The sequence below is a fragment of the Rhipicephalus microplus genome, chromosome 3, assembly GCF_043290135.1.
Source record: "Rhipicephalus microplus isolate Deutch F79 chromosome 3, USDA_Rmic, whole genome shotgun sequence".
In the NCBI taxonomy this organism is placed as follows: domain Eukaryota; kingdom Metazoa; phylum Arthropoda; class Arachnida; order Ixodida; family Ixodidae; genus Rhipicephalus; species Rhipicephalus microplus.
The window spans coordinates 115,312,249-115,456,427 of NC_134702.1; the positions used below are offsets into that span (position 1 = coordinate 115,312,249).

Genomic DNA, 144,179 nt, shown 5'->3' on the forward strand with positions numbered 1-144,179 from the left:
ACTGAGTACTACATTTGGCCCCGCCACGGTGGTCTAGTGGCTAAGGTACTCGGCTGCTGACCCGCAGGTCGCGGGTTCGAATCCCGGCTGTGGCGGCTGCATTTCCGATGGAGGCGGAAATGTTGTAGGCCCGTGTACTCAGATTTGGGTGCACGTTAAAGAACCCCAGGTGGTCAAAATTTCCGGAGCCCTCCACTACGGCGTCTCTCATAATCATATGGTGGTTTTGGGACGTTAAACCCCACATATCAATCATGAGTACTACATTTGTCGGCTTTGTAACGTTGTGCTGATTTGAAAGTGACATATACACTTTCCTCGATGATGCTTCGCATATCGTCGATTTGCACTGTATGCGGGATGTGTCCACTTTTTATCTCTTGTTTTAGCCATGTATTCATGCTTGCGCGCAAAAGTCTCTGAGAATTTATGCATAATGAAAACAAAATAACGGCAAACAGAGATATCTACTGGATAATAGCGTACCCCAATTGTACGTCATTTGCGAAGGTATGACCGAACGTTATATTACAATGTTTTATGCGAAATAACATTTGTGCACTAGATTTGGTCGGAAGTTTGTTTCACAGAGTAATATAGCGATTTAAAAGTTTATTGGGAAGCTGCTACCTGAGAGGTCCTGTAAAGTTTTCTAAGCTTCGGACCCTCATCGAATGTAACAATGTTATGCAAATTATTAATTGATCGCTTCATTGATTGGTAATTAAAATTTATTCATCATGAAGATGATGTTTGATGTGTTGTGGCGCAAGGGCCATTTCATGGCCAAAGAGCGACAGTTCATGTTACAAGAGATATGGACAATGATTGCGATAAGCGGCTGTATAAGGGCCTTAAAATTCCTCGCTCTGAAGCGGATAAAAACATAGAATTAATAAAAACATGACCATATCATAAAAAGTGTGTGGTTTTAATGGATGAGAACAGTTTTTGACAATAAAAACGAAGATGGACATGTATGGCATTAGCACAAGTGCCTCCATCAATCACACCCTTGCATCCAAGGGCCGTGAGGCAAGTGCTTTGTTGTGTAACCACCGCAGCGAAGACCTCTCGGGAGATGCCGTGCTATGGAATGCCCGGGTATATAATATTAAAGATATGAACTTCGCTCAAAAAGCTAAGAAGTATTTATGTGTAAAAAGTTGTTCCTACCGACGAATATTGTAGGATGAAGTGGTATCTGTTGTCGGTAGGGTAACGGAAAGTGTTGTCTGCTCAGCGTGTCTGATTCCTTACACTGGATTAGAATGTGAAGTACAGTGAGTGCTTCTCCACATCAATCATACGAAGGTGGATCGCCCCGATAACAAAGAAATGAATGTGTTGTGTGTGTATGTCCTGTTCTGAACCTTATAAGGAATACTACTGTTTGGCGGATTATGATACTGGCAGCCAATGACCAAGTTGCGGCTTGATGACATGCAATTTATTATCTGTGTGTGTGTGTCCTATGTGCTCTGTCAATAGCCTCTGAGCCTTCGGTTTAGAAAACGTTTTAAGTGGAGTGCAGAAACTGGTATCGATGTATTGGAAGCAGTTTTGTTGGCAGATCCAGCTCGCTAGTCCACCAGAACGTTGCCTTGAATTTCGCGGTGTTCTGGCACCCAGAAGAATACAACACGCTGCTTAGATGAGTAGACTGTATAGGAGCGAATAAAGCGAGACAAAGACAGGCTTTTTGTGACTTTCAAGAGTTTTCAAAGCTTTTACTACGCTTAGGGAATTTATATATACAATTGCCTTCTGTAGTTTTATTTCTGTATTGTCTTTAATGGTTGCAAGTGTCGCATAAGCTTCGCCGGTGAAAATGCTTGTATGAGAGTGCAGAACGCCGGCTTCCAAAAACGATAGGCCGTCGGCTGCGTACGAGACAGAAGTGTCGGTCTTTGAGGCATCCGTAAGGAACTCAGGACATGCTTATTTATGTTGTAGTTCTAAGAAGTGTGTCTGAATATGTGTTATTGGCGCATGCTTCGTAACATCTAAGAAAGAGACGTCGCAATCTATCGCCTGCCCCTACCACTGTGGCAGGCATACTGCGGGAGCCATCACACGGTGTTCAAGTGGCACACCGGTTTCCTTCGCTAGGCCTCTCACACGGAGTGAGTAGGGCTGTCTCATAGAAGGTCGTTTCTCAAACACAGAGAGGCTTGACACGCCAATAATTATAGTTGTGATGGGTGATTCTCGTCTGCAGTTACATTAAGATAATATTTATAAGATATGTAACATCTCTGTAGGTAGAGCACCCATTCGTTCGATTCCACATACAGGCTTTCTACGGTACAAGTGGGAAAGCACCCGTGGAGAGACGGATGCCTAGATGATGAACAGGATCGACCATCTCAAGGGCATTAGATGTCGCAGACTGATATGCTATTGCCCCATAGTCTAGGCGGATAAGTACGAGGCTTTTATACAAATTCAATATACACTTCTTGTCGCTTCCCACGTAGTGCGTGACAACGCTTTTAGAATGTTCATAGCTTTTATACACTTGTTTTTTAAATATTTTTGCGTGGTATGAAGGTTAGCTTGGTGTCCGAGATTAGGCCTAAGAATTTGTGTTCGACATTAACGGAAAGATGTTGCCCATGCAGTTTAATATCGCGTTCGGAATGAATGCCTCTCTTCCTGGAGAACAAGACACACGTGCTTTTCTGTGCATTCAGTCTGAACCCGTTTCCTTTAGTCCAATCGGAGACTTTGTTCAAACCATGCATGTTATGCCCACCATGAGGTGGAGTACATTGCTTCGTGGCACGGAGAAGGCAAATTTGTGAGTATTTGCGACATGGCGCGAAGCGAATGTCCGAGCAGCTGTGATGCTACTGCGCCTCTCTAGACTTAGGTCCACCACTGCTTTGATTTTTCGTAAAGCCATCGCCACTCCCTCCAGTATGATCTGACAAGCGGAGACAATTGTGAAGGTGAGAAAATCTCTCTACCACGTGGGGGTCTTGGTTGTTATGAGTGCAACCTTGTGCTTAGACTGCGAATATTTCAATGCGAAATCCGATGCTCGATAAGCATGTTAAGACTTACAGTGCTAAACAGCACATATGGCGACGGCACAAAAAAGTTGAGGCATGCAAACAAAACCAGTGCTGTTAGCGCTGGCTCTGTGTGCTTGTCCTGTATTTTCTCCTCGTCCTTTTTAGGTAAAGAAAATGTATAACTGATAGTTTAAAAACACCCATAGGAGACAACAAAAACGTTTGGTAAACAACATATAACAGAAGCTAACGGTCTAGGAAATATCGTACACGTAGTCTAATATTAGGTTGGAATTCGCTTTTAAAGCGTCCCTGCAAGACTTTATGAGCACGGTCAGCAAACGCTGCTGATCGGTAGTAGCGGCTCTCGACAACAAGCGAGCAAATTAACATAGCGTAGCACGTGGCCTCAATGACCCAATAAATAATTTAAATTACCCTAAAAATTCTTTCCTCTCAACAAATCACTGAATACGCTCAAAATTCACTCGTAAAAAGCCCATCTATCAACCATTGGCTGATTTGAACATGGCGCGCTCGGCAGTTAAAGATCACCGCGGTAGGCTGCGACTTGTCCACGCGTGCGCGCGCGATCCCACTGAAAAAGCTGCGCGTTTGAGAAAAAAAAAAACAGCTTCAAGGTCACGATGCGCACGTGACATTTTCCTTTGCCCTGTCATCCTTCCCTGTGTCATGCGACAAATCTTTAGCTCTACTCGCGCTGGACGGATTCTTACAAATTGTGTGGCGTTGAATTCTTGAGGAATTGAGATCTTCCAGTGCATTCGTGTCACAGTTACTTGAAAAAGTGTTTAAGGGCCCCTATGAGGTCATCTAAAAAGCGCTTTCAAAACGAAGCAAAACATTTTCTTTAAGAAAGATCTTCGATAGTAAAATAAATGACGGCGTTGTCATTCAAAATACATTTTTTAAACAATTGATGGCGTCATGCAGCGTTCATTTTGTTTTTCACACTTTGTGTACATGCAATAAGGGCTTTCATTATTTCAGTGCTTAGTTACATGATTTTTTATTCCCTCTAATAAAGTGATAGCTGAATGGATTCACAGGCAAAAGTGGTCGTAATAATATTATGCAGAACATGAATAATTCCTGTAGAAGATAAACCCTTCAAACCACAAACTCAAGTTATTTTTACGAAATTAAGCTGTCGAGTTCCAAAATAAAATTATGATATGCATCGAAGTGGTCTGGCTCCTTCCCTTCTTCGCTCATTTTGTGACAAGGATGAAACCATCGAGCATCTTTTTGTGTCGTAAAGCCGCTTCAATTTACTGAGGAAAAGCATTTCTCATGCGGGTTTTATTTGAAATACATTGAACCTAACTATTTTGAATATCTTCTGTTCGGGAGCCTCCTCATTAGGTCCTTGTCACCGGTATATCAGTCCCACGTTGTAGGAAGATTCTTAATCGAATGAAGTAGTTTTTATCAATAATATCAAAATTAGTAACATAATTTATTTAAGCGATCTTCAATTGATTAGATATTCAATTACGAGATTTATTTTCTCTAATTATTTATTTTGGCTAATCACCCAGAGCCGGTGCGAGCCGCGCCTCTAAGTCGTAATCATCATCATCATCATCATCATCATCATCGTCATCATCGTCGTCATCAACATAAAATCAGATATGGTGGCGACATGTTGTCACATACAAGCGGCAAAGCATCCCTATATATCGTGGTGCGTAAATTGCAGCTATATTTAATTCAGCTGCCAAGAACTAAACTTTTTTAGAATGCAAGTGTTTTGTACTGAATTCCACTAAGACGTCACTGACGTATTTACTGGACGGAAAAACGTCAAGAAAATACGAAAATACGGTATGTGCCAGCCGCTCTTACCATTGAGACACGAAAGTTCATGCATCAGCTTTTGCTAATGCGCCATCTCTCTCACACACCTTCTTCCTTTCAAGAAGATTTTAGGTATATGGAAGGTAGGGAGAACAAGACTGCTATCTGGGATAGCGAAATCAACTACCCGATTCTGAAGGTAGTGGTTGTCGGAAAGTGCCAACTTGGGTGGATAATCCAAGTATCAGCCACACGCCTCTGAAATACCGTTTACATTTGGTTGACGTTGTGTGTGGCTGACGGTGATAGAAAGTTTCGTTGAACCCTTCACAGTAGGAGAAATGCTTCAAATCATGCAATCTTTGTGCAATTACACTGAGGGGTGACTGGTTGTGATCTTTTTTCAAGTTCTAATGTGCAAATAAAGGATAATCCTTGTCTGACATGGTGCCTCTATAGCGAACTTCTGCTAATAATTGAGTTTCAACTACCAACGTAGCTCTGAAATGCTGGCAACTTGCCTCATGTGGTTCACTTGCCTCACATTAAAAGAAAAGCCTAGTCACCCTCTGTTTCATGAACAGATGTGCCAGGCCAAGCACTCCACTATTTTAATGGTCTAAAACATTAGTACGATTGCGCCTTTCCCAGAAGGACACGGAACTGTCGCAAACACCTTGCCTGATTTCTCCTCGTTTAGCATTGAACAGTACATCAGTTGTCTCACGTACCATAGCTCTGAAACAAGAAATCACCGCCCAAACACTCCATACAACTGGTTAACCAGCAAAAGCTCAAACTTGTGGCTCCGGTGTTTAGCAGCGAGTTCAACCCGACGTAGCACTGAAGCTTTTCGCAATTATTGGTTACATGCTCTTGCTTTTTTATCGAGGTTAGACATACCTTTGGCCTAGGCCTACCTTGGTGTTTATGTCACATGCGGCACATTATGCCTCACATGATTACGGTCATAAAGGAGTTTGATGAGCGGGTAAATTTGTTTCGTAATGCGTTATTCACAGTGGTTGTTCTCGAACCACCGGCGATCACAGACATCGCAGCCAAAGCCAAAGTGCCACTTGAGAACCTCTCGCCGAAAGTGGGCGTTCACACCGGAAGAAAACACGCTCCCGCAATCGCCACAACGACGCTGTCGTGTCAGCAGTGGCGCTTGATCGGCGCGGCGTTGGTGCAAGCGTTTGGCATCGCCAATTCACATGGAGGTGTGGTGTACTGGATTCACGCACCAGGAGCGCTTGCATTCTCGTTTGCGATCGATTTAGCTAAGCTTAGAATGCTCAGGATCATCGGTACGCTGCTGTCAAGGTCAGTCTGAATAGGTCGCGAAGGTTGGAACGAAAAGTGGTTTCAAACCCATTGCGTCAGACATCAACAACCGTGTGACGATTGAAGCGAGACTAGGTGAGGGGAGGGAGGGACAAATGTGAAAACAAAGAAAAATATTTGAACGTTTATTTTCAATAGCTTTAATTTCATTTGTTACAATAAAGCTGTAGATTACTTTAATAAAGCTTTTATCTTTGACATTTGGCTGAGCGCCTTTTTTCGTTTGGTTTTAAAAAAGCGGGCACAAGCAGGCAGTCTGGTAAGGTGGGTCAACGAATTTAGGGGCGTATCCAGATGATATGTTATCAGAGCTTGTGTCGGCGTGTTCTTTGGTTTGGCGCGTTACCAGGTCAACGAGGCATCGCGAACTTTTTAGTGGTGGTTTCTTACGTACCTAGAGAAGTTTACTTATTTTTTATGTGCAACTAGCTCACAGAATGTGTAGATAGCCGCTCCTCTGACTGCCCAATGCTTTCGCTGGCACACGGCCGGTGTGCCCTCGCCTATATTGGCTGTAAATACGACAGGCTAAGCAACAAGACGCTGTACTCCACGGCCGCCAAATGTATAATTTCAAAACTGCTGTCTCACTGCAGTAGTTTTCAACGAGAGGGCAACGTGAGTTTTGAAGCTATTATGCCACTGTGCTCGTAAACAGTTGTCTCACAATTGCCTCTGCGAAGTTTTCTGTGCATATTGCAAATAATAAAACAACTTTGCTTCCTTAAGATTTGTTATTTTTGTTTTTTTTGTTTCTCGCAAGCAATCAGCGAGACACAACTGAGGCGCAATAAATTTGCGTAATAAAAATTGGCAGATTCCACGTACAGTGGGAATACATGATATGCGAAGCGCAAGTGAGGGAGGTTGATATCTCACTTTTAAATCACCACAACCTCAGGAGATGGAGGTAAATTATGCCGTACATAACTTTCGTGTCATGATAATCATATTTGGATGCATCGTTTACCTTCGTCATCTATTCAAGTCACGTGATGTCAAAATTAGTGTATGTAGAGCTAGCAAACCAGCGGTGAGCAGTGGTATGTTATCATGCTCCTACATGACACGCGTGTCATGAATATCATGTTTGCACCATTTGTATACCTTCTTCATCCATTGACGTCACGTAACACTTAATTTGGTATATGTGGAGCTAGCGAAACGGCCGCGAGTGCATCAAGAGGGCCCCAATGTACATCAACGTAACGTTGACCCACTCACACACTGGGCACAGTGACGCTACGTTAGCAAAACCCGAGCACTCTATAGTGTGACGCCAGGTGCGACCGGTGCGACCAGCGTCCGTCGGTGCGGCTTGACGGCAACCGGCGCGAAATGCGTCATGCTGCATTTCGCGCAGATGCGTTAGCCAGGCACCACTGCGCCTGTATCTTTTCGTGAGGGAGAAACGCCGGATGCGCTGAAACACGCATGCGTCAAAGCAACGCAGCGCGGCGCGGGCCTAGGGATGGATGGATGGATGTATCCGGCTGTGCCCTTGAGATCGGGTGGTGGCTCACGCCACCTAGTCATAAAAATAAGTACTATCACTGTGTGTTTAGGGATTGAATTTCACTCGCGCCTCGATTGTATCCACCAATCAGTTAGCCTTCGTCTGGTTATTTCTACCCGTTTAAAGCCTATTTTGCCTTCACTGTCCCTAAACCCCAAACGGTTTGAAAAATTCGGCGCTATTATCTTCGACTATAGAGTGGAGCCCTTTACAGAACATTATCAAATGTTCAGCCGTTTCCCCCACTCTCCAAACGCACTACATACCGTGTCTGTGCCTTCATATTTTGCTCGGTACGTATTGGTCCACAATACCCCCCTTCTAGCCTCGAAGAGCAGAGAACAACACCGACAATCATCGTAGACCTTTTACCTTAGGATTTCCTGCTCAAAAGTTCGGTAGGTCTCCAGTGATGGTTTAGTAAGTATTCACATCTTCCACATGTCCTCCTCTGTTTCCTTCACCTTCTGTTTAACCGAAGTTTCCTTTTGGCTTGGTATTCTGCTGTTCTCTAAATACTTGCTTGACAATTTTTGAGTTCGTTTCCTCCACTTAGTATCGACATTCTTTATGTACAAGTAGCTGAAAAGATTCCTAGCCCAATGCTCCTCTTCCATTTTTCTCAATCGCTCCTCAAACTCTATCTAGCTGTTATAGCTTCCCTGCTCTCAAATGATGTCCATCCCATATCTCTCTGTACGCCTTTGTTTGAGGTATTCCCATGTTCTCTCGAAGCAAGTCTACCTATGCCATGGTGTTTAATTTCCAATCATGCTTGAACTTCTGATTTCATGCACAAGACCGCATTGCCGAACGTCAAACCCAGGACGATGACACTTTTCCAAATCCCTCTCACAACGTCATACCTAATGTAGTTCCACAGAGCCCTATTTTGCATTACAGCTGCATTCCTGGTGCCCTTAGTCATTCCGTATCTTTCGTGTTCCCTTAGATACTCAGCCGCGTTACTTATCCATATGCCCAACTATTTGTATTTACCCACTATTTATAGCATTACAACTGTATCTTATGCTCACTGCCTTTGTTAGCATTAAAAATCATGATTGCGGATTTTTCCCTGCTGAACTTCAAATTTACCCTATCTCCCCCATTGCAACAGATGTCTATCAATCCCTGCAGATCTCCCTTGTTGTCGGCTATTATTACTATAGGATATACATACATCAATACTGGCAATGACCGTTCAACATGTTTTCCTTGCTTGGCAAAAGGGAGGCTTAACCCGAATTGACTCCATTTATTTTGCTTCCAGTCCCTGGAGATACATCATAAACAGTATAATTAACAAAGGTGACAAGGAAAATCCCTGTCAAAGCCCGCGTTGTATCTATATAGGTATATTTAGAAGATTAGTTATTCCATCTTCCACATCTAGTGTGTCCAGTATTCCCCACGAGAATAGTACATCAGTATATCTATGGCAGTAGCGGCCCCTGGCGTGGCATCGCCGCCGTGACGCGACGAAATGAATGCCGGCGCGCCCACGCGCCGGGTCACGTCGAATTGTATTGGCGCCTTGACTGTGGAATGTCGTCCATTCGAGTCACGTAATACCGAATTTAGTATAAGTAAATCTAGCGAATAGGCCGCGTGCGCATCATGAGCGTAGCATGTAGTCATGTCGTTACATCACACGCACATCATGTTTATAATGTTTGCACCAGTCTGATGGCTTGGTCATCTATTCACGTCTTGTTATACGAAATTTCGTATAAGCAAAATAAGCGAAATGGCCACCAGCGCATCACGAGCGTGGCATGTAGTCAAGTTGTTACATGACACGCACGTCATGATTTTCATGTTAGGGCCGGTCCCTTGTGTTCGCTATGCAATCATTTTATACCATACCGATTTCGCAATATGTCATGTGAACGACACCACCCCAAGAGAAGCACGATCACGAAATGTAAGTCAGGACATTCATTACATACAGGTCATGATTGCATTTTATGAGAGTTCGTCATACAGTCATGCTATGTTATACCAAGTTGCGTATTGATACAATTATCCAAACGGCTGGGATATCTAAAAGTCGTAAGTGGCTTGATAGATTGATAGATCATCATCATCATCATCATCATCATCATCATCCTGACTTTGCCCACTGCAGAGCGAAAGCCTCTCCCATAATCCGCCAATCAACCCGGTTTTGAGCTTTCCATTGCTACGTTATACTAGCAAACGTTTTAATCTCATCGGCCCACATAACTCTGTCTCCTCTTCGCGCGTTTGCCTTCTCTGGGAATCCAGTCAGTTACTCTTGATGACCACCAGTTATCCTGCCTACGTGCTACGTGGCCGGCCCATGTCCATTTCTTTTTCTTGATTTCAACTATGATATCCTTATCCCCAGTTCTTTTCCTGACCCACTCTTCTCTCTTCTTGTCTCTTATGGTTAAACCTATCATTTTTCTCTCCATCGCTCACTGCGTCGTCCTCGATTCAAGCTGAACCTTCTTTGTAAGCATCCAGGTTTCTGCTCCGTAGATAAGTACTAGCAAGATGCAACAATTATATACCATCCTGTTGAGAGAGAGCGGTAATCTACCAGTCATGATTTGAAAGTGCTTGCCAAATATGCTCCACCTCATTCTTATTCTTCTGGTTACTTCAATCTCGTGGTTTGGCTCCGCGCTTATTACCTGTCTCAAGAAAGCATACTCCTTAACAACTTTCAGCGCCTCTCCACGCATCACAAAGTGCTGTTATCTGCCGAGATTGCTGCAGATTACTTTAGTTTTGTGCATATTAAATTTCGAACCTACTTTTTTGTTTTCCGTGTGCATTTCAGTAATAATGAACTGTAATTCGTCCCCTGACTTACTCGTCAAGGGAATGTCAAGGCATGAACTCTTATCCCTAACCCTTCCCAGTCAAGAGTCCTGAATACCTCTTATAAACACGTGGTGAATAGCATTGGAGAGATCTTGTCTCCCTGCCTTACACCCTTCATTATTGAGATTCTTTCCCTTTCTTTATGAAAAACTATGGTGGCTGTGAATCCTCTGCAGATTTCTTTCAGTATATTTATGTAGGGTCTTTCGATGCCCCGATTTCGTAGTGCCTGCATTACAGCTTACGTCTCGACTGAGCCAAACCCCTTCTTGTAATCTATAGAAACGATGTATAGGGGTTAGTAGTATTCAGCCCATTTCTCTATTACCTGATTGATAGTGTGAATATGGTCTATTGTGGAGTAACCGGTAAGAAACTGGTTGGTTCTTTGACTGATTGAACTCTAATATCGTCTTAATTCTATTAGCTATTGTTTTTGTAAAGATTTTCTAGAGAACGGAGAGTAATCTTATTGGCTTGTAATTTTTCAAGTCCTTCACGTCTCTATCTTATGGATTATTGTTATGTTGGCGTTCTTCCAAGATTCTGGTAACCTTCTCGTCAAAAGACTATTTGTATATAAGCTGACTAATTTTTCTAATATAAATTCTCCGCCATCTTTCAGGAGGTCCGTTGTTACTTTATCCTCACCAGCGGCTTTGCCCCTTTTCATTCCTTCCAGGTCTTTTATTATTTCCCCTGTCGTTAGTGGTAGGATGTCAAATTTCCTTGAACTATTATAGTTTCTCCCTATACCATCGTGGTTCTTTTGGCTTCTGTAGAGCTCTCTGTAAAACTCCTCCGTTATCTCGACTATCATATCCCTATTAATTATGGCATTACCTTCATTCTTTCTCAATGCATACATTCAATTTTTGCCGATGCACAAGTCTGCCTTCGCAGCTTTCAGGCTTCTGACGCTCTTTATAGCCTGCTCAATTCTTTCAATGTTATACTCCTTATGTCGGCCACTTTACGCCTACTGACTAACTTATAAAGCTCAACTAGCTGTATTTTGTCGTTTCCATTTGAGGCTTTCATTGTTTGGCGTCTCTTAATAAGATTTTTTTTTTGTCTCCTGAGATAGTTTGCTAGTTTCCCATCTATAGTGACTGCACCTCCAACTTCAATTGCACACTCTTTGATTGCACTAGTAATATTATCTTTCATTGTGTCAGCGCTAACGTCGGTTACGACATTCAGTACCTCGAATCTATTTTGAAGCAAAACTCTGAATTCCTGCATTTTTCCTCTTACCGCCATTTCATTAATTGGCTTCATGCGTATCAGTTTTTGTCTTTGCTTTTTTAAATCTAGCTGTATACGAGCTCTTCTCATTCTATAGTCACTGCATTCAATCTCACCAACTACTTCTACAACCTGTGAAATGTCTGAGTGTGCACCCAGAATGAAGTCAATTTCATTTTTAGTTTTCCCATTAGGACTTCGCCACGTCCAATTACGGTTAGCCCGCTTTCTGAAGAATGTACTCATAATTCGTAAATAATTACGTTCTGTGAACTTTACTAAAAACTCTCCTCTGGCATTACTGGAACCATTGCCATGTTCCCCCGCTGCATGGTCTTCGGCCTGTTTCTTGCCTACTTTGGCATTAAAGTCGCCCATAATAATAGAATACTGTGTCCTATAATGAGGCGTTTTAGAGTGGCACTCTTTTATAAAACAGGAGAGCGGCCATGAAACGTCAAGCGGTAATGGCGGAACTAGCCTGAGTACCCAGCCAACCAAACGTCGCCTTCTTCACCGACTGAGTCATACCCCCTGCCTTTCTGAGTAGCACTCATCTTCTTCACTACATTTTCCTCCCCTCCGGAAAAGAGCCATTATGGCGACTCATGGGCAGGAGACAATAGAGGGATCATAATACGGTTTTAGGCGGTCTATGTGGACAATCTCAAGTCCACGGCGTCGTTGATCATGGGGCTGCTCAAGCGGCTCCACGATGTAATTGACGGGTGAAGTTTGTTTAACCACGCGGTAAGGTTCATCATACTTGTACATCAGTTTCGTTGAGAGACCAGGGGTGGTTGAAGGGATGCTAAGCCAGACAAGGTCATCTGATGCATAAGAAGCCGGAGGCGTCGGGCTATCGCGGTGGTGTTTATGGCGTTGCTGTTCAGAACTTGTGAAGGAGCGGGCAAGCTGACGACACTCTTCCGCGTATTTAGCAGCTTGTGACATCGTCCTCGACTCAGCAACATCCGGGTGGTAAGGAAGGATGGTGTCTAGCGTGTAAGAGGGCTCGCGACCATAAAGGAGGAAATATGGAGAGAAACTAGTGATTGTCTGGACAGCAGTATTATGCGCGTATGTTTCGAAAGGGAGAATACTGTCCCAGTTGGTGTGATCGGTTGTGACGTACATTGACAGCATATCTCCTAATGTACGGTTGAATCATTCTGTAATGCCATTAGTTTGAGGATGATACGCGATGGTGGTGCGATGAATGACTTGGCATTCCTTGAGAAGCGATTCGACGGCGTCCGACAAAAACACACGCCCTCGGTCACTCAGGAGTTCACGTGGTGCACCGTGACGTAAAATGACCTGATGCAGTATGAAACGACCGACGTCGCTGGCTGACGCAGAAGATAGTGGTGAAGTTTCTGCGTAGCGCGTAAGGTGATCGATAGCGACGATTACCCAGTGATTTCCAGCTGGTGTAATCGGAAGAGGTCCATACAGATCAATGCTAACACGGTCAAACGGTCGGGCAGGGCAAGGTGAAGGTTGTAGTGGAGCTGGAGAACTTGGAGTGGGATTCTTCCGGCGTTGACAAGCGAGACAGGAACGTACGTAGCGATGAACGAAACGATACATTCCACGCCAGTAGTAGCGCTGGGACAGGCGGGTGTAAGTTTTTAACACTTCTGCATGGGCGCATTGTGGGTCGGCGTGAAAGGAGGCGCATATGTCTGAGCGGAGACGAGTGGGAATGACTAGGAGCCATTGGCGTCCTTCGGAGAGATAATTCCGTCTGTATAGCAAACCGTCTCTGATAACGAAGTGCTGTATTTGACGGCGCATACCTCTAGGGATATTTTGCGAGGGAGTTCGACTCAACAAGCTGATAAGTGAAGCGATCCAAGGATCTTTTCGTTGCTCCTGTAGCATGTCGCTGACACTAAGTGCAGATACGTCGGGGGCAGGCGAAGACGGCGACTTGTCACTACATCGTAGAGGTGATCGGGACAAAGCGTCTGCGTCGGAATGTTTTCGGCCAGATTGGTAAACGACGTGGATGTCGTACTCTTGTAGCCGAAGCGTCCAACGGGCAAGTCGGCTGGTGGGATCTTTTAATGAGGAGAGCCAACATAATTCATGATGATCTGTAACCACGCTGAATGGGCGCCCGTAAAGATATGGTCGAAACTTGCCTATGGCCCATATGATGGCTAGACACTCTTTTTCGGTGACTGAATAGTTGGCTTCTGCTTTTGTGAGTGCACGGCTGGCGTAATAGACAACGTACTCATCAAATCCAGGTTTACGCTGGGCGAGCACAGCACCGATGACAACTCCGCTAGCATCTGTGTGTATTTCCGTCAGGGCAAGAGGATCAAGATGTCGCAGTATAGGAGGTGACGTAAGAAGGTGGCGGAATGTGGCAAATGCATCATCACAAGCTGACAACCAACTAGAAAGGTCGTTGTTGCCGGTAAGAAGGTCAGTCAAGGGCGATATGATGGAGGCGAAGTTGCGAATAAAACGACGAAAATATGAACATAAACCGAGGAAGCTGCGAAGTTCTTTGAAGGTCTTCGGCTTAGGAAATTCGGCAACGGCACGGAGTTTCGTCGGAACTGTAAGAATGCCGTCTCTAGATACAACATGGCCCAAAATTAGGAGTTTTCGAGTGCCGAAGCAGCACTTCAAGTTGAACTGTAGACCAGCGGAGGTGAGGCAAGTAAGCGCTGTCTCGAGCCGCTGAAGATGCGTTAGAAAGTCGCTTGAAGATATCAAGACATTGTCTAAATAGCACAGACATGTCTGCCATTTCACGCCACGGAGGATGTTGTCAATCATGCGCTCGAAAGTGGTGGCGCATTGCAGAGCCCGAATGGCATGACGTTAAATTCGTATAAGCCATCAGGGGTAACAAAAGCCGTCTTGGGGCGATCAGCCTCAGCCATGAGAACCTGCCAATAACCTGAACGCAGATCTAGTGACGAGAAGAACTCCGCGCCCCTTAAGCAGTCAAGGGCATCGTCTATGTGAGGTAGCGGGTAAACATCTTTGCGCGTGATCTTATTCAACCGGCAGTAGTCAACGCAGAATCTTATTGAGCCATCCTTTTTCTTGACTAGAACAACTGGGGAGGCCCACGGGCTGTTAGAGGGCTCAATCACACCTCGCTTCAACATGTCGTCAACTTGTTCCGCGATTATGCGACGCTCAGATGCTGATACCCGATACGGACGCTGACGTAAGGGAGCGTGAAGGCCAGTGTCGATTTCGTGAGATACTGTGGAAGCATGGCCCAAAGTCAGTTGCTGGTGGTCGAAGCTGGCGCGGAAGCGCTCGAGGAGGGCGATAATGTCGGTGCGCTGCTGGGCCGTAAGGTTTGTGTCGATGCAGCGCGAAATTGCGTCGGTGAATGATGGGGAAGAGGATGACGCACAGCAATCAACAGCGTCAATAGGTAGCGTTGTCGAGTGGTCAGGAACTACACGTGCACTCGAGGGATCAATGTCATCGGCAAAGCCCAGGCACTCTCCGCACAGTAACTGGGAAGGCGAGGGAAACGAATTTGATACCTTCCTCTTCTTCTTCTTTTTCTTTTCCTTTTTCTTCTTCTTTTTCTTTTTCTTTTTCTTTTCTTCTTCTTCTTCTTCTTCTTCTTCTTCTTCTTCTTCTTCTTCTTCTTCTTACCCGATGCAGGAGATGGACCGTGTGTTAAGTGAATTTTTTTTCTTTGCAATACTACTTGTATATGCTAGGGATAGGTTACACAACATATATTACTGAATAATATTATTTATATGTTTAAAATAATGAAGAATTTTATTCTTATGGTCTGAGTGATAAATTACTCTATGGCGTAGTGAATATCCCTGTGACTGTAGCCCAGAGTAGAGGCACCGAATGATAGAACAACTGATTAGGATATTTCAAGACCCAAGTTTCAAAGAGGTAGTGCTATGAATCTTCTTCTCAATGACGTGTACCAGCGACAGGATAGAAAGTATTGACCGATTGCTTCTTCCTCCTTAAAGAAGATACACAGAGGAGACAACGCTTGACTTGCTCAATGCAGGTAAATGTTGAGGGAGGTAACCCGGCAGCGAAGTTTGGTAATGTCCACTTCAATTATTCTCGACCGCGATAACCTACTGTGCTAGGAAAATATTAGGTGCCTATATTCTGGAAAAGCTGTCAAGACAGAGTCCTATAAGTATTTTTCAAAATTCAAGGTGTGAAATCGTGCAATTTTAATGTATGTTGTCAGTAGGAAAACCAGGATCATTGGCATCAAAAGCGCCGCCTTTGCTAAAGAATCAGTCTTTCGTTTAAAAACAAATTCTTGTGTCCTGGTACCAAAATTAAGTGGAGACATTGTAGGTTCGTGGGAACTAGTATACTGAAAAGCTTCAGAAGAGGCGTTTCACCGGGTGCAGAGAGAGAAGAACACACGGATAATGAGTCAGTGATGATTGCGACTACTGTATTTAAACTGGGTAACTTTTGATGAGCTAATATTATGGCCATAAGTTCAGCTATAAAAACCGGGATAAAATCCGGCAGTCGTAACGAAAAGGACCAGTCAAGTTGAGGGCAGAATATTCCTATACCAGCTTTTTCTTCAGTTTGCGATGCATCTGTTGCAATAAGCACATTCGTTGGCAGATTATTTAGATGCCCCTGTAATAGTCCATCCGAAATTCTGTGAGGTAATAATTTCGCGTGGTTCGGAAAAATATCGTGGTAGTTAATGTCTGTGAAAATAAGTTCCGTGGTCAAAGGACGCACATCACGAGTTTGTACAATCAGGGAATCGAGTAATGTTTGTGCAAGTATGATTTCCGGCTTGCGGAACCTAGACCACTGCTTGGAGAAAAATATAGCGGAATTAGAGATGAAAATGATTTGAGTAAGGTAAGACAGTGTTTGGTACAACCGTAAGAAAGTCTGCACCGTAAGTAGGTTAAATCGGTATAACAGGGGTGGTGTTCTCGTTTCCAGGTATAATAGTGCATTCGCCACATATTTTGGAAGGCTTAAGCACTGCTGTAAAGCCTCTAACTTTAATAGAACTAGTGGCCGGAGCTGGTATGCTGGCACACCGGAAAAAAAAAACACAGCCGAATTCCAATACTGGTCGTACGTACATTTAGTAGACCATCAAAAGAGCTTTTATTCTCATACCCGATCTGCGGCTGCTCAGCCTGCGCAATACACCCATTGCCCATGCTCCTTTTGTTGTGATATAAGTACTATGAGCTTGTCAGTTTACTTAATCATCATATGTGACTCCGAGAAATTTTAATTCCACTTGCGAGATATACTGCAGCTTGTAAGTCAGAGATATTCTCACCGTATCGTTAACCGGAAAAAAACAGAATAGCACACTTATTGGTATTAAGACTTAACTGCAGTCCATCTAGCCACTTCTCGAGTTCACTCAAGCACGACTGTAATGTTTCGTGAAGGCGATGTATGTCAGCAGCCATACTGAAAAAAAGCAATGTCGTCCACATACACATAAGTCTCCACCCCTGATTGAAAATAAATAGTACACATCAAGATGTTGAATCGTGCTGGTGAAAGTACGGATTCCTGTGGCACGCCTCGGGTCTGCTTGTGCTTGCAGGAAGAAAGGTCATCTTTAAACGCAGTAAAGCTCTCTTTCCTTTAAAAATTCTGTCACCCATGCTATGATATTAGAAGGGAGTCTATGGTACGGTTAATGATATATTACACTGAATGTTTGACACTATCGTATGCTTTACTGATGTCTAAGGTAATCAACGCAGCGTACTGTTAACGGAGCGTACGTAAATCCGACATTAGAGGTCTACGTGTGCATTCCAGATTGAATGTCCAGATCTAAAGCAGATTTGGCTGGGGCTCAACACCTGTTCGTCATTTGCAAATCTTATATACAACCATGAAGGACACTTTCAATAAGATTCACTACATTTGATGTAAATGCTATTGGTCTCGTATTGTCTGTATTATATTCAGCCCCTTGTTTTTTAAGCAGTAGTATGATTTTAGCAATCTTCCACTCATCAGCTATCCATGCCGTCTTAAGCGAGTAGTTTATTAGGCTTAACAGATCCTTGGGGAATTCATGATGTGTTATTTTTACCATTGAGTCGTTTGTATTTGCATCAGTCCCTGGTGCTAAGTTTGGCAACCTTAACATATTCTGAACTAATTCAGGAAATAATACTGCTGTGTACTCAAAAATGGCTGATGTATGAACCGATGGTGGGAGGCGCGTTGTGAATATATTTTTTAACCCTCGAGCTAATTGATTAGGTGCTTCCTGTACTTCCTGCGAGGTGTAAACCACTGAGTCCACATTTCCAGGCATTGGAGGTTTTTTTACAACGTAGTAAATTGAACAGCGTTCGATTATTTTTTTTACTTTGATAGGTAGTCAAAGTGATTCTTATCATATCCCTCTTTCGCTCGTGATACTTTACGTTTAATTGTTGCTGCGATGAATTGATAATCTTCCCAATTTTGCGGGCTCTGATTTCGTATAAGATGTTTCTTTGCCGCTCTTCTCCTTCTGTAGTCCCGCGTAAACTCACTGTTCAACCATCGACTTGGTGGCGCACTCTTGGTTGATGCCGGCGTAATCACAATTTCCGAAATGTTTTTTGATAACTCGAAAACAAAAAGAACGTTCTTACCGAGGTCTACAATTCTATCACAGGATGCTACCTTAATGTTAGCCGAAAACAGTCTTTAAACTTTTTGTAGTTCACAAGGGTTCTAGAATTTCTTTCAAACGATTTAATGGGACACCCTATTTCAAAGTATACCAGAAGGTGACCATTTTTTGAAGCGAAATCGACTGTTCTCTAGGACTTCAGCGGAACATTTCTGCTACGGAACGTCAGATCTGATACTGATTGTGCTCGACCACAAACAAATGTAGGCTGGTTCATGTTTAGGCAGGTAAAATTTTTATGCGTAATCTAGTCCCACAGAAGAATACCAGCAGAGTCTGTTCTGAAACCCCACGACACGTGATGGGAGTTGAAATTGCCAGTGACAATTATTTCCTTTTTGCAGCTACTTAAAACGCAGTCCAATTGTTGTGTATTGTGTGCGCCTGAGGGCAAATATGCATTTATAACCAGAGAAATGGCAGCATCCTGGCATTTTGATTTCAATTGCCAGAATTTTAGTCAGATGACATAAACTGAAAAGCCATACTCGCTGTGTGGCAAAATTTGTTTGATATAATATAATTATACCATCCCCTATTGAAGGCCGATGTAACCGAAATATTGAAAAATATTTGAAATAATAATTTTTTTTACGCGTAAACCAGATTTCTTGCAATGTTATTATGTCAGGGTTTATTGGATTAACTAAGCAAAACGAATCTGTTGAAGCGGAAAACAAAGAACGACAGTTCCACTGCAGAACTTTTGAAGTATCTATGGTAATGAGTGAAAGACTTCGGCAACGACTCTTTCCAAAATACTTTCTTTAAGAATGCGGGTGGGATTCGAATCACCTTTTATGTTTTCGAATTGGGGCACGTAGATTTTAAAGGGGACCCAGTTCGCTTCTAGCGCCTGCCATCATGGCTAATTTTCATCTCATCCTGAAATTCTACTTCATTCGAGTTGGAAGGTTCTGGTACAGAAGGCTTTGGATTTGCCTGACGTTCCTGCTGTGCTGCTGAATTAGACACATCTGCGGCAGCTGCTGTTGTTATGGAAGACGTCAGATTGGTCATAAATGCTACAGCTTTACAAAGTAGTGGTGTCATCTTTGAGATAACACTTGCGAGACACACTCAGTTACAGTAGTTATTATCTGATCTAACACCTTCGACATTGCTTTTTCAACTGATGACTCAAGAAGTTGCAAACGTTTGGCTTCATTTATTGACTTTTGCCTCGCAGCAACACCAGCATAACCGAAGGTCCAGTTTTTGACAACAGCAATGGCTTCTCGTCGTGAACATTTTCGCCTATTCATTATTTCTAGCAGTTGGATTTCGTTTGACCTTGCCTGACAATTTATGTAATCAGCTGTATGGTATCCTCCACATAGACAGCACATCTCAGCAATGCATTTATTGGAGGGATTGTTAGCACCACAGGGTCGGCATCGGGAACCTCATTTGCAACCCCATAGGCTGTGGCCAAAACGACAGCAGTTCCGGCACTGAAGAGGACGAGAACCTAGGCCTTCTACACGAAAGATGAGTGGCCATATTTTCAGTTCAGATCTGCGGAAAGTGCCTGCAAAGGTTACACTAACCGCTTCTGTGGGAACTTTTTCACCATTCACTACGCGGTTACATCGGTATACGGCTATGACGTCAGCATCCGACAGCTTCTCCAGAGTCTCGGTTGGTGACAATCGAGAGTCAACTGCTCGAAAAATTCCCTTTGTACATGCTAAATGAGGCGGAATGAACGCACTCACCGGAACTGACGCAAATGCCTTGCAATTTAGAAGGTCCGCTACAAATGATGGATCTGACGATCTACATACCACATCACTTCTTCACGGTCGAACGTCCCTTATCAATTGAAAGTGCGATGTCATGGCCTGGAGCTCCGCCTGAACAGCTTTTGGGTTGTTCAGCCTGATAAATTCTCTACTCGAAGAAGGCACCAGCGCAACAGGGATGCTGTTAACACGACTGAGAATAAAGTATTTCAACGGCAGTTCATCATTAGGCAAAAAGGCTGACCAAGGGTTGCGCCCTTGGCCAGGAGACGAGTTAGTCATTGGCCTGGTTGTAATCGTCTAAACGATAGTAATCAATACCGCTCAGAAATTAACACGAGTCAAATTCACCCAAGACTCGAACAAACCAGCGGTCAAAGTCCCAGCTCAGCAGCCTGATGCAGTTCAAAGTCTCGCTGCTTTGGCTCTTCTTTTTCTACAACGAACTAGGAATCTACGAGGACTAGAAACAGCGCTCCCTTGTTCCTGTTCTCCTTTTCTTGTGGCTCATATCCACTGTCTTGGCCGATCCCCCAGCGTAGGTGTTGATGATGATGATGACTTCAGATGGATGGCGCTCAACCACACAGGGGAATGGGCGAAGAACCGAGTTTCAGGATACTTAAATGAAGCCACAACCAATCTAAAAAATAGTTTACAGATGAAACTGAGAATAAACAAATATTGTTGCTGACCAAGCGGTCAAACCATTTCTTGTTCTTGATAGACGTAAATACGAACTATAAACTAAGGATCAGAAATGGTTAGGATTCGCTAGCATGATAATCTTTTTGTTGCCTTGATGTAGTAAAAACAGCAGAGCATACATGCCGCAGTTTCTCGGCTGCTGTTTTTCTTCTTCTTCTACTTATGAAATGACGACGGCCATCACTTACGCCATCACTAACGGCGTAACAAATTCAGCAACTCCTAGCTTTAGGCGTGGTGAATAATGAGAGCTGGTGTGAAAATTAAGTAAACTTGTTCTAAAAGTCGGTGCGAAGATATAAATAATTTGGTGTACAGTGAGTGAAAAGTAGCTGCACGAGTGCCAGAAAAAAGTGGGAGTAGCGAGGGGTGCTCGCCGAGTAGAGGACGTAATGCCGAGGTGAATTGTGAACGCATCGCGATGTTCCTCCTCTCGCGGGGCTTGGATAGTTGTCCGCCCTATAATCAAATAACGTATTTTCCCTTGGTCAACCCTAAGTTCCCACTAAAAGAGCAGCATCACGATGAGCTGCTTCTGGCAGTGGGTTATAATCATCCTCTAAGGCTGTTATCGTCATCTAAATTATCCTCCCTGTTTTAAACCACATCAGCGGTAGCTGGTGAGTGTTACTTTCTCTTTCTTTAAGAACGCTTCTCAATTAGCGCCGAGAAAAGACCTCGCCTCCTGATCATCGTTTTTTTCCTGCAAGCTCCACACGTACTCCCCTCAAGCATGGTGATGTGATCCATTTCTTGGCTGATTTGTGGAAAGTTTAATGAGCAAGCAGCACAGTATGTGCACAGTACTATGTAACAAAAACAAAACTGGTATCGATAATTTTTATCCTATTGTGGTTTCAGTGACAAACAGTGCGCTTCAACAAAAAAAAATATCACTCAGATACAATAAGCTCTAAGATAGGATACTTTATATGTGTAACTAACAAACCGAGAGGTTACGGTGTAAGGGCGTATTTAAGAAAGCAGCAAATTCTTGATATCATTGCACAAACTAACGCCTAACTAACCAACGAACGTTGCAGCACACGTCTGTCTACGGCCGTCATGGCTGGCCTCTTGGAATTTATTGTCACCTATATATGCGGACTGACTACATTGTCAGGGAACGAACCTTGCGAATGTAGGTTTGATCAAAGTTCTTGCCTAATGTTTTCCTTGGGCGCGCGTCGTGCTTTGTTAATGGAATGGTGGGTCAGTCAGGTGCACGTACGCATACTCAATACACACTGCCGCCATGCGCGTTGTAATTAGAATATGCACGTCGAACAGGTGCATGAATCAACGCACTAGAATCCGGCACTGCTGCTGTGCCCACAGGTCTCGTGGAAGTGGTGTGACAAAAAAGGAGGTTGTTTTGTTCAAAAGAAGTCATCAACCTGCAACAAAGCAAGAATACGTGACATCACCAATTAGGTCACGCATTGCGCAGAAGAATTTTCTGGACAACCCAAGTTTTTAACGTATTGCAAATTTTTTTTTGCACTTCAGCGTCAGTTTGCAAAACAGTTTTTGCTTCTGTAGCTTGAGTTGGTTTTTTGTTACAACGAAACTGGGCCAAAAAAATTGTGACATAATTGTTAGCTTTATGCTTTTTCTAGTAAGAACATTGCACTGTAAGAGCTTGCCGTTAAACTAAAGAGTGGGCCTCATAAAACTCAGCGTCACTCAATTGCTTCGCAAACCGCGCACTTTAGACTTGGGTTTTAATGAGGAAATGACACATTTGAACAGATTGTCTGGAACACTTATTCAGGTCTAAAATTCACGTTCAACTGGTTTCAAACCAGTAAAAAATTTTATTAAATTTACTAAAGTGCAGATTATGCTATACTACACAATACGAAAGAAGAAGCAAAGTAAACTTTGCTCCTTTTTCTGTCTGTCTATGTTTGTTGCACCGCGAAACTTTAAAATAAATTAATTTATGAGCTCAGTATTCAGTTAGTCATGCATTCTTTATGTTTCTTGGATGTGCGAGCGGTTGAGAGCTATAGGAACTTGCATGACGTATTTACAACAAGTGTTTACCCTTTGACATTACAAACCAGGATCAGGGAGGACTCGTACTCAACCAGCGCCAAAATCTTGAAGATGGAAATAAGAAGAGGAACGAGTGCTGCCTCATCTTATGCTTTTTTGTGGGATCGGGACTGTTTTGTTGCTTATTGTTGCTGGGAATAATGTTCTCCATCCAGTCCGAAGACGATACTAGCAATGTAAGTGTTTTGGAAGCATTGACATTGGTTAGCATTTTCCCCTCTAAGTAGGCGTATGAATTCAGCTTCTGAACATGCAAACATGTGTCTTGCGGAAATTTCACGTAATTATCTTGAACGGAAACTACACTGGTTAAAACTTAACTGTCTCATCGTTATACTGCATTATTTGCTGTGATTTTGCGTATGCGTACACAGAACAGTGTCGGTAACACTGTTAGTGATCAATTACGTTATCATCACTGACATTGCGTGACCCGCCATCTTAAAATTGCACTGAAAAGTTTCTGTCGAGTCAACATAACAAAATATTAAGTGGGCGTATCATTATAAACACTTATCTGGTACCTCATAATTTAATTTTATGTTGCGTCTTCAGCCTATACAGTTCACCTTAAGAATATAGCCATAATTTACTTACGCAACATCACCAACGCTGATGTAACAGCATACCTGGAGGCTTTTTTTTGCTACTTGGGCTTCTCTTTCGCATAGTGAATTCTATTAGCAGGTGCCGGGCATTTACGGTGCCAGTTGTTCTCCTACATGCGGAATAAGTATGTTTCATAGACAAATATCGAGCGCTTCTTGTATGATCCATTGGCAGATCCAGGGCAGCTCTTTCACCAAATCCACTCCACCAAGCAGGTCCCTCTACTTCATGAACAGCGGTGGCATCGAGCGGAAATCGGATGCAGCCCGCACCTCCCCAGAGCATGGCGTGCAACGCCACTGGCGGGGCGAGATGCCCGAGCACGGCCGTTTTCTCTCCATGTGCACGTTATCACGAAAACTAGAGCGATATAGTGAATATTGCGCGGAAAGCAAGAAACGCTAGGTGCTTAGTGAGGAGAACGTGTGCTAGCCCACCCTGCCATTTTTTTCTTGCAGGATTACCTGTGTTATATTTGCAGATGTCCGTCAATTGCACTCCGCCAAAAAAGAGTGCTCCAACGCATAGGTCGTTCGCCACTGAATTTTCAAATCGAAGTCACCATTACAGTGCTGTATAAGCCCGGCTATATTGCGAAAAAAAAAAAACGATGGCGATCTTCCTAAACAGCCGTCGTTATAACACGAAAGTGAAACCTGTTTTAACAGAGGTAGTTAAGGGTTTATTGCGCGCTGTTTCAGCAACAGCAACAAATCGCAAATTATCTCAAAGACTGCAAGCAGCTCGCGGCGCCGCACCTTTACGGCACCGCCGTTTCTCCATCGGAACTGCGATGCCTGGCGTACGTGTGCTTCTCACTCTCTCTTCATTTGATCTGTCCACAATACCTGATGTTCTGCTCCTAGCATTCTCTTCAGTCCTTCACTATACTCGCTTGCTTGTTCTGGGCTTTTTGTTTTCTCCCTTCCTTCCCTTAGCTATTGCCATGCTGTGCTACAATGCATCCTCTCCCTGTATATGCTTAGCTCTCACCAGCTGCTCTATGTCCTTGCGTACACAGGGAATGGTCCAACGTGTAAATTGAACAGCTCCGCTGCTTAAACATTGTACCGCACTGCTATGTAACCAAGTATCCACAAACACTGATAGGTTCTAAGTTTTTACTGTTGCTGCGTGCGTGGCAAGTCCCTGAGGCTTTTCACGACAGCACACGTCTTCACAAGAAGAAAACCAGCTTAGAAGCAGCGTGAGAAGATGCAGCCATGGAGTCCGAGGTGCTTCGTTTGTTACGCTTGGCTGATGACCAGTTTCTTCGGATTGTTTGCATTTCAGCGCGCTGGTCCTGAGGAGCCCATGTCTAAGCATTTCAAGACTCGTCTGTCACGCTGACCCTAAGAGAAATATATCGATGTAGACAAAGAATAATGATCAAGGTTGGATGAAGCATCTATTCGATAAAATACGTGTGAGAAAGCAGTATGACACATCAATTAATCCATCCTATTGCTACAGCCTGCTTTGAAACATTCGCTATTAAGGCGTAAAAGTTAGTTTCTCTCTCGTTCTTGTGAAACCATAAAAGCCATCCGCACAAGGAACGGTATGCGTGCAATAAGCAGCTCATTTGATCCTCCGCCCAAAAGAACGACTTGGGGCACCGTAAGTCGGACACCGTAAGACATGTTCGCCATGTACGCTCACGCTAACCAAACCTCTGTTACCGCGGGCAGCCCTTATGACTTATGCTTTCAACAGCACCACAAACTATACTGCGGGATCTTTTTAAAATATTTCTTTTTTATGGTAGTGAAAATGTATCTCCTGTGGACGCTATTCTTCAGTGGCGTCCGCAGGCTTCGCATTCTGTGATTATGTGTAAAGACGGTACTCATGCCGGGTCATCTCGCACTTTCACGTTCCGTGCTTGCGCAGGTTCTCTCGAAAGCTGGCTTTGACTGAAGCTTTCATTTCCGAGTTCAGGTACTAAGACGGGCTTTTTTGCTTAATCGTTCGACAAAACTTACTTTGTTTATTGCTTGCATCGACGGAAAAAAAAACAGTGTGACGTCACACGAGGAACTTTGAACGTCACCGAAAATTGAGACATAAAAATAAAGTTCTTCATTGGGTATAAATTTTGAAAGAGTGGTAGTGTTTGTTTTCTGCTTTGCATGTGCGCATTCATCCGTTCATCCATCAATCCATTCATTCGTCCTACCGTCTGATTTCTGGTACACTTCAATTCTAACACCTAGTAGCTACGTATCATACACTTGTATATTGATATGGTGGTTCGTAGGCAGAAATATATGTAATCGCCACGATAGAGATGCTTCGTACGTTAGGGACAGAACGGATATGTATAGAGGTATAGAGTCCTTCGGATATTTTCTACGGCTATCGGAAAATACACTTTGGCAACCATCTCCTGCACAGAAATGCACACGCATGTTATAAGTGGGGACAAGATGCGGCAACAATGTGGTCATGCTAAACTTGATATAATTACTCGGAGTAGTTTAATAGTAATTAAATTTTCTAATAGTGCATGCTAGAAAATACATGTTTCCAGATTCCCGCATATACATGCGATAACAGGAAGCTCGTTACCTGAGGTCATTTTTGTTAAGGAGAGATTGCCAAATAAAAATTGCTTTTAGTTTTTTTCAGATTTAACTTAGTGTAATTGGTTCTGTCGGTGCAAGTACACTTTCAACTAATAAGCAAATGGAGAGTCCCCTTGTAATCGTGTTCCTCTGTTTCTGGCCCTGACAAGCAGGTGGACACACTGCCATCCCTCTACGTTCCGGAAATTTCTGTTCCTCGAGGAACACCACCATCGGAACAGCCCGGACTGCCCGGAACCAATGCCTCAGTGACATCACCAAAAGATCGGCGCGAAGTCCCATCGCCTCTCCCCTCAGTAAATGAATGTTCAACGTGTGGCTGTCGGACACTGGGACAGCAAATACGAGAGAAACTTGACTACAGCATGGACCCGTGCAATGACTTCTACAAGTTTGTCTGCAACTCTTTCAGAGGCCACAGCGAATTTGACAATGTAAGAACAAAGACCGCTTTCGTTCACCAGTTCACCTAAAACTAGAAAAGAAAAAAAATCGATGACTAAGTAATATGAGGTCATTATATTATTCATATTCCTGATCAATTTTTTCCTCCCCTTATTTACAATTGGTTCGCGTTAAATGTATTTTATGGCGTAGTCATGAAGGCTAAGAAAAAGGCAGTGCCCGCATTAAGTATTGAACAATTTGATGGGCATAACTGCTGCCAGTAAGTTCAAGAGCAACAAAAAAGGCAAACAAGTAAGTGTGCGTGCATGGTTAAATGGACAACAACGATGTGCACTGTGCATAATTTGGTCCCGCTAGAACATTTGGGAAAGCTCGCGTCTTGTTATCCGATCAACTAATCAGATCATATTACGCTAATTAAAGACACTAACGAAACTTCAATATGTTACTTACATTGAGAAGCAGCTTGTTTTTCGCGAAAGATAATCTGTGTAGTGGTGTTAGAAACATCACTACGTGCTTCACAACACTCCTGCCCCGCTCTCGACATGAAAAACAAACGTCTCGGTGCTGCCACGATGGCGTGAGACGGAATGAAAAATATTCTTTTTCTAGTCCTGGGCTTTCAATGTCCAGAATCTGCTATGTCAGGGGTCAGCAACTTACAGCCCACGTACCTCATGCCGCCCACGGCATGAGCCGACAGTGTCCTTCCTGCCCTTGTCACCTCTCGACTGTAAAGTGGCTTTTTGGGAATAACACTAACATGATTTGTACTCCAGTTCAAGCGAACGTAATTTCCTACTCCTTCTGTGCCATGTCGTCAATACCACCAATTACTTCTTTATTTCTGCAAAGCACCACCTCCCCCCTTTCCTGTTTTTCCATCCAGCCTCCGGCATTTTGACTTCACGCCGGTTGGCGCTCCACCTTGCAGATTTGCCAGCATCTTTCGATATCGTTTTACGGATTTCGCGTTGGCCAATTTCGGAGAAACGTTTTTCATCTGAGGTTTGTTATTGTGCACAGAAATCACGCAGTTTGCGGGCATTTAGCATTTTTTAAAATTTCAGTTGTCCTGCTGCAAGGACATTATAATGATAAGTTATCGAATAGTGCCTACTCTATCAGTTCAAATATAATTGTACAAATTTGTTCTCAACTTGATCTATTTCAGTAGATTCTGTTAGAGTTGCATTCGAATATTTGGGTAATAATTCGCACACCCCTGACTACAATACTGTCACGCAAGGACCCTCCCGATTCTTCATTATTCTTGTGATACTGGAGAACCTATTGTATATAATGAACAAAATATATACAAGCTTTCCATTGGGCGACCTTTATTAGAAATAAGTAACACGTAGAAGACTGTAGGTAGCTCACACGCACCATACGACCGCCCTACACGGTCACGGGATCCGCGTCTGACAGTCACGTGTCTGCACCTAAAGGTCTGACTAGATCTTGCGATTGCTGTATCTGCATATCCGCGGCATTTCAGGGATTCTTATCCTCGCCGCGACAATTGCATTTTCGATGGAGGCGAAATCCTTGAGGCTTGTGTGCTTAGATTTAGGTGGAAGTTAAACAACCCCAGGTGGTCAAAATTTCCGGAACCCTCCACTACAGCGTCTCTCATAATGATGTGGCAACTTTGGGTTTATAATCCCAAAATATCAAAGCATTATTCTTAAGCGCTATCTTGAACCTCAACATGCGGCACACTATGCATCTCCTGCTAGCTACATTATTAATCCTGCGACGCTATCTCAAGGCATGACACATAAATAGCAACCGTGGAACGACCAATGTCAGCCGAATCAAGTCGTACTCTGACCCCATATTTTTCGCTTTATGGCTCAACTGGTCATGGTGAACCCTCTTTTCGCGGGAATTTCATACATAAAATTACACCATTTGCAGATAAAGGATCAATGTGTAGATGGGAAGCAATGGGTGCTAACGCTTACCCTGGCGGTGGCGTTGACGCTGGTAGTCATCGCGGCGTTACGCAGAAGAGAAATCTGGGGAGGCGCAATGCACGCAGTGATAGACTGGTGTTTTCTACTGGAACATGTCAGTCGCTGCTAATGGACAATGCGAGACAGAAGACTTCGATGGAACACAAAGAGCCGCAGTCTGTTTTTAGGTAACGCACACACTGTGAATTTCGTTTGTTGACCAACGCACAGGAGTAATCTCTCAACGCCAATACTATGGAGGTCAAGATCCTGTGCCTATGTACACGAGGTGGTCAGTTACTAGTTGTGCATCGCGAGCAGTTGGTCTTTTAGAGGGGGGGGGGGGTGAGTGTCTATGTTTATAAGAAGGAAAAAAGGAGAAAAGTGAGCCCCGCAACTGTCTGCATCAGGGTTCGACACCTCAGCAGTATCTCACAAGGGATGGGGGTGAGGAGGGATTAAAAGGATAGGAATGAACGTATAGAGAGAGAGAATGAGAGATGCGCTAAGCCAGCGAGCGAGGACATATCGAGGGGATAGGAGAGATAAGAAAGATGGAAACACGGTCACAGAAGTCCAAGGACGGGGAACCACTTGCGAGAGCTCTTTTCGGCGCTAGGAGATGGCGTTGGGCACGTCTAGTAGGTCACAGCTACGCTGTCGTTGGAGATCGGCGTCAGGAGAGGACGTTGGGCGAGCCCAGTCGGCCAGAGCTACGCTGACGTCGGAGATCGTGAGGGCACAACCGGTCAGCACGGAATCCAGCGAGCCTCGGTCTTTTAGATCCAAGAAACTCACTAGTAGACGCTGCTGGTGTCAGCGTTGCGAGGCAAGAGAGGGGAGAGTGCAGGAGAGGACGGAGAGGAGACGCACAAGGGCAATGGTGGTGTAAGCGCCACTGGCAGGGATGCCTCGAGGAGAGAGACTTGGAGCGAACGTAGGTTAGCAGGCACTGCCTGCGTCGGCGTTGCAAGCCGAGAGAGTGACAGAGGAGAGAATAGATGGAAAGGGACGTGCATGCGCAGTGACAAACGGCACGGGGGGAGGGGGGGGGGAGTCTAGAGGAGAGAGGAGAAGCGAGCGTTGGCTGGCAGGTGCTGCCTGCGTTGGTGTGCGAGGCCAGAGAGGGGCGACAGAAGAGAGAGAGAGAGAGAGGAGTAGGGGACGCACATGGGCACTAAATGTGGTTACGGCGCATAAATGCAATAAACTCTACCATACGGTGCTTCGCATCAAGAAAGTGTATTGACAGTTGTTGCTATGCACAAGATTTTGCAAGTTTTAGAGCGCAGATCCAAGGCGGCTTGATACTGGTGCATTGAGCGTTGTCCGTTGTTGAGCTTCGATGCAGGTATGTGTCTCACGCATCTCGAACTACAGATCACTTGCCTGCTCTGCAAAGGGGGGCTAGAGAGCAATCAAAGCGGGAACAGAACCTAAATACCTAAATCTAAATAAAGATTGGCAAGAAATTGAAAATACTGAAAGTAAGGTCTTTTAAACAAATAGCGTGAACACGTAGGGGTACGTTGGAGCCATGTGAGATAGATATAGCATACGACGTGTAAGATATCGACGTGACGGGCATCGCCATGGCTTCGGTACTGTTCGGGCGCTTACACTTTATCTTATGGAGACATAGACTTGCCCTTAAAGCATAATGTTTTTTTTAATGTGTGTTTAATAAATGTTTTCCGCTAGGTCAGTGTTGTGCATGAAGTGAAGTAGTGTCGTGTGGAATGTGTTGTGATGTATCCAGTGGTCGGAACTGGTTGTGGCGCTTGCATATGTTATTTAGAGCATTTTATTTATCTTAAAGTACGCTAACAAAACGTACGGTTGAAAAGTAAACTTACCGCAATACATAAGAGTCTTCGAGTGAACCTCGAACAGAGTGTGTTCGTGAGCTGGAGATTTACTGCGAGCCATCATGGCTCTTTTTCTCACTCAAAATACTGCTCATTGCAAAGCGAAAGCTTTTGGCTCTTCGGATGGTTTCGCAGCCTCCGAGATCGGAATGCGCTTTTGTCATGCGGTGACCTTATGTGATTAGGTCATCATGCGACATATGTAGCGTAATATTAAAGTTACAACAGCCACAATCTTTGACAACAGAGCTCGTCATGACGCCCTCAGTGAGCCGTCATTTCTGATCTAATACCTTTTTGCGTTATTCGTGTTGACGCCAGTGGTCACTTGTCTCATTGATGACGAATATAAGGGTATCGTTTTCTCGTCACTTTTTACTTGATAGAAAATATTCGACTTTACGCGAGTTGGACGAGACATATCTCAGAGTTCATCTGGCAAACAAAGAAGCGCATTCTTGAGATCGCTCCACCAGCTCAGCAACGGTCCCCCGCAACTCACAATGTTTCAATGAAACCAATCATTAAAATTTTATTGGTTATTGTTGAAGCTATGTGAACTTTACCGCACATCAACTCATGTTGTCATATGAGCTGTTATTCAGTCTAACTCTTAACGTCAGCCAAAACCATATATTTTTGTTTTCAAAAAGCTGTTTATTGCGATAAGCGGATGGGGAGCACTTGATTGGATGTACTTGGAAGAGAAATCAGGGCAACTCCAGGAACTCGTGAAAACTGACAACAAAAACAAGGCGTCATACTAAACATGCTACTCATGCTTCTGAAGCTTAGAATAGCAATGGAAATAAAAAACAAATGCGAATACTATATAAAAATGACCCAGAACTGAAATTAAGAACCTAAATAACAACCTAGAAATGAGAAATATAAATACTGAAGGTCGCCTGTAACCATACGCGTACACAACCGTGTTCAAAGCTATTTTTTTTAAGTTATCACTCTGAATCATTATGAAATGATCTGGATCTCTCCACTATGGCTCTCCCGTAATCATATGGCGGCTTTGGGAGGTCAAACCCTACATGTCTATGAATTAATCAATCACCGCGAAGTAAAAAGGCCGCGTTTTCCAGTGCTCATAGCATATTAGTTCCGATAACTGTTTCGGTCAGCCCTACCTCAACTGCGGAAGGCAGTGGTGCCTGATATAGGATCGACGTTCACCCTATGTAAATGTACCGCGTTCCGTACAGCCAGGTAAACGTCTCCGCTGAAAAATGCATATTTCAATCATCTCAATATTTATTTGAATATATTGACATGCTTTTTCGGTCTTCTTTACAGGCTCAAGAAGCCGTTTACTTGTACACCCAATTACGCCTCACCATTCCGTTTATACCAGACACGAATCAACTGTCGTGGCAGAAAGCAGCTGGCATGTACCACGCTTGTTTGAATTTCATGGCGGAGTACGAACCAGAGGTGAGCGTAGGAACTGTAGAACCTTTACTGCCAAATATTCTTATATTAAGTCAATAATTGAATAATCAGTTCATAAAAAGAACCTCCTCCTGGACTGTACATTGTTGTAATCGAAAGGCAGCTCTCAAGAACTTCTACTGAGGAGGCGAATCGGCTACGACGCTCAGCTTCTGCCCTGCCAGTATTTTGTCCATATAGATGCAGGCAAAATACTCACGGCCCATGTACTTTACGACATGAACGTTGGTAAAGACCAAATACCGTTGAGTTTATTTGCAGGATTGCAAATATGAGAGAGCGAAAGGCAAATAAGCCATACTAGCAGAAACCCTGCTCGCATAAGGTGAGGTATATTCACAAATAACTAGCACAGAAATTCCCGCATTTTTACAAAATGAATGATGATAAAAGGGCTTGCTCCAGAGGTTAAATTTAGTGAACCGTGAATCTTCTGTAAATAGGCTCAATCATTAACATATAAAGGCGTGACACGAGAGTTTTTGGGGTGTGATTGTATATACACGTTATATACAGAAAGTTTATTAATAAGATATCAATTTACTATATAGAGATACTTACATATTGATGAAATATATACATTTTGTTCAAGAGCTTGTTTACGGATCACATAAGCTCGGATGAAGGTTTTGCTTTTAGTTCAATGGTTTTGTGATCCGTAAAATACAAAGCCTGATGATTTGATTTATAGGATGTAGTCAAAATTTCGAGAAGAATCCTGGTGACGAGTGCACACTGTAGCCTCATTCCGAGCCATCCGCGCCGCCATCTTGCCTTCTGCGGTGTTCATAGTTGGTACCGGTACCGACGCGCACTGAGTGATGTCCGGAAAAAAAGCGCGCCAAAAGCGAGCAATACATGTGGGCGTGGTCATCTAGTGATCTAGTGATCTCCTATCAAACTAGATCACGCGTCGAGAGCGGCACCCAGAGAGCGCTTGCGCCCAAGGAGGTTTGAAAGAATTGCTGTAGTGCAAACTCCGGCAATGCCTTGCCAGCAAAAGTGAAGCGAGATTTTACCCTGCCAAGATTTCGGAAACATCCTCTTTTCTGGTAGCGCCCACTTAGAGATCAGGTGGGTTTGTTATGCTAGTTTATATGCTACCTTATATCTATATAAAATATAGTTGTTCCCGTCGAAACAACACACAGAACAATATGGGTGACTGACTTGCAATGAACTTTGCCTCTAATTAGACGCGTTTACTAAGCAAAGCTTAACACTAAGAAGTATTTGAAGCACTATGTGACCCGTAAAAGTTTCTACAATAAACTTGTTGGGCATGCGAGAGAAAAGGTCAGTTTTTAGTAGCTGAACGGTGGTAGATTATCATGCCCCTTGTAAGGTGGCCGCTGCAGCCACCATCTCGCGTATACACACGGTATCACTCCTGGGCAATTATTTCCACTCCAGCCATTTTTCAAACCTCCTTGACCGCGCTCAAGGGCACTGCTGCACCTCTAGCGGGAGCAATGAGCACTAGAGTTCACACCGGTGAAACGATGAGAGACAACCTCTCAGTAAAAGCAGCAAGCTCCTAAAACTTCCACATCTACAATACATTACAGCCTTAGAATAAAGACAACCACAGCCTCTCGAACTCAGGGGCGCATGCCACTCATCTGTTCAAGAAAGTCGTGGTAGGGCGTTTATGTTTACGTTTTTACTGCATTTTTGCCGCTAATGTAATTATCACGCATATTATTAAATTGAATGGTATTGACTATGCTCTGTTCACAACAAAAAGGAAGCAGAAGCTAGAGGGCCTGTGGCCTCACGAAGGCTTCTGCTCCTACGAAAGTTTGGCACGCAGGCCATACGAAGCACAAGTCAATAAAAAATAAACTTTAGATACATATACAACTGAATGGTCACAAAAATGAAACTGCATGTATATAAAGAAGTATAAAAGCGAGAAGAATAAATTGAAAGTTCCTTGTACCGTAAATAATAAGTTTGGCTGCAAGATGGTGTCTGAATCTTTGCTCCAAATTTATATGAAGTCATGGGTTCCAATTGAAATCCAGCAATACTAAAGTGTGTGTCTATCGAATATTCACCTACCCAAAATGCATGAACGGGATTTCACCTTATGTAAATGAGCAAATACGACTGAATTGAGCATGTGCGCAAATTCTTCGGTGGGTGAGCGACGGTCATGGTGGGGCTTACATTTATTCGTCGTTGTAACTGCTTATTCTAATGCCTCAAGTGTGAAATAAACATTCACGTCATTTATCACTATTATGACTGTGTTTACCAATCAAATTTAGTAAGACGACACCGTTGAACAGATTATTTCGCTGAAATCCTGGCATCCCCATTGGTTTCAGCATATGTACTTGGTTTAGGCCGGAAAATTAGTGATGTCACTGAGGGAAAAGTTGAGAAATAAGCGAACACAACAAGTGACAAAAACGTTTGATTTGAAAGAAAGTTGAAATCAGGTCTTTTGCGGGCTAAGCAGGTGTTCTACCGCGGAGTCACTTGATTACTTGAAGCTGGTACAAAAAGAAAAAAAAAACTCTAAGATAGTTGTGGTAATAGGCATGTAATAGGCATGGTATGTAATAGGCTTGAGGCGTGTGCAGAGAATGAAACGAAGCTAGCAGCTGAAAAGGCAATGCGTGGGGCCTTTATTACGCGACTGCGTTGTACTCTTCTAGTTCTGGCGCCTTTCGACTTTTTCTTGAGCACCACACAAGAAGAGGAGGAGGATGGCGTGGCCACAACGTAATTCTAACTGAATTACAACTGATTATTTTAACATAATCTCCAAAAGACTTGAAACAAAACCGACACCTGCTGTAGGCACGCTATCCTCGCACTACCAAGCAAAATGGCAAACAACACTTAACAATGCTTTCTTTTCTCTCATGAACATGCTGAAGAACCACTGCATCGATCAAATTGAAGGATTTTTTAAAGAGTTACATAATATACTCCAATGAAAAAAAAATCTGGCACAGCTTGTCAAAAATCAAAAGAAAAAAACTAAAGCCGAAGCAAAACCACAAAATGATTTGAAATCAGGGAGCCCTCCTCCGAGCATCCACCCTCTTCCCACAAACAACTGACCGCACAAACAGAGAAGTACCAAGCACAGCTGACACCTCCATACAAATCGAACAGCAGTCCAATGTCGTAGACATTTCAAGAACGTTGGGTCAAAAGAAAACAGACAGCTTTAGTAAAAAGGGCCCAAACTTTTGTTCAACCAACAAAACAATACACGAATTCGAGCTTTTGTTCAACCAACAAAACAATAAACGAATTCGAGCTTCACGGAGACTTCACCAAATTCTTACGACGAATGCGCATTAGTTATCGTTTCGCCGAAAACGACGGAACAGGAAGAGGTACTACAACACTTAGGGCTCAATGTACATGGATCCCTGAATCAGAACAAGCAGTTTAACTTGACTTTTATCGTAAACCTAATACTACAGAAATAATAAACTAATGTAAAACAGCTAAACAACCTGAGAACTTGGCTGCTTCAGAAAGCTGCATTATTTCTAAGCTCAAGTCACGCGGAGACATTAAATTTAGGAAGGCTGATAAGGGAGGAAGCATAGTAATCTTTCCAATAGAGAAGAACAAGCACGAAGCTTACAGACAACTGAAAAACCCTGAACACAACCGTAAATTAGACAATGATCTTACAGAGCAATATACACTCAATTACCAACTGCTTTAGACATATTTTGGCGGATAAACTGATATCTCCATCACAATCTAAATTTTAAACCAAACAGCAAAGGAGCGGGGTGGTTCTATCTTCTTCCGAAAATTCGTCAAATACCATCCGCAGAATTATACAGTAACGATATTCCAGGGTGCCCCAATATTATCAAACAAGAACACCTCAACCGAGAACCTTTCCATATTTCCAAACCTTTTCTAGGTGTAATTACAAAGTCACTATTGTATTTGTCCAAAATATACACCACCTACTGAGAATAATAGATGAAATTTATAAGAACAATGCTCTACCACAAGAGGCCATTCTCGTCACACTAGATGTAACCACTTTATATACGAATATTCCTATCCCCCAGGGCTTAGCTGCAGTTGAGCTAACATTATCTTGACAGAGCGCGCAACATTGTGCTGAAGTACGTTGGACACTACTGGAATTAGTACTGTCAAATAACTACTTTTAATTTGAAGAAAACTACTATCTTCAAATACAGAGAATGAGAATGGGTACCCCATTAGCTCCAACCTACGCAACTATATGGATAGAAATTCTACAAATTGAAATCCCGTCTCACTATGAGAACAAACCTCACACATACCTTCAGTACATAGATTGCATTTTTATTATATGGGTACATGGGCAGCGAAACCTAGATAAATTCACTTCATGCCTAAACTCATTGCATACAAATATAAAGTTGACCCCTGATACCTTGAATCAGCGCATCAGATTTTTAGACATGGTCATTTATCTTGAAAATGGCGCACTAAAGAGAACTTTGTATAAAAGATCATTTCACTAGCTACAATACTTAGATTGCACAAGCCACTACCCGAGACACTCTAAACAGGGCATTTTAAAGAGTTCGGCAACAAGGTTACGCCGCTTATGCATAGAAAACGAGAATGATACGTAAACAGACTTACCGTCCGAAAAGGAACACTATCAAAAACAAACCATCCTAACGCATTCCTTTTCAAAGCCTACAGACGCACTGGAACGGGACCGCAATGAAGCACTCAAATCACGCCCTAAACCACAACAACAGCAACTACGCCTTTTCTCACTACGAAGTTTGCTAATGCACTTTCTAAGATAAGCAACATCCTCACAAAATACTATCCAATTTTAACAACCGACCGGAAACTCGAGAAAATCTTTCCCGAACCACCTAAGGTCACCTACAGGCGCAACGCTAACTTTAAGGACATGCCTGTTCATGCAAAACTTAAAACAAGGACTAGGACATAGTCTTGTCCCTGTGGCCGGCTCAGATGCTCCACCTGCAAACGTATACAACCAGCTACCAGCGTAAAAAAGCACAGCATCTGCTTACATTCACAAGTTGACATTGAGCTTCACCTGCACTTCAAACAGCCTAATATAATTCACTGTCTTGAGTGTTCCATGTGTAGAAAACAATATATAGGCGACAATGGGCCACCGTGCAGACACAAAGCCCAATTTACCAAAAGCGATAGCAGGTCACATCAATCAACAGGACCACCATTTAGACCAAGCAAAGCTTTATGTTCTACAAACTAATTTCTGGTCACGACGAGAGCGAAAATACATGGAATATTATTGGACACACAAATTGAAGTCGCCACACTCATTAGGAATCAATGTAACACGTGGCAATGTGGAATCGCTCAAAACCATAATAAAGATTCGGCAATATATAGAGACAAGATACGTTCACTCTTCTCATACACATAACCGGTATTACATAAAATCTCTCATATTATACACAATGTACTAGTAATATTCTCTTTCCATTTTTTTCAATTTTATCATAGATATGATTGTGTTTATATACAACTACAAAATTTTTATTACCTAGAGCCTTTCAACCACTGCTTTCTGCCCTCTTTCCTCGCTTCTAAAACCAATCCGGACGCGCATCGTCAAGGTTAATGCCAACCTAAAAAGGTCTCTGCGTATACTTCTTTTTCATCTGTTAGGCCTAACGTCCCACCTACCTCCATCCCGCCTTATAGTTTCCCTTTCCTTTTCTTTCTTTTTGTGTTTTTCTCATCGTCGCTCATTTCCTTAGCATTCTCAATTTACATTTTTCTCAGCCAACAAGCTGCCGAATTCCTGCGACAATTCCGCTGAGCGGGCGACCTACAAGGACACCGGAGGCATATTTTCTCCACTAACCTTCCCCATTGACCACATGTTCTTCCGAGCCATCCGTAATCGCTTATCTACGACATCTTGGCAATTAAAAAGTACACCGCCTGCTTCTCCCTTCTTTTTTGTAACCGTTTTCTTGTTATGCGTCGCACTCATAGTTATTCGAGAAACAGGCGTAAGCCACTATTGTCGGTAACGCTTTGTAGCGGCCGGACGCGCCGACCGTCTGCAGACTTCAAACTTTCAAGCCGTTTCCTTTTTTGTGTCTGTAGCGCAAATCGCTTTGAAGCGCAACCCTCCTACTTGCGTGTTCCCTCCTACAGAACGTGCTCGCGTTGTGCCGCGAAGTGGACGAGCTAATGACAGAGAGCGACAAGGTGGGCCACATACTCAAGGGCATCGCGGACGACGCTTTCAACTTGCTCGCGTACAACAACGTCACGACCGTCGATATCATATAAGAAATGCCGCCGCTTTGAAATGGCCAAAAACCGCCGAGTTCGACATCAATTTTCATGGCTCCCTAACACGGCTGTCACGTCAACCTGTACCGATCTCGTTGCCGCACCACCCTTGCACGAGAATGTCACACGCATCGTTCAGCGCGAGATTGAGGCGGCGCGTCTGGCGCCATTTCATGCACTTCCGCTCGACCAGGGCACCGTGCAAACACCTCCGGCGCTGTCAATTATTCAGGCAGTTGTGCGGCAAGAAATTGCTAACCTTGGTTTTCCTGTCACCTGCTTTGTCTGCCGACCGGACTACAGACCGATGCCAATAAATGCACCACGCCATGACCCATACACTCTGCCCAGATCCCGTAATCCGATGCAGTGGAGAACAACAGAGGAAAAGCCAATCTGCTTCCGCTGTCACCGAGTTGGCCATGTCTTCCGCTACTGCCGCAGCACTTGGACGCCCCCCCCCTCCCCGTTGGAGCCAATTTTCTTCTTCTCCTCAGCCACACGCGGACTCCCGTCGGTATTCGCCTAGTCATGAGTATCCTGCTTCCTAGCCGTGAGTCTCCTGCTTCCGACGCACCTAACAGCCGCTCTATCGTGCGTTCACCGTCACCGCAACGCCGCCGTTCTCCGTCGCCCCAACCCCGTCGCTATCCCTCGCCGACTAACTATGGATCTTCCCGGATGGAAAACTAGATTATGCAGCTCCTGGAGGTAGTGCTGCATCAAGTGCGACTGACCCAAATCCTCCGATGACGCTACCTACTAATAAGAACTTGCTGGAATTGCATGTGGACGGTCTTTATTTGACGGCTTTAGTTGACACTGGCTCAGGTGTCTATAATGAGTGCTTGTCTGTGTCGCCTCCTGAAGAGAAGTACTCACGCCTGCCGCAACACAAGCCGTCCTTGTTGCCGATGGTGGACTGTAGCCCTCATTGGAATGTGTACCGCTCGTATTAGACTTGCCGGCCGTGGTGCTCCTGTTTTATTTACCGGGCTAGACAGTTGCCCTCATGGCGTCATTTCCGGGATGGACTTCTTATCGACGCATTCTGCCCTGATTGAGTGTGCCACCGGCACTCTCTATTTAAAACATCCTCTTCTCCTGAATTCTCATCCTGAACCCCCGAACAATCTGTGCACCACTGACTTCTTCCGGATACCGCCTAAAGCTCTCACATTCATCGAAGTGGCAACACCCTCTCCCGTGCTCAACGGTGATTATATCGTGACGCCGATTACTGATGTTCTACTGGCGCGTGACATTACTGTCCCACACTCCATCGTAACCATGGCCTCTAACCAAACACATTTACCTGTTATCAATTTTGGTTTTATAAAACAATTGCTACCTCAAGGAATATTCGTCGCCACGCTAAGACCCTTAATTATAGACCAGGTAACCTGCTTTGTGGAAGACCTATGTCCCGATCACCCGCGTCACTCGCAGGATGCCACGCGCCTGGATGCAACCTTACGCTTCATAATCGCCCCGGACCTCGAACCTGAGAAGTCAGCCACGGTTTGCCGCCTTATGGCTTTATACCACGACATATTCGACATAGACAGCCATCCACTCGGCCAGACTTCACTCGTCAAGCTCCGCATTAACACAGGTGATTCCCATCCCATTCATCGGCGACCATACCGGGTGTCTGCCACCGAGCGTAAAATAATTCACCAAGAAGTCACCAAGATGTTAGCCAAGGGAATTATTGAACCCTCTTCGAGCCCATGGGCGTCCCCCGTTGTGCTCGTTAAAAAAGAAAGATGGCACGTGGCGCTTCTGCGTGGATTACCGTCATCTGAATAGAATCACGAAAAAGGATGTTTACCCTTTAAAACCCCGCATCGATGACGCTCTCGATTGTCTCCACGGCGCCCGATACTTTTCCACAATAGACCTACGTTCCGGCTACTGGCAGATTGCTGTCGACGAAAAAGACCAAGAGAAGACTGCGTTTATAACTCAAGATTGCCTATATCAGTTCAAGGTTATGCCGTTCCGGCTATGCAACGCCCCAGCCACGTTTGAGCGCATGATGGACTCTCTGCTACAAGGGTTGAAATGGTCAACATGTGTTCGTTATCTTGACGAAATCGTTCTATAATCCCCAACGTTTGAGGCCCACCTTCAGTGTTTCTCAGCTATTCTGGACATATTCTGTACCGCAGGATTTCAATTAAACTCGTCGAAGTGCCACTTCAGACGCCAGAATACTGCGGTGTTGGGCCACCTTGTCGACGCATCTGGAGTGCAGCCGGACCAGGAGAAAATTCGTGCAGTCACCAGTTTTTTGTACCCCGGTCAGTCAACGACGTCCGGAGTTTTGCAGGACTTTCTTCCTATTTTAGAAGGTTTGTGAAAGGTTTCGCACCCATCGCTCGACCTCTCACTGAGCTTCTTAAGAAAGACATCACGTTTGCGTGGGGTACCGACCAAGCTGCTGCTTTTTCTCATCTAATCACGCTTTTGACGACTCCACCCATATTGGCTCACTTTCACCCATCCGTTCCGACAGAAGTCCGAGCCAATGCTAGTGGTCACGGGATTGGAACCGTCTTAGCCCAACGCCAACAGGGACACGACCGAGTTGTCGCCTACGCTAGCCGCCTCCTCACAGCTGCTGAGCACAACTATTCCACAACAGAGCGTGAATGTCTCGCTCTTGTTTGGGCAGTCTCAAAGCTCCGCTCATATTTATAAGGCAGAAATTTCTCTGTAATAACTGACCATCATGCGCTATGTTGGCTTACGTCACTGAAAGATCCTACTGGCCGGCTCAGGTGCTGGGCTCTGCGACTGCAAGAGTATACCTACACGGTGACGTACAAGTCCGGACGCCTACATCAGGACGCCGACTCTCTGTCCTACTACCCGGTTGCTGAGTCGAGCACTATACTTGACACCGACACCGGCCCTTGCGTCTTTTCTCTTTCTCAAATGACATGCATCGGGGAAGAGCAGCGCCGTGATGCGTCTTTGCGTGTTATCATTGAGCGCCTCGAATCACCATCTTCCAATCTGCCCCTTCGCTTATTCGTGCTCCGCGATGGTGTATTATCGCCAAAATTTGGAGCCAGATGGACCGGCCCTGCTGCTTGCTATTCCGAAACACCTTCGCTCGGAAGATCTAAATGAACTTCATGACCTTCCGACTGCTGGTCACCTTGGTGTCTCACGCACCTATGACCGAATACGCCGACGCTTCTTCTGGCCAGGGCTTGCACGCTGAGTCAGAAGATACGTTGCGGCTTGTGAGAAATGTCTGCGCCGCAAAACGCCATCGACACTTTCCGCCGAACGCCTTCAACTACTTGACATTGCGTCAGAACCGTTCTTCCGCGTTGGCTTGGACCTACATGGCCCTTTCCTCTTGTCTTCCTCGGGTAACAAGTTGATAGCTGTAGACACCGACTGCGCCACGCGTTATGCCGTCACACGAGCTCTTCCAATAAGCTGCACCACAGACGTCGCCGACTTCTTCCTCAAGGACGTGATTTTGCAACACGGAGCCCCATGGCAGCTGCTTACAGACCATGGCCGCACCTTTTTGTCGAAGGTGATAGTCGACATCTTGCAGTCCTGTCAAACGAGACACAAGCTGACTACGTCATACCAGCCGCAAACCAATGGACTCACGGAGCGTGTAAATCGAACTCTTACAGACATGCTCGCTAAGTATGTTTCTCTTAACCACACCGACTGGGATCTTGCGTTGCTGTTTGTCACATTTGCCTATAATTCTTCGCGCCATGACACTGCCAGTTGCTCTCCATTTTTTCTGCTGTTTGGCTGAGAACCATTTTGCCTCTAGACACCGCCATACCGTCCCCTGCGGGACCGACCAGTGAATATGCCATGGACGCTATCACTCGGGCCGCTCACGCACGCGAAATCACCCGTACTCGCCTTCTAACCTCTCAAGAGAAGCAACGGCGTTTGTATGACCAACGACACTTCGACTTACACTTTCCGACCGGTTCTTTGGTCCTGCTCTGGTCTCCCACCCGTCAAGTTGGCTTCTCAGAAACACTGCTTACTCGCTACACAGGTTCATACCGAGTCCTTCGTGTGCTTACTCCTGTGACATATGAAATCGGTCCTGTCGCCCCATCGCCTTCATGTGCCCAACAGGCTACCGATATTGTACAAGTTGCGCGCTTGAAGCCCTACCACTCTTATAGTGACGTTGACATTTAGATGCGCCGAGACGGCCGCTCTGCCGCCGGGGATTTTGCTACATGCATGCAAATTGAGATTCTAGCGGGCGACGTGCGTTTGTGCCTGACGAGGACGACGAAGAGTGGTCTCCGCTCGGTGTCTGGTCTACCAGTTACGCCGCTGCTGCTTCTGGTTTGAAATACATTTCATCCACAGCCTAGTAGATACGGTGTCTCTCTTCCGTAACAATATGAAGAGGCAACGAACGTGAGAAAACTTGCTGCAGACAACATGTATCTTGACTTCAGTAACAAGCAGGAGGCCGATAATATTAGCGAGCATATCACAGATCGAGTTACAATCTCCAAAACAAGGTTCTGATTGCGTCGGGAGAACTCTCACGTGGTGGCTTGAAGCATTAAGGTCTTCGACAGTTTGAAAAAACAAAATGGTGGATGTTCTACGAACGATAATGGCTAGTTACTTGCTTTGCGCGCTTCTTCAGGTTTAGCAATAGTGCAGCGGTGGTATCTAGTGCGGTATTCAGGACCACACCAACCACTACGGAAGTACGAAGTTTTTCATGCTTACACTATGCTCCCTAAGCTCACTGAATAAGGTGCCAAAATTCTCTTTCAATACCCTCCAAATATCAAGAAATTCAAATGCCGCGGTCAGCCATCTCGCGTGTGCGGTGCTTGCGACGCGCGAGCGCCGCGTGCGCACCTAAATCTGGCCATAGCCAGCTTGGAATAGGACTTTAGAACGGCCTCAAGCAACAAGGTGATTTCGAGTAGTACGCGTGCCCAGAATTCTTTTATTCTGTGCGTTCGACATGAAGCGACTGCTCCTTTCTCACCTTCACATGTTTCAATGAGTCATGTGCACGTTTTCAAGAGATCATATTGAAAAGAAGGCTAAAATCGTGCCCCACCTTTGGTTTCTCAGATCACCCCATCATTTTACTTACATAAAAAACTTATGGACGGATCACAATATGCACCGTACTTACGAGTTTATTCTTATATTTAAACCTTTTTTTCTTATCGCAGACGCCATATCTCGTCCAGTGGCTAGTTTCACTGGGCCTGGACCTTCTAAATGAGACTAGACTGGCGAATGTCAACCCTGTGAAGATGATGGTGCGCGGCTCTCTCGACCTCGGAGTGCAAGTCGTGATCGCCATTTTTTTCAACGCGAAGTACTTTCTTAATGACAAGAGAGTGATGCAGGTACGTAAAGAATTCCTCCACTTACGTTCATGCGCAGTAAAGCAAGAAAATCAGTACATAAGGCTGCTACAGGTGGGGTGGCAGTTCGTATGAACATACGTTACAATCCGGAGAACGGAAATTCGGATTTCAGCATAAACATCACCACGTGTGCCCACTCTGCTTAAGTTATACTCATGATATAAGTATAACAATATCTAGTTTGGTCATTTGGTCCTTTGAATAGCGTTGACCCTTTTCCGGGACGTCGGAGACTTCTGGAGTGTTTATTGATCACTGAAGTTCCCACACAAACTCCGGCTTGAGTGGCTGGTTTTAGTACAGCAACATATGGTAAATTTCGTGCACTTTAGTCAACGATTTTGTCATCGAAGCTCTGCCCAACGCAACGTATTTATGAATGAATTTCAACCTTTTTGTCGGCTAATAGGAGTTTATTTACAATAGTCAGCAAAATGGACGATCTCCCCGAAGGGAACCATGATGGGATGCGAAGCAGCAGAGGTGCGCACGACGCGCACTCGGCTAAAACGGGCGTCGACGCAAGTGCTGTAAGAACGGTTTGCAGCTAAACTCGGTGCAGCCTTTGTTCCAGTAAACGTGTCTTTGAAACGCAAAGACATGGGATGCGGGTTTAGTATCGCGGAAGTTTTAACGCAGATAAACGAGCCAAAAGAGTGCTCCCACTCGACGTGTGGTCAAACGTTCCGGACAGTGAAGAGGGTGAAGCGAGAGAGAAGTGGGTTGCGAGCAGGCGGGGGAGCAACACCACCTTGATGTGTTAGGAGGAGCCGGCAGCTGCAGCAGGTGAGGGAGATAGTGACGTCAATGCACAGCTGCGACTTGACCTACTTGGTAGTGTTCCAACAACTGCGGCGGGGAGAACGCGGTGTGCCACGTTGGTACACAGAAACGGACGGACAGTGTTACACATGCTAGTCAAATTGCTGCTCCGTATCGAAAACGTAGTTATGACGCAAGCGGAAACCACGTAGCGCTGATTATTTGCAAACTTGAACGGAAGGCAAGTTATGGTTGTTTGTGTGCAGCCTTCATATCTTCTTGGTTCCTGAGAACAGGTTCTTCTTGTCGTGAAAACTTAATGAGCAAGTGCTGGTAGCATAGCCCTTGCCCCCTCCCCTCTTGAAAACGTTTTCGCCATGACACACAAACCGCAAATGACTATATGTCAGCCTAGTCGAAATCTAAAAAGAACCTGAAATGGTTTTTACGACTTTGTACTAACATATTGGGCCGGTTGACTAAGTCATAACGGTCCTTTAGAGACTGATTTGAGCTCTCCGCGAAAAGTGCAATTTATTAGAACGCTTTGAGGCTGCAAATTGCTACAGATCGGTGGAGATTGCTACAACTTGGCAAAACACGTTTTTAATCGCTCATTATCAACAGAGTCACATGCTCTGGTCCATCAAACCACCGCGGCTGCTGATTTGATTGGCTCTCATGGGCTGTAGAATGCGCAGAAAATCGACTGGTAGGGTGGGGGCACATTTCGGTGCAGATATGAACACTTGGTGATCTTCGTTATGGTTGCCAGACAAGTGCGTGCTTCTGGGCGCACTGTGTGATGGCCTCCGAGACTGCGCGCAACTTGAGGGCGCGTGATCTCGAAAGTCTAGAGCGGCAAACTTTCAAATCGCAAAGCGCGCTCGTGAGAGTTCTGTGATCACCAGTGACGCCAGCGCACATCATGAATTGAGGAAGCCAAGATGAGGCAAGACGAGGGTATGATATTGCCACAGAGATTGCTCCTACTAATTATTTTACAAACAGGACCAACGGGACGCTATGTGAGCGTCTACAGTGCCTCGCAACTAACGAGACGCTATGTGAGCCTCTACAGTGCCTCGTAACCAATGAGACGCTATGTGGGCGTCTACTGTGTCTCACGCCTGCTCACGCATCTTGGGCAGAGCAGCTCTTGCCTAGGGTGGAGGAGCACGAGCCGGGAAGACTGACGGAGTTGTTCAGAAATGGACACGTAGGTGGAACGCTTTTAGCGGACTCTTCTTTGTGACATAGCTACTTTTCTAGGCACAAGTTCGCCCTCAATAAATCATTGTGCGTGTTCGCCCTCTTGTATCACGTGACATTCTGGTGGAGGTGCGGGGTATGATTGGAAGTCCCCTCGGCGTAAGACAAAGAAGCCCTGACCCCCAGCGATTGGAGCCTGGCGAACTTACTCCGGTACACCAGCGTTCAAGTCGCCGCCTCCGAGGTGAGTCACCGGAATTCGGACCACTCCTCACTACTCCAGCAATATGGGCAGCGGTAACCGCCAATTACAGAGAAATGGCGAATCCAGCTTCAACATCTGATCTCATCGTGTCTCCCCCGTGCTTACCTGAACCCTTCCACGGTGACGCGCACGAAGATGTGGAAGACTGGCTGAAGCATTTCGAGTGGGTCGCAAGGACGAATACCTGGGATGAGGCGAGGAAATTGGGCCGCGTGTACTTTGCGTTGGAAGATGGAGCGAGAATATGGTTTGAGAACCACGAAGTGTCAATAGCGACGTGGGAAGACTTACGGCAGCAGTTGCTTGCTGCGTATGCCAGCACGGATCGCCGGGAAAAGGCTGAAAATGCCCTTCAATCAAGAAACCAACGCACGAACGAGAGTGTCAGTATGTATATTGAGAACATGTCCCGCCTCTTCAAACGAGCCGATCCAAACATGACCGAAGAAAAGAAAGTGCGCCATTTGATGCGTGGAGTCAAACAGGACTTATTTGCAGGCCTGGTTTGCAATCCTCCTCGTACCATTGCTGAATTTCGCACAGAAGCCACGACCAGAGAAAGAGCACTGCAGCAGCGTGCTCGTCACTACAATCGTAATGCCGGTAGTGAGCCCGTGGGCGTCCTTTTGGCAAATCGAGACAGCAGCAGCGAGACGCTGAGGAAGCTGGTGCGTTCCATCTTCAAAGAGGAGCTTCGTAACATTCTCCAACCGCAAGTAATGCCGACAGTTTCATCTCTCACATCCGTCATCCGTGATGAAGTTCGGCACGCCATTCTTCAGCCGGAACCAGAAGTGCAACCTCTTCGACTTCAACAATCCCTGCAGGAACGCCATGTATTAACGTACGCAGACGCTTTACGCCAACCTGCCGTCCATAATGCCTCGTTCGCGACTTCCCGCCAGTCAGCTTCGACCAGCCCACCTTTTCTTGGAGAGCAGAGACCACGGAAGAGCGATGTGTGGCGCACACCTGACAGGACACCGCTCTGTTTTCACTGCGGAGAAGCTGGACATCTTTATCGACACTGTCCATACCGAAGGGTTGGTCTGCGTGGGTTTTCTGTGTATGCTCCATGCCCGCGTAATGGTGAAAGGCCTATAGAAATAGAGGAGTACTTTTCAAGGCACGGATCTCTAGCCGCTAGCTTCCAGCACCAGCCAAGGTCACCAGCACCAAATCGTTATCGATCGCCAAGTCAGCGACGTTCAATGTCACCACCAAATTCACGAAACCATCGGTCAACAAGCCCGCGTCAGGAAAACTGAAGCCAGCGACCTGGGAAGCAAGGCCGCTGATGTCCGACAGAGCAAAGATCCTCCGTCAAGGCCCTAGCGAAGCAGTGACGAGCAGAAAATGACGACAAGTATAAGTAAAGAAAAAGCTTCTTCAGACTTGCGTGTTACTATGGACGGGCGGGAATATAGCGCATTGGTTGATATTTGTGCCGAATATTCAGTCGTAAGCTATGCAATCGCAAAAAATTGAAGAAAGTTGACGCCTTGGAGTGGACGAAAAATACGCACGGCTGGGGGCCATGTGATAACACCTCTGGGAAGATGCACCGCCAGGATCGGCATTTAGGGTGCCACTTATGTCGCTGATTTCGTAGTTCTGCCAGAATGCTCGAGAGACGTAATAATCAGAATGAATTTCTTGCTAGATAATGGCGCCATAATAAACCTGCAGATTTCTAGCATTTCTTTTTCGAAAAAGCTGGCCATAGACGAGGAGACGGGAAGTTCTGCATTGCGTGTTATCGACGGCGACGTAACCGTGCCACCATGATGCAGCGTCCTGGTTGGCGTAAGGAATGATGCATTCGTCGACTCTGAAGGAATAGCGGATGGCAATGTCGAGCTGCTGCTAAAGAAAGGTATTTGCATAGCTCGAGGCATTATTCGCTTACGTGGTGGGCTTGCCAGCGTACTGCTCACTAATTTCGGAAATGAAATTCAGCATGTCGCAAAAGACACTGCCATCGCTTTTCTACACAGCTTTACTGTAGTTACCGACTTACGTGCCATTGCGTCAGAGCCGCCTACTTCGGAAACTACGCATGACCTTGGAACATCAGTTTCAATCAGCCGAAGTCTATCGCCAACCGAGAGGAAAATCCTGGAAGACCTGATAGATGAATTTGCAGAATGTTGTTCCACCTCATCAAAAGTACGTCGCACACAGATCATGAAGCACAGGATTATGACAGAGGAAACAACCAGGCCAGTGTATCAAAACCCTTACAGAGTTTCGCCGAAAGAACGAGAGGTTATAAAGAGCCAGGTGCAGGAGATGTTGCAGGATGATGTCAATCAGCCATCTAGCAGCCCGCGGGCGTCGCCGGTAGATCTCGTGAGAAAAAAAGACAACACGTTGAGATTCTGTGTAGACTACCGGAAACTAAGCAGCGTAACCAAGCGGGATGTATACCCCTTACCGCGTATTGATGACACATTGGATTGGCTACGGCACGCCAGATATTTCTCTTCGCTCGACTTAAAAAGCGGATATTGGCAAATCAAAGTGGATGAAAGAGACCGTGAAAAGACCGCTTTTGTAACCCCGGATGGCTTGTACGAATTTAAAGCACTACCTTTCGACCTCTGTTGTGCGCCAGCGACATTCCTGCGCGTGATGGACAGTGTATTCATGGGGCTGAAGTGGCAGTCATGCCTAGTCTACTTGGACGATGTTGTGGTATTTGCTGCGACGTTTGACCAACATGTAGAGACTGCGGTCAGTGTTCAGGCTCTCCAGTCGCCCGGCTTGACAATCAAACCAGAAAAGTGCCAGTTCGACTCCGACAAGCTTCGTTTTCTCGGACACTTAATCAGCGCTGAAGGTGTTGGCCCTGATCCTGACAAGATTGCGGCGGTCGCAGGATTCCGAAAGCCCAGAAAGAGGTGCGTCGACTTTTGGGATTATGCGCTTACTACAGACGATTTGTAGAAAATTTCTCGAAAATCGCCGAACCTCTAAACAAACTCACAAAAGACGAAGAATCATTCGCTTGGGGTGCAGAACTAGAAACAGCTTTCAACGAATTGAAGCAACGTTTGCAAAGCCTGCCGATTCTTGCCCACTTCGACGAGATCGCTGACACGGAACTCCATACAGACGCAAGCAATATTGGTCTCGGCGCAGTACTGGTACAATTGCAAAATGGAGAAGAAAAAGTGATAGCTTACGCCAGCCGAACCCTTTCAAAAGCCGAAAAAAACTATTCCGCGACAGAAAAAGAGTGTTTGGCAGTGGTATGGGCAATCAGCAAGTTCAGACCATACCTCTACGGAAGGCCGTTCCGTGCCGTCAGCGACCACCACTCACTTTGCTGGCCGGCGAACTTAAAAGACCCGTCAGGACGTCTTGCCAGATGGAGCCTCCGACTGCAAGAATACGACATTACTGTAGTATACCGGTCTGGGCGAAAACACACCGATGCCGATTCCTTATCACACTCGCCCTTTGGCTCTACTCCTTCAGAAGAAGATGACTCGACACTTCTCTGTGTGATGGAAGCCTCAGATATTGCGGAGTATCAACGAGCTGACGCAGAACTGCTCCCATTGATCAAACACCTCGAAAGGCGTGCCGACCAGGTCCCACGTGTATTTAAGAGAACATTATTTTCATTCTGTCTCCGTGAAAAAGTACTATACAAAAGGAACTTCGGGCATAAAAAAGAGAAGTTCTTGCTCGTCGTTCCGTTAGCATTGAGACCCGAAATCCTAGAAGCTTGTCATGATGAACCATCGTCTGGTGACTTGGGCGTCAGCCGGACATTTGCCAGAATTCATCAGAAGTATTACTGGTCCGAGCTGCTGGCGTCAGTGCAGCAATATGTGAAGACATGTCGCGATTGTCAAAGGCACAAAAGACCACCACTGAAGACGGCCGGCCTGCTCCAGCCCATAGAACCACCTGCTACACCATTTGAACAAGTTAGAATGGATCTTCTTGGACCCTTCCCAATGTCATCATCAGGCAAGAGGTGAATCATAGTCGCCACCGACTACTTAACGCGGTATGCTGAAACCGGCTGGCTTGAGCGAGGAACGGCAGCTGAAGCAGCCAAGTTTTTCGTGCACAGCATAGTTCTTCGACATGGCACCCCAAGGTAGTAATCACCGACCAAGGAGCAGCCTTCACGTAAGAATTGATGCAATGTTTGATGATAATGACGAACACCAGCCATAGGAAAAGCACTGCGTACCATCCCCAAACGAAGGGTTAACGGAACGCCTAAATCGCATGATTGCTGACATGCTGTCGATGTACGTGGACTTGGAGCATAAAACGTGGGATGAAATCCTGCCTTACGCAACGTTCGCCTATAATACGGCCCTCCAAGAGACCACCCGCGTCATCACATTTCAGCTTGTCTATAGTCGCATAGTCAATTCAACTCTCGGCTCCATGCTCCCAGTCGACAATGACCACTAGGAGCCATCTGACGTTGACGAATTTCTGCAGAAAGCTGAAGAAGCGCGCCAGTTGGCAAGGCACCGAATACGTCAACAACAGTTCAAGGATGCGGACTAGTACAACCTGCGCCGCAGGAGAGTCAAGTACCAGCCAGGTGATCAAGTATGGATCTGGACACCAACACGACGCCGCGGCCTGTCAGAAAAGCTCCATCGACGGTACTTTGGTCCATACAAGGTCCTTCGCCGGCTAGGTGACCTAACCTATGAAGTAATCCCTGACGGATAAGAGCACTCGAAACGGCAAAACCATGAGGAGGTCGTCCACGTTGTCCGCATGAAGCCATACCACGAAAGAGAAGGAAACATCTACACCCTCGACTATTAACCTTCCGAATTCACGCATCGAGACGATGCGCATTTCGGAGGGGGAGTAATGCCACAGAGATTGCTCCTACTAAATATTTTACAAAGAGGACTAACGGGACGCTATGTGAGCGTCTACAGTGCCTCGCAACTAACGAGACGCTATGTGAGCGTCTACAGTGCCTCGTAACCAACGAGACGCTATGTGGGCGTCTGCAGTGCCTCGCAACCAACGTAACGCTATGTGGGCGTCTACTGTGTCTCGCGCCTGCTCACGCATCTTGGGCAGAGTAGCTCTTGCCTCGGGTGGAGAAGCACGAGCCGGGAAGACTGACGGAGTTGTTCAGAAAGGGACACGTAGTCGTAATGCTTTTAGCGGACTCATCTTTGTGACATAGCTACTTTTCTGGCGACAAGTTCGCCCTCATTAAATCATTGTGTGTGTTCCCCCTCTTGTATTGCGTGACAATATAACTGTCCAAAGCGGCCTCGGTACAGACCAAAGGTCCCTAGATAAAAGAAGTTTCCAAGGTAGCGTCACTTCTTGTTTTGTGCACCGTCCTCCCAACTCTCGAGCCTACTCCTCTTTTTCTTCGTCTTCTGTGTCTGTGACTGGTGAATTCGTTGCACGCACCGTTGCCAGTGCATAGTGGTGACACTTATTATAAGGCAAAAGTTTGAAAATGAGCGCGCATGCGCGTATTGTTGCAATCAGATTCTTGGCGCGATGAAAGACGAAAGAGAAGTGTTTCACTTAGCATCAAGTAAGCCAACGGCCAAACTATCCTAGAAAGCTTCGTGGTGCATTTCACAAAAAGGCTTTCGTGCAACGCCGTCGACGTATGTTGACGCTGGTTTGCGAGGGGAACTAAACGCCTGGAGCCGCTCTAGTGCATGCCCGTTGTTACTAATCAATATCTGTGTCTATGCACGTACAATTCCATGCAGCGTGTTTGATGAATGCAAGTGTTTGATGAATGCACTCTGGGATACATTTCACGCCAGATCAGCGGAGCGCATGAGCCACTAGCTCTAGAACGCCGCATAAAAAAGCTGAAAGGCGATGCTTGTCGACCCCCTCGACGCCACAACTCTCAATTGATATTAACTTGCGTACAACCACAGTACGGTACCGCGGTATCTTCTTTAATCACCCAGAAAACACAACATGCAGCACGATTACCTACCATCGTGATTGCGTTAAGAAAAAACTGCTTCGCGGCGCTACTATTCATAACCTCAAGTATTTGTTCCAGTTTGGCCGCGTTTTTTCCTAGCGTGTGCACAAGCAAGCCATGATCACTTGTCACAAGGTCACCACAAAACTCTGCTCTTTGGCCACTGACAGTATCTAGCAGGAAGCGCGTTCAGTGTGCCACAGTATATGCACAAGCAAAACACACTCAGAGAACTCGATGAACTACGATCAAGGAGGTTAAATTAAGTTGCTCGAGTAGGGACTCTTGCCCACAAGTGAAGCCGTGCTAACTGTAGGATGGCGGCTGTAGCAGTCATCTTACTAGGGGCAGCATGAGTGTTGGCGTTTGGCAATCGAGAAGGAGCGTTTATCTCGCATGCCCAACGAGTTTAACGTGCCAACCTTTTCGGGTCAGCTTGCGCTCAAAGTGCGTCCTTGTGACACTAGTTTTCTTTACTAAGGCTTGAGACCAAGGCAAATTATATTAGAGAATTATTTATCAATACTATTATCTGCGAAATATTTTTTTCGGAAACAACTATGTTTTAATTTATAATAAGAGTAGCCTTTAAACTAAGAAATTGAGCTGGTTGATGTCTAAGTTGGCACCACCAGAAAATAGCGTGTTTCTGAAATCTTGGTTTGGCAAAATCTGGCTTCACTAGTGCTGGCAAAGCATTGCGGGAGCTTCAAATCTAGCGTGTTTTTTTCGTAGCGTTAGCTACACTGGCCTCGCTGAGCCAATTTTGCGTGGCACTGGTCTGCCTATGCGCAATGATGCTCCGCCGCCGCCGAGTGTGGTTCATCCCCTTTTCCTATCCCAACAAGAGAGGCTTGGGTGGAGCACCTGCTCGACAGCTCTACCTTGGCTGCACAACGCTCCTTGGTGGAGCGCGCACGGGCCGCTTCCAGCTCCACTGGCGTCCCGGAATAGGGTCTTGCCACTCTAGCACGCCGATGGGCCACGTCGGCACTCTCTAGTAGACTTTTTCTGAAATAAATGTTTTTTACCACCACCACCATCGCCGCTAGTGTGCGCGCAATTCGATGCGCTGCGCAGACGATCAGTGGTGTCACGCACCGGAGCCGGCACCTCTCTCGCACTCGGCTGCGGCCGCGCGCGACTCGCCGCCGCCGGTGTGGGCTTTCCAGAGGAGTGCCGTCATAGCCTTGGTAGACATATGGACGCCGACGCGCGCGCCTTCCCTGTGCAGTCACCATCTGACACTGCGCTTGAGCCGGTTGATAGCGCCTCTGACTGGCGTTTCCCACTGTGGTATAGCCATAGAGAAGGAGAGTGCAAATGCTGCTCAACGGTGCAGTAGAGCGGAGGAGCTTAACTCATCGGATCCCGCAGTAGTTGCCCGGCAAAATAAATATACATGTGCCACATAGTACGTATATTGTGTGTGTGTCATTAAAACAGCTGTCAGCATGATGTCTGGAAAGCTAAGAATAATCAGCTGAACTTTTGATAACGTTACGTATATCCTGGCATAGCTGAGGTAAGCCACTGACATTTTTTTTCAACCTCATTGGCTACGGCATACCGCGTGAGACGCCATGGGTAATGGTGTGACAACGTTGCCAGTTGAGTAACACAAATTCCGGTTTTTGTGTAGCACCGTTTCTATAACCATTTCTATAACTTTTGCACAATTTCTATAAGTAAACGTTTATTCTACGTCTCATTTCTTCTATTTGGATATATTTCCATCTGTTCGGCAATGCCACTGAATGAAAACATTCCCCTTTTATTGAAGTTGTGAACCTTCTAAGGGGCGCTCCAGGCAAGCAGGTGAGGAGAAAAAGGGAGGGTGTTGCTACTACGCAAATTTGTTTTATCTGGGGACCTTGGGTACACGGTGTGTTACTAAATTTGCGGAGTGTGTGGTTTGACGATGCGATGACCTAAGCGACTAAAAAACTTCAAAAAATTATTTCAGCGTTTCTTTAGGATCAAAACATCCCCCCTCCCCCAAACAAACAAAAAAAAGCTGAGCACACCCCTGGCTAGCTCGGTTAGCTCAGGTGTTCTACGTGAAAAGTGCGCACCACAAGTACTGCTTTGTTTGGATACCTTCAGAGCAGTCCTTCTTGTCCTGATATCGCAATAAAAATCTGTTGTTTGGCATGCATTCATTTTAGAGTCAGGGTTGCTTTCGGTCTAAAAAGCTTGATTTCATGGTATCCCTACTTGAGCGTGCACATTTGACATAACTTCACTCGACAGAAGTACAGCTCTCTCTCTCTAATTAGGACAATGGAAGAAGGCAGAAAAGGGTATGATTATTTCCTGTTAAGCTGGAACTTTGTGTCTACTCTGTAGTTGTTCCTGTGGTTATACGTTAATGGAAAAATGAAATTTTCTTCTATTCACTTGTATTTGAAGTGCACTACATAGAGCCTCATAGGCAGCGTCATTCTATTCGCTACAAGTTGAACTTTTCACGTTTACTTTTCATGCCCTCCATCCGATCGCCTGCGATGTATACGCTCAGCGTAACAACCACATAAACGCAGCCGATTACTTCGCGAAACAGAAGCGCACAACTTGTCAGTTTACAGGAAACGTCAAAGTAGGAATGCGACCTTTCGAAACCAGCAAAATTCCAATATTGCAGACAATTTATTTGAAGCAAACGGTGTGACAATTGAGCGAGACTGAAAGAAGCTAGTAGAAAATAGATGCCTGAGAAAAATGGTCATCAAAAGCGCTCATCCGACCTAAGCTGACAAGGTCAGAAGTTGAAAACCGCGCATGGGGAGATTGTTTTAAAAACAAAGGACTTTCAGAGAGTTAAGAAAATGTCACGCGACCTACGGGTCATGTGAAGTTGAGAGCTGCTAAGCGGTGAGGCGCTATTCTACAGTGCTATAAAAGTGCAACAGGTCACTCTACTTAGAGCTGGAGTAGCAGACTAGAATGCAATTCAGATGGTGGACCATTTACAATTGTATATTTACATAAAACGCGTGGTGAAAGATTCGTTCAAAAAGAAGATTAGGATGTGGTGTCACTGGCACTGTAATGAACTTTTTCACAAGAGCAGGATTCGCCACCCTGGTGTGGTACTTCTTACTTGGCCATTATATTCCTTGAGAATGCACTAACTAATCCTTGTTTCTCCGTCCCCAATGGTTGTGAAGGAACTCTCCAAGTTGGCGGTCAGGCCTGTGACGCAGAGAAGGGTGCTACAAATCTCTGAGTCTGGACAGGCTTCCTTTGAAATATGAACTTGGCTACGTTCAACTCCAGAATGCTCTCTAATGAGGCCAGTGTAGTTGGGCCATTCGAGGAATTAGAGGGTGTTAAATGGTATATATTAGGGCTCAGCGATGTTAGGAGGACACGACTTATACAGTGCTGAAGTACAGGCACATCTTATGCTACCGTGGTGTATCTAGTTGACAAAAAAGAATAAGGGGTGGGGCTTTTTCATGTACAGAAATATCCCTTGCAAAATGAACGAATATTATAGTATCAGTGAAACAGGACAAGCATCATAGGTTTAACAAAAAGGTACACAATGAAGTAGGTACAGACCTCCACGTATACATCGAGCCATGGTGATCATTTGTTTGAACGCTGCTCCGAAGGAGTAAAGTCCGTCATTAATAAAGTAATAACACAGTATACTATTCCTATGGGCGTCTTTAACGCCAAAATAGGTAAGAAACAGGCCGAAGAACACGCAGGAGGGGGGGGGGGTGAATATGGCATCGGCTATAAAAATGGCAGAAGGGAGTTATTAGAAGAGTTCACAGAACATAGTAATTGATGGATCTTAAGTATACCTTCTTCGGGATGCAAACTAGGCATAATTGAATGTGGCGAAGTCCTAATGGTGAAACCTAAAATATAACTATTTCTATGTGCAACCCCAGGCATGGCACAAATGTACAAGTAGTTGGCGTGATCTGATGCAGTCACCATAGTATGATAAGAACTCATATTCACCCAGATAAATAAAAAAAGCAAAGGCATGAACTGATACCAAGAAGCCAAATAATGAACTAGCAGAGCGAAGGAAAGACAGGAACAGAACACAGTTGGTTTGAGAACAAACTGGGGTTAGGGACATCGTAGTCAAATTCAAGACTAAAAAGTGAGCATGGGTCGAGAACGTAGTGCGTAGGCAGGACAACGGCTGGTTATTAAGAGTAACTGACTGGATTTCCAGAGAAGTCTAACGCACGAGAGGGATACAGAAAGTTAAGTGAGCCGATGAAAATAAAAAGTTTGCGGGTATAAAATGGCAGCAGCGCGCACAAGAGCGGGTTGATTGGCGGAGAATTGGAGAGGCGTTTTTCCTTCATCGCGCGTAGTCCAGATAATGATTATCATGACAAGCGTTCATTTCTTCTCGTTATTTTACAGCTTGATTCCGCTGAAGACCACTTGAAGTACTTTCAACGCAACATGGATCATTATACGAAGTTTTTGTTGCTGTATGGTGCGAAGCCGCCTCTTGACAAGCAACTCGCGGCGAAGATAAAAAAATACGACGACGAACGTGAGACGCATGCAGTTTTTTCCTACCGGGGCAGATTATCGTGAATGGTGCTGCTGCTACGTGCACATCGGCCATTCTGCATAAGCTAATGCTAATGCTGGTGCTGCCTGGTTACCCATAAGTTGTATAATTTTCTAGTTTATTTTGCCTGTGAGCTCATTTACAAACAAGAAACGCCTGTCGGTGAAAGTGGTACGAATGATAGAACACTTGCTCTTTCGCAACAAGAACAAGACCAGAAAATTGTTGCTCGTTCAATAATGCACCATGCCTGTGGAAATGGAGTTTAAGTTTACGCATGCTTGAGGAAATGTGGGCTTTCAAAATTTTCTTCTGTGAAGTGTGTGGTTACAACACTGATTGTTGATAAGCCACTTGACACATAAAAAGCGTAGAACAGTAGGCCGAGGCCAGACAGAGAGTGAATTAAAAGCACACAAACGAAGCACACACAATCAGCCGAGCTCATTATCACTACACAGGCACAGGCAAACAGGCAAAACAGAAGTGATGTCACAGCCCAGCAAATTGAAACGACCTCACTTTCAGGTTCTTCACCGGTAAATCTGAACTTAGATCTCGAGAAAACAAAATGATTTTTGTGAAATAGATCTAGAAGAAGAGATCACACAATTCATGATTTCTTTTATGAATTTTAAAGGCTTCCCGAAGCTCTCCTCTAAGCCTAGCCCCATGCCCACTTATCACTCAGCGCTCTTTTAATGATGGTCGGCATACGCAGCCTGAAACATAAGCGGCAAGGGTGCTTCTAATGAAATTTCATACGTCGCAAGCGTGTTTTTTTAGATTATCATTGAGGCAATGTCTCATTTTTTCTGCATACCAAGGTTTGCATGATGAACGCATCTTAAACACCACCTCACCCTTACAGGCAACATAGCGCTTTGCGTGCTTCTTGGTGCCAATTTTTCGAGCGAATCAAGAACATGTAGGGTGATCTGGCACAGATGTACTTTTTCACCCCATGCAAACTAAGCAGCTTCTGCCGATAAATGAATTGTGGTCATCCTGGTCGACGTTTAGTGAACTTGTCGAAATTGGCAGATCCCACGTGCCGTGGCAACCGATGTTATGCGTAGCACGAATGGGGAAAGTTGATATGTCACTTTAATATCAGCACACCGTTACGAGGTGGACTTGAATAATGCCGTAGATGACTTTTATGGCATGATTATCATGGTTGGATGTGTCAGTTACCTTCGTCGTCTATTCATGTCACGTGATACCAAATTTACTGTCACGTCACGCAGCTAGCAAGACATCCGTGAGCGCGCTATGAGGATAGCACGTGGCCACATTTTACATGACACGCATACCAAGATTATCATGTTTGGCCGTGTCATTTACTTTCGTCATTCATTCGCGTTGCGTAATGCCATATTTGGTATATTTGAAGCTAACGAAAGAGCCGTGAGCACATCATGCGCGTAGTAACTTGTCTTGTTCTCAGATGACATCCATCTAATGATTATCATGTTTTGCACTAGTCATGTATTTTTGTCATTTATTCATGTCTCGTAATACCAAATTGAGTAGCTGTGAAACCAAAGAAACGACCACAAGCGAACCATGAGCGTGGCGTGTAGCCACGACAAGTCATAACATAAAAATCATGACACACATGTCATGATTTCCACGTAAGGGTCTTTAATTTATGTTCGACAAGCGGTCATGTGCACCTTACCATTTTTGAAAAATTTTATGTGAATGATACTACCACAACAGCAGCAAGACCGTGATTTGTACATCATGACATTCATGGCATAAAACTTATGATTTTCAGGTTATGACTGCTCAGTTATGTTTGTCATACAGTCATGATATGCCATACCAATATTGGTATCGATATCATAGTCGAGACAGCCAGGAGACATAGACGTCGTAGGTGGCTAGATAGATAGATAGATAGAAAAGCTCAATGTCACTGAAGTTCGCTAAGAAGTGCTTCGCATTTAAAAACAATATCAGCGACAAAGTAGCGCTGCATTGTGCAACTGCAACCAGATTTTGTTATAACTGAAACAAGACTAGCATTATCATAACTGCATATCAATTTTTCTGTATATTTGTAGAGAAAACAGTTTCAATGTTTAACGGTACTGCCGACCTTGTTATGGCATGAGCTCTCATTTTATACAAATGGGTAAACTCTTATGAAAAACTTCCCGTGGTGCGATGTGTGCTATCCATGAGAACGAAAGCGTTAGTTCTATTTTCTGTAATATCTAACTTTCTTTGTCACTTCTTCTGCAGTTGAACTCTTCGCATCCGACTCAAACAGTGATCAAAAATTCGTGTCCACTGACATTTGGAATCTCGGCACTCTCACCAAACCATACGCTACTTCAGGTAGGAGGATGTTTTTTATCTCTTTCAACTACTTTTAGTAATTTTGCGTTTCGTACACTCTGAACATGTCAATGCGCCCAATGGTAAATTTGGCGAGCCCCGCAATGGTGGTCTAGTGGCTAAGATACTCGGCAGCTGACCGCAGGTCGCGGGATTGAATCCCGGCTGCGGCGGCTGCATTTCCGATGGAGGCGGAAATGTTGCAGGTCCGTGTGCTCAGATTTGGGTGCACGTTAAAGAACCCCAGGTTGTCGAAATTTCCGGAGCCCTCCACTACAGCGTCTCTCATAATCATATGGTGGTTTTGGGGCGTTAAACCCCACATAGCAATCATCAATCAATCAAATTTGGCAAAACAGTTCGTTTAACAATATGAGGCAGGCTGGGAGAAAAACTTGAGAAGCATCTTCACAAAATTCGACCCCTGAATGTGTATTTTCGCGTGTTTACAACACACTAGTCTGCATCAATAGCTAGTTCAACGAGTATATCAGCAAAAAATAGGCACAAAAAACGTGCAGCAACAAGATAATTAGCAACAATTCAACTCTTTTTCATTTAAAATTTACCTTATAAAAACAAAGTAAAGCTCACGTTGCAAATAGTATTCGCCAGTCTGTAGATAGTCCAATGATACACTCTAAGCCAAAATTCGGCAAAGTTGGACTAACTGCAGTAGTTAAACCAACGGACGAACGGTTCATCCAACAGGGACTAAATGCGTGGCAGTGCGTGTCGTGCGCAAACGCCCGGCAATAAAGGGACCAACAGGGAGGGCAACTGCGCCGCGATCGCCTCCTGTCGATGCTGCACTGCAATGCTTGGCGTGGTCGGGGATCATGAAAACAAGTTATATAGGCTATATGCCACTGTGAAAGCGAAGCACTATCAAACGAATAGAAGATGTTGTGAGGGGCAAGTAGTACAACACGCAGTCAGTGCACACAACAAGCGCCCTCGCGTTTTCACCATGCCGGCACGCGCGGGCCGAAAGCAAGTGAAAATTGCCGAACACGTGCAATGTGGATAACTCGCTTAAATGTGCTGAATTAGTTCGAACTACGATGAACACTGACAACGCTAATAAAAGGAAGCTGTTCATCAGCGGTCGTGTACCCACACAGTGACCGCAACTTCAAAGTGATATGTAGAAAAAGTAGGCTTCGCACGTCATCGGTATCAAGCTGGCTGCCGGTGTGAGTGCAATGCAGGCACAAGCGAAGGAAACGTCGCGTACAAATTCACAGAAAATGTAGCTCAGACGAACTTATGTCTTTTTCTCAATGCGACAATCGTTATCAAAAATCCAGCGTGTAGGCGATCGTGGACACGACTAATCGTGCGGCCGGCGGTACACAGGGAGCGACTTACCAGCACTATGAAAGAACCGTGCCTGCGAACGGTCTCGTCGCTCTAAGTATACAGATATCTACATCACCCGGTAAGACACCGCGAACATGGGACACTTACCTATTGTTCATTTGTGACAACAAAATAACGACGACGAAAATTCCACGCGAGCCGCATGTTGCGATCGTCGGTGGTCGTTTAGCCGTACTCATTGTAAGCCTAGCGACGCCGTCGGCAAGCCGACACGGTGGCATCGGTGGGGCGCCTGGCTGCTTCGCCGGCTTTCCCGCACAAGCGCCGCTGCTATCTTTGTGTTTGCGGACTCGCGCACCAGCACTGCGAACGCTGTTTCGGCCGACATGATCGAATGCCAGCTGATAATTCGTAGTCTCGGGCTGAAGGCATGTTGAAGATTAGATGGATTCATATAAAAGATCGGTGCGCATCAGTGCTACGAATCAGCCCGTGTAAATTTTAGCGTTACGGTATCAATGTTTATTGTTTTTTTAAGCCGAGTAAAAGTTGCCCACTGGCACTAGATGGGAGGTCAAAATACTGTGCTATATATACCGGATAGTCTGTTCTCTGTAGTATAGCGTGGGTAGTCAGTGTTTGCGGTGTTTTACTTTGATATAATAGTGCGTATGTATGTGTGTGTGTGTTGCATGAATAACACGCTATGTTCCTCAATGCTGATTAAATTGAAGTAAACATGAAATATACTCCACAAAAGCAGTGTCGCCATTTTTTCTGCCATTGGTCCAGACGGTTCAACTGTTAGTCCCACTGGAGCATTTTACTGCGACCAACATTTAAACCAAGTGGAGTAAGTGCATGGGGTAACAGTTGAACCCTTGCAGTTACTCCCACAATTAGTCCAAAATTGGTTCAAAATCTGTGGCAGCGCAATTAGACCCCTAAAGGACCGATGGCATACCCCACTTTAGTCCTTTTCGGCTTAGAGTGTAAACTTGCACTGGCGGAAACAAAGGTAGACGCGTTAGGTTTTTGAAAAACCAATTCGGTGAGATCATAAAGAGTGCCACATATTGCATGAAAAGAATGTATCATAGCATTATTATAATCTAACTATCATGCTAATGAAAAAACGGCAATAAACAATTTGATAAAAACTACACACATCTTTACTAGATGATCGTTGCGACAGAATGGCCTGAGTTCTGCATAACTATAGGAATCCTGGTAGCTTGTGTCTTGATATTTGTCTACTGCAATTAGTGCGACAAATGCTACTTTTCAGGTTTCTTGATGGCGCATTGAATATTACTAAACTTTCCTTTCGAAGAATGCTAATTGAGCGAGGAAATGGCCTCATTCTGTAATTTTTTTTGTTTGCTTAGGAGAGGGTATAAGAAAACAGACCATTTGCAAACGTTTATGTTGGTGAACTTTTGTGGCTTTTGTGGCACAACAGCTTGAATAAGCGATATTTTTGCCATGTTGTCTGGCACAGGGGGCTGATGGGGGCTGATAAGTGGGGAGAGCCATGGAATCTAGCTTGTAGCCAACAATACTTGTGATGTTGGCAGAATTCATGAATGGACGCTGCGCCACATGATCTCCACAGGAAGAAGACGAAGCGATGTTTGGGAATCGAGTGAAGCTTTGAGTGAATCTTCTGCTTTTGGCTTTCTCAGCTAGGCCCTTCAATACAGTGTTGACCTTGCCTACCTCTGTTATGTCTTCGTCGGTCTTTCCCCACAAGGCAAGCACGTATTCAATATAGGTGACGTACGACTCATTAGAAGATTTAACTTGTGACGCGAGTTCTTGCCTGTTTGCCATTTGTCGAGCAACTGACCAGCCGAACAATTCGCGGAGCCTCTGGTTGCACCCGTCTTAGGTCGTCAGGTCTTCCTCATGCGTCTCGTACCAGGCGCGCGCGGTACCTCGTAGATCGAAAATGCCGATGGCCAGCAGAAACATATTATCCCGCCTGTATTGTTTTCTGATGCACTCGTACAAGACCAGCCGCTTGTCAACATCGGTTGTGTCATTGCCGCAAAATGTACCAGGATGGGCAGAGATCACAGGGGACGGAGCAGGCCTAAACTGGGTGGACTGCACGCTGTCTTCAGGCAACTTGGCTGTACGAAGGTGACGTCCGCTGCGAAGATCGAGAGTCGGAATGTTAGGATACTCGCAATCTGTACCTAGAATATGTAACGGGAAATATTTATTAAATTAACGACATTTGGGTTTACACTGCACACAGCGCACAGGAATGCAGGACAACAGGGCCGCTCTGGCTAAGCTCTACAACAATGTAGTCTTCATTCATTCTGCGTAGTTTCGGCACCGGTGCTTGAGGTACCTTTCTACACCCGTTAAAGTACGGTACCAAAGAAGTGGTGTTTGAAGGGTGAAAAGTAGACCAAATGCTCTTGTCACCTTTCAACGCATGATGGATTCTCTCATGCACGGCTTCAAAGTCTTGAACATGCTTGTGCAACTTGGATGATGTCACTGTTTGTTTACCAATATTCGGAAGTTAAGCTGAGTGAATCTTCACTCTCCACAAGTCTTGAGGTATTCCGCAGCGCTGGCCTACAGCTTACAACCTCCAAGAGCCGTTTTGACCGTCGTGAAATAACTGCACTTGGTCGCCCCGTTAACTCAAGTGGTGTACAGCCTGATCTCGTCAAAATTCACGCAGTGACACTAATTCACGTTTCTTGTTCAGCTAGAGAGACTGACATCTTCCTCAGATTGTGTTTGTAATTTTACAACTTCATTCGAAATAGTGGATATACTGCACGTTCTCCCACAGAACTGCTAAAAAAGGATGCGCTTTTACTCGAGGTACGCATCAAACTGTGCGTTTCCGGCACTCATTGATCCCCGAACAACATCTCAAGTAATAGCCCACTTCGATCCGTGCTCCCGGGCAGAAGTCGAACCGACGCGATTGTCACTGATCATGAAATTTGTGACGTGCTCGCTCAGCGTCAACACGAACTTAATTTCTTCAACGCCCATTACAGCAACGCAGTTTCCTCAACGGATAATGACTGAATCACTGAGATTGAGTGTCTTGCTCTAGCTTAGGCTGTTAAGTTTCGGCCATGCCTTTTTCGCGTCAGATTGCTGTTGTACGATTTACTCGTGACTAACTATCATGCGCTTTACTGGATCTTTACGTTCAAAGATCCCACTGGCCGCCTTCGTCTTTCTGCCTCCAAGAATATATTTTCTTGATACTTTACAATTCCGGCCACCTTCACCAACACGCCGAATGTCTGTGACGGTATCCGGGGGATCCACCCGACGCTGCATAGAGAGCCACCGAGGCTTGCATATAGTTGATATCAGACTCCCGGGATATAAGCTTTACGTGCTGTCATCGGGAGTTCAACTTCTGCAACCCCGTGCACTTCTCACAACTTGTACTGCCTTGACAGCAGGGGGCTATAAGGCAACATTGTTGCCTTGACAGCGGGGTGCTATAAAGCAACCTTGTGTGCCAGATCGCCGTGATCACCTCCTACTTGTGCCCTACTACTTGCGGACGGATGTTCATTGTAAGGTTCATGACGAACCTAGCACCGTTCACCTTCGAATGGCACACACTTGTGATCGCGTCCGGCACGGTATCTTTCTGGCTAGACCTCCATTGCACAGTTTATGACGACAGACGGCGCTCTTCATATGCGCACTCATGAGGTGCTTCGGCCATGTACAAAGTATCTGGTGTGCCTCCTTAACACTGGGAACCTCGGGTGAAGTATTTATGAGCATTTCAGTGGCAGTGGTATAGTTGGCAAAGAAAAAAATAAAACATCCGGTTCCTGCTGCCGTACAGCAAGAACCGGAAGCTCTGTCGGTCACTTGCGTATTAGCACCCGTCGCAATCATACAATCACTACTCTCTGGATTGTGGGATCGTCGATAAGCAGCGATCATTGGTATTGCTGTGGGATCATGTACACAGATCACCTGTATGCTTTTGTAGCGACGTTTTGTTATTGCACCTAATAGATGTATATAAACGTTTCTCGCATGACCGTACTCGTCTGTAGCAACCGAGGTATTCTGCTGCTAATCAATAGTGTGACAGCGCTACTCACATCTTCGGCAGTGAGAAATGGGCCTTGATATTGGTTGATATGGCAGTTTACAGTCCCCGAATCACCATAATAATATGAGAGGAGCAAAAAATGTTTTAGCAAACATCATGAATCATATAGGCAGAAAGAAAATTACAAGGATGAACACGCACATGGCAAGCTTCACATAGCCCCATTTTTAATGAGGGGGGTTAGGGGCTCCTATTCTAATTAGAATAATTCCTCCATTCTGCGTAAGGGTTGTATTTGTGCTTTTTTAGGTTTTCTCCTAATAGCGAGACACTATTCTGTCCACGCAGAGGAAAGCAAGTGCGACAGCCATTAGAAAAGCGGCAATGCCTGTTTCCTAACGTAGAATAGGGCGAGCGAAATTCGCAAATCATTTAAATTCCTCCTCCCCTCCCCCCCCCCAAAAAAAATCTATTCATATCGGCAGCCGGTTTCCCTTGCATTGTTCTTGCTTTATTTTACATAAACATATGAACAAAATCAGTGTTTATTGTTTTGTTAGAAATAATCTTAGTTTTACCTAAAATTCTATTTTATATCTAATTTTATAATGACTCCTGAAAACATTCCTTCCATGGGATTGTACCGTTTAGCCATTAGCTTTACTCCGTTTACCAGGTGCTCTTTCTTATATATAATCCTACTAAAACTAGAACATTTCAATCGCATTTGGTTTCCGAACAGTATAAATAACAATTATTGGAGATACTACGTAAATTATTAGATCACATGTATTCATGTTTGCTGCTCCGCTAAACTGTGACCTGCTTGATGATTTCAGGAGATACCGACCTGAAAATGATAGCGCTCCACTAGCCAAATAATGCCATGTTTTTGCTTTCTCTTGCACTATTGTTTCCAGGCGATTGGAGTGCCTACATATCGCAATACACGAACGGCACCTATACTTCTTCAGACTCCATTTTCTACCGACTTCATCCACTTGAAGTTCTCGGCAAACTATTTAACTCCATGGGTGAAAAAGGGCTACGGTACCTCGTCGCCTGGAAGTTTTTTTCGTACTTGGTTCAGTTCACTGAGCCTTACATGTTTCTTCACGGTTTGTCTCCCAGCGTGGCTTGTTACGATCACGTTCGAAAAGTCATGGATCTGGCGGTCCTAAGCCCCTACTTGGAGTCGGGTGAGTCAACTTTATTGTGCATCTTGGTTAGCGCCATCATTGTATCGTTGCCAAGAGAAGCAGATGTAATGTGAAATTTTTTGTCGTGCGCAAGCTGGGTAATGTTGCGCCATTTCGACTCACAGGTACGTCAGTCCGCGCCGCCATAATTTCATCGCTCGTCAACGCACTACCACAAGCGCAGCGAAGCGATCTTCCTTGGCTTTTTTACTTGGCGCGACTTGTCATATTTAAAGCAAAACTTCGTGAAATGCGTCGGGCGCAGCGCTCATGTACAGCTTTCTTTTTTATGCATGTGCATACTCATATTCAATATGGTTAGTCTACTCACACGTGAACAACTCAATCGTATCTCACCACAACGTCATCACTGTGTCTAGTTGTCACTGCGGTATCCAGTACAGCAGCTACGTACAATTTTTTCAATTGTTCAGATCCTGTAATGTGCACGCTCGCCGGGGCCACAATTCTCGTAATACAAAACAACTAACTGTAGGAAAGTGTGGCACTGTGTGGACACCGCATAATGCAGGTCACGCTGCACAGCCCCCCAAAAATTCATCTCGACAACATGTACCACGTAAATATTTGTGTGTAGTGTACAACTTTGTCAGTAGTTTTGCGGAAATTTGTTTTTCAGATGAGGATGTTCAGCTATACGTCCCATACAGAAACCGTGCTGTCACAGTACATTGTCCGAAGTGAAATTTATTCGTCTTTTTCGCAAGTGACGTCCACGAGCTTACTCTTTTAAACTTGGTACTCCCGAAACAAAGCTATGCCACCTTCTCTCCTACTGATCCTGTGAATGCTTGTAACCGCGCTCACAGGACTGCCAGAAAATGAGGTGCTCAAAATTGTGTTGCGTGTGCTACCTCTTCATTTGTACTTTCGTCTAAGACGCAAAGCACTGGCACTAGTACTGCGTTTAAGGCATGAAGACGTGGCCTTCCACTAGTACTTACTGCGTGCTCACAGAAGCTGTTGAAAGACTTACATTGGCAAAAGTTAGGCATACAAGTTACTGCCAACTCTCCGAGCTTTCCGTTCTGATTTGAAACTTTAGTTAATAGGGAGCGACTTAGTAACCTGTGATTGGCTGCCGGCATTTCATTGATTAGTAACTGAGGGGATGAATTGCGACTCATGACTATTTAACTGATCGAAAAAATTGGAGTATTTGTGACGAACACGGATATGCAGAAATATAAGCAAATGTGCAAATATCTAGAAAATAAAGGGGTTCGCTATGGGTAGTGGGTCATTGGAGGTGGCAAAAGAAAACGTCTACTAAAGGTTGGTAGTCACCGCGGACCCCAACCATGAAACTGAAGTAACTAGAAGAATAGGAGTAAGATAGAGCACACTCAGCAGGCATTCTCAAATAGTGCATGGTAGTTCACCACTCTCCCGCAAGAGAAAGGCTGATATCGATTGTGTCGAAGTGATTGACGTGACGTTAAGGTAAAAGAAGTGAGCAGGGTAGATGAAGTAACCACTATCACGTGCAGTTTGTTTCGTTAAAATTGACGTTTGTGCTCTCACTAATTGTCATTGTTTCGCGGGCCATAATGTAACCTTTGAAAGCCAGTGTAGTGCGCATGCCTGGTACGTCCGCTACATACACGTAAAATCCCAAAGTGCAAAGTGTACGAAGACGTCAGTGCAACACGCAAGGCTTGGGTCTAAGCAATAACAAAATGCAGTAGAAGCCGCCACTCGCGTAAAGGCTTTTATTGCCCTCAACCACCTTCCTCAATGTGCGAAATTCGCTGCAGTTTTTAAAGCTACTACATGCCAATACATGTCTCGAATGAGCTCTGCCATGTGTAACATATGTTTGGCAGGTATATTTTTTGCGCATGTGTAGTTAATTCAAAAGTTCATTAGCCTAAGGCATCAAATTGCTGAAATAGTAACTTCAGAAGGTATATTTTGCGAAGGAGTTAGAATGGTAGCTCACTTCAATTCTCCTTGGTGAGTGTAGTCTCAAAAGCACTATATTTAGCTAATGTATCACCTAAGTTGCAGCATTAACTACCAGTAGTTTTGCGGTCACTTATGTTGGGGTATCTCCCAACCACAAGCATTGAACGGCAGATGTTGAAACACCCCACATTGCAAAACATCATTGGATGTTTGTAGCTGCGGCGTGCGCGCTAACTGTTTTGCAGTTCTAGCTCACTCCAGCAATTAGCGTAACAACAAAAAATGGCGTAACAGGTTTTACGTATTCAGCTGCTGTGACAATGCAGATGATACGATGCAGCCAAAAGTGTTCCTGAAAATGAATTTAGCCGAAAGCGCAATAGAAGATTAACGCTAAGGCACTGAGAGAAATGTCGGTTCACTTCAGCTGCTTGAAATAATCACATTTAGAACAAATCTTAGCCTAATTTATACCAAAAAGAACGAGGCCTGCTCATTACGTCGGCCTATTCTAGCAAGCTGTCATGGAGATAAATGCTCTATTCTATGCCTGCAAATTCCTTTACTTTACCGTTTTTTCCTAGTGCCTTCCTCAACTGCATTTCTTATACTTGTACCCATTCTCTCACTCTCACCGATATCTGATGTAAGGACTCTCTGATTTCCGCATTCATTCTTTTTTCTTGGTGAAAAGAGGATGACAGGAGTCCATACTTGCTGCATGGTTTATTCACCTGTCACCGTATATCCAATGGAACGTCCATAGTTACCCGTTGCACTGCACACTGCATGGTACTTGACTTGATCTCTAGTGATCTTGTATACGTTCGCGTTTCGGATGTAAATGTTAATGCTGGTAATAGTTTGTCATGTCTTTTTTTTACTTTTAGGAAGCCGTACACCTCTCAAAGAGTAGTGAAGCTTGCACATAGCAAGATGAACTCTTTAGGGGGCGTAGGTAGAAACGTCTTTTGGTTGAGGGATGGGTGGAACCTCTTTGATTTGAAGGGTTGTGTGTGTGTGTGTGCGGGGGGGGGGGGTAGGCACAAAGAGGGAGTCTGGTGTCATTTTGGGCTCACTATGGTATCACAAAGAAATTCGGTATAGAAGGGGAAGAGCATGGGCCAGTTCGCCAATGCCTGGCCACGCCACTGGTACTCATGAATAGGCCAGGCAAGCAACATTCTGCTTGTGAATCTGTGAGAGCATAAAAACCATGTATGTGTCTCTTTGGCTGATTGATGTACAAAAAATGAAGAGAAAGTCCTTCATCTCTATGAACTGTTGTGAAATTTCACGCTCAACAGGGAATGAAGCATAGATGGCGTTGACACACTGTGGGTAATATTTGCCATAAGGACGCATCACTGGTTCAAAAGTAAAAAAAAACACCACTGCGTAGACAGCTCGCAATCTCTTAGAGCAAGGAAGCGTGGAACTAGTGTGATTACGCCACAAAGTTTCTTCTTTCATTTTTTTGCTTTTGAAGCTGAATTCCCTTCACAAATTGTCTAACACCATATTTTAAAGCCCCTTTCACGGAACAAAGAGCAAGAAGAAAAGAGAGAGTTTACAACGTGCCTAAATATTTATTTATTTCGTATATTTATTCGATTATTTTGATTACCCTCAGGGCATACAAGGCGTTACAGAGGGGGTAGGTGATACAACAAAAATGCACTAAAATAGAACATAAAAATGCAAGTCAGTGAGAATACATGTTCTAAAAACAAATAGTTATTCAAGGCATATAACGTAATCTGTCAGTCCAGCTTTGAATGATGATGCGTCTTCAATGCCGGATATGAAGAAAAGAAGACGGTTCCACTCTCGACTGGGTTTTGGCAGAAAAGAGTCGGAGAAAACATAAGTGTGACACAGAGGAGGGAAAAAATTATGCTCATGATCAAGACGTGACGTTATGTATGACGGTTGCAACATGAGCTTCTGTTTAATTGAATTGTCCAAGTGAATTTTTTTTGAAAAGGCATAGACGAGACATTTTTCTTCTAAGCTGCAAATCAAGTTGTCCGAGATCTGATTTCACTAATAAAAGGCTAGCTGTGCGAAAATAGTTTGACCTAATGAAGCGTGCTGGTCGATTTTGAATGGAATCAATAATGGTTTTTAATATATTTGACTGGCGTCCCAAACAGAAGACGCATATTTGAGTTTAGGTCTTAGGAGTGTTTTGTAAAGTACCAATTTTAAGTGGCATGGGGCATTTGAAATATCTTCGTGTATGTACGCGAGTGATTTATTGGCATTGTTAGTGATGTATTGAATGTGTGAATGCCAAGAAAGATTATTTGTCATGTGAATTCCGAAATATAGGAGGTTGCGTATTCGTGGTTGCTGTTATTGATAGCATAGCTGAGAGGACTGTATGCATCACAGCGACGGGAAACAGTCATAATCTTGTATTTCGGAGGATTTATTAGAATTAGCCATTGTGAGCACCACTTTGATATGTTAGCTAGATTGGACTGAAGAATGAGGTTATTATGCAGACTAGTTATTTCACGGTACACGAGGCAATCGTCAGCGAAAAGTTTATAGGAACTAATAATAACAGTAGGTAAGTCATTATTATATAAAAAAAACAGCAAGGGACCCAAAACAGAGCCTTGAGGATCGCCAGACTTAACGTCAAATTGGGAAGATACTGCATCATTAGCGTTTACAAATCGAGTACGGTTAGTTAGAAAACATTCTATCCACTTCAAGATGTTAGGTTCAATAATAAGAGCACTCAGTTTAAGAAGCAGGAAGCGGTGGGAGACCTTGTCAAACGCCTTAGCAGAATCTAAAAAAATACAGTCAATAACCTGTCCTTTATCTAGTAAGGATGAAATGTTATGCATAAACGATTCAAGTTGCGTTTCGCAGGAATAGTTCTTGCGAAACCTATGCTGAACTGAAGTGAAAAATGCGTTGGATTCAAGAAATGAAACGAGGTTAGTAAATATGACATGTTCGAGGATTTTGCAAGGAATGCTAGTGAGCGAGATGGGTTTCTAATTGAGAGGAAAATGCGGGTCACCTGATTTAGGCAGTGGCACCACCTCCCCACTTTCCAATCTGCAGGCACAGTCGAGCACACAACAGGTTGGGTCAAAAGGTACATAAGATATACAGAGGAGTACACAGAAATAATTTTCGAGAACTTGAAATTAATTTTATCAGCGCCACAAGAAGACGATAATTTTAAACCATGAATTATTTCCAAATACGCGCAAGATCAACTACAAGTGGATTCATGGGGAAAAATCGTTTGTGCACAAGTGCGGCTCCGTGTCAATATAGCTATCAAAAAACGATTTCGCAAAGGTATCATTTAGCACAATGCAGCATTCTTCGTTGCTCTTAGCGCAGCCATCAGAAGCTGTAAGAGATATGCTAGTCTTCTTTTTTATTTGAATAGTGCTCAAAATTTTGATGGATCAGTAGAAGGAAGTGATGATACATAAGTATTGAAAAATACGACTTTTGCTCTTTTAACGCGATGCGATATGCACGCAGTGCGTAAAAATAAGCATTCCAACGGATAGATATTTGAATGCTCCGCCGCGGAGGTCTAGTGGCTAAGGTACTCGGTTGCTGACCCGCAGGTCGCGAGATCGAATCCCGGCTGCGGCGGCTGCATTTCCGATGGAGGTTGGTGGTCATATGGTGGTTTACGGACGTTAAACGCCACATATCAATCAATCATAGGTGTTATACATGCGTTATGCAAAGTGAAAGAGGCATTTTTTCTTCTTTGATAATCTTTGTAGTGTCATTGAAAACCTAGGGGAATGTTTCTTTTCGGCAAGCCTGCGCAGTAGAATATATTTAGCAACCAGTGACGTGGCTTTATTTTCAAACAAATTCCATTTATATTCTACGGTACGGCTGAAAAATTTTGGCATGTACTCGGTAATGTACAGTGAAGCTCATTGTTAATTGCCATGTAATCACCTATCGCGTAATCTCTGATCAATTTTAGAGTGCTTTTCTCGCGTGTGACGTGGCCGTTTACAAAAAAATGTAAAAGACAGTGATCGCTTATTCAGGGTAAACAAGTGAATGAAAGTACTAAGTTATGGTTGTTGATGAGCACGAGGTCGAGAGTGTTTGACGAAGTAGCGTTAGTTCTAGGAGGTCCAGAAATAAGTTGCGTAAAATAAAATTTAAGCACAAGTTAATAAAACAGTCGCTTTCGGCGGGAGAACCAACAACAGAGAGTATTGCGAAGCCCAGTTTACTTTGGGAAAATTAAAATCACCCAGAAGAAGCAAAGGAGAGTGGGGAAATTCAGAGACTAGAAAATTAACAACGTCATGAAGTTATCGCAGAAAGCATTTGGTGGACGATAACAAGCACAGAGCAATATGTTCCGTTGATTTAAAACAGCATGTATGCATACTAATTCTAAGGACGTCGTAAATGCAATCCTCGCAGGCACTATATTATCGACGACAGCAATCAGTACGCCACAAGCCGCTTTTATATCATGGTTGTGACGGTACGCAACACAATTCTTCTCGCACTGAAACAACTCCTCGCTCAAAATTTTATCCGTTAACCAGGTCTTCGTCAATGCAATCACGTCAGCAGCAATTGAATTAAGAATAGGGGCTAGAGCGTCGCATTTATTGATTAAACTGCACACATTTGACAACAAAAAGGATATCCCTTCGAAATACTGGCTGCGTGGCTCATGTCGGTGTCAGGAAAAAGAACCGCCGGACCGGCGTTTGCAGCAACCGACGATAGTTCAGTGTGACTTGGAGCATTGCCAAAATGCAATACACAGGCACTTCCGGTGTCGGGGGAGTAAACGTAACCCCTTTTGTTTATGTTTAACTTGTTGTACCTCACCGAGAAAACTTCGCCGCTTTTCTTGCCGAAATCGTACCGCTTTGTCCTGACAGTACTGGTTGCCTTATAAAAATCTTCGTTTGCGGAAACATCAATTGCTCTTAACTTACCTCTAGAAGACAGAATGGTTTCTCTTAGTTCACAAGATGAAAATCGAACAATGATAGGTCTGGGTATTTAGTGACGAAACCGCGAAGTCTGTGGGCCCGGGAAATTCCGTCATCGCTTTTTAGGTTCAGCTCTAATGCTGAATTTAAAATCGAGTTACTTTTTCTTATGATTGTGAGCCATGTAAGCTATGCCATGAATTATTAACTTAAGAGACTTTACTATACCGTATTCAATAGAGTTTCATCTAAAACAATCTGCTTGCGTGATTCTTTCCTGAACAGAGGTTCCAGAGAACGTGATAAAACAGGCAAAGGACATCGTCTACGAAATCCGCAATTCCTTCCTGAGGACCTTGAGATCTTCTACCTGGATAAGCAGTGATTTTCGTGAAGCGCTTATAAGGAAGATGAGGAAGATTGTGCCCTACGTGGGAAGTCCTGGACGTCGATTAAATTCTGCGTTTATCGAAGCATTTTACAGTCAGTATTCATAAGCATACGCATCCCTGGTACTGTAAATACGTAAGCGTGCGCACAGGGGGGTTGGCGGGAGGCCGTGTCACTCTTCCTAATGAAGTAAGCCGGCGCCGATCCTCTCTTCCAGCTCTGCACAATTTTGCCTCCAGCTTCAAATCCTAAAGTCATCATACATTTGTTTTGCGGCAATCGTGGTCGAAAAACTGGCATTCCATTACAAGAAGTCTTATTAAAAGCGAAGTATTTTCTTGCGTACTGCAGGCACTTAGGTATCTATCTATCTATCTATCTATCTATCTATCTATCTATCTATCTATCTATCTATCTATCTATCTATCTATCTATCTATCTATCTATCTATCTATCTATCTGTCTATCTATCTATCTATCTATCTATCTATCTATCTATCTATCTATCCAGCCTCATACGTCTGAATTCTCACGTGATCACCCCTTATTTTGGGATAGACCAAAATTAGTATAGGGGGGGGGATAAGATGGTTTGACAACTACGAATCGCTGGTCATCACTTGAGTAATGTCACAATCCCGTCCGGTACACAGTCGAACACGTTTCGCCAAACAGTCACACATACTCGCGAGTGGGTATGTGCCATATGTGATATAGACACTTTATGGCTACCTAGAACGGCGAGAACACGCAGGGGTAATTTCAACGCATGAGCGTTAAGAAAAAGCCGACATCGGCAGCGTTGACCCCACGAATGCAAAGAATAAAAGTGAGGGTTCGAGCAGGATTCGAGCCCTATCATTTTGTGTGGCACTGAAGTATTCTACCACGCAGCCACGTAGATCTCGGAACTACATTTGAAATAGATTATAATGATTCTGAAGCGTCAATTGTGGTTGCAGTGCTGGCCAATTTATGAACATTGCATATGTACTCCCTTTATACAGCAGTCACGACGGGATAACGTCAATAATAGTTAAGTGCCACGGTCTGAAGCTGATTTATGTGGCAGTGTTCTGGGCGACCATACTCCCGAGCACCAGCATTTGATATCAGCTTATAACCGCGTCTCATGTTGATACTATCTGTGTTGCTGCTGGCATCGTGACTGCCAGTGGCCACAACAGGTTATATAATACATATGCGTCTGATTAACGTGCGTCTTTGCGTGTATCTTTAGGGCTTCTTCGCATCTCTATAAGGCCACTTCGTGACATTTGGCTGGATACAAAACTACAACAAAATGACTTTCAATGCGCATGCTTCACTTGACTTCGACTCCCAAGGTATGCGGAATCTGCTAAATGTAATAATTATTTATTACTTGTTTATTAGCAGGAAAGTTTTTTATTGTGGAGTCCACCAACACTTCTCTAGCGTATTTCCGTCACTGATATGACGTTGTAAAAATGCACAAACACGATACAAATAAGGAAGGCACAAGTCGAAAGATATCCAAATTTGGAAAACCTGGAATCAAGCTCACGACCTCTCAAGTCTACGGCGTATAAAGCGGGCGTTTAACCGACAGCACACGGCCGGCGCATTTGAAAAATATCCTTGAGGTGGGTCTTAGGGCCGTTCCACGCGCTTCCTGCACAGCCGCAACGCACGTGCCGGGACCCCTACCGCACGCAAGCGGGGGACGAATAGCCCAATAGGCGACGCTGCGGAGGTTGAAGTAGCGTCGCCAATTGGCTCATTTTCCCCCTGATTGCGCGCGGGAGGGGTGCCGGCACGTGCATTGCGGCTGTGCGGGAAGTGCGTGGAACGGCCCTATACGTTTCACATTCCTTCGCTCTGCGCCTGCGTTCTGCGTTGTCGGAGTGGATTGCCACCTAAAAGCGGATAATCTACAGCAATATGAGACTAACGCCGACAGCGAACGCTGTGGTAGTCTTAGCACTACGGCGCCTAGACATTGTCTATTGCAATAGGTCGCGAAAGCTCGGGCGAAAGGCAGTTGAAAAGTTATTCCCAGCGATATCAGCATGGGGAGTTATGGGTGCTGTGATTGAAGCACGACTATGTTTGGAGAGAACAAACAATAATAGTGATAAACGAAGTTCAGTTCAATGTCGTAGCAATCAATACGTTTCGCAATGGAGAATTGTTTTCGTCAACAATAATATGTAAATGTAATGAACAAAAAATCATTAAAATTTTTAGTTTACGGAAAATCTTTTTTTCTAGCGCCCTCTACTCACGCTATCATTACTCAGTAAAGCCCTCGCGCTACATAAGTTACATGGCAAATCCCGCCCGGGAAATTAGTGTGTAAAGACACGCCTCTCACGTGTTTTAGTGTTCTGCGCTTGCTTGCGTTCTCTGTTGTGTGCCAAATTGTCAGGTGCGTTTATCATTAGTGAACGTCTTCAGTGCAGTGTCCAATGGGCAGCGGAACGATGCGAATCACATTTAATTTCGAGTTCATTCGTCGTTAGCTGCGGAAGCGATGTGCTGTGCAAGGATGCAGTAGCAACAAACATATGCTTAGTGACCCATCTCTTCGAGATAAAAAACAAGGACAATGGTTCTGAATGCACTTCTCGCTGGACTTTCATCTATCAGTATTCCTGTAGCCCGGTTTCCTTCTTGAGCATGCAATGCCTACTATTCGTGTTATTGATGAGCAGATTGCCAAGGTATCCATCACGGTACAATTCGCATGTCTTCATTCGCATAGGTTGCGGTAGTTTATCGCGTAGGTTCGCGTAGGTTGTGCATTCGCGTAGGTTGCGCATAGGTTGCGGTAGTTTATTGGAGAATATTGCCCCCGAAAATGAAAAAAAACCATAGCGGAAAGAGTGTCCGCCGCTTTTTTGTTTTTATTACCGTTTTTGTAGTATAATAAATTTGAGTTATTGTTAGAATCGAATAAAACTAAAATGTCATCATTTTCGCGTGACTAAGCGTCATTTCTTCCTGATAAAACAGAAAACCACAAGCATTGTGCAAGCTAAAGAACCTGCCTATGTGTGAAACAAATAAGCCATGCTACAGATATGACAGGATATGACAGGACGCTTCTACGCAGTTGGTTGCTTTCACTCATTACCGGAAGACGCAACGAACGGCGAATAAAAGTCCGAAGAATCAGTTTCCTTGTAAAACCGAGACAAAGTGAATGGTAGTACACTTAAACGTCACTATTTATTCATGAGTCTTAAATAGATTAGCTGGCGTTGACTTGAAGAGCACTCGTGGATAACTCGCTGGCGATCGCCTTAGCGCGAGTCCTTAGTGATCAGGGGCCTATGAAAAGCAATTTGAATTCAAAGTTAGCGCTGGTGCACACACCAAAAAACGTGCTTTGTTCACCAGCTGTTGCGTCACATCCACTTAACTTCTTGTTCCACCACACGTGTTTTATCCTCACAGAGATGGCGTTAAGCCTCATGACAGCTGATCAACCGCCATTTTCTGAACGTATGGACTTCTATGAAGCCTTTGCTACCAGTCTATATACCTATTAGCCAGGATGCCACCATTCAGACAGGCCCTGGCATCAGAGTGCCTAGCTAACGCCGTGTAGGTGGCCTCGGCCCGACTTGAAATGGATAGTAGAGTGGCCTCGAGAGGTAGCTTCGACAAAATTTCCAGAGTTTATTTCGATTGTCAAAAACGCAGGCTGCATTTCTGATGCACTGTAGGCTCTGATTTGACTCTATGACTACGCAGTAACGTGCTTTGTCTTACGAGTTGAATAGGTTTGAGTCAAGTGTAGGCTTCATCTTCTGCGTTCTGCTTGTATGTGCAGTTTAGCGCAGCTTTCATAAGCACCAATGGTGTATTTCTGCCATCTATTGATATGAGTGCGATAGCACCAGTTGTGATAACTGCTGCGCTAAGCGTCACTGAAAGACAACGGCGTTCACGGGAGAACGTCGTGCAAGTGAGTTTGGTGGTCCAAAAAACACGCCGCAGAGAAGCAAGTTGAAAACTCTACCTCTCGAGTTTGGGAAGTTGAGCGCATCGCAACCGAACTGGCTGCCACACAGACAATCGCATCTTAGTCTTTTTGTCGAAGCGACTTAGGAGCAGGTCGCTGGTCGCCGACCCGCCAATCATGCACTCCTCGCTGCAGTGGACCATGGGTTGAAAAACGAAGGAGCCAAAAACTATATATTCAGTTTCGTTAGTATGATTCGCGAACACCCGTGGTTCAAGTGTGCTAGCGTGATGATCAGGTGCGTTCGGTGCAGTGTCTCCGGAAAATATATGCTGGTTGCTAGTCATTGGTTGTGTTGGATAAGGTGTAGCACATGGCGACAACATGGGTTCATCAACATCTAAGGGTACTAGCGACTAAACACTAACAGACATATATTGTATATCAATACGCAATAAATATTGAACAACTTTTCATAATAAAAGTTGCATTTTTGTGGATTATAACGATATTCTTATCAAGAAGATTACCTACAATTTGCTCCGAATGCGCCCCTTTTCATTGCGATCTCTCACGAACATGTAGACAAGTCGTGGCCTCCGGCGGCGGGCCCAGTAATGACCGACCGCCCAATGCTTATAGAAACAATGGTAGAAAATTTCAAAGGTGAGATAATGAGTGAGATCAATTGATTGCAGACATATGTAGACAACATCTACGAGATATGAAGGGCAAATATAACCTCGAACATAATAAAAAGCTTTAGGTCCAGCCGGGCGATTAGAATGATGTGTTGCTCCTCGCGGCGCCGACATCAATGCTGGATCAATCTATAGAAACCACCACCACGAGTTTGTTTTAGGTGTTGCTGGCACGTGCCTTGCGCTTGCGCTACCTGCGATTTTCTTCTCAGTGTTTGCGGCTTCAAGTGCGCTGGCTGTGCTGGCTGTAGTGCAGCGCGCGCTCATGCATATTCTCGCACTCGACATCCCAGTCACAGTTTTTCGGGGTGACGTGGCCAGCTGTGCTCTTCTTTACCCCGATACTGTTACTGCCTAGTTCCGTGCTCTTTTAAACCAAAACTCGCACTAGGCACACTGAAAACTTCTCTAAATAATTCACCATAGTGCACTCATGCAAACGAGGTTTCTCATCGTGATCAGTGGGTCATAAGATACGTATTGTAACAACAACGATAAAAAAAATCATGGCGCGAAAACTTTGTGTGAGGGCTCCTTTAAATCAGCCAATGGCTGATACTCGGCATGAGATGCTGTGATTTTTGAACATGAAGCGTGGTTTGTCAAATAAAGAAAAATCCATTTTAAACTGACTATGAGAATTAATTGTACGCTCAGCTCCGTGCGCTGCGCTCTAAAATTGTGTTCGCGTGTTCTCGGAGCCCTCGACTTCTGATCAGCAGCATTTCCTTAATGAGCTCGAAAAATCCTTACATGTCCCTTATGAACGACAATGGTTAGAAGAATGGCTAATGAAGTAATAGTGCTTATTGTGTGCTTGTTGATACAACGTGTCCGCGGGATTCATGATACGTAGTTCTCACGTATTGGTTAACAACTTCAGTTAACAGAACATGTAAATCTTGATCGTGAGTGTTTTTACGAAAGGGAAATGTCTCTAGGTGTAAACGTGGTTGCGTACAGTACAGAACAGCAATAGTTGTACAAGCTCTCATAAACACAATACAATTAGCACTACTGCTGTGAAGACAGTTCTCACCTTCGTGCAGCTCCGAATCCTATATGACAGAGGGATCAGTGACGTTATTTTTTCTTTGTCCTGTCTCTTGAGTATGCAGGTCTACGAATCTTGTCTCGTTAGCGTTGCCTTGACTGACTGATTATTTATGGATCCTCTCACGCAGAACCATACCCGGATGCACCACTGGATGCACCCCTTTTCCCGACCTGGATAAAGGCTCTGGGTCTCTCTTCTCACTACATGTGGATCGACACGACGACACCGTTGTACGACGAAACTCGCTACAGCCCATTTTATTCAGAAAATCACAACGATTTTGCTATACCGACAATATCTATGTTTCGTCCATTCATGTATCCCAATGGTATTGCCTCACTGAACTATGGTGGCCTCGGACAGGTACGCCACATTTTTTAATTAGATTTCACGCGCCTATAACTAACTTAAACGTTATCATTTTTTCAGAACAATTTGTGGTAGATTGTAATAGCAGTACAAGAGTACTGCATATGCCAGAAACAAAACTTATAAATGGCTGTCTGGAGGGAACACATTTTTTACGTTATACATGAGCTATTTTTTGAGTAGTATCGTATGTTTTTTTTGCACGCGCGCACACACACACACACACACACACACACATATATATATATATATATATATATATATATATATATATATATATATATATATATATATATATCAGGGAAAGAAATGTATACGTAAGGGCTCGTTTTTCATGTTTACACAGTATAATGCGATCTAACAGACAATAATGCCAAGGAAGGTATAGGGGAAGTTCTTAGGCCTATTTTAATGTAAATGAGAAGAAAGAAAAGTGGGTGAAAAGATAACTTGCCGTGGGCAGTATCCGAACCTGCGACCTTCGAATAACGCGTTCGATGCTCTACCACTGATCTACCACGACACCTATCCCCCCAGCAACTTTATCGGGTATCTATGTCAATTTAAACGTGAAAGTGTCAGTCATTTGTTGGAGTGTCATTTGTAAGAGTGTCATTTGTTTCCCTTATTCATTAACGAGGGTCTCCTACTGGCAGACGTGGTGCCTTTAGGTTGTATACGAGGGACTATTTGGTCAGCTGCCAGTTAGTAATAAGTTCACGTTCTACGTGACGCCAAACAGGCTCATAAAGAATGTGCCACACTCGCCGCCATGGCTACTAGTGGCGCTGACTGACACTCCCACGTTTAAATTGACATAGATACCCGACAAAGTAGCTTGGGGGATAGCTGTCGTGGTAGCTCAGTGGTAGAGCATCGAACGCGTTATTGGAAGGTCGCAGGTTCGGATTCTGCCCACGGCAAGTTATTTTTTCACACACTTTTCTTTCTTCTCATTTACATTACAATTGGCCTAAGAACTGCCCCTATACCTTCCTTGGCATTATTGTCTGTTAGATCTCATAATATTGTGTAAACATGAAAAACGAGCCCTTAAGTATACGTTTGTTGCCCTTATTCATTAACGAGGGTCTCGTACTGGCAGACTTGGTGCCTTTAGGTTGTATACGAGGGACTATTTGGTCAGCTGCCAGTGAGTAATAAGTTCACGTTCTACGTGACGCCAAACAGGCTCATAAAGAGTGTGCCACACTCGCCGCCATGGCTACTAGGGGCGCTGACTGACACTCCCACGTTTAAATTGACATAGATACCCGTTAAAGTGGCTGGGGGGATAGCTGTCGTGGTAGCTCAGTGGTAGAGAATCGAACGCGTTATTCGAAGGTCGCAGGTTTGAATCCTGCCCACGGCAAGTTATCTTTTCACCCACTTTTCTTTCTTCTCATTTGCATTACAATTGACTTAAGAACTTTCCCTAAACCTTCCTTCGCATTATTGTCTGTTAGATCTCATTATATATATATATTTATATATAGATATATATACATATATATATATATATATATATATATATATATATATATATATATATATATATATATATATATTGTAACGCGGAGAAATAAGACAAAGAGACAACGCCTTTGCTGCAGGCCGGCTGTTCTTTTTCTGCTTCCTCCTCGTCGTCTTCCGTCTCTCCCAGGTATGCGCCGAGCACGATCGCCGCTTTGTCATCATTACACTCGGCCACGCTGCAGCTGGTCTACTCCTGTAAGAAAAACACAAACCAATGTCACGTTTGCCGCCGTATGCAGTTCTTCATCCGCGACACATGCACCGCAAAGTTATTCCGTTTTCTCTTGTCTCTGCGCGTATCAGAAGCTGTGGATCGTACTCGCCAAGTGTTATCTCCCAAGCGCTCAGAAATAATGTAAGGGCCGTCGTACTTTGGGTGCAGTTTGTTTGAAGACGATGGCGCACCTCGCTGTAGCCACACCTCATCACCTACACTGTATTTCGGCGCGGGACGGTGGCGTCGGTCGTAGTATCGCTTTTGTGCCTGTTGAGCATGCACAATCCTCCTACGCGCCTCCACACGGATATCGCGACAAAGTCTCTGGCGTGCAGCGGAACGCCCTACTTTAACGGGAGTGTCCAAACCGAACGTAGCATTCAGTTGCGGGAGCTGACCATAGACAATCTCGTAGGGGCAAATTCCTGTGGAGCTGTGTGCCGCCGTGTTCACTGCGTACGCAGCTGCTTGGAGATGATCATCCCAGTCGGCCTCACCTCGTTTGTGATTCTTACAGTACGGTGCGAGTCTAGCCTGGATAGTCTGGTTCGACCTTTCGGTCAGTCCGTTCGCCTGCGGATGGTATGCCGACGCGAAGTGATGGTCCACTCCAGCTTGTTGTAGGTAAGTGCGGAGCTCGCGACTGCGAAAGGTGGTCGACCGGTCGGAGATCAACTTGTTAGGAAGACCGTGTCGCCATTCGAAGCGATCTTTCAGGAATCGGATGACATGGCTAGCAGCAAGCGAAGGCACGGCCGCGACCTCTACGAACTTGGACAAGTAGTCCACAGCGAGTATAATGTAACGATTGCCCGCTGTCGTCATTGGAAGAGGCCCGATGTGATCTATGCCCAACGTGTGGAAAATTGTCTCTGGAGGCTTGATCGGCGTAAGAAGTCCATGTCGAGCTCCAGGACGTCGTTTGTGTTGCTGACAAATCTCGCAACTGGCAACGTATGAACGCACGCTTTTATCCATTTTCGGCCACCAAAAACGTTCTTGTGCCTTGCGTAAGGTGGCTCTGTAGCCAACATGGCCTCCCTCGGGAGTGTCATGGATGGCGCGTAGTACGCTCGATCTTAAGGTGTCAGGAATGACCAGGAGATGACACTCGGTGCTTTTATCGGCCCAGTGACGCCGATACAGCGTTCCATTACGTAAGACAAACTTGGCATTGCGTCCCGCATCGCCAATGGAGTCTATAACGGATGCGAGTCTTCCATCGGCTTGCTGAGCCTTGGTCACGTCCTGTTGAGAAAACAGGATCCAGGTTTCTCGATTTCGTGTGGAGAACTCCTCGATCGGATTTCGCGATAAAGCGTCCGCAAGCTGATTTTGTGCTCCAGCACGGTGACGGATGTCGTACGTATAGTCTTGGAGCCGAACAATCCATCGGGCAAACTTGTGCTTGAGGTGCTGCTTCTGGAACATCCACGCAATCGCGGAGTTGTCTGTTACTACCGTGAAGTGTCGGCCAAACAAGTAGTGGCGGAACTTTTCATCCACACTCCATACTACAGCCAAACACTCCAGTTCATTCGAATGATAATGCCGTTCTGCGTCCGATAGTTTACGACTGGCGTAGCAGATGACGTGCCCACGCCCACTCGAGTCACGTTGAAGTAAAACCGCCCCCAGGCCAATCTGACTCGCATCAGTATGGACTTCTGTCATCCAATCTTCATTAAAGTGGCAGAGCACCGGGCTATGTGTAAGCTGGTGTTTGAGGGTTTGGAAGGCGTTATCCTGCAAAGGACCCCACTGAAATTGGGCGTTTTTCTTCAGTAAGTCCGTGAGTGGAGCAGCAGTTGACGCAAAGCTCGGTACAAACTTGCGCAAGTATGACGCCATTCCTAGGAATACCTGGAGCTGTTTTATAGATGTTGGTGCAGGGTATTTGGCAACGGCGTCTATGCGTTCAGGCAAGGGTCGTACGCCATTATGAGATATCTGATAACCAAGATAAGATATTGTCGTCAACCCAAACTGGCACTTCTCGCGGTTAAGTCGAAAGCCGGTGTTGTATAGCCTCTGCAGAACCGTGTCGAGATTTTGTAGATGTTGTTTTTCTGTTTCCCCGATGACTAGAACGTCATCGAGGTACACGACGCAGGCACGGTCTATCAGTGTGCCTAACACTGTGTTCATGGCACGCTGAAAGGTGCTTGGAGCAGTTCGCAGACCGAACGGCATCCGATTAAACTCGTACAAGCCAGATGGTGTTCGGAAGGCCGTCTTAAACTTATCTTCTTCAGCCACGTTGATCTGCCAATACCCTGCTTTTAAATCTAGCGACGAAAAGAACCTCGCTTTTCGTACGGCGTCAATAGCGTCGTCAATGCGTGGCAGCGGGTACGAGTCTGGTATGGTGTGCTTGTTCAGCTCTCGGTAGTCAACACAGAATCGGAGATTGCCGTCCTTTTTACGGACTAGGACAACAGGTGCTGCCCACGGGCTAGAAGATGGCCTGATTATGCTTGCGGCAAGCATTTCTTGCACCTGCTGGTCAATTAATATCCGCTCTCGTTCGGCATATCTACGTAACGGTATGGACACCGGCGGATGATTGTCGGTAGTAATATGGTGCACTAGCACGCTAGTTCCGGGAAGCTGAGTAGTAGTATCAGCGAAGAGCGATGCGTGCCTCTCGAGTATTGCGGGAAGTGTAAGTGGCGTCGTCAGCTCACCTTGGGATTGCGCCGGAGGCACACTTGGAGCCACAGGATGGAGGTTGACGGTACTTCCTTCCACCGTGAGGCGCACTTCCCCGGAGAGCAGGTAGTCGGCCCCTAAAACCATGTCTGTGGGCAGGTCGTCGAAGACGGGCACCGAGGACAAAAACTTGCTGCCGGCCTCGGTGTTGAGTTGCAGGTTTAGGGCACCGACCGGTAGTACGTCGCCACCGAGACCCCGCAGTGGTGGCTCAGTCCAAGGCTGGAGAGGTTCGGAGGCGTGGCGGCGAAGCAACGCCGTACGTTGAGCTCCGGTATCAACGAGAGCTGTCAGTTCTCCGATGCCGTCGACGCGGACCTTGAGGGTTGGAAGTGGGCGTGATTGATATTGCATCGCTTGAGGTTGGCTTTGTGGGCAGCTTTTATACCCATGCCCGATGCGGCCACACGTATAGCATCCGCGTCTCGGTGAAGCTGGCTCCTTTGGGCCAACTGCAGCCGCCCGGCGATGAGACGTGTCCTGCAACTCCATTGCCTGGCGTACGAAAGTGGAGATGTGGACTGGGTGGTTGTAGGCGGACAAGACGGCTGCGTGCGTCGAGTCATGGATCCCGTCGATGATGTACTGCCTGGCTGCGGAGGAGGTCCACTGTATATCGCAAGCTTGTAAAAGGTCCAGCTTGTCGTAGATGTAAGTCGCGACGTCCTCGGTTGCACCTTGCCGGCGTGACCGCATGGTCATGAAACGGTCGTCGTAAGCGCTCGGAAGCGGCGCAAACGCGGACATCAGGGCCGCGCTCCATGTTTGCCATGTAGCGTATGTACTGCCTTGGAAACGATGCCACGCTTGGGCAGATCCTCGCAAACGTCCTTCAGCGACCGACTTCTTAATCGTGTCGCTCCACGAGTATTTAAGGGCAACCGAGTTTATCACGCTTACCCAGTTGGTAGGGTCATCCTTGAATCCATGAAAATATGGAATTTCGTTCTCGTTGAATGATCCAAAAGAGGCGCAGCCAAACCCGGATGTCTTGAGCTCTTGGGCGAACAGAGAGAAGCCTCGAGAAATGGCCTCGCTGCAGTCATGATGCGGTGCCGCCGTGGAGGCTTGGACGCCGTCCGTGATCGGTGGGGAGTTCGAGAGCACTCGTCCACTTCGAAGTGTAGTGGACGCAGGGATATCGGGGTCAGTAGTTCGCGACTGCGCCATTGTAACGCGGAGAAATAAGACAAAGAGACAACGCCTTTGCTGCAGGCCGGCTGTTCTTTTTCTGCTTCCTCCTCGTCGTCTTCCGTCTCTCCCAGGTATGCGCCGAGCACGATCGCCGCTTTGTCATCATTACAATATATATATATATATATATATATATATATATATATATATATATATATATATATATATTCATATATATATATATATATATATCCAGAGGTTGTGATAAGAATAACGCGAGATGCCTGTCCCTTTCATCAGAAAAACCTTTGGCCTAGGCACATAGGAAGCGTACCCTTGGGACTACGTCATACGATCGTACGCGCCAAACATAATTCAGAGTAAACAGAAAAACAGCGAGATTAAGCATTGCAAAAGGAGAGGCCACTTTACGTAGGCGAAATTTAAAGACAATACGGCCTAGTACGATAACAAAGACGCCTTTTTCTTCATTGACATGAAGTACACCATCAGTGAAATTGCCGCGGTGACGATACAGTACATGGATACATGTGCTGAAAGTGCCTTGATAGTCATAGGCATTTTAAAACACAACAACTCTACCTGCAATAGCCACGACGGAGGCACCCTAACACCATTCCCCCTATTAGAACCAGAAGACCGAAGGCTCGTCTCGGGTGCAGTCACCGACTTTCACAGCGAGACAACGAATGTGACAAAAATGGAGAATCAATACTGGAGCAACTTCAGTGAATAAATCTGCAGTGCGGATCACTGCGACAGAATCGCATCACACCGAACGACTGTTACACGCTCCCAAAACGTTTTGTGGAGCGAGATACAATCAGCTTTCTGCCCTGCTTTCCGCTCTGTGCAGCACAATATCAGTAGTACTTACAGCATTGTGATTCTTCCGCTAGCACTTGCGCTCTTCAGATCCCGAGCGTCACCTTACAAGCAGACGCCCAATGGTCTGTCCACGTGCTACCTGCGGGGGGGGGGGTGCGGAGGGGGGGGGGGGGAATGATCGAACTGCGATGCTCTTTCACCTGTGTTTGGGTTCAGCAAATGTTTTGTCGCGTGCGTTGCGGATGTGAGAGTAGCGCTTGGACAGGCCCCAACGGCGCAACCGTAAGAAGACTCGCGGTCTTCCGTGTACAACCGCGAGTAACTCAATATGTTTGCGATACCGCCCTCAACGAACACGGCACAAAGTGCTCTCTACACTGAACTCAACCCACGCCAGGGCATGTTTAATGACCGTGTGCTTTTTTTCATAATTTAGTGAAAATGCTCACGCACTCACTGAAATTTTAACTGAGCTTAGGACCTTGAGTATTATGCAGTGCTAATGTAGCAGACAGACACGCTGATGAATACGCTCCAACACCTCCTAAACAGTAAGCATGTTGCATATACGAGCTCATTTCGATACATGGTCGTTTTCTTAGTGGGCTGGTAAAGAAACGTGTTCTTTTTTGTTTTGTTAGTTTTTAAGTCGCGTTGCGTAACAAAAGGAGGACATGAGACTTTTGACTTCTCTGTACCGGCCATTTTTATGGGTATTAGCTTACCTTAACAGCGTTTATTTTTGGGCTACGTATGCAATCAGCCCAAGCAGGCGGCACTTCAACGCTTTCGAAAAATCGATAAATTGTTTTAAATAATTGTTTCCCGAAAAGCAGTTTTGGTGAATGCACTCTTCTGACAGCAGTGGTTACATGCTTTTTAATGTTTTAACAGTGAATAAATGCTTACTGAATGGACCTAGCAAGCAACGCTGTGGCTCTGTGCGTAGAGCAAAGCACTGTTTAGGGCCTGGTAACATATATTATTACGTTTCTATCATTTCGTCTTCAGTTCAGGTTATATTGGCGTGATTTCCAAAAATACGACAGCGAAAATAAGCGGCTGTTGATATGGCGTCAACGGTGTGATTCATACAGTCAAGATGTCCACGAGGTTACGCTATTTCCCGAAACAGTTTGATGCACCATGTGAGCCTTGGCGCGAACCCTGATATTCAGAAGTGCTTCGCCTATCAGGAAGATTAGCGTATGCGTGTTTTGGTATGTACTTGCATGAATGGCTGATTCTTTCTCTCCTTGTTTCCTTCGTAATTTCATTCTTTCTTTGTTCTTTCCATCTTCCTTTATTTCCTTCTTTCCTTCAGTCTCTCTTTTCCTTTCTTCATTTGCCTATGTGATTTCATTTCTTCATCTTTACTTTTTGGGTTCATCGCGGTGGTGTAGTGGTAACATTGATCAGCTGCTGACCCGAAGATAGCGCATTGAATCGTAGCCACGGCGGTCACATTTCCATTTCTTCTTAATGTCAGAAACCAGCACGCTATGTGATGTCAGCGCACGTCAAAAGCACCAAATGGTCGAAATTGCCGGAGTCTTAACACTACTCTATTAACCTTCACAATATTGTTGCTTTAGTAGGTTAAACTCAAAGTGTTAGTATTAGTAGATGTGAAAGCCCCGCTGCGGTGTTCTAGAGGCTAAGGTACTCGGCCGCTGACCCGCAGGTCGCGGGTTCGAATCCCGGCTGCGGCGGCTGCATTTCCGATGGAGGCGGAAATGTTGTAGGCCCGTGTGCTCAGATTTGGGTGAACGTTAAAGAACCCCAGGTGGTCAAAATTTCCGGAGCCATCCACTACTGCATCTCCCATAATCATATCGTGGTTTTTGGACGTTAAACCCCACATATCAATTAGTAGATGTGAAACAGCTCTTTGACTATTCTGTGTAACGATGTCCCTCCGTACGAAACGCCCCGTGCCGCAGGCGTTGGCGGGGTGCTAAGTAGGTTACGCCACTGATGGGCGTTGACGTTACGCTTCCCTAGCAGTGCTCGCTGACGTCCCTCTCTTCTTCGCCTGCCGTGAGCTTCCCGCGGCGCCCGCAGCTGCTCCTCGTTGGTTCGACCACAACACCAGCCACGACCGCCGTTCGCTAAACAGCCGACTTATTGGTTCAGACGGGATAAACCGGACGCGCCTAGTACGCACTGAAACACGTCTTGTCACCTACAAGACCTACACCATCCATCGCTTCAAATCAATCTTCCAGCGCTCACCACAGCACCCATTCATGCGCAGTTCAACCCGTCGTGCCACTCGCGCGCAACGCTACCCATCAGGGTTCTCTTAGGGGAAATGGTCCAACCTTTTTCATTTCTTCCGCATATTCTTTTTACCCGGCTTCCTTCTTTATTTATATTTTTTGCATAAGCTCGGTGATAATCATTGCTGAAAACTTTGCATAATATATATATATATATATATATATATATATATATATATATATATATATATATATATATATATATATATATATATATATATATATTCTCTGACGAATGCCATGCCACGGTCGAAACGTAAATCTCTAAAGGAGCTGCTTGCTTTCTCGTACGCGCACTAGCTTTTTTTCTTATACGTACCAGTTCCACTGAAATTTGCCACTGAATATTGTGTGTGTGGGTGTGTATGTGTGTGTGCGCGCGTGCGCGCGTGCGCTCGCGCGCACAAACAACCATACGATACTACTCAAAAACTAGCTCATGTGTTACGTAAAAAATGTGTTCTTTCCAGACGTTTTTTCCGCGCATACCAGTAAATATTTTTACATGCGGAGCATGTAATACTAGGGTCTAGTCATGCGCCGTCGCCGTCCACAGCCTCCCCTCCTCCTCCGCCAGCCATCTGTGCATCGCTTTATCCTCTCAACACAGCGCGCTCTGCACTCGCTTGCCCCCTCCGCGCGCCGCGCGACCTTTAGTTTCACGTGCGCCAGGTGTATGCTAACACGCGCATGCGCAGGCTGGGGCCGGCGCTCGCTACAAATAACAGAGTGTCGGGGTGCGTCGCCCTTCGTCGGTTGGTTTGTGCGGTTGCTCCACGTCCGATGTCGCTGGGGAAAATGTATGTTTACCAATCCGCAAACACACTTATTGACGACCCTTCCAAAAGCGTCAGCCAATGTGTTGGCGGAACCGCAAGCGATTCCGAAGACACTTCGTCGATGGACAAGGCCGCGCTGTGAAGAGCTTGCGATGCGGAACGCAAACGTTGGCGTCGAGTGGAAGATCCCCAGCTCCGAGAACGTGAAGCAGCTGCGAGAGTTCAGCGTCGAGCGGAGGATCTCCATCGCGAAGCAGCTGCGATACGCCAACGTCGAGCGGAAGATTCCCAGCTGCGAGAACGCGAAGCCGCTGCGAGGCGTAAGCATCGGCAAGAAAATCCGGACAGTGAAGCCGCGTGCAAGCGTCTACGCCGCGAGGCCAATCTCGATGCCACCCGCGAGCGCGCCGCGATTACGGCGTGGGGACCCAAGCAGTACGCCACGCACAACCCTTACTTCAAGCGCGACTTCCTCGACGGGAGGTTCGGCCACAGCTGCTAGGTGTGTGATCGAGTTTGGTTCGACAACAAGTTGACGTGGATCGGCAACATTCAGACGTTGAACGCCACCAATGACGTCGACGTTGCGAGATACGCTCCGGCCGCGTGCACACACGGGTTCCAACGACCTGCGAACGGCGTGGGAATTTACGTCAAGCGTGATGACGTCGACTCCGTCGAAGACCTCCAACTGCAGCCCGGCGCTCAACAACGCGCCAACGGCGAGAACTGTGTCGCTAGCGTCTGCGGAGTCGACGTCATGACGATTAACCTCGCGCCCAACCTATCGCGTGCCGCTGTGGAGAAGTACGTCGACGAAGTCGGGGAATAATACCTAAAACAACTATCACAATGAGGACATTTCGTGATAGTTGGCGACTTCAGCGTCGACGTCATCAAGGACGACTGGGTGGTCGACTACATGGAGTCATGGCACTCGCTGAAATGAGCAACGAATGACGACAAACATCATCCGACCACTGTTCACGGGACGTGCATCGACCACGTCTTTGCAAATTTCGACCTTCTACCGCTGCAACCAGACCCACTCAGCCTTCACTTTACGGACCATAAAGCCATCTTGCTCAAAATACCCAAAGCGTCTAGTCAATAAATTGTCTTTCGCAGCATACGTGCGTGCGCGTTCACTCGTGTTTACTCATAACACACACGCATGTCGCAAACTACAAACCACATTTATCGCAGTTCAACATACATGCTCCGCATGCTCGCTAGTGCTCTCACTCGCGAAACTGCGGTAATTTTTTGAGTGAATTCTCTTTATTTTTACACACACACACACACACACACACACACACACACACACACACACACGCGCGCGCGCACACGCACACACACGCACGCACGCACACACACACACACACACACACACACACAGACACACACAGAGAGAGAGAAAGGATGAGCGGTCAATATTAAGAAGCACATCTGACGCACTCCGGTGTCAGACAGCCGCGACATAATAAAAATACACTTCCCTGACGCGAACAAAGCTGCAAACTGGCCAAAGTCTTTATATGAAATTTTCTATGTAAATGAATCTTATATAAAATAATCTTATTTTGGTACCCTTGTAGACGGCATCAGCGATGCCTCTCCCAATGATTTCCTAATTTTATTAAATAATAATTTTGATAATTACAGCGGCATGTGCGTGCTCATCATCTTACTTCTAGCAAATGGGCCCTTAGAGATTGCATGTTGTGGCCTGTCTTTAAGGAAAGTCCAGCTTCATCCCCTTTCTAAAATAATTCTTGAGATAAGCTGGCATTGTTTTGTTTTTTTGATTTGTAATGCCCGCTCTCTTTTAAACTAAAAACTAACCCTAGTCGTTGTGAACATTTTTCAAAGTAGTTACTGTATGAGCATGTATTTCTTCAAGACGAACAGCTTCGAGCACAAAATAACGGAAAGTTCACTACAGCAGAGCGTGCTCATCCTTCCCCGATTCCTCCTAGCTGAGCACGTTTTTTTACGGTGTGAGTGTTGTGCTTTTTTTATTGAGAAGAAACTTTGTGCTTTGAACGTAGCTTGTACGCGCTCCTCCAGTGCGTCTTCCTTTCGTGCGTCATTTGTGCTTGAGCAACGCGCTTCAAGTTTAGGTCTGCTTGTCGTTCTTTGCATGTCATCCCAATAAGCTGCTATCACATTCATTGTATCCCTCTTGCAGCAAAACTGAGTTCTTTAAAAGTGTACTGCACAGCGTTTAACAAAGGAAAATAATTTTATGTGTTCAGAATTATTCTCGCAATCTCAGTACTTTGACTTTGATGCATTTAGGCCAAAACAACCATTTCATCCGCAAAATGTCATTGACTATTGCTACCTTCATGGTGGATGAAAAAGCAAGTCATTGCTGTTGCGCCCATACAAACATTCATAAAGCAAACTCGTATATCAATTGCGTCCAGCCACTTAAAATTATTGTTTATCAACAGCTGAATTACTTTTATCGTGTTGATAAAGATTTTTTATTACAGATGATTGGCCACGAGATTATGCACGCATTTGATGTAAGAGGCATACACCGCCTTGAAGGCTACGTACCAGATGATTCGGAGGAGGTCATAAAACTATACACAAAAAAGGCGTTGTGCTTACGGCAATCTCACAAGTCTGTTGTGAGTAGAGCAATCGAGCTCTCTTACCTCTACGAGTCTATCTATACATTCGTAGGCATTACTGTCTGTTAGATCTCATTAATATTGTGTTAAAACACAGAAAAACGAGCCCTTAGGTATACACTTCTTTCCCTTATACATACATACATATATATATATATATATATATATATATATATATATATATATATATATATATATATATATATATATATATATATATATATATATATATATATATATACTTTTTTGCTAATATAGCAGTCATTATGTCTTTCAAAATTTTTGCCTTAAATCTCGCTCCTCACTGAGATGAAGCTACATGCCACCACCGGCGTTCATGTTATGGGCAACACGAGAACTCACCTGCTGAAACAGATTTCCGCGAGCGGGAATATTGAAACAAGAATGACATAGCGGTATCAGTTAGGAAGTGGTTGAGCGTCTCATTGTTTCTTTCCAGCACAGCCCGGCAGGCATATATAATCAATCACTTCCGAAGGGCAGTACACTTTTCGGGTGGGGAATGAGAACGTCGAATGCATCGCGGAAGCGCGCAGACAGACGTAAATTATATGTGGAATCTTTCACGGAAACTTTTATTAAATTCTATCACAGTTGTCAGCCGAAAATACACTAACTTTTGTATTGCTTCAAATGCTTCAAATGTATAGGTAGTGCATAGTTGTTTTACCACATTGAGGCACCTAATACAATCGGTGTTGTCGCGCCAAATAGTCAGTCGCACGTTGATCAACACACGATAAATCCTTAGAAGTTACACGACAGAATTGCACGAGTGAGACGAAACACAGCGAAAGTGAAACAAATGCCAGGTGTCGCCCCAGTTTGCGCCACGATAACTGCACGGTTATCGCAACATTTACCACATCATATTGAAAACATTTCTAAGATAATGTGTCTCAGACGCACCCAAACATACCGACATGTTACCTGCCACTATATCCTCTTTATCGAAACGTTTTGATTTTCCTTCATAATAACATTCTTCGAGTAACTTGCATAACGCAATATTTCGTTATCTTCTCAAATTTTCAATCCACCGACATGTGTTGCACATTCACTAGCAGGCTAAATGTCCACATCTGCATTCTTAATACTTATTGCCAAGCTAAAGCTGCTGCTTGGACAAGTTGGTACACAAGACTGATTTACTAGTTCAAAGCAGTGAACAGTTGAACATTTAATATAATGTTTTTGAGCATCACCTTTAGTCTCTTCCCTAGGCTCTCGACACAAATATGGAACCTATTAAGTGACGCCTATTGCGCGTTTCAACGTACAATTTCACGTGAATTGTCTGGTAGCCTCTTGCCACATGGTCATCCTTTCCACTCATGCGGCACTATGAGAAGAATGCTGCGTGATGACGATGGAACGCCTATTTTATGCCAATTTGCATCATTATAGTGGGTCCACTTTCGCACAAGGAAGACCGAAAGTGGCCCCATTAGGGAGATTTAGCGGACCACTTGTGTATAGTGGCACACAGTTTGTTAAGGCATTATTTCGACACGCTTCTGTTGCGCGGTGTTCTCGGCAATCAACAAATTTTCGGAGCTGTTTATAAGCGTCAATACTAAGGTTTCTCAAACAGCAAGAGGCTGCATCAAAAACACGTTTGGATGGACGTAAAGTGTACAGCAGGCATCGTTAATAAAGTACAATTCAGAGGTGTCAGAGCGCCAGTACAGGTGGGTCACGATGCTGGCTAATGTGAAGGGAAGCACGCACTGCATAATGAGTGACGAGGGTTGAAACGTGCTCAGTACGCGGCCCTCGTCTCTTGTAAGTCAATCATTTTAAGATATTTGACTTAGCACAGAAGAACACAGACACACTGTAAAGCACAAATGAACAAAATGTTTGTTGTCCGTATGTACATTTTCTTGACTGTGCGTCATTCTACGCTAAACCAGAGCCATGCCAGAGTACGGACAATGTATTTCCAAGCACGCATACTTTTGAATCGCTTGCGAACCAGCTCTCCATTATTTTGACGTTGAGGAAGCGTCATAACCGTGTTGCATGCAATGTACTTACTCGACGCATTCTTGTAATAAAAGCATCAATAACTGTGAAGCACCTGATCGCCTGTATATATTTTGGAAAAATTTTCTGCGGGACGTTTTAACGGTTGTCATAGCAGCGTAATTATGATATGAGGTCACCATCACTGCCATATTAATCGGCATAAACACTTTATGTTATGCTCTCTAAGCCTTCTCTCTCTTGATTACTCGAGTTCTATTTCTCGTCAAATGTACTGTTTTTCTGGTGATATTTGATACAAATATTTAAACAGCCCAATTGGCAATAGAGGAAAACGGTAAAGAAATTTTATAATAAAGGTACGCGTACTTGCTGAATATACGGTGCACTATACTGGACAGTCGTGATGCAGACGTGTGTTTAAAAGCGCTTCCGCGCAGTACATGTGCTGTACCTCAGGAGTTTCATACCTCAGAAGATAGACATCTGCTTCAGCGTTTTCACCAGCTCATAGTTCACAATCAATTTTCGATTGATTTTTTGTGTTAGTTCTGATGCATGAACACGTATCGACGTCACTTTTTTTTGCAACTGCTGTCACCTAATGCAGATCTACTGTGATCACAACATCCCTCAAGAAAGAACGGATAGCAATGATGGGGCAATCTTGTTCCCCCAATAGAGGCATAACACGTTCGCACTGTAAAAACGGTTTTTCCTAATTATTATCAGATATTTCATCGCATGATAGAAAGTACCGTTCGAACAATTACATTTTTTTTGTTCTATATGTAAGTGTGTAAGGTGGCTATCTTGACTGACATTTTTCGCGCAATATTCCAACGCCTAAGTAAAGTAGTTTTCCTAATCACACTTATTATACTGCTCTGATATTTCGGCACCAGAAATATCTGTGCGAGTAAAAGCGAATTATTTGACGTTCAGTCACGGTGTACGCATTTTAACTTACTACATGCTTCTCTTAAAAAATAAACCTTTTTGTTTTTAAATGTGCTACTCGACAATTAGGTGTTAGTAGATGTAAAGGACCTGGTACGAATTCATAAGAGATTTCTGATCAAATACCTATGCATTAAATGTGGTAGAGAGAGTCCGCATGAAATAATTGCTAACCACTCGCGTCCGCACCTAGCGATGAAGTGCATCTTGCCATGGCTCAACTGTTCAATGTAAAAGCGTGTTTTTTTGCGCTATTGCATAGATCACCGAAAGCAAATCTCGTGCAAGTTATAATCGTCGAAGATGCAACTGTTTCACTGCTTATCCACATCTCTTAAAAAAACCATACTGTGTTGTCGAAATGGCTCTAATGTGAAATATTGGTGAAGTACATATTAAATAAAATGACCCCAATTTTCCAGCTCTTGTTAACTGGCCAGGAAGGAACACTAAACGATGAGCTAGACAGCGAGAACCTGGCTGACCTCGTGGGCACCAAGGTGGCTTATGACGCTTTCGCTTCCTTGGCGGGTGGATACAGGGACCAAAAGCTCGCAGGGCTGGACATTTCAGCGCAGCAGCTCTTCTTCGTCAACCACTGCGTGAAATGGTGCTCTGAGGACGACTACGTAGCGTCTCGCTACGCACCGCAGCGATCGCGTTGCATAGTGCCGCTCATCAACATGCCGGAGTTTTCTAGTGTTTTTAGCTGCGCTGAGGGGTAACCGATGAACCCACAGGACAAATGCACTTTTTGGTAGCGAACGTGCCGCTCTAACTACATTGAAGCATTCCTTAGTCTTGTTTTTGTTTAAAATGTTAGATTTTATTATAAGTTCACAATACCGCATTTATGAGCTTCACGCAGGAGATTTCATTGCGTGTAAGGTGTTTCTGCACGCGAGGGCAGTGCGCCGTATGCTGCCCTTCAGCCGCGTGTTTGATACCCATGACCCAAGTGGATAGGCGGACGCGCGGATTGCTGTGTCGACCGTGAGAAGCCGGTTTCTCAGCACCGTTAGTACTCACTGTGAACCATGCCGCATCGCTTGCGCACAGAGATTGCATTCTCAAGTGAAATGACTCCCTTCATGTAACGCAGTTAGAGGACCATGAAACTGAGGACTCCAAGGCGGAGTGGATTTGTTCAAGTTCGTTCCTCGGAGAAATTCTTGCCTTTTATGGGCCTGTAGCAGGTGCGACTGTACCTCCTGGGCACACTGCTGTCCCGAAGAATCGAGTGTTGCGGCATTTAGGCAAAGAAGTGAATATTGTGCCAAAGCTAGGAATGAATACCGTTAAAATAGTGCCTTCTCGTTGTTTAGTGAAATCATTCGAAGAATCGACGTGGCAGTAATGCCAAAAAAAATTTTCTCCAGGTTATGACGCGGTCTCAGCTGGCTTTTTGCCCCTTCGTAACACCGCCCCCCGCCCTCCCTTGTGTAGCTCCTATGTGAATCGTCACGATGAAAAAATAGAAAGCGCTCGAGACAAGAGAAAAAATCCTCGTGATTACATTCGTACAATGCGAACTTGAAGAACTTCTGTGACCATCGATTCATCAGGTGAAAACTCGGCAAATGTGATGCAATGCGGATATGAATGCCGAGATGTTATCCAAGCAATCAGCAAGTAGGTGCCTGCAAAACTGGCTTTGTTTTGCTAAGCTAAGAGTTGCGATGTGGATCGCACGTCTTCGTATAAAATATGTAATTGTTGGAATGCAGCTGCTTTACAACAACGTGTAACTAAAGGGCAGCTTACACACGGTGAACCATGTAGCTGCCAGCAAAACATGCTTTGTTTTGCAAGGCAAAGTGTTACGATCTGGATCACACGTTCTTGTGTACTATATGCAATTATGGGATTATTGCTTGTTTACGACCAACTTAGGCCACATTGTCGCCTGAAGGGCCGCTTACACTCTGAAGTGGCGTCAGCATCCACGTTTCAACACAGGAGTCGGTTTTGGCGCATCGAGCAGGACCCCAAGAGAGATGATCTGATTATCAAAAGCAGTAGTCGTGGGCGTATTCTGATGGTGTTGAGCAGTAGTTGATTGCAAGCTTGGCCCCAGCTTGCGGAGTAATAGGAATAAATTTCCAATATTAAGTTTAATTGGAGCTGGTCAAAAAGAAACTTGGGCGACTTTTTGGTATTCACTGATTTGAAAAAAAACTTTCAGCATACGTTCGCTTTGGTATCCTGATTATACGTGCAAAAGAATAGAAATGCACGTCGTTTAGTTCATTATGAAAAGAATTTTAATATTGACAGCAAATTCTGGAACCACGCATGTAAATGCAGGCCACCCTGGGCATGCAGCGCAACGTGCGTACTCTTTTCCAACCCCACCTCGCAGAGCTGGCTGGTGCAGAATATACTTTTTTTTACGCTGTGACGATCACGCGATCCCGATTTGCTTTGGTCAGCTACATGGAGCGAGTCGGTCCTCAACAACAACGGGTGCCACAGTAAGGACACACAATATTGAGACATATGAAGATCGACGCAGGACCCATCGTGTGCTTTACGCACCAGGGGCCAGATTCCATGAATGGTGAAAAAACGGCGCACAGTATTAGGTGCAAACATCGCTCAACTGATCATCACTGTCAAGTTCAGACGTGCTGAAACCGGCTGACTCCGCTTCGCACATTACTGCCAGCTTGCTTTTCTAGAGGTAGAAGAAGCACGTCTGCAATGTTTGCACCCTGGTCAGCCATGGAAGTTTGGAGCGTATTTCGTGACGTCATCACATATTCATCGCGATGCAGCTGCCTGTTGTGGTTTCAACTCGCTCCTTATTGCTTCATCAAAATTATGGGTCATTCTTTCAGTAAAATAAACCACACTAGCTGTTGCAGGACTTGTAATATTGTATGAAAATGGACCTATGCAGGACTGGTAATATCGTATGAAAATGAACCTATGCACCAAAGTTCCCTTTAAGGCAGCCATTACTAAACTAGTGGCGAAGAAAAAATTGAGAGGGACCAGCACGCCATCTCCTCGAGGCCTCTTCACTTTTGTAGTTTTTGGCGTTTGCAGCGAGATTGAGTAAAAGAATAATAAAAAGGTAGGTAAGCCTTCACAAGGTCGCAGCGAGGTCATGCGCGCCAATTCCATGCTAAACACTACTGCATCTGGCGGTTGTGCTGTGCAATCTTCGCTGGAATTTTTTATCCTAACAATCCCCTCACTTACCCAATCACTTGATTTCCTTTGCGTAGAAGGCTTAGATATGTTTTGCCCTCTCTGTTCCTCCCTGATATCTACTTCTTCCTCCCTCTGCCTATTTCTTTCCATATATTTGTTTCTGTCTCTTCCCACATGTTACTCATGCATTTGTCATGCTATGTTTCTCTCGTTTCTCGGCCATAGTAACAAGCTCATATGGTCTGTATGCTTCGGGCTCACTGAGACTTGAAAACGTTTGGTTACGAATAGGCAGAGAAGGCGGGGAGGGGTTCGTAAGCGGCCACCCATAAAAAAACTTTAGGAGAATTCTTTCCTACGGAATCCATTTGGCATTGGCCGAAGCTCTTGCCTGCTCCATCGAGGCTCGTTGGGCCATCACGCCAAAGCAGCTGAGCAAGAGTGCCTCACACGCCTACCGGGAGGAGTAGAGTAAAGTGGTTAGGTTTTGAGTTTGTATCGTGCCTGGTCTGCTGTAGGTAACCACAATCGATTGATTTACTGATAAGTGGGGTTTTAAATACCAAACCACCATATAATTATGCGAGACGCTGTAGTGGAGGGTTACGGAAATTCGCACCACCTGGAGTTTTTTAACATGCACCCAAACCTCAGCACATGGGCCTACTGCATTTTCACGTGCATCGAAAATTCAGCCGTTGCAGCCGGGTTTCAATTCCACGACCTGAAGTCGAGTGCCTTAGTCACTAGTCCACCGCTGTGGAGCGGGTAACCACGACCTCCTTTGAATCATTAGCACGCGGGTGTGAACTCCGCCTCACTGAATAATTGTTTTCGCCAAGAAAATTTCGCTTCCTCTTTCTTTCTAGCTTTTACATTCGGTCTTTTTCTCTTTCTATATGTAATCTTCCTGCCGCCTGTTAGGCTCGCTGCATGGCATGCCGGACAATTTGGCGTTCTAAGAGCAAAGCAGAATATGAAGACATTTTAAGAGTGCAGGACACGCCAGCTACGCACTAAGCGCGTCCTGCGGGGCTGAAATAAAGTATTTTTCATTCCATTGGCTCATGACGGCGCTAATTTCTGTTCACGAGTAATTGGCTTCTCTCACCTTACACGACTCCGCTGTAAATATTTGGCGTGTTGGAAACTGGGAGAAAGACGAGTAACGACGGTGGGTGGGCAGAGTGATAATGATCCTCAATGAGAAAGAAATCGGGAAAATAGCCTCTGAACCTACACTGGGTGTGAAGGGATGGTGATAATCAATGAGAAGGGAATCGGGAAAAGGACCAGTGAATCAATGGTGGGTAAACCAGGGTGATAAAGATGACCAATGAGGAGGAAGAAGGGAGTACCGCCAGTGAATCAATGGTGAATAAACGGGATGGCCATTACAATAAAAAGAAAATTTCGAAAAGTGCGAATTCGTTGTGAATAAGCAGGATGATGATTATCATAGATGAAAAAATGACATAGCCAGTGAATTAAGGTGGGTAGACAGGGTTATGGCGGTCATAAATGAGCAGACATTCGGTAGAAGTGCCTGTTATTTCATGGCGGGTAGAAGGTAGAAAGAGTGATAATGAATATCAATGAGAAGGGTATTACGAAATCGGACAGCATTTCAACAGAGGGTAGACGGGATAATGATGACCATCATCGGAAAGGTCATTGGGAGAATGAATGAATGAATGAATTACTAGGAAAATTAGCTGTGATTTAAAGGTGGGTAGAATCATCGAACAGAAGAAAATTGTGATTCAAGGGTTGCTTGCGATTCAACGGTTGTCACATATGACGATGATAACTAATGAGAAGCAAATTGCTTCAAAGCGGGGTAAACAGGTAGATAATGACGAACCATGAGAAGAAGTTTGGGAGAATAGTAAGTAAATCAAAGGTGTGTAGAAAAAGTTATGACAATAATTAGGTAGAAAACTTTAAAAAATGCTTTTGATTCGACGGTGCGTGGACAGGGCGATCACGTCTTCCCGGTGATTCTATTCGGAGTAGACAGGGAATCGATGAAAATTTCTCTTCGTGCCTAATGGTAATTTAGTCACCTAAATATAGCTCTGCTGCTAAAGATAAGACCATTCAGGAGGAAAAAATTAAATCAGAAAACCTAGTGAAACTTTAACATTCATGACTAACTTGCTGCGCATTAGATCCGCTGTATCTGTGCTATCGTGCCTCCAATGGTAGCTAGTCTATTTGTTCTTACATTGCTACTAGATCCGGTAGCCAATACTGCCACTACAATAAAAGTTGATGCAACATGTTTTTCACAAACATTATAAACCACTGGCATCGCTGTGTGGCAGAATGCTTCACTGACACGCAGAACGTCTTGCTGCGATTCCAGCTCGAGCCATCATTTTGATCCTTTGTGTTGCTCGGGAATTTGCGCTCCCACATAAGGTTGCCAACGCCGGCACCGAAATTCCCGCGATACGTCCTCCTGAAAGGCTTTCATGTTAAAGAGAGACTAAAGGGCAACAATGACTGCGCAGTGATTAAATAATGGTACTCTGAGAACCTTGATGTGGCTATTTCACCACCATGTGTTTTTAAATAAACGATAATAGGAAGGTCAATGTTTATTTCTTAAAGTGCGAGCTATACTCTCCGCTTGTGACGTCATCTATCTCAAATATTGTATTTTATATATTAGTGCCATTACTCTAATTAGGTATAATGAAACTTGCTACGTTATGTGTACGCCTTCCTCAGTAGACAATGTACTCCATTTTATTGGTAAGAAACTACTTGTGAACTACTATACGTCGTCAAGATATGTGATGTAACGGTGTTTTATGCAGGGTTACAGGCAGACGTCACCACCCGCTGTTTTTTTTTCTTTTGTTATCCCACTTATTCAAGGTCTTCCTCGAGCAAGAATGGTGTTTTTGTCTAGAAAAAGTCACCAACAAGTACAAGAAAAACTGTTTTTATTTTCTTTAAAGTCAACAATCATTTGGAATTCAATCACACCGAATAACCTGTGCCGTGGAGCAGTTGTTCCACGTAAACCACTGGAACTCCATCCTCACTTGGACTCACAAGCTTTTAAAATTTATATTTTTATTTGAATCTTATTTGTAAGTCATGGATAAGATTATTTTTCGTTCACAACTAGCTGGTACTCACGCCGACAACGACAGCGAAATTTCTGTTAAATTAGCCTTTTTAACCTTATCGCTTTAAAATTCAATCTCTGAACAATGATGGATGGTAAACGTTGCCCGCACCGATATTCCAGTTTGCGTCAATGACGATAAAGTTGCCGATAATACTGTGACCTCTACAAATAGACTAAATTACCCGAAGTATAGGCACCCGGCAATGCAGTTTACGAGATCTGATGGTAGCGCCAGAACACACAGACTAGCGGGAGGCGCAGCAAAACCGAGTCTTCCAATACGTAGCCTAGCGAGTAGACGCACCAAAACCGAACTTGAACGTGCATATCATTTTCTTTTTTAGTTGTGAGCAAGCGGTCATGGCTGAATATAAGCGCCCAGGAAGTGTTCTTTGCAAACGTGCCAAAAAGGGCACTGACACTTTAGCGTGTCACTGTGTTCAGCGAGCGTTTCATTTTGTTAGTATCCCTGGCGGTCAGTCGCAACAATGCTGAGGCGGCCCAAAGAGCTTCGCTGCGCCCTCTGGTTCACTGTCTAGTGCCGATAATGTGACGCACGGACCACCTGTTCTAATTGCCACCCCACCCCTTTTAATAAATAAATGCACAATTCTGCGATGTTTTCGCTTTGTGCCTGAATAAATCTAAATAAAGAAAGTTAGGTGCTTTAATTCAGAACAATCAGGAAAATTATAATTTTCTCAATGTAGATATGACAAATTTATTATTATGCACGTGGGCTTCTGTCATTAGTTAAAGAAAAAGAAGAAGGCCATCGTGGTGTTAAAGCGAGCAAGCAAGCTAGAATGGAAGGCTTCCAAGATGTTGTCCAACCAGTCTATCAACCAATTGAGCAAGATGTTTTACAGCAATGGAAGGATAAAGCTAGCAAGCAAACCAGAACCAATGGGTTCCAAGATGCTGAGACACCAACCTACCAACCAATTCAGGGAGACGCTTACCAGCAATGGGACACGTTCCCTGCAATGGAAGCTGCAAGCGAGGTAGAGTGCCTTTTCTGTGCCTAATTAGCTAGAAATAAGGCAGTTAGCCACTGTTAGATGCTTGTGTGGGTGCGCTCGGACTTAACAGTTGCATATTTCTCAACATATAAATTAGTTATATGAGTTTCCCGGCAAGTTCGTGATGTATATTTTACCACGGTGCAACTAATGTAACAAGGACTGGAGGAAGGACGAACAAAGCGCGGACTTGCGCGAGCATGGCACCGGTCGCTTAAGCATTTTCGACTAGCGATCAAAAAGCTTGTCTACGCAGCCGATGTTCACTTCTGCGTGATCTAGACTCGTCGTCACACAGAAGTCACGTCTGCTCTCATTATATGTCGCATATTTACGTCTGCTCGCACATCATATCTGATCGTGCTTGCCGCATTTGAGGGCGAGGCAAAATTTCTCGAGACCCATGTTCCTAAATTGACGTGCGCGTCTTTTGAAAAACATCTCGTGACGAAAACTTTAGAAAACCCACCCTACAGCTTCCTTTGTGATCTCATTGTTTTTGAGCATTAAATTGCATTATATATAGGTAGCCTACGTGTCATTTCAGCCCAACTAATTGATTAAGAAGTTTGCGAATGCTGTCACTGTATTAAAAAATGAGCACTGAAGGTCAGACCCAAAAATGTCTCTTCGCGACCGAGGCGGCTTTTTGCAATTGTGTGCGGCCAGTCATGTTGCGAGTACCTTTGTCACTGTGATGTGTGGTGCGCGTTCAAAGTGCGCGCCTTCGAAAAGTGCGCGTCACGGAAAAAAAAAAAAAAAACAAAAGGAGAAATACCAGAGTGCACGTGCGGTGCTGCTTAAACAAGAATGACGACGTTAAAGAGCGTCAAGCACGAGGATGCGTGGCAGGACGTGAAGTAAACAAAAGGTAAAACATCCAATGGGCAGCGAACACGGAGATTTCAAGGCCCAATGGCTTGACACCACGAAACAGTAGTATCTCCAATGAGAACGAGACAAGTGGGCCAGAGCTGAAGCAGGAGCCTGGGGAGACCAGAGCAAGGGGAATTCGAGGCAGGCAGTGCAAGCGGAAGGTCGTCACCGGACCGGGCGCTGAAGATGGGCCGTTGGGTTCCGGACCCGAGCCTACAGGACTTCCACCGGCCGGGGCCTCCTGCTGTCGGGTTCCCGCTCCAAAGGACCGTGGCCATCCGGTCCTGAACTCCTTTCCAGAGCCTGCGGACTTCGGTTCCGGCAGGCGAGCTACAGCCGTCGGGCTCCGGGCCCGAGCTGTGCGCCCAGCTGCTTGACTAGGTCGACCCTAGTTCCCGGACGCGTCGCCACCAGCCTGCGTTCTCCCGTCTCCGACGTGTCCACGCTCCTCAAGCCGAAACCATCACGATTTGGTAGGGCTTTTCGACGTGTCGCCAGCAGCCAGCGTTCCCTCGTCCTCGTCCAGCCCACGCATTGACGCAGGAGTCACGGCGTTCCGGTTTCTCATCACCGCCGAAAACCAACTTGTGGGTGAGACTGCACCGATACTCTTGCGCTACTCCCATCACTCAGCCCCTTTCGAACGTTAGGTTTAGTTACTGACTTTGAACGTTCTTGTTGGGTGTTTACAGATGTGTTTCGTCATGTCCAGTCAACTGTTTATTAAGTGTTTTGTTTTGTGAGGAATCTTTGCCTTTTTACTTTTCAATTAAACTTTTTGTGTGTTTCTTGGAAACCGAACGGCTTTGTCCTTATTAACAAAACTCTCTGAGGCTCAGCCCGGGAGAAACAAATCAGCAACAAGAACCCGCATCACAAATTGGCGTCCGCAGCGACAGGACAAAGTCGTTTGTTTTTCCAGTAGATTTTTTGACGCGGTTAACACGATGACGAACACGTGGGAGTTAATTGAGTTGGCGGATAAAATGGGACTGACGGGAGCGGAGTTTAGAGTATGGTACGAGGAGCGGATGGAGAGGGAGCGTGAGCAACGGGCTGCAGAACGAAAGGCGGCGAAGGAAAAGCTTGAATTGGTGCTTAGAGCTAAGAAGGAGGAGCTAGAGCGCGTAACGCGTGAAAATAAAGTGTTGCTAGAGCGTCAGACACGCATTGTGAAGCAGCAGCTCCAATTAGAGAGGGTGGACTTCGAGCGGCGACTCGAGCTTGCGATAGCGAAAAGGGGGCAGCTGGCGATGCAGAAGGTCGAGCAAGCGGTGAATGTTTGCTCCGATAGCAGCGTTTGCTGGAGGGAAGTCGATTCCTGCAAGGTTGGCCTCGAGCCTCGCGACAGCCTTACTTCGGAGCGAGAAGCTCAGATAGAGGAAGGCAGAGAGGTGGACAGCCAAGAAGGCAGGAGTCATGAGGAGTTTGTTGAAGCGACGGAAAGCTTCTCTGGCTGGGAACATATTACTTCCGTTAGCTGCTTGGGGACCTCTGAGAGGCCAAGCACCTATGAAGAAGAGCGCCTGGATATGGGCGACCTAGAAGCTGTGGAAAATGTTGTGGAGCAAAGCTTCGATAGCAGGGAACGAAGAAGCTCCATTCAGAATGAGGTGTGTATCAGAACGTCTCAGAGGCCGAGCACATTTCGGGAAGGGGTAGGGCTACCTCTCAATAGCTCCATGGAAGGAGCGCTAGAACGTCATTGGGAAGATGGCAGCGAATGCCATGAAGGCTCTGATATAGTGGCCACTGATTGTTTTGTACCGACAGAGGTAGCAGCAGGCACCACGTCAATGGTCCTAGACCATACGTACATCTCACTCAGAGAGAGAGGGGATTCTAGTTCACAGGATAGCGTAACTGCTATTTGTCCGAGAAAACACGATGGGAGTGCTGAAGCACTCTTCAAAATAAACAGTATCGAATCGGAGGTGGGCTCGATAGTAGGTATGGAGAATGCCAGACAGGGTCTTGAACCTGAGAACGTGATTGGTTTTGAACCTATAATTAAGTCCACTCAAGATGAGCTGTATAATGACCGAGCACAACGGCATCCCTTCTCAAGAATCCAGGAACCTCACACGCTTGTCGGAGCGTTTGGGCTTGCTGAGGGCACCCCGAGCTTGTGTTCATTAGATGGTGAACTAAAAGAAAGCATTTGTGTGAGAGATTGTGGCATTTGGACATTCGTGTCTCAGTGCGTTTCGTGTCGACGCCGACGGCTCGAGACCGCGCCCTGTTCCTCTGTGACCGGTAAGCGTTCATGTGGCCGGCGGGGGCGCAGACACGCGTTTCAGCGAAAGTGCATAAAAGCATGTTTGCCACAGTTAATTTCGAAACGCGCGAGAAGGGCAGTGCGTCTGGTTTGGGACGCGATAACCTGAGTGTAGGGTTAGAAAACCGGTAGCTCTTTCTGGACTTCGACTTTTAGATGCGGACACAAGTAGCTTTGTCCATAGTCGATTTTGTAGTAAAAAGGTTTATTCCGGGTTTCAGAACTTTTAAATGCAATTGGGTGAATCTAAAGTTTAAGTGTGGACATTTGGACGATGTAGCGAACTGTAGCCCGGTGATGTGTTGAACTGCGTGGTGCAAATATGTGGTTTAATTGTGACGTAGTGCAGAACGCGCACTCATCGGCAGTTTTTTTTTCTAAAAAAAAAAAACTTGAATAAAAGGGGGGCGTATGTGATGTGTGGTGCGCGTTCAAAGTGCGCGCCTTCGAAAAGTGCGCGTCACGGAAAAAAAAAAAACAAAAGGAGAAATACCAGAGTGCACGTGCGGTGCTGCTTAAACAAGAATGACGACGTTAAAGAGCGTCAAGCACGAGGATGCGTGGCAGGACGTGAAGTAAACAAAAGGTAAAACATCCAATGGGCAGCGAACACGGAGATTTCAAGGCCCAATGGCTTGACACCACGAAACAGTAGTATCTCCAATGAGAACGAGACAAGTGGGCCAGAGCTGAAGCAGGAGCCTGGGGAGACCAGAGCAAGGGGAATTCGAGGCAGGCAGTGCAAGCGGAAGGTCGTCACCGGACCGGGCGCTGAAGATGGGCCGTTGGGTTCCGGACCCGAGCCTACAGGACTTCCACCGGCCGGGGCCTCCTGCTGTCGGGTTCCCGCTCCAAAGGACCGTGGCCATCCGGTCCTGAACTCCTTTCCAGAGCCTGCGGACTTCGGTTCCGGCAGGCGAGCTACAGCCGTCGGGCTCCGGGCCCGAGCTGTGCGCCCAGCTGCTTGACTAGGTCGACCCTAGTTCCCGGACGCGTCGCCACCAGCCTGCGTTCTCCCGTCTCCGACGTGTCCACGCTCCTCAAGCCGAAACCATCACGATTTGGTAGGGCTTTTCGACGTGTCGCCAGCAGCCAGCGTTCCCTCGTCCTCGTCCAGCCCACGCATTGACGCAGGAGTCACGGCGTTCCGGTTTCTCATCACCGCCGAAAACCAACTTGTGGGTGAGACTGCACCGATACTCTTGCGCTACTCCCATCACTCAGCCCCTTTCGAACGTTAGGTTTAGTTACTGACTTTGAACGTTCTTGTTGGGTGTTTACAGATGTGTTTCGTCATGTCCAGTCAACTGTTTATTAAGTGTTTTGTTTTGTGAGGAATCTTTGCCTTTTTACTTTTCAATTAAACTTTTTGTGTGTTTCTTGGAAACCGAACGGCTTTGTCCTTATTAACAAAACTCTCTGAGGCTCAGCCCGGGAGAAACAAATCAGCAACAAGAACCCGCATCACAGTCACGCAGCCAGGGATAATCGAAGGTGTAAATTAGCCTTTAGATTTCATGCGGCCCATGCTCATCGCCATAGCGGATTCGCGTAGACTCGAGTTTAGTTGGTGTCGTAATGAAAGGAACAGCCGTTTTTGTTCTATTGAGTGAACCAGAGAACAGCGTGTAAGAAAAAAGATGCCATAACGAAACACACTACTCACCATACTTCAGACAGAGGGAGTAAACTCCCAATACCTCCCATACTACGCGCACTCACATGTTGATGCGCAGTGGCAATGCCGCCTGTGATACTGGCGTCTGCCGGGCATTCAACTAGAAATAAATCAAAAAGGGGACATTTCTGTTATGACGTCCCTGGTGAGAGCACCACACAGAGGGAAAAGACGAATTTATATGTGTGATTTTTCGTCTAAAAACTGCATTGTGATTACGAGAGACGCCGTAGTCAAGGGCTCTGGAAATTTCGACGACCTGTGGTTCCTTACTTTGCACTAATATCTGAGTACACTGGCCTACAGAAATTTCGGCTCCATCAAAATATCAGCTGCCACAGCCGGGATTGAATACCGCGACCTGCAGATCAGCAGCTAAAAACCTTAGCCACGATGAACGACCGCTGCAGCGCGAGAGAAAGGACGCAAAAACGACAGGAGGGGGGTTGCCTTTGAGTTGTTCTTTTCTCTTCGCGTGCAAACGTAATGTAATCGTGTCAGGTTTCCGGGTCTTTGGCTGCTTGGTTGATGTGACTATTCGTGACATTTCAGTCTCTAGCTTTTGCCTTTCTTCTTGTATTCTGAAGGCGCTGAAGTTAAGCCGTCAGATTCCTCCATAAGACGACACTCAATCGATGCAAGTAAATGAAACTTTTTTGTTTTAAAACAGAGACATCAAAACAGACATACAAAAATCAAAACAGAGACATACAAGTAGTGTGAAAGTGTCACTCAATAAAGCAGCTTTAATTTACAACTGAATCACGGACATAAGCAGCCATCATTCAACCCGGAATATCCGAACTAATGCGCAAGTTATGAAAATTTACGAATACGAACCATTGTACTTGATTTACCCAGGTTTGTTGTGGCGGCGCACACAGTTTTCTAGCAGAGTTTTAGTACGAAACAAGGTTCAAACTCGAAGGAACAAACAGGCTTGAAGTGATCAGATATTCTGCAGTAGAGAATGTCACTAGAAACAGTGTTTCGGCTGGTGGACTTGTTCACGAAGGCCAAAACTTTACCTTGACAAAGAAAAGTTAACTTGTCAAAGCTAGGACTTCACCGACGTTCACCATAACGATTTCTAAAAGTATTCAGTTCATCATATGTATGGGAGTATTAGAAGTAACGTATTAGAAGTGATGACCTGCAAGTTCAAAGTTTCAAACCCCGGCTACATGAATTTTATGAAAAGGAAGGAGCCTGTAATTGATTTACATCATTGGAACTACATGTCAAAAGTAAAAGAAGCAAAACGTATGTAGCCGAGGTAATATAAATATATATGTCTGTCATTGAACGCAGTTTGTCGACAGCAGCTTGACCAATTCGCTAACTCACACTGCACACCTGACAGTCCTGCCAGGCTTGCAGAAAACTTGTGCATTCATGTACAATTTATACCTGCTGAAATTTTGAGCCAGAATACTTGTGCTCACAAGTTGTCAATAGGACACCTGGAACACCTTCGCGTATCCAGAGCTGACGAGTTAGGACACCATAGGGCCACTAAAAGCGTGTGTTGCTCAGTATAGCCATCTTCCTGAATGTATGTTTGCCTTGTTCAGCATAGATCAGTGTGGCTTCCATTCTCTGCAGGCGAAAGCTTTATGTTTTAGCTTTCCCGTACATGGCGCACCAACCCAGTGAGTTGTTCCCAGTGAGTGAATCCAGGGAACCCAGTGAGTGTTCGCGAAGCCGCTTGTAATTTCGCTGAGCAAGTGGCGAGAGGGAGCGGTAGCAAGCGCTACGAACTCAAGTCAACAACTTCCCGAGCTTTGCCTGAAATGAAATTTCTAAAATTGACTGAAAATGACAAATAAAGAAGAATAGTTCTTTACAGCAATACCGAATTTCTTGTGAGGCCCATAAATGCGAACATACAAATCAAGCCCACTCCGGTCAACCAAATGTCCAGCAAGTGCTGCGAGCGTGCATGTTCTTTGCAATGAGTTTCCCCGGCCTGCTTGAGCTTCGTCATGCTTTTTACCGTGTTGTTTTGTTCGTGATGCTCATTATATTTACCAACGAGATGCTCAACCAATTTATACTTGAGTTCACCTTATCCCAATAGTTACAAGGTTTGCGACGTACTTGACGCAACCGGCGCCAGTCATAGGCGCAAATCAGCCTTTCACAGCCAATTGCAATGCCACGGAAGCGCTCATGCGTAGGAAAGAAAACAAAACATATAGGAAACGGGAAACTAAAATCTAGTGTGTGCGCTCCATTGCAACAGTGGTCTTGGCTACTGGTCGCGGGTTCGACCTCGGCCGTGGCGGTCTTATTCTGTTGTAGACGACATAGTAGAGGCCCGTGTACTGCGTGATATCAGTACGCGTTAAAGAGAACCAGATAATCGAAATATGCCGAGCCCTTCGGCATCTCTCATAACCATATCGTAGCCATGGGACCTAAAACCTCAAATATTTGGAAAGGGAAAAAAGTAACCAACCGGGTGTTTGCCTTCTTTCCCATTTCTAATGACAGCTCACCATTTGAGTGATGGTAGATTCTAAAGGAACGGCTTTACCATGCAGCAAACGTTCCTTGAGGACAGCGCTTTTAGAGTTTAGCAGGACAGCGTTTACGAGGCTTACGTGCCCCAAATGGGATGATTCCACCTATCGGAGGGTTCATAAGGTAAAGGAATGATGCCATCAAATTTGTGGCATGCGTGTTCTTTGCTATAAGCGTTTCCTTCAGCTCCAGTAAACATGATACACACACCAAGATACGTGTATTTTCGCTAAATAATTTAATATTGCTCTACTAATGTGTACTTTTTTCAGTTTTGGTTTCGCGGTGCTGAATTTCGCAGTGACGTCGATGAATAGGCGGCTTGGTCACGTGAGTACACAAGGCTGTGACGCACATTGTATTGAGTTTCGTCTGTACTCATACACACGTGCCGCACCAAGCACAAGCATAACAAACGCGCTCACAGTCGCCATGGCCAGCTGCAGTAGCATCGAGGTGGTCGCAAGGCAAAAGGCAGCAAAAAGGGAACAAAGCGTTTATATTGCAATGCACCAGCCACATTTGAAAGAGTGATGGACTCATTGCTCCAAGGGTTGAAGTGGTCCACCTGCTTGCGGTACCTTAACGATGTTATTGTCTTTTCGCCCACATTGGACTCGCATCTTGACCGTTTGACAGCTATTCTGGACGTTTTCCGCCGAGCCGGACACCAGCTTAACGTCTCCAAGTGCCACTTCGCTCGTCGTCATATTTCCGTGCTCGGTCACCTTGTCGATGCCAAAGGCGTGCGTCCAGACTCAGAGAAAATTCGCGCACTCACGAACTTTCCCGTTCCGAGGACCACAAAAGATGTCCGCAGCTTTGTGGGGTTGTGCTCATATTTCAGATGCTTTGTCAAGGACTTTGCGAGCATTGCACTCCTCCTCACAGCCCTCTTGAAGAAAGACGCCTCGATTATCTGGGGCCATGACCAAACGTCTTTGTTTTCGCAACTTACGACACTGCTTACAACGCCACCCATCTTGGCTCACTTTAATCCATCAGCCCCAACCGAGGTCAACACGGACGCCAGTGAACACGGCATAGGAGCTGTGCTATTGCAGCAACAACGGGGACACGACCGTGTTATAACCTACGCAGGCCGACTGCTATCGTCAGCCGAGCGCAACTATTCCATCACGGAGCGCGAGTGCATCGCCCTTGTATGGGCAGTCGCCAAGTTTCGTCCATACTTGTACGGGCGCTCAATCCGTGTTGTCAAGGATCATCACGCGCTTCTGGCTAGCCTTCCTGAAGGACCCCACGGGACGTCTCGCTCATTGGGCTCTACGTCTTCAAGAGTACACGTTCTCTGTAATGTACAAAACAGGGCGATTACATCAGGATGTGGATTGTTTATCCCGCTACCCTGTTGACGAAGCAACCAATACTGACGCTATCACGGACGTTTTTTCCGTGTCGCAGCCGTTGAACATTGGCGAAGAGCAACGTCGGGATGCTTTTTTACGAGCCATTATTGACAAGCTGGAGTCAACGCCTCGCGACCCGTCCCTACTAATGTTTTTGGTCAAAGACGGGATCTCATATTGCCATAACCATGATTCCTTCGGATCAAACTTATATCCTGTCATCCCAGCGCACCTGCGTTCCACTGTCCGGCATCAACTTTATGACGCTTCTATGACGGGCCATTTGGGCGTTTCTCGCACATACGATCGGTTACGACGTCGGTTTTTTCGGCCTGAACTTGCCCGCTCTGTTCGACGCTATGTCGCCGCTTGTGAGCCTTGTCAGCATCGCAAAACACCGTCTGCCCTCTCAGCCGGCTGCTTTCAGCCGATTGGCGTTTTCAACGAGCCTTTCTTTCGAGTTGTTCTCGACCTGTTGGGCCCTTTTCCACTCTCCACAGCCGGAAATAAATGGATTGCTGTTGCCACAAACTACGCCACGCGGTACGCAATCACACGAGCACTCCCGACCAGCTGAGCTACCGACGTTGCGGACTTTCTGCTGTACGACATATTATTAGTGCACGGTGCTCCCCGTCAACTTCTCATCGACCGTGGCTGCACGCTATTATCAGCTGTCGTTCATGAAATCCTGAGGTCTTGCCATACCAAGCACAAATTTACTACTTCGTACCATCCCCAGTCAAATGGCCTCACGGAGCGCCTTAACAGGACCTAACTGATACGCTTGCCAAATACGTTGCGCCAGACCACCAGGATTGGCACATTTATTTGCCGTATGTGACGTTCGCCTACAATTCATCTCGTCACAGCACCGCCGGCTATTCGCCCTTCGATCTACTATATGGCCGGGACCCAACTCTACCCTTAGACACTTTACTACCTGCGGCCACTGAAAATGCTGGGGAAGCCATTGCCCGCGCCGACCACGCCCGCCAAATCGCCCATAACCGTCTACAGGCTTCACAGGCGCGCCAACAACAGCTATACAATTCTCACCATAGGGACGTGCACTTTTCTCCGGGTTCCATCGTGCTCCTCTGGTCACCTACTCGGCCTGTGGGACTGTCTGAAAAACTGTTGTCGCCCTACACTGAACCATTCCGTATCGTTCATCAAGTGACAGACGTCACGTACGGGATTGTTTCAACCAACCCAGCAAAGTCATCGTCAGCTCCAAGCGACACCGTTCAGGTGGCTCGGCTAAAGCCCTATTAAACCCCTTCAACATCATCTGCGTAAATTTAGCACCGCGACGGTGCTTCTACCACCGGGGTTTATGATACATAACAGCCGCTAAACACAGCTGCATGAAAGAGGAGGACGAAGTGAGTTTTCGTTTGATGCTGGCCTGGCGCCATCCTGCTCGTCGTGTTCCGTGCGCTGTAAATATATCATTAAACAAGTTACTCGTAACATTATTTACAACGTATATACAGAGCGTGGACTTAGAAGCCACCCGACGGGATGCGTTTACCTTTAATAAGCGCCGAGATGCTGCTGGCGGATGAGACAGCCTCACTGTTGGAGGTGCGCAGTGTCTCTGAACGACGCGTCGAGTGCCTTTTTGAAAGCACTCAGAGTCCGTGACAGACGCACACGGTGTCTTTGCAAGGGACGCCAGCACACTCGTAACAGCAGGCATGCTAGTTCTCTCTTTGCTCACAAAATGCGCTTCGGAGATGGTGGAGGTCACCCACCTCACTACAAATCTGGTGTGACGTCACGACAACTGCCGTAGCTTCTCTTATTCTGAAACGTCAGTGTTGCTGCGCAAGCTATTTGCCTAGACCATGAGAGTGAGCATTCAGCTACACTTTTAGAAGTGAGTTTGAAAAATTGGCCCCGTATTTGCATGTTACACTACAAATATCGTCGAAAGACGATAGTGTTGCATCTGGAGAGAGTGAACAAAACGTTTATTTGATGTTTTGTGCAAGAAAATCGCTGAATGGTATTCTGGAGGCGTTGCATTAGAGTACCTGGAGCATGCGGCGGAGGCGATTGAGTGCATCAAGTCACGTCACATGTGAGACATGAGCGCCATCTGGCAGTTGTCTTGGAAAACGAAGTCTCAGAGGTGACAAGATGTAGAACGCAGAGTGACAGATAGGTGCCACCACCGTGTCACCTTAGCGAAGCGTTTGAAACACGGGCCTTTCGCACAAGCGTTGCATGGCCCGAGCTACGTGATAAACGCTACGATCCTTAGAATTTCTTATGTATGCCTTGTCTAGTAAAAGATATACATATAAAATGTTGACGTGTTGTTGTGGTGCCTCAGATATGCGCAATTATTGCCTTTAAATGGACAATCGCAAAAGTATAAACATTAAACCTTGAGCAATATTGGTGGGTGCTGCAGATGGTCGGCCGTTTGGAGTATCGGCCGGTCTCTCCGGTGGCTTTGAGGGTGCCGTTCAGGGTGAGCAAACAGACAACTGTACAGACAGACAGACCAAATTTTCTGCGTCGAAAGTCCTCAAGAGAGACAATCGTCTCTAATATATTTTACGCAGTTCTTCTGTCTGGCTCTTCGTGTGGTGAGTCCTTGCATACAAAGAAAACCCACAAGAGGCTTAGAATAGCGTCGAAATTTGGTGTCACCATACCTTTGAAAAACAGTAAAAATGAAAATAAAAACAGAATGTTTGCCTGTGGTACGGCATGAGGCATTGTTACATATTTATTTTATATAACTGAGAGTAAATAAATAGGAACCACTCACCAAACGCGAAAACACTTATGTTGCTGATTTGTTACCATCTATCTTCCAGTTAGGTCTAGAGAAGTTCGAAATGGGAAGCAATCTCCAAAACACGTTAGCTTCCTCGTGATACTCGGTTATCGAAGCTAACTGAACGCAAGCGAAGCCATGTTAAGCAGTCGTTTGCTGCGATCAAAATGAATCTTTCTACAACTACCCTATAATCACTTCGAAGTGGGCCTCCGAAAGCGCCACAATGATTGCTTACATCACGCTAACACGGAAGCGTTAAATTCAAGAAATAGCGCGCGTACCGTAAGCGGTGTAGGTAGCGTACGTATCTGCGCAGGCACACTTTGATCCCGTTGTCGCGGTATGCCCGCTATCCCGCTTAGCCCGGCAAACTATAATAATTTCCGCCACTTAGCAGGTTCCCGCAGGACTCTTGGAAAACCTCAGATAATTGTACTAAGATGTTAGCGCGAGCTTTTGCACGTTATTGGCGACATTTAAAAAAGGAGTCGCAGTAATTTTTTTCTTTCTGCCTGACACATATATTTAAATTTCTAACTTTGTATCTCGTTTTCATGCACAGTGATAATAAATTATCGGCATGGTATAATATATTGCTAGCGTCATTCTTTATTGTATACTATGGCACTTGTGAACACGCAGCCTACAATCATAAGAAATAATAAAATAGCACTGCACAGCAGCATACAGCGCTTATAAATGAAGCGGGTTCAAGTTTTGGTTGATTTAGGAGCACTTCTTTTTGAAATATAGACACCGCATGCGGTGAAGATTGAAACGACGTGGGTCCGGCGTATCAGACGGTAGCACACCAGTCCAGAAGCGTCTGGGAAGCACACGTTTTCCGGGCACCCATTTAACATCGATATAATCTAAAGCGAGCTCCCCAGAGGAGACAGCAAACGAATAACTTGGTTTTACGTTGAAATAAAGTCAACAAGAAAAGCAAGGAATTGGGAGGTGGAACAGAACAAACAGTGTACTGCTATCGATGGACGCCTCCGTGGTGAAACAAACTAGCACAACTTGAAATTTCTTTGGCGTCTGCCAATTTTCCCACCAAGTGCATTCTTGTACCGCAAGCGCGGGTGCATGCACGCACGCATTTGTTTGCATTTTGAAAAAAAAAGGGAGTGATATTGCGTCGGCAGTGTATGCTGGGCACGTGCTATAGACGTCCAGCATTACGTTACTTAGTAAAGGAAAATTTGGATTGCTGGTATAGTGCGGTAAAAACCTCTGCGTCGTATAAAGGTAGATGCACACTACCTGCACACTACAATCTGCCTTGATGAGTTTCAATTATAGGAGAAATACAGTGGATGCGTACTAGTGGTTATCATTATAGATCCCTGCTTGATTTCAAATTTCACACACAGGCCTTTCTCGTTCCGCCAGCGTACGAACTCCCCTTGCTACCACCAGCAGAGAACGTTGAGGGAAATACCCAACAAGTGAACAACCAGGGAAGTACAAGCTGGTTCTGTATAGTATTCTGCCTGATCGCTGTGATGCCAGGGCTCTTGACCAGCGTGGTTCTGACCTCGTATTACCTGTCCGCTGATTCGGCATTCGAAACTACTCCTGAGGTAAGAGCTCCTTGTACCTTTCACATGCCAGACTTTCCGAACAACTAGCGTGCAGATCCAAAGTACAGATATTCAGTATATGCGAAGCAAATGCGTCAACTTATTACTGAGCAGCAGTTTATGGTCTTTTGTACCAGTACCTCATGATCGGCTGTCGCGTTTTCCGGTACACGTTCAACTTTGAGCGTCCGCGCTATTTGTAGGCATCGCTTGACTTGCTTTTGCTGTTTCGAAAACAATAACTCTGTGTCAGTAAACCATCACAAATAATGTTCGCTGATGTACAGTTCAGGAGCTGTCTATATTTCGCAAAATATATATTTCCGGCGTTCTTAAGGACTTTAATGTGACTGGTCAAAATTTGAAAATGTATTTCATATTGGCTAGCTACTCTAAGCTTGCCAGTGACTTGTGATAGGCTAATGTTCTATGCTGAGTTAAGTCAATCATCGCATAGTGGGAACTTTTAGCGGCACGTTTTTACTACTAGTGCAATTCGCAGAATTCACACGCAATAATCACCCGCATAGTAAGCCCAGTGTATCTGACTATGTAGCACAATGCGAAATATTGGTGTGTATAAAAAATAATTGGTTATGTATTGGGTATTTTGAGAGCTCCTAAAGGCCCTTTGGGCCGTCGATTGTATTTTTGCACAGGCTTGTGGGCACATATGACGTGAAACCGTTCAGTGAAAGCACTGGGAACGTTCGAACTTCTTCAGGAGAGATATGCAGAAAGAAGCAAGCACGAACATACCCTAGCCCCTATCATGCGCAATTGCGTTCACGTTGCCTTTCGAAAGAATGAAAACCTGCGAAAACTGCGTTGTTGTAAATTAGGTCGGATGCGAGACTGTGTTCCTGTTTTAAATAGCGAGAACAGTCATTCCTCTGAGATGTATTTGCTAAATGCTTTCGAAACTGTACAGTTGCATACACGTTGACTGCCAGAGGCCTCGAATGCAAGTGCTTAGAATAAATTGAAGAATAATATCAGATTTCCGCGTGACTGGCCAAAGTAAAGAGCTCAAATATGTGATTTAAAAATAAAAAAACTGCACCAAAATGCACCGTCAGTGTCGACGGACGAACGCTTCGCCCCACTCATTTTCAATCAGCCCGTTCGTATTCTGTGATTTTTCAATTAAAAAGCAGGTGAATAGTGCGTGAGCGAAACCTATATTGCACTTTAAAATGCCGAGTTTCTATTTCTTTCTCACCTGGTTTCAATTTTTTTGGTTGTTGTGGTGGTGCTCCTGTGGATGTTTGTTGACGTCTAAAAGTGTAAATGTTCCTTTATTAAGGCCGGACCGTGATTCGCGCTCGTCCTCGTATGTTCTGTCACCTTTAGTTACGCTCTCACGCTGATTTCTAGATCAAAGCGCCTACCCGTTCAACAATCAGCTCTTTTGAAGTTCCTCTCAAGTGTCGAGCAGGCCAGAGTATCTTGAGGTCAGCTAGCCTGTCCCGCTGTGAAATTCTGTCATACGCTCACTTGTGCACGGCAATTTCGTCGTCAATATAACTACCCGATGAACCACTTGGGTAGGAACACATTTATCATTTTAACTCGGAGCTGTCTCTATCAAGGTGCGGAAGCAATATCGCACAACTCAGTGACACGTTCATGTTGGCCGCCATTGCCTTCAGAACAAGTGACTGCAGGCAGTGCCCCAAAGCAGGCAGACATGTTAAAGGAATTAGGCCATGCCGATTTCAAATCCGCTTGGCCAGTTCTGGCGGAGCTACTTTTCCTGCTCCACGAAATGACTGCCACACTTGATACGCTCTCACTCACTCATTGGTTCCCGCTCTCTGTTATTGGAACGCAGTTGCTTTAGAACGAGCAGAAAAACTTCATTTAACTCTGCTCGCGAAACTCAGCACGAGAAAATAGCAAAATAAACCACGCTTACACGAATTATTTCAGCTTAAATAGCCTTTCGATACGCTATTCAAATTAGCACACTTATGCATGATATAAAAAATATTCGTGACAGTCAAGCTTGTGTAATAACCACCCACGAACTCTCTGTTGACCAAATTCGCACATTAGGATCATTATTTGTGATTTACCTCTGCATAAAAAAAATCACTAGATTCCACGTACCAGGGAATCGACCTTGTGCGAAGAATTTGAGTGAAGGAGACTGTCGTACTTCTTCATTGAGTGCTCCAGCATGAAATGACGCTAAACATATGTACAAAGGTTGCACGCGCAAACATAAGTTGAAGAGTCACAGATGTTTGCATAACCAGTTCTTTGTACTTGAAAAACAAATATGTAAACTGGAACACGCGTATTAACAACACCAGAAGCTAATGTGAAGCGCTGATGCTCGCAAGGATTCATGATTGATTTATATGTGTGGTTTAACATTCCAAAACCACCATATGATTATCAGAAACGCCGTAGTGGACGACTCCAGAAATTTCAACCACCTAGGGTTCTTTAACGTGCCCGCCAATCTGAGCACACGGGCCTACAGCGTTTCCACCTTCATCGGAAATGCCGCCGCCGCAGCTAGGGAATTGGTCCCGCAGGCCTCGGGATTGATTGCCGATCCCGCAACCTGCGGGTCAGCAGCTCCTGAGGATGCTTGCCGTCGACACTGCTGCATAAATCACCTTCAGCACATGCCAACTAACCCCAACTGACGTTAACCTGATGTGGCGGCTGTATAAAAGGAGTATATATGTAATGTTCATAAAATTGGGTAGGCACCACTGCTATCACTATTGATGTTCCACGAAGATTACTGTCTGTCGGAGAATTAGTTCGGAGACCTGGCATGGGTATGTGATAAAATGCTTCATTCATGCATAATGCTTGGATTCTATTCCAGCTGGGGCCCTGACATTTATTCTTTGCATTTGTCGGGTTGATCCTACTGGTGTCGGGAATTTCTTAATGCTCGCGCGCTAAAATTGCCCATCTGTGGTTCTCGTAGTTCCTGGCTGGATACTGTCAATCACCTGTGGCACATACCAGTGGCACATACCCAGCCATGGGTATGTGCCACTCTCTGGCGGGAAGTGTTTGCTGACGTACAAGACGTGAGTGACATTCATGTTTTGACCAGCACGTGATATTCGGCAATTCACTTTACCCTCCACTGCTAATTTTAGTTCACGCCAAGTTAAGGGGGTGATCACGAGAGCATCGAAACGTAACTGGCTTGATAGATGGACAAATAGATACGCTTAATGTCGTCAAAGTTTGCTAAGAAATGCTTCGCATTTCAAATGCAGCGTGATTGAACGTGCTTTTTTCTTTTCTTCCATATACACCATAGAGCCTATACTATATAAGTCTACTACCTCGTTTAGAGATCACAATTTTTGGTGACTATTATTTCACGTTTTTTATTGAACAGGATGAGCTGGGGTCAGGATCATCTGGCTCATCCGGAGGCGATATTGTTGTACCTGTGTTTAGAGTGCTAACGCCACCGCCACCATCGGTCACGAGCGAAGGACGGATAACAACGTTAGATACTACTGCCGGGCAGCCTGTCACTATCAGCCCTACCACAGTATCTCTTACGACGCTTGTGACGCCACCTGCAACGCCGCTCATACCTGTGGCTTCTACTGTACCGGTGACTACGGCATCCGTACTGGTGACTACGAGAACAGTACCAATAACGAAGACCTCTGTACCGGTGACCACAACCACTGTGCCAGTGACCACGACCACTGTGCCAGTGACCACGACCACTGTGCCAGTGACCACGACCACAGTGCCAGTGACCACGACCACAGTGCCGGTGACCACAACCACTGCGCCGGTGACCACGACCACTGCGCCGGTGACCACGACCACTGTACCGGTGACTACGACCACTGTACCGGTGATTACGACCACTATACCGGTGACTACGACGACTGTACCGGTGACAACGACTACTGTACCACTGACAACCACAACTGCATTGCTGACCAAAACAACAGTACCGGTGACTACTGCCACTGCACCAGCGACGACAGCCACTGCGCCTGTGACTGCGACAACTGTATTGGTGACCACGACAACTGTACCGGCAACTAGAACAACTGTCTCAATGACTACTACACCGGTTCCGTTTACTACGACGACCGAACCGGTGACTACGACGCCTGCTCCGCAGACTGCTTCACCATCTGGAGCCAATTCCAGCATTTGCTTGACCGAACAATGCCACTTAATGGCGCAGTGGCTCCGTCAGAAGCTGGACGCAAAAGTCGACCCTTGTAAAGATTTCTACAGCTACGTATGTGGCACGTTCAAGGGGTCGGCACCGAACGCTTTTTCTCAGGTAATTCACTACTTTTTACGGTTGCGTTCTGAAGAGCTGTTAGCGTGATACCCTATTTTTATGATATTGTGACTTAGAAAAAAGAAAGCAAATGGTTAAAAGGGCGCAGTCATTTTCAATACACGAGTCACCATTTACTGCGGTTATTTCTGCATTAGAGCTTCATTTTTGAAAGAAAAGCCAACGTCCTCTTTAATCTTCTTTTTCAGATTTTAATTGGAAATTTTAGGGCCCTGCAGCTGTCTCATGTAAATTTGTGCAACTGCTCATATTCTATGACTCCCAGTTTAGAGCAGCCGACAATATAACTTGTGCACAAAATTATGTAAAAACACTTTATTCGGCTTCCCATTCTTTCTCCTAACTGTCGTCTACTTTTTTAACACGCGGTATTTTTGTCGGAGGGCACATTTGCAGTAATATACTACATTTCCAACTTGGATTGTTGTACTTTGTATGCCGGCCATCATTTCGCGACTAGTATACATTAATTTGTTTCTGCAGTCCTTGGTAGAATATGCGTACAGGAAAATTGAATATTTGCCATATTCCTATACACGCCGCATATATTAGACGTGAGCATGTTTCTTGCATAGTTGAAGTGGGATAACATTCTAACAGAAAATCATGCCTTGAATTTATTATTCACTTCCTAATGTAATCAATAGACTTACACGAATGAGAAAATGTAGCATGCTTTTTTATTCAAAACGTGGGTGTATATTTTTGCGTGATGCTAAAAGAAGCGCCCTAGTAACGGTGGTGTACTTCCAAAGTACTTTGTACTTCCAAAGTACATATAGTAATACTTACTCTTAATACACGATACTTTAAATATTGATTATGCAGTTGCATGCACATTTTGACATGTGGGCTCTTAAGTCCTAGCATGCCGGAAAGTCTTGCGATATAACTGGAAGATTCTTGAGGACCGCGATATTGTTTGTCATATCTTGTCTGTTTGTTTGTTGTTGCTTGCGAATGATACTAGTCGTTACACTAGCTGTTGGTAACCATAAGGAAAAGACAGCTCGAACGCCCTTGTGAATATTCTTTACACTTGGGTCTTGCTTAGCTAAAATATGGCCGACATATACAAGTGAGGAGAAGGTTTGTGTACACCACAATTGTTAGCATGCTCCACTGTGGAGTGGCCTTGTGCTATGTGATTTCAATTACTGCCACACAAGTATAATTGACGCTATAAGAAAACAGCGTCATCATGGCAAGAATAAAATGCGTATTCATTACATCATTCCCTATTCATTGTTCGTGTCGGCAGGAACCCTAAGGTTAGGGACTTCTTCTCCAGTAATAGTAGACACGGTATTGCATGCCAAACCACCAATATTATTTGGACGCATGCCCTAGCGGGAAATTACGCAATAAATTTTACCATATTTGGTTCTTCGGCGAAGACCACAGTCCAAAAAAACCGTAACTTCACTATTGCGTATGGTTCTTAGAATAATGTGTACTGCACAATTTCAGGTTCAAAGGTTTATGAAAAGCAGCATTATAGGGGCCGCCTATGCTGCACATATTCCAGCAACCGGTCAGAGCTCCTGGCAAAAAGCAGTTGGAATATTCCAGGCCTGCATCTCTCTCGCAGAAACAAAGCGCAGCGAGGTATGTGTTAACATTAGTTTCTAAGAAAATTAAGCAGGTTATTTTGAACTGACCACGATAATAATGAGATTTAGCAGCACTGTGGTAAGAGCATCCAACGCGTCATTCGAAGGCCGTAGGTTTGATTCCTGTTCACGGCAAGTTAATTTTTAACTAACTTTTCTTTCTTTTTATTTACATTACTTTGGTTCTAATAACTTCCCCTATACATTCTTTGGCAATATTGTCTTGTAGATCTCATTATTATCGTGTCAAAACACGGAAAAACGAGCCCTTAGGCATACACTTCTTTCCTTGTTCATTAACGAGGGTATCGTACTGGCAGACATGGTGCCGTTAGTTTGTATAGGAGGGACGATTGGTCAGCTGCCCATTAGTAATAAGTTCACGTTTTACGTGACGCCACAGAGGCTCATAAAAGGGTGTTCCACACTCGCCGCTATGGCTACAGATGGCGCTGATTGACACTCCCAGGTTAAAATTCACATATAAAACCCAATAAAGTGGCTAGGGGGATAGCCACCGTAATAGCTCGATGGTTTGAGCTTCGAACTCGAAATTTGAAGGTCGTAAGTTCGATTCCCTTGCACGAAAAGTTATTTTTTCACCCACTTTTCTTTGTTTTTATTTACATTACCTTGGCTCTAGTAACTTCCCCTATACATTCATTTCTTGGCATTGTTTGTTAGATCAAATATATATATATATATATATATATATATATATATATATATATATATATATATATATATATATATATATATATTGTGGCGAAGCCTTCGAACAGTGGGTCGTCCTCTTCAGCGCCTTCTAGTGGGTTGCCCTTTTTAGCAAAAAGAAGAGCAGCTCGTGCAGAGAGTCGGCACCCGCATTCACTGTCGCTGTCAAGCATCGTCGACAAGTGTCCGCCAATAAACGTCTCAACAATTTGGTGGAGAGTGCTGTGCCCTTCTAACACCTTCGGTTAGCATTTGATGCCCCAGGAGCTTCGATCCCGCACCGTGCCTTCTACCATGCACCAAGACGCCGCACAGCAAACGCTTCCTCCTGCGCCGACGCCATGTTCCGGTGTCCCCCGCATCCGCGACCCTCCTGTCTTCACCGGCGCGGATGGCACCGACGTCGAGGACTGGCTTGCTATGTACGAACGCGTCAGCGTCCCCAATCATTGGGACGAGGCAGGTAAACTCGGCAACCTGGTTTTCTACCTCGCGGGTATGGCCGGCAAGTGGTACAACAACCACGCATCCGATTTTCCCACTTGGTCCGCTTTTAAAACCGCCGTCGTCGACGTGTTCGGTCGTCCTGTCGTTCGTAAGCTCCAAGCTGAACAGCGGTTACGTGAACGAGCACAGCAGACCAGTGAGTCCTTCACAAGCTACATAGAGGACATCCTTGACTTGTGCAAGAAAGTGGACGCGAGCATGTCAGAGGCCGACAGAATTACCCATGTTCTAAAAGGCATCGCCGACGATGCCTTCACCATGCTCCTGGCCAAGAACCCTCGCACTGTGGCAGAGATCATTACACTTTGCCACAGTTACGAGGAGCTGCGACGGCAGCGCTCGATGACCTGTCGACCACCCTCACGTGACGCTGATCTCTCGGCCTTGTCAACACTTCCTGACCACACCGCCTTGCTTGCTGAAATCAAGTCATTCGTGCGTGAGGAAGTTGCCCGCCAGGTCTCTTTACTGGTCTTTGCTTCCCCGCGACGTGCTGAACAGTCGTCAAGCACACTTCTGCCTCCCCTCCAGCGAGCCATCCAGCAGGAAATCACGGAGGTCATTCCAGAATATCACCAGCCGCCTCCAGTATCTACACCACTAAGTTACGCCCAAGTTGTCGCCAGGCCACCCCCACCGATTCCTGTGACTGGCCCCCTTGGTTACACCGAAACCATCGCCAGACCCCAGGCCTTCGGAGAAACTGTGCCTCTTACATATACCGACGTCATCCACGTGCCCCGAGTGCCGCCCACTATGCAGTTATATCAGCAGCCGGCTCGCCCATCGTGTTCTTCGACATAGATGGGACCCGCGAACCGATGGCGCACTGCGGACAATCGCCCCATCTGCTTTGCTTGTGGTTGCGTCGGTCACGTAGCACGCTACTGCAATCGTGTGCAGTGACCTCAGGTCGCCTCCAATTTTACCAGCCAATCGAGCCGCTTTTATGACCAACCGCCACCTACGTCACCGTCGTCCCGCCCCGCTCCATCTACCCGCCGTTCACATTCTCCGCGACGTCGCTCACTGTCGCCGATGCGGCCACGTCCACTAGAGGCTGACCAGGAAAACTAGTCGTCGCAGACCACGAGGCAAGGGCTGCGACGCTGTCGAACTGCGGAAGCCCTCAGCAAAGACTATCGAACGTGATAGACGTGCTTGTGGATGGTGTTCGTGCATCTGCCCTTGTAGATACTGGAGCCGCCGTATCCGTCATGGACGCAAAGCTTAGCCGATTACTGCGCAAAGTGACCACGCCACTTTCCGGGCTCTCCCTCCGTACAGTCAGCGCCCAAAGCATTCACCCTACAGCGATGTGTAAAGCCCGCCTCATGATTCAGGACGTTATGTATGCCGTCGAATTCATCATAATTCCTTTATGCTCTCACAACGTCATCCTAGGATGGGATTTTCTCTCCCGCCACGACGCCGTCATTCATTGCGCACCAGCAGAAATAGATCTCACGCAATTGTCTTCTTTGACGCCGGCCGACAGTCCATCTGCTGCAAGCAAGTTACTCGTCAGGGATGACACGCAAGTGCCTGCAAACTCGTCCGCGGCGGTGTCAGTCTACTGTGCAAGTTTTTCCGACACCGCTGCACTCCTCTCACCATCTCTTGGTGATTTCACCAGAAAAGGTTTGCTGGTTCCTTTCGCGACCGTGCAAGTAACTCGCGGCAGCACCACCATTTTTGTTCTGAACTTATCCCCGTACAGTGTTACGTTGGTGCGGGGGGAATGTCTCGGCAGCGTGGAACCCATCGAAGACGCACAAGTCATGGATCAACCTGATGACACCCACTGCCGAAGCTTCAATACGCTTAGTGCTGTTTCTACATCTGTTTCATCATCCGCTGATGTATTCGGTCCTTCCATTGCCGACAACCTTACGCCGGTCCAGCGCTCCCAGCTTCTGGCCCTGTTGGAAAAATTCCGCTCTTCTTTCGATGTCGCTCAACTTTCTCTCGGCCGCACATCCACTGTTACGCATCGCATTGACACAGGAGCACAACAACCACTACGGCAACGTCCATATCGCGTATCTCCCACAGAACGCCGTGTAATCAACGAACAAGTGGACTACATGCTACGTCGCGATGTTATTCGACCCTCTAACAGCCCCTGGGCGTCTCCTGTCGTTCTCGTCGCGAAGAAGGACGGTTCTGTGCGATTCTGTGTGGACTACCGACGTCTCAACAAGATCACTCGTAAGGACGTGTACCCATTACCGCGTGTGGATGACGCGATAGACAGCCTGCAAGGAGCCGAATTCTTTTCATCTCTAGATTTGCGCTCAGGGTACTGGCAAGTACCTATGGCTGACGACGCTCAACCGAAGACCGCTTTCGTCACTCCCGACGGCTTGTACGAATTCAACGTCATGCCGTTTGGGCTGTGCAATGCGCCCGCCACCTTTGAGTGCATGATGGATAGCGTTCTGCGTGACCTGAAATGGCACATGTGCCTGTGCTACCTCGATGACGTCGTCGTTTTCGCTCCGGACTTCTCCACGCATCTTTAACGCCTGCGGCATGTTTTAACGCGTCTGAGTGACGCCAGTCTGCAAATAAACCTAAAGAAGTGCCGATTTGCAGCTCGGCAGTTGACAATACTCGGCTACGTCGTGTCCAAGGACGGAATTCTCCCCGATCCAGCCAAGCTTCGGGCCGTGACCGAGTTCCCCAAGCCGACATCCGTCAAGGAACTGCGCAGTTTCATGGGACTGTGTTCCTACTTTCGGCGCTTCATCCGAAACTTCGCGTCTATCGTATCGCCGCTGACAAAGCTCCTCGGTAGTAACGGGCCTCTCCATTCGTGGTCATCACAGTGTGACGACGCATTCACAACGCTCCGTCGTTTGTTGACGTCGCCTCCCATACTCCGCCACTACGACCCTACTGCCCCTACAGAGGTACACACGGACGCCAGTGGTGTCGGTCTCGGCGCTGTCCTTGCGCAGTGCAAACCAGGGTTTCCGGAATATGTCGTGGCTTACGCAAGCCGTACGCTTACAAAAGCCAAGACTAATTACACCGTCACTGAGAAAGAATGTCTGGCAATCGTCTGGGCCCTTACCAAGTTCTGACCTTATTTATATGGTCACCCAATGATGTGTCACCGACCATCACGCACTATGCTGGTTGTCATCATTGAAAGATCCCTCAGGCCGTCTCGCCCGGTGGTCACTTCGCCTGCAAGACTACGACATCCGCGTGCTGTACCGCAACGGAAGGCAACATGCTGACGCCGACGCCCTGTCGCGCTCTCCCTTGCCTGAGGACAATGCCCACGACTCAGCGTCTCACCTTGCCGTTTCTTCCATTAGCATTCATGCCGTTGCTACTGAGCAGCGCAAGGATCAATGGATTGCCTCACTGATAGACTTGCTGACTGATCCATCCACTCCATCCACTCGCGCGTTGCGTCGTCAAGCCCACCATTTCGCCGTTCGCGACGACCTTCTCTACCGACGCAATTACAACGGTGACGGCCGCCAGTGGCTACTAGTCATACCCCGCAGTCTGCGCTCTGACATATGCGAATTCTTTCATACTGATCCACAATGTGCGCACTCCAGGGTATCGAAGACTTACCAGCGCATTCGCCAACGGTACTTTTGGCGCGGCATGTACCGCTATGTGCAGAAATTCGTTCGCTCTTGCATAGAATGTCAGCGCCGCAAAACTTCAACGCACCTGTCGCCGGTAGGTCTGCAACCTCTACCTTGCCCTGCCAGGCCGTTTGGGCACGTTGGCATCGATTTGTATGGGCCACTTCCACTCACGCTGGGCCATTGTTGCTGTGGACCACCTCACGCGACACGCCGAAACTGCCGCTCTCCCCGCGGCTACAGCGAGCGATGTGGCCTCTTTCCTGCTCCAACGATTCATGCTGCAACACTGTCCACCTCAGGAACTGCTCAGTGATCGAGGCCGCGTCTTCCTGTCTGAAGTCATCGAAGCCATTCTCAAAGAGTGCAACGTTGTTCACCGTAAAACTGCTGCTTACCACCCGCAGACGAATGGCCTCACTGAACGCTTCAACCGTACGCTCGGCGACATGCTCTCCAAGTACGCAGCCGCCGATCACACAAATTGGGATTCCATTCTGCCCTTCATCACCTACGCATATAACACCACCCCTCAGAGCACTACTGGCTTTTCACCTTTCTTTTTATTATATGGAAGGCACCCGTCGCACACCATCGACACTATACTTCCATACAAGCCAGATCAGTCAGAGTGGGCGCCTATTTCTGCTACAGCCAAGCTTGCTGAAGAGTGTCGAGAGCTTGCAAGGAACTTTACAGCGCATGATCAAGAGCGGCAAAAAGGCATTCGCGCTGACACCAGAACTACTGCGCCCACGTTCCTCCCTGGAGCGCTCGTCTGGCTCTCGATCCCTTCCACTTCAACTGGCCTATCTTCAAAACTATTGCCCAAATACGAAGGTCCCTACCGTGTCGTCGAACGCACTTCCCCTGTAAATTACTTGATCGAACCCATCGAACCATCTTCGGACATGCGCCGTCGAGGGCGCGACATTGTCAACGTGCAGCGCCTCAAAGCCTACCACGACCCGCTCATAGTAACCAGCTGTTAGGTCGCCAGGCGGCTCCCTCTTCGTACCCGGAGTAGTTGTGGCGAAGCCTTCGAACAGTGGGTCGTCCTCTTCAGCGCCTTCTAGCGGGTTGCCCTTTTTAGCAAAAAGAAGAGCAGCTCGTGCAGAGAGTCGGTACCCGCATTGACTGTCGCTGTCAAACATCGTCGACAAGTGTCCGCCAATAAACGTCTCAACAATATATATATATAATGAGATCTAACAGACAGTATTGCCAAGGAATGTATAGGGGAAGTTATTAGAACCAATAGAATTTAAATAGGAAGAATGAAAAGTGGGTGAAAAAGTGACCAGCCGTCAGCAGGAATCGAACCAATGACCTTCGAATAACGCGTTCGATGCTCTTCGAAGGTCGTTGGTTTTATTCCTGCTCACGGCTAGTCATTTTTTCACCCACTTTTTATTCTTCCTATTTACATTCCATTGGTTTTAATAACTTCCCCTATACATTCCTTGGGCAATACTGTCTGTTAGATCTCATTAATATTGTGTCAAAACACGGGAAAACGAGCCCTTAGGTGTACAGTTATTTCCCCAATATATATATATATATATATATATATATATATATATAAGGGAAAGAAGTGTATACCTAAGGGCTCGTTTTTCCGTGTTTTTAACACAATAATAATGAGATATAACAGACAGTAATGCCAAGGAATGTACAGGGGAAGTTATTAACATTAATGGAATGTAAATAAGAAGAAAGAAAAGTGGATGAAAAAATTACCAACTGTAAGCAGGAATCGAACCTACGACCTTCGAATTACGTAATTCGAAGGTCGTAGGTTCGATTCCTGCTTACAGTTGGTAATTTTTTCATCCACTTTTCTTTCTTCTTATTTACATTCCATTAATGTTAATAACTTCCCCTGTACATTCCTTGGCATTACTGTCTGTTATATCTCATATATGTATATATATATATATATATATATATATATATATATATATATATATATATATATATATATATGTATATCGTCACTTTTTTTCTCTATAGGTTGTCATGTAATGTCAAACTCGATTGCAAGATGTGCGACAAAGCTGAACTTGAATATTGTTTAAATTGACCATTAGCGAATTCACGCTTTTTGCAGACGAAAGACCTTGTGGACTGGATGGTTTCGATAAATCTAGACCTGAAAAATTCGAAAGCACTGGACACTGTTAATCCAAAGGACATGATAGTGCGCTGCTCTCTCGATTTCGGAGTGCACGTCATAATTGCTATAATAGGTCTTGATGTAAATTTCTTCAGAAACAAACGAGCCCTCTCCGTAAGTCATTTATATCTGTTCTCGAATGGCTCTGTGTTATTATTGCATATGTATTTCCTAGTTCTCGAAATAATCGTTATAAGTGTACACGACGTGTACTAGTGGCACAAGTGACAACTCATTGCAATTGTCAATCTTTTCCCTTTTATACCATGGTGCCTGTAATAAAGCGTCTAACTGCATAATACGCAAAACTTTTATAAGCTATGACCCCTAAATGTATGCTCTAATTCCAGAACAACAGAAAATACAGCTTTCTCAAAATTTCCGCGTTGCGCAAATGTTTACTGCTATAGCGGTAATAAAAAATTCTCTTCGCGGAAATTCTGGCGTCGGTATCCGCATCGGCGGGAGCGTCGTCGGTTGTGAGCGAAAAACCAATTTTCGCGTGGTCTAAAAACGAAACAAATTATAAAAATTGCGTGTTCATCTTAGTATCAAACCCAGACAATTTGCGGGGCAAGCAGCTGTTGCACCACTCAGTGACGCATCTGCTTGGTAGTACCGATGAAAATTTTTCATCGGTATTACCAAGCAGATTAAATATATCGCTGCAACTAAAATATCGTTCTTGAACTACGAACACATCCGGCCCGCACACAGCCTTCACAATACATGTAATACTGCAGTTATATAGCATGGCACGAGCGTACAACATAATCGGGCGTCAGAACGTGCGCTTATTATAATGACTTTATATTTTAAAGCAGGCCAGTCACTTAAAAACGCACACACGTTACTGCGATTATTTGCTTAGAACATGTAGTGGGTGAATAGCAAGTTCCATAAAATTTCATGCACATAATCTGTCCTGGTTTAAAGCATCCTGCTAGTCGCACAGAACACAGCCTCATGCGAAAGCTTCAGTGACACAAGCCACTTTCAACTTTTGACAGATCTGAAGAGAGCAATCGTGCTCGAAACTACGCACTCAGTTTCTGATCCACCCGAACACACCATATTTGCCACTAGAATTCAACATTAGAATAAGACGAAGAAACAATAAAATCTGAAAAAAATGAGAATGCCAACAAGAACAGATTTACTAGGGTATGTAAAAAAGTAGAGATGGAAGCAGCTCTTGTGAACGCACCACTGTCATTGCCGTGTATATCACAGGATAGTACTTGTCGACTCTAAAATACAGTGTCATTGATCACAAGACTGCAATAACACACTACACAAGACTACTTCTGTGACAGCTTGTGAGAAAGCTCCTTTAGAATCAGCTCTTTTCTCAAACATTTCACGTCAATAGGAAGTAGTCCAGTCGAACTCGTTTTTTCTAAAAACGTATGCGCAAAATAGGTTCGGTATAGTACGAATGATTGGCCTCCCTCGCAGTGGCCCACGACAGTGACAAGTAGACGCAGCGCTTGTCGCCTGTGCTGCCGTAAGCGAAAAATCTGTCATTGCACAGCCTCCGCCGTCGTCGCTGTCCTGTAGCCTTCAAGGCTGCTGGGGACGTGTGCGGAATCCACGTTCATTTGTAGGCGGAACGTTACGGACCACTGCAGATCCGTCGTCGAAGCGGGCAGGTTACGTGGCGAGTAATATATTTCGTTTTGCGGGCACCTTCGCGATTCCCCAAACAATGATACCAACGGATTTAATGTTTGAGACTATCTATATGGGCGTTTTTCAAACCGAACAGAACTTTCTCATTGGAATTCTTCGTAGTGGAGTGCATAATTTTAGAGATCACGGGAGCGCGTGCCGAGGCTTGTCGATGCGCCTTCTGGCGGCTGCATGGCTCTGTCCGGGAGCGCGTACTGCGCACGCTCGTCGCATATCACCCGGCAGCCTGCCCTTTCGCTCGTTTCAACGGCGCGCATCTCAAAACGATGCGGACGGTGCAAGGTGTCACTTCTGTAGTCGCTGTGAAGACAATGAAAAAAGCCGAGCACTAATGTGACGACAGCACATCATTTGCGGGTTTCGGCGTGCTGCACACAGTGCACGTTACTCCTAGGCGATCCGGGGCGTGATCACATTTTGAATTTCGAGTTAGGCAATCAATAAGCTCAGCCAGCAGTGTTGCCTTTTGCGCTCTCATTCGCCAAACTAACGCACGTAGTAATACTCGGTCCAAATATCATGTGTCTATGAACATGCATGAAACCACCAAACGTCCAACAGTTGCAGAAAAAAGCCGAGGAAGAGAAGAGAAAACAAACTCGGTTTCTTAAGGATAAATCCTTTTTTAAGGCCGCTGTGGTGGTGCAGTGGTTTCGATGCTCGGCTGCTGACCCAAAAGACGCATCCTCAAGTCTAGTCACGCATGCCGTATTTCGATAGAGGAGAGATACTTGAAACTAGTATCCTGTGTGCACGTTAAAGAACCCCTAATGAGCAAACATTCCCAAGACGTTACTTTGATGGAGCTCTATGTCATATCTATATAATAAAATTTATTTCTCTCTCTATATCGTGGTTCTGTAACGTCGAGAGCCCGCACTTATTGGTAGGAGTCGAGCCTCGACCCAAGAGTTTCTAGGATTTGAATTTCAGATATTCATCTGTCGTCTTCTACTACTCGAATCATAAACCCCGATTGAAGTCAACCCATTCATTCGATGCTATATAGTAGATTAAGACAAGTAACAGTGAATTAATGCGGATTGAGACGTGCCAGAGATGTCATAGGCTTTCACTTTCGAGTATTTCCATGTCTGGGGGTATCTGGGAATGTTTTTTCTGGAAACCAGAGAAAACCACAAAGGTTGAAAGGGGCGTAACCGCTTTCAGTATTTCAATAGAACTCTACACATGATATATTCACGGAACATTCTCGAACGCGAAGTAGTCGGGAATTGAGACCGGCTCCATTAACATCCGTCACTCGAGCATCAGCGTGTATTCTGGTATTCTGGTCACGTTGTTTTGTTAAATACTGCAGTGAATAACAGGCGAGCACATTTCAGTTCGAAGTGCTAAAATGTTGGAGGCCCCACAAGGAAACAAAAATTAATTCCTTAAGCTGTTCGACCAAATACCTCGCACGGCGGCACACCGCTCCTTTTGTACACATTACTCACTGCGTGGAAATGCGATTCTTTATTATAACTCTCTCAGAAAAATTGGGCACTCAGAAGGCTCACGCGTGCTTGCGACGAAGGCACAGTACCAGTTTGTCATTTTTGTCAGTTCTTGGCCTTGTTTCGTGGTCTTTCGGGCTTGTTGACGATAAGAAATCATCTCCTACAGCAAATGTTGAATGGCAGCATATCGCGGCACAGCCCAGCTATTAGACAACTATTGGACAGTGCCATTCTCGAAAAAGTATAAGATCGGAGGTTTCAAGGCCCCCACGTTTGTCTTCAAAAATGTCGCCACGAGTACCAGCTGATGGAAGGAGACGCATCATAGAGTTAAGCACTCAAGGCTTTTCTCAGTGGTTCATCTGCCGGCTCCTTCAAAGGTCAAGAAATGTGGTGAGTCGTGCCATCCAAGCGTACCGACAAACAGGGGGGATCAGTGACAGAGACCGTGCTGGAAGGTCAAGATGCACAGATGACGAAGTGGACAGGCTAATTATCACCGCCGTAGTAGCTGATCTCCATATAACAGCGAAAGGCATAAAAGATGCATTGCATCTCAACGCGGCCGTCTGGACTATCCATAGGAGGTTGGCAGAAGCAGGGCTTGCCAACTGCGTCGCGGCCCAGAAGCCCCACATCACGGACAGGCAAAGATACATGCGACTGCAGTTTGCGCGTTCTGTGCAGACATGGGGATCAGAAGTGAGGGGAGAAGTCATGTTCAGCGATGAATCAACGTTCTCAAGTCGCTGCCATCAGGAACGGCGAGTATGGAGTCCAATGAACTGGAGGTAACATTTGCGATTTGTATTCTACATTAATGTCATCCTTGTACTATTAACCATTGATTTTGTAGAAAGGGTAGTGCACAGGGTAATTAACCACAGCTGTTAAAAATTAACGGCAGGTAACCCACTACAGTGCGCCCTAATTACGTTGTGGTTAAGGCAAGTAAACCACGGCAATTTATTGTCTTCCAACTTGCTGTAGAACGTTGCTTAGCTTTGATTCTCTTTAAGCTGTGTTACTTCTCATCGTGAGCAGCTCGCCAAACTTGAGCACCTTAGCCAATGTTTGCATATTGTACCTCATTACCTTAGAAAAATACAGTTGAGCTTGCGAGGCCTTCTAGAACGCACTGAGGGTGCCTTACTAACATGTCGAATATTTCACACCATCTTGGAGATCTCGCATAATTAAAATTTCTTTAAATGGATCTTGAAGTAAGATGAAATTGTTCGGGGATAAAGTGACTGTGCCATTGTCGTTCTTATAAATCCGTGTAACCAATCCAGCATTTCTTTCCTCACCAGGTATTCACCACAATACACGCAGTCGATCTTTGCCAGTGGCTGATGCTCTGTGAGTGCCTGGGCCGCCATGACCAGGGAAGGACTTGGACCACTGAATCTAATCAATGGGAACCTTTCAGCTTCCACGTACTTCCTTTTGATAGAGAGATAATAGCTTCCTTATGTCTTAAATGGGCCGTTCAAGGATGGTTGCTTCGTGTACCAGCATGACAGGAGCCTGATTCACACTGCTCGCAGTGTGAAATCTTTGCTTGAGGGCCATGTTACTCGCACATTGGAATGGCTACCTGTAGGAGCGGTGCTGAACCCTATTGAAAACGTTTGGGGTCTTGAGAAACGCCAACTGGCGGCGCGGGATCTTGGAAGTTCAACGAAGGAGACTCTATTCGTGGCCATATAGGAGGAGTACCAAGCACTTCGTTCACGCCCCGAGATCGTGGCCGCGTTTCACAATTTGATGCCATCTCGTGGGGCGCAAGTGATTGCCGCCGATGAGCGTTTGATTAAATACTGAAAGTAGTGATCTTTCCTGGATAGCAAGCAGTTTTAGCTATCGTTTTCTTTTTTTTCTTGCTTATAAGAATAAACTGTTTATTTATCGCGTTTCCTGGCTATTCCTTCTGGACGCACAATATTCAGTGGTTTACTGCATACCACTGGACACGTGATATTCGCACCAAGAAATGGAGCTGGCATAACGTCTCCGAGACAGAGCACAAAATTTATCACTGCAAGATTAGCATATCACGCAACTCCGTTTGAGAAAAGATCAGAAACTGCGTGTTTTCCGCGCTGCATCAAGAAAAAAAGCGCATTGCATGGCACGCTCAAGCCATGCTATTACATCAGAGGCATTTTCGCCGCTATATTATCACTTGGGACTACCGGTACTTGCACAGTGACTGCAGAAGTGGTTCCTTGCGCCGTCCGCATTGTTTCGAGATGCGCGCCGTTGAAACGAGCGAAATGGCAGGCTGCCGGGTGATATGAGACGAGCGTGCGCAGTACGCGCTCCCGGACAGAGCCGTGCAGCCGCCAGAAGGCGCAGCGACGCGCCTCGGCACGTGCTCCCGTGGTCTCTAAAATTATGCACTCGACTGTACAGATTGTTTTGTTTTCTGAAGTGACGTGTTATTTATTTAAGTCTCTTATTTATAAATTTAGCAGCATAAAGAAACTGCGGCTTCATGCCAAATGCTTTAGCGTCCAGGGAGCTTCCACTCATGTAACTGCTGTGAGAGGCAACCTCACGCAGCAAGACAAACATTTACCTCAGAGCAACCATGTTAAAAGCTTGCGAAAATGACCTCGTCACTGCAGACGGCAATGCAAGCAGACACATATTCCTGTTAGCAGCATGGCATGGGCGTGACAGCGTAGGGCGTCTTTTCATTTGCTCCCCGTGACTTCTTATGCAGTAAGTTTGCACGTTAGTTGTTCTCAATCGTTCTTACCTAATGATGACCTCTGCTGAATTCGCACAATAGAAACAGTATAGAGTGACCGGCATGTTTAAGGCAGACCAACTTTTACGGCGTCAAGGTACTGTAGATGACGTTCACGTGAGCATCTCACTCTGTACACTGCCAGAGAATAATGGTTCAAGAAAATGAAGCTAGTGTTACAAAAACACAATACCGTCTATTGAAAGCCCGTCATTCACTTTTTCAAATGCATCACACGCGCAGAGGAAGCACAGATAGCAGCACGATTAATCTAAGAATTCGCGTCAGGCGTTTACTCTTCTATACCTTCCCTGCTGTGCTAGCTCACCACTCGGGCACTCCTCGCTCCATAAAATGCATCATTTATCATCTAAGTTACGGGATTTGAAAGGACTCTCAGACTCATAGAAGTGTGGTATCCGCTGCGACTAAATTCTCATCGAAAGGCACTTGCTTGCGTTCTTGTCCTGACGAAGCTACGCTGGTTGGGGCCACGCCAACGCACAGCCGCTGGTGATGCCATGTCGAACAACGACCCGAGTGTACCAACGTGCGATGTTAACACGGGTCGGTTTAACGGCGATAATCATACGTAATACTGGCAAGCAGTCTACAGGTGCTTTCAGAATAATTCGCTACGCCGAACACTCAGCCGCTCGCTGGAAGAGTGCACCGGCGAATTATTACAGGCAAGGTCTGCGCATGAGTGCACTACCTAGCGAGCACGTTTATCTTCCTAGTACACCTAGATTGGCACTGGCTTGCTCCAAAAGGGTGGCACTAACCAAGCGGCTTACAAAGAGGGTTCAGTTTAAACTGAGGACGACGCAGCCAGCGATGCAAAGGAAAATTATATACGTAACCTTAATAGACAAGAAAAGAGCAGAGCAGGGCAGCGAACAAATTAAGATTGAGGACATTAAAGTGGAAATCAAGTAGAATAAATGTACATGAGCCGGGTTCGTAGCACGTAGGCAGAATAATCGTTCCTCATTAAGGGTAACTGACTGGATTCCCAGAGAACGCAAACATGGCAGCAGAAAGCGCAAGACCAGGTTGATTGGCGTATCATGGGAGAGGTCTTTGTCCTGCATTGGGCATAGTGAGGCTGATGATCATAATGATGATGAGGTGCCTGTGGCATACTGTGCTACGTATTTTATGATTATGATGTCATGTTGATTCCTTGCGTGGTGTTCTCGGAATTATCTCCATCCAATTTGTAAGACGACTTGCGGGTTAGGTGGCATGACTACTACAGCACCACTGCCTTCTTTAAACCGCATTAAGTTGTTTTCAGAAGTATTAGTGATTGGATGAATTATTTCCCGATTTGTGTTTATACTAGCTTGGTTACTGAAGAACAATTTGTAGTGATTCAGCACCCCTACCCTTGCTGGTGTTTCTGTGAAAGCGCCAATAAAACATTTTAAAAAACTAAATACCTGAGTGGCATGTTTTTCACAGCAATTTTCAAGCAGAGGGACTGATTTTGAACTTCCTGAGTGTTGACTGGCGCGTTCCCAGCCACGGTCTGATATAACTACATTGAACCCTCTCAATGAGATTGCCCTGATGTGTGATCTTGTACAGGTTGTTAATGAGTGCACCAGAGAGGCTGGAAAAGCCCTTTCTATACTCGACCTCATCTTTCTGGATTCCCATGTAGGAAAATACACAATCTTTATTGAAGATGGCATTTGCGACCATAAAGCAGTGTTTTTTATCCTTTAGTATTGGCGAAAAAAGTACGACAGGAGACCAGACATCTATTAGGGATTACTCGAAGGCGGATTACCAGGTCATTTTGGATTATCTGTGGTTCTTAGGCGATGATTCTCTCAGAGATTGTGTCGACCACATGGGATCAAATAGAAACTGCCACATACTAACGCACTGATAAGTTTGTACTAAGCAAACTTGTTAGGAAAAACAGAAATAACCCATGAATTACGAGAGACAACATACACTTGCACCGCAAGCTAAAACGTGCTAAAAAAAATAAGAAAAACACTGCAGACTTATCTCTTTGAAGGCCCAGCTTGCAACTCGGCTGAATGAAGCTAGAGCGAGGTACTTCAACCATTCACTGCCTAACTTTTTTAAACTACCTCGGACAGATTCTGGTGGTACTTGAGTGATACGAACCAATTGCCAACAGAGATATCAGTAAACGGGTGTATTGTTAACGATCCAACCAAAACTGCAAGCCAAGTCGATCATTATTTTCGCTCTGTATTCACTGATGAAGATCATCCTGACACAAATAATAATTCTCGTCCTACCATGTCGGCCGATTTCACTACCGTCGGAGGTGTCCTTTTGATTGTTACCTAATGTTAAGGCTGGATCGTCTGATGGTCCAGATGGTATACCAAACTTATTTCTGCACCGTTACGCTGAACCTATTGCGCATTTTTGCACCCATATTTTTCGCCTTTTTTTCGTAATTCAATTCTTCCCAATGACTGGCGTACGGCACGGTTATTCCTGTATTTAAGAAAGGTTATCACCTGAATGTTGAAAACTACCGTGCTATATCATTACCTTCCGGTCCATGTAAACTTCTTGAGCACATCCTCACGCATTACATGTATCATTTCTTAAAAAAACAATATTCGGACGCTTTTTCAGCTTGGTTTTAGGAAAGGCCTCTCGACTACAACCCAACTCGTCACCACTATTTATGACTTCGCAATAACACTTCATATGGGCGACCAAATAGACGCAATAATTTAAACTTTAGAAAGGCGTTCGACTGTGTTTGTCACAATAAACTACTCACAAAACTTTCAAACATTCGCCTACATATTAACATAATTCAGTGTATTGGCTCTTACCTCACTAGCTGGAAGCAGTTTGTTTAGATCGAAGGCCGCAAATCTTGGATTTGGCCTGTAACCTCGGGAGTACCCCAGGGCAGTGTCTTAGGCCCTGCCTTGTTTCTCATCAATATCTATATAATCATTTCATCAGTTCATACCTCTGTCATAAGTCTCAAAGCTTTTCCAGATTATTGTGTTCTTTACAAGCCAATTCAAATTAAGAAGGATCAAGAGTGCTTGTAGAACAACCTAAAGTCTCTCTCCGATTGATGCAATACTTGGTCGATAGAGTTGAACATTAGTAAATTGGTATTTATGCGAATTTGAAATAAAATTTGTTTTTTAGTCGCGGTATACCTTAAATATTATTCCTTTCATGAAAGTAAACAATGTTAAATCCTTAGGAGTAAAGATTACCAATCGACTGTAGTGGAGCAACTATATTGACGACGCCTGTTCTGCCTTCAGAAAATTAGGCTTTATAGGACAAAAACTGCAAAAAGCGCCATCACAAATTCAACGTCTTGAGTACGTATACTGTACACAGTATATGTATTGAGTATACAGTACATTTATACGACCTGACCTTGAGCACGCATGCGTGGTCTGGGACCCATATTTTCAAAAAAGACATTCAGAAACTTGAAATTGTCCAGAGAAGGGCGGTAAGATTCAATTTGAATGCCTATCACAATCTTGGTTCACCTTCATCACTTATGGCTACAAGCAACATTCAACTTTTGAAACAGCGTAGAGCAATCACCAGGCTCAGATTTGTTTCCTGCGTTTAAATCGCCAGTTTAATATCAATCCTAATAAATACCTGTCTCCGTCTTCTTCCAGAAAAACCAGGGATAATCCCAATCATGATCTGACACGATACTTTGCACGTACTAACATTTTCAAGCACTTCTTGTTTCCACGAACGATTAGGGAATGAAATATACTGCATACATATGCTTTTCCTCAACATGGCGTTCCAGACTGAAAAATTCGAGCATCTTTTTGCTTAGCCAACAATGTTGTTACCATACTACATAACGTCATCTGATGAGCTCAGTTGTGTTGAGTTACTTCTTTGCTTAAGACTGTTTCAAGTAATTAGTGCACTTTTTTATTTTTTTTAAAAAGTTTTCATGTAGTGTATATTTAATTCACTCTATTTAGTGTGTACTAGTTTTCCAGTTATTGCGTGGGATAGTAATAAACTTTTGCAGTACAAATTGATTGATATGTAGGCTGTAATGTCCCAAAACCACCATATGAATACGAGGGACGCCGTAGTGGAGGGATCCGGAAATTTCGACCACCTGGGGTTCTCTAACGTGCACCCAAATGTGAGCACACAACATTTCCGCCTCCATCGGAAATGCAGCCGCCACAGCCGGGATTCGATCCCGCAACCTGCGGGTCGGCAGCCGAGTACCTAAGCCACTTGACCACCACGGCGGGGCTTGCAATACAAACGTGTTTCCTTCGTTTTCATTGTGTTCCCTTTCTTCGCCCCTTCTGCTTGGTCTATGGACTGCAGTGTGTACTAAATAAATCAAAAAAATAAATAATTTACGTACTCCAATAAGCTCCACACGACACCACAGAGTTCTACTTCGTGCACCAGATTTCGTGGTTTGAATGGATTTGTACACTTGGTAACGAGTATCTTTACATTTCTAACGCGTGTCATTTTATCTTGGCAAAGGCAGAGCTCAGAGATAGCACATAATGCTATTCTATGGTTATGTCAGGTAAATCCAAGAGAAGCAGAATCACTGTAAAGACATATGTATGACAGGAAGAACACTCGGTCTGTTTTCACGTACAAAGAGTAGAAATGTAACTGTATTTCGCTAATGTGCTGGTGGTTGCATTAGACGAGAACGCTGCTCCTTGCCAGTGCTAGTAAGCAGGCACCACGAAAAATTATGCTCTAACGCGATGCATGCGCACACGCAGCTTTGATAACAACTACTCCCCCTCCCCTCACCCCCTAATAAAAGTGCTAAGAAGTAGCTAGCACTTTCTTTTAGTAGCAACACAGGACTGTTTCACACTTAAGGGAAATCTTTTTGCGCGTCGCAACGCGATGCAGCCAGCGCAGCAGCCTCGCGCTGGGAGCAACTCGTCCGTGCGCAGGCGTTTCAGGGGCAGAGCGTTGAACGGCTGAACCGCGTCGTCGGCTACGGTGGTGTGCGGGCCGCATTGTCGAACAGCGGGCGAATTTCATCGTTACTGCGGGAGCTCATTCCATGGCGCTCATCGCGTACTGTACGCCTCACTACCGTCTAAAACGAGCGACGTCATCGCTGCTGCTGGCCACATGACAAATTATTAGGTTGAAAGCTTTTCGCTTGTATTTCAGCGGCGTCTAGCGAGTTACGCCTGATTCAATAAAATTTCGTGCAGACAAAAAACGTGGAGGTCGTTGAGTATTCCTGATTTCGTTTTCATTTGTGTTATTATATTGAACCTGCATGCCTGTACGACAATCACTTTAACGTGCCTCGTTTCTCTTTAGACAGGATGTGGTATGCACACATGGTGCCTGCTCATTACGGTCTTCCCTGTCGCAGCGTACTGTGGGGCAGAAAGAAGAAATAGACGTGAACGCACTCAGTACCACTGCGTTTCGAAAGAGCTAACAACGTATACGGTCAAATACTCTTTCTAGAACTCCATTATAACCAATAAAGGCTGAGAGGTTGGCATCGCACAACATTTAGTACAGAATATCGGCCTAGTTCTCGCAGCAAAAATGAAAGCAGCGGGATGCCCGACAATGTGGCCAGCGCATCAACGTCACAGACGATATGGTTAAACATCAAGATCCTCAAACGTCTCCACATGCGCGAGATGCTGTCGGCGCGTGACTGGCCGCACGGCCATGGCATGCTCTCCGAGATTTCCCTTAAGTGTGAAACGGACTGTAGCTGCGCTAGGGAACAACGCTTGTTTTCTAGGAAGAGCGCGCACGTGCTCGTAATACTTTTCTGCGGGCCCACTCCACAGGAGGGCGGCTGCCTGCCCGGTGTTCCGAAATATTCTTATAGCTCCTGTACAAATGCCTGCGCGAAACAAAACAAAAAAAAAACTAAGGTAGCAGTGAAAGCACGCCTTCAACGTGACTTAAGCAGCCTAAAATTCGAAGTCTTCGCACCAAGGTATATCTTAACTGGTAGCGTAAATTCGATAGAAGCCCCTGTAACCAGTAGTCTGCGGCTAGTTGCCATCTTCGTCACCTACGTATAGAACAGAAAACTAACAGCAAACAAATTATAACGTCACAAGTGGAAGTGGTATTGACTTCGTGCATTATTCCTGCCAGTGTAGAAATTGAAAATTTTCTTAACTGCTGACCTTTTACATGGCTTTTCATAAATACACTGTTTTGTTGCACATTTAACGCTTACCGACTGCGCACGCGAGAGGTAAGGAAGACCAATAGTAGAAATTGAGGAAGCAAGGTTGTCTGAATAGCCAAATTGTACTTGAAACATGAAACAAAAACTTTGCAGACGAAGAAGTTGTGATATCATGAGCATTATGTTGCCACAGTTATACCATCGCAGAAGACGCGTGCAACAATTCGCGTTCATAAAAGCCGCCTTACAAGTAGCAAGAAAGCTGCGCCTTGAAACGCCATCCTGCACGCGCCAAGATGCTACGCCACGAGACCGGCACGAGACTCCAGGGGCAGAGGAAGAGATCGACGAAGTGGGAGTGAGTGAGCAAGAGATATTTTGGCTGACCATTTTTAGTTTTGAGTTTACGGGCACAGGTTCGCCCCAAATAAATGGTTTATATAGTACCAGGTGCTATATTTATTGGTAACAATCTGGTGGAGGTGCTGGGTATGATTCAAAGCCCACCACAAATAAGGGAGAGAAGCCCAGATCCCAGAAGATTGGAGCCAGCAGAATTAGCACCTGTGCACCAACGCACGAGTCGCCGACTACGTGGTGAGCAGCCTGAGTTTGGCCCCCTAATTGACTCATCAAGAGCTGTCGAGACCTCAAGCACAAGCGTCACTGCGATGGCCACCCAGTCGAGTCGATGCCATCTCAATCTCCCCTCATTGCGGATTCCCCACGTACACCCGACGTCTTCCACGGTGAGACCTTTGAAGACTCCGAGGACTGGCTTGAAGGCTTCGAGCACGTTGCACGTTTGAATGGTTGGGGCGAAGCCCGAAAACTTCGTTACGTTTATGTCGCCCTGCAAGATTCGGCACTTACGTGGTTTGAGAACCACGAAGCGTCCTTGCTGTCCAACGGACGACTTCCGACGAGAGCTCATCGCAACCTATCCTAACATTGACCGCAAAGAGAAGGCATAGGCTGCTCTTCAGACGAGGAACCAACGGAATAACGAGAGCGTGGCCATGTACATAGAAGACATGTCGTGGCTCTTCCGCCGAGCCGACCAAAACATGGCCGAGGAGAAGAAGTTGCGGCACCTAATGCGCAAAGTAAAAGAAGAAATTTTTGCAGGCCTGGTGCGTAATCCACCGCGAACTGTGGCGGAGTTCGGGTCCGAGGCAGCAACCCTGGAAAGGACACTATAATAACGTGCGCGACTGTAAAACAGAGACTTCAGCGTCTCTTCAGTCAGGGTGGAGTCAACAACTCTCCCCACCAACGTTGACGTCCTCCGGGAAATTATGAGGGCTATTGTTAAGGAGGAGCTCCAGAAACTGCAACTCAACCAAAGTCCTCCAGCGATGCCCTAAATCGAGGACGTTGTACGTGAAGAAGTGCGGCAAGCAATTATTCAACCACAGCCTCAGGTGCTCCACCACGCGCAACCGGAACCTCAGCCACAGCTGTCGTACGCGAGAGTAGTACGGCAAGACATCAGACGCCCGAACTTTGAACAAGCTCACGTTATGCCATCGACCTTTCCTCGCAGTACGCCACCGCCGCTGCCAGACCCCGCAAAAGTGATGCACGGCGCACTGCAGACCGGCGGCCCCTCTGCTACCACTGTGAAGAGGCAGGTCATCTTTATCGAACATGCCACTACCGTCGGGTAAGTCTACGTGGCTGCCCAGTGAATGCACACTGCCCTCGTAACGGTGAGCGCCCTTACGAAATCGAAGAATTTTTATCTTGCCGCTATGCCTCTCCAAGCACTCAGCGTCATGAATCGCGGTCGATTGCACCAATGCGCAATAGGACGCCGAGTCCACACCCATCATCTACTCTCCCGATGCGCCGTTCACCAAGCCCGCGACGGGAAAACTAGAACCAGCGACCTGTGGAGGCATGACCGCTGAATTTCGAAAAACTGAAAACCCTCCATCGTTAACCGGATCGGAAGACGACACTGACACAATGACAGACAAGCGCAGTAATGGTGACGTGGCATCCGAGCTACAATTCAGAATCGACGACTTCGAAACCATAGCGTTAATAGACACTGGTGCAGACTACTCAGTAATAAGTAGCATGCTCGCGAAGAAGCTGAAGAAAGTGCTCACTCATTGGACCGGACCGCAGATACGCACCGCCGGAGGGCACTTAGTCAGCCCCGTAGAATTGTGCACAGCGAAAGTGGGAAGAAGAGGCCTCGTGTACGTCTGCAGTTTTATTGTTCTCCCCGAGTGTTGCGTGAGGCAATTCTGGGCATAGACTTCCTGCAAGCAAAACAGTGCCATCATCGACTTGCAGAAATCCCAAGTTTCTTTCTCTACAGAGAATGCTGTTGCCGTGTGTCATGCGGAGCAACCAATTGTTTCGTCTCTTCGTATTGTGGATGAAAGTGTGGCAGTGCCGCCACGTAGAAGCGTGACAGTTTCTGTGAAAAGCGATGTTTTTCGTGAATATGCCGAACTAGCTGATGGAAATATAGAACTGTTACTCACAAAGGGGATACGCGTGGCGAGAGGTCTAGTGAACCTGCGGAACGGATATACTGACGTGCTATTGACTAACTTTACCAACGAGGTACAGCATGTGGCGAAGGGAGTAGCCATAGCATCACTTCATGACTACGTACAAGTCTCAGATGTTTGCACCATAGTAAAAGTACCAACAACGCCCTCAGCAGTGGACAGTGTCCTCGTGAAAATAGATAGTGACCGAGAGCTTTCATCTCAGCAGAAAGACCAGATTGTGGAGTTGATCAAAGAATTCGCAAAGTGTTTTTTCCTGTTCATCGAAAGGCGGACGTACTCCTGTAGCAAAGCACCGCATTGTAATTGAAGGGCATGTTAGACCAGTATGTCAGCATCCATACCAAGTAGCTTCGAAAGAAAGGGAGGCGATAAAGAAGCAAGTACAGGATATGCTCGACGACGCTGTCATACAGCCCTCCTAAAACCCATGGGCATCGCCGGTAGTACTTGTGAAGAAGAAGGACAACACCATGTGGTTCTGTGTTGATTACAGAAAACTCAACCTCGTCCCGAAAGAGGACGTGTACCCACTCCCACGAGTCAACGATACGTTGGATAAACTGCACAATGCTCACTTTTTTTCATCGTTGGACCTAAAGAGCGGGTACTGGCAAATAGAAGTCGACAAGCGAAATCGTGAGAAGATGGCGTTTGTGACACCCGACGGACTCTACGAGTTCAAAGTACTCCCATTTAATTTGCGTTCTGCTCCCGCTACCTTCCAGAGGATGATGGACACTGTGCTCTCCGACCTCAAATGGCAGTCATGCCTTGTCTATCTTGATGACGTAGTATTTTTTTCCACTACGTTCGAGCAGCATGTACAGAGATTGAGAACGGTACTAAACGCTATTCGCATGGCTGCACTTACGATGAAACCCAAAAAGTGCCACTTTAGATTCCGGGAGCTACGGTTCCTCGGGCACATTGTCAGTTCTCACGGTGTGCGCGCAGACCCGGATAAGATCGCTGTGGTTGAAAATTTCTCAAGGCCAAGAGACAAAAAGGCTATGCGACGTTTCCGGGGGCTTTGTGCTTATTATAGGCGCTTCGTTGAAAACTTTTCCAAGATTGCGGAACCACTGACACGGCTTACGAAGGAAGGCGTGCCATTCATCTGGCACCAAGAGCAAGAAGATGCCTTCTCTGAGTTACGACGGCGTTTGCAGTCACTTCTCATACGTGCTCATTTTGATGAAGATGCCAAAACAGACATTCATACGGACGCTAGCAAAGTTGGCCTCGGTGCTATTCTTGTTCAGTGGCAGTACGGGGAAGAAAAAGTTATTGCTTACGCAAGCCACACTCTGTCGAAGGCTGAGTATAAATATTCAGCTACAGAAAAGGAATGTCTCGCAGTTATATGGGCCATCAGTAAGTTCCGCCCATACTTATATGGTAGACCATTCCGAGCCATCAGTGACCATCATTCATTGTGTTGCCTTGCAAACCTCAGGGCTTCTTCCGGAAGACTTGCTAGATGGAGCCTGCGTCTACAGGAATATGACATCACCTTAGTCTACAAGGAAGGAGGAATAAATGAGGAAAGACAGGGAGGTTAGCCAGTTCTCAGACCGGCTGGCTACCCTGTACTGGGGAAGGGGGTAAGGGGGATAAAGGATGAGAGAAAAGAGACGTTTTAAAAAAAAGGAGAGAGAAGGTCATCAGACGATCCACGACGCTGTTTACAGTCTGTCTTAAGACCACTTGCCCGCAGAAAGCGCAACAACGCTCTCAATGCCTTGCGTGCAGAGGACGGTCTCGGCCAGTGTCCTAATACCCTTTCTTGCGACAATTGGCGATTGTCTATTCTATCTAATGCTTTCGACAGTTCTTTTCTTGGCACGCTGAAGCGAGGACACTCGCAAAGAAGATGGGAGAAAGTCTCTGCGCAGCCACAGTTGTCACATGTTGGGCTGCTGTCCATTCCGATTCGAAACGAATAAGCATTCGTAAAGGCCACCCCAATCCACAGACGGCACAAAAGTGTCTCCTCTGCTCTGGTTATTCCTGATGGAAGATGGAGCTGTAAGTGTGGGTCCAAATTATGAAGGCGGACGTTGGTGAATGCCGGTGAATTCCACTGAGCGAGTGTCAGTTCTCGTGCAAGTGATCGAAGCCTTGCAGCGGCGTCCGTTCTTGATAATGGATAGCTACACAAGGGGCGCCAACATGAGCAGGGCGGGCTGCTTCATCTGCACGGTCGTTTCCATCAATGCTGCAGTGGCCTGGTATCCATTGATACGCTATGTCATGTTGTTTCTCTATAGCCTGGTGATGAAGCAGTCGTATTTCAGCAATTAGCTGTTCGTTTGGTTCATGACGATATGGCGAGGCAATG

The 144,179-nt window shown here is 45.6% G+C and overlaps 1 protein-coding gene across 1 annotated transcript; it reads left to right on the forward strand.

Moving 5' to 3' along the window:
* The first annotated feature begins 21,512 nt into the window (after positions 1-21,512).
* On the forward strand, positions 21,513-94,544 carry LOC142802910 (membrane metallo-endopeptidase-like 1). Its single transcript, XM_075887993.1, has 11 exons — positions 21,513-21,560; positions 23,010-23,177; positions 26,351-26,632; positions 31,747-31,884; positions 43,425-43,604; positions 56,234-56,369; positions 58,644-58,739; positions 65,049-65,327; positions 72,512-72,709; positions 78,454-78,689; positions 94,242-94,544. Exons 2-11 carry the CDS (start codon positions 23,142-23,144, stop codon positions 94,542-94,544), a joined length of 1,884 nt encoding a protein of 627 aa, XP_075744108.1. The 5' UTR covers positions 21,513-21,560; positions 23,010-23,141.
* The last annotated feature ends 49,635 nt before the right edge of the window (positions 94,545-144,179 follow it).

Excerpts from the sequence above, each read along its gene's own strand:
- LOC142802910 (XM_075887993.1), top strand. The coding sequence starts at position 23,142 with ATGTTCTCCATCCAGTCCGAAGACGATACTAGCAAT. Across the intron at positions 23,178-26,350 it reads CCGAAGACGATACTAGCAAT|GTGGACACACTGCCATCCCT; the intron begins GTAAGTGTTTTG and ends CCTGACAAGCAG. Across the intron at positions 78,690-94,241 it reads ACTATGGTGGCCTCGGACAG|CTCTTGTTAACTGGCCAGGA; the intron begins GTACGCCACATT and ends CCAATTTTCCAG.